Source organism: Centroberyx gerrardi, chromosome 22 (genome assembly GCF_048128805.1).
Source record: "Centroberyx gerrardi isolate f3 chromosome 22, fCenGer3.hap1.cur.20231027, whole genome shotgun sequence".
Taxonomy (NCBI): domain Eukaryota; kingdom Metazoa; phylum Chordata; class Actinopteri; order Beryciformes; family Berycidae; genus Centroberyx; species Centroberyx gerrardi.
The window spans coordinates 15,625,438-15,769,616 of NC_136018.1; the positions used below are offsets into that span (position 1 = coordinate 15,625,438).

Sequence of the window (144,179 nt, forward strand, 5' to 3'; positions counted from 1 at the left end):
TCATTGTTTTTAATTTACCTGGTTAGTTCTTTTTAATTTTGTCTCCTTTTGTGTTTTCTGTCTGTAATTATGTGTTTTTATTTATGCTGCTGCCTGTCTTGGCCAGGTCTCCCTTGAAAAAGAGATTCTTAATCTCAGTGGGACTTTCCTGGTTAAATAAAGGTTAAAAAAAAATAAAAAATTAAAAATTAAAAAATAACTCTTGCTTGTCCAGCGTGCCACAAGATCAGCCAACAATGAAGAAGCCTCCTGTCTCACCTACTTTATACTCACATCACATAAATACTGTAGTGGCTTAGGCAATTTGTAAAATTTTTACAATGTCTCCAAATTCATAGGGGAATATGCCAACCAAATGCTATGTTAATTCATTGTGCAAACAGGCAACTCTGATCTCTGGGACATAATGCTTGAGCTGAAGTGCGGGAGAAGCTTGTGCTTTAAGAATGTACAAATCTGTGTTACACTGACAGCAAGCATTAACTGCATCAACTCTGGCTCCTGTCTTTTATGTACTTTTCATCTCTGGTTAAACAACTATGGCACAATAACTCTTAATGCCATTCATACCACAGCAAACAGGTTGTAGGCTAACAAAATCTGTGGAGTTATCAGGACTTTAGAGCTGTCTTCATGTAAATCCAACAACTAAATTGAGCTTATTGAGGTGTGAGCCTTGCTTTTCTTCATAAAAAAAAGAGTGAAGGTGATTAACCCTCTACATCCCAGTGGGATTCTATCACCCACGGTTACCAGGATTTTGCCTGGATTTTTTTTTTTTTATATAAATTATATTCCAATGTGAATATCTAAACTCTAGTTACAATATTTCAGTTTGATATTAAATCCCCATTTGTAAAGACGTGAAATGAGATTTGAATTAAAACTATTTGTTGCTATTGACAGTTTATGCCAATTAAGTAACAGGAATTGCCTAATTTTTTAAAATAATTTTCACAGAATTCCTAACTAAAATTATTTTATTGAAAAACTTTATTGCCACACGTTACTTAGCAAACCCAATGTGGCAGCGCTTCTTTCACAGCTTTAGCTAGCCAGCAACTAACTTCCCAACAATGTCAGAGGAAATATCCCACCTCCTTTGTTTGGACCTCAGTACTGTTGGATATACACATCTACTAAAAGGTGCGACATCCTTAACCGCAATTTACAGCCATTTTTAAATGAATTCAGGTTGACAATTGTACATTTTCAGTGTGTACAGAAATCATTTTAGCTAACATTACGATAGCTAGCTTAGTTAGAAGATTGCAACTAGCTAGCTTGCAGAGTTAATTGGGTGTCCAACGTTTTGGCTAAAATATTTAATGGCTTATAACAGTAAGATAAGGACATAACTTGCTTTTCTTAAGCTCAAATGTTACTGACTCGTTTCTTTAGTCATCCAAGTCATGTAGAAGTTAGCAGATTTAGGCTCATCTCTGTTGTCTTATTTTTAGCTAAACCCACATTATTAAAGCAGCAAAACGTGGTTATATCAGTACAGTCTTCTCACCGATAATCTTATGTTTAAATGGATGTTTTTGTGGATAAACAATCCATTTTTCATGATGTTGTAAAGGCTTAGGGAAATGTGCAGCTGCCCTCAGCCATTACAGTAAAATGTAGTGTGTCCCTCCTGGTTGTTATGGCATCTAGAGGGTTAAGGAGTGAGGGAAAGCCAGAGGAAGAGAAAGAAATGTAATGTTGCCTTAGTTAACTTCTACCTCTAAATGTGTCCTTGCTTTGCCTGTGCGTTAATATGTCAATGCACACACAGTAGTAAACTTGGTGTTGAATCATTAACTGTAGGAAATAGATCATTAAAAGTTCAAAAGAGATCTAGGTTAAACTCACAGAGTGAACATTATACCCTTTAAAAAACTTAAAAGGCAAGAAGCAGAGGACACACACTCTATGAATAGTCCAATGAGCTCGCTACTGCCCTAAGGGTCAGCGTTGCATGTCCATTGAAGACAAGCTGAGTTGAGTCGGTCACTGAAGACATTTACATTTCAAACGTTCCCCTAGATATTTAGACAGATGTATGGGTTAGGTAGTGACCTGGGAGATCAGGGCTGACCTCATTTGAGGATATCAGCTGCTCTTAGAGGAAGAGTCCAACCTGGACAAACTGTTTCCTGGTATGTCCTGTTTGGAAAATTGGTCTTAATGTCACTTTTCTCTAAGCAGCAAATCAGTACTAAATAAAAAATTGAACTGTAAACATGGTTATATAGCTTCTATATAGCTGGCGGTGTCAAATGCTTTGCAATCAGAAAGTTGTTACCACCCCCAAGAGATGGGCGATCCGTTATCACAGACACACACCCCTATTCACTCTCGCTCCCCAACCTTTTTTGCATCTTTCAAAATTGTGTACTAGGCGGAGACTGGCTGAAAGCAGTGTGTTTACGCGCTCTTTAACCTATTTTTATGGCATTTTTGCTTTGTCAGATATTATAGACTGGAGACCGACAGGAAGTATGGGGGCAAGAGGACAAAGGTCACGGACCAGCTTTGAACCCACAACATTGTAAGTATATGTAAATGTACATGGTATCTACTGAAATGACACTGTGTTCACACACCTCAAACTACTTGGTTGATGGGAAGTGCAAGGGGATCCGATTGCATCTATTTAGTGATCTTGTGCAGCTTCAAACTTTTGAATAGGCAAATCATGTATATTGTTGTAACATTACATCACGTTTTAATGAGTACACATAGCAAGCTAGCAAGCGCTAATAAGGTAGTAGGTTAGTCTCACCTAAAAATCAAATTTGACTGTGAATTGACTGAAATGAGTCAATTCATAGTAATATTGACAGTTGAAAGCAGGGTGCAATGAACAGACAATGCGTTCTAAACAGATAGAGATTCTACCTGGAGTTGATTCACAGTGTGCTGTATTTCCATTATTCAAATTCTTGAAAGATTTGGGTTGGTGTGCTGGTGAATCTTGCCTTTTATTGAGGAGAACACAAATATAAAATATCTTTCAAACATCACTTGGAGTAGTAGTAATCTCCTTGTTAAACTGGGTGTTCTCTATCATGCCACTAGTAGGCTAGTAGAGGAATCTTTCAAATAAAAGTTGTGGAGAACTGAGACTCTTTGAATGGCTGTAATCAAATTCTCATCCATGTTGCACTTTCCTGGCGGAACTATTGTTCATGAAATCCCACTGGTAGGGAAGCAAGGAGGTGCAGAAATCTGACTGGCTGTTGATGGCCGATGACTGAAAAGTTCAGCTGTGGCGAACTTTTCTCGGCTGACAAGCTTGTTGACCGTCCACACATCAGCTGACTGGACTTCCAGTGAGTGGTGATTGTGTTGGTGACAGGTCACTTCCAAGGTTGCTAACTTTCTCTTAGATTTTTAACTGGCCTACAAAAAATCTGTAGGATTATATGCTATCATTGTTATTGAGAGGTTTAGTATCAAGTATGTTCAGTGTGTGAATCTGTATTATTTTCTCTATTTCTACTACTACTGCTACTACTACTACTGTTGCTACTATTGCTACTACTGCCACCACTACAGCACAAACAACAATCTTACACTGTCATTACACCATCTCTTGGGAATTCAAACTGTTAAGTAGTGAGGGGCTGCTAATAGTTATAATCACCCTCCTTTTCAGAAAATGACAGGCAAGAAACATAGGGTTCATTGTCAAGTCAAAGATGATGAATAGAGCTACAAGCTGATTGAATCTCTGCTGGCTGGTAATCGTACCAACATCACTACTTCAATTGTAAACTTGTTTACTTTAAGCATAGGAAGAGAAACCACAAATTTTGATACATGGAAACCGGAAATATTCTTAGCAATATTTTCTGGAGATTTGCCTGCATGTAAGACCAGTTGCTTGGTTTCAAATGTGAATCAAAGTTGAACATTATATCTCTCAGCCACTGGACATACAATATATATGTTTGATGCATTGGTGCTGCACTGTTGCACTGTTGTTGCACGTCAAAGGAAAACCCTGCTGTATTTATGTAGGACAGGGGAAGGGTGGTAAAACTATAAGGATTACCAATATAGAGATCAATTAACAAGATCAACAATGCATCAGGATCCTGTCACTCTCACATACTTGAGGCCTAACTTTACACTCACATACGTAAATACTTTAGATACGTAAATACAATTTTAGAAATGTTTTCCTCTTGTACCATGTGGTTCAGAAAAGTGAGCTACCTGCAATGGCCTAGAGTCAATCTGATCTGTCTATCACTAGTAGCTTAGTGTCTCATATTTCATGTCATATCTATACATGCCACCCCTTTAAACCACTGACACACCACCGCCAACAGCCTCTTGACCCTTGAAGGGGTTCACAGGACCTCCACTGTGCAGTGACATCATTGTATCTTCAAATGAACGACAAAGAACGACAGAAAATGTATTTATAGTACAAAGTTTCATTTCGACAATTGTCCAATTTCCTCAAGCGCTTTGTGCGTGAGCTCGCAGTCAGCGTGCTCATCAAAGGGGCAGATTCACTGCCTGTCAGAAGGCGCATAATAAATCCTTGTCAGAGAAGACTCAGTTGCATGCCAGATGCCCCTTGTTGGTCAGCAAGATGTCTCTCAAACGCTCCCCCCTTGGTCCCAATTTCTCTGAGATCATACCCTAATGATGACCCTAGGCTCATTTTTAATCACTATTTGCATTGCCCTTTTAACAATCATTCCACTCCTCTGCACAATTTTAACTCTGGAAGCCTGAGACGGATTCCTGTGATTGTTAACTGCCTTATAGACACAATCTTTTGGGGCCACATTAGTGATTTTTTCTTTTCCTCACAAGATGTGATGTATTCAAAGGAAATGATGGAAAATGTGGAAGAAGCGGTGCTTCTTATGGCTTTTTCTGTGCATATTAGTTATGCTGTGTCATGCACGGCAAGCTCACTTCCACAGCATTTCCTCCCCAAGTTTGAATGAAGCAAAGTTGAAGCTTCACACAAAACAGCCCTTATTTCTTTAAATGTCGCTCACCCTTCACTCTTAAGAGGCTGCATGAACTCTGTGGTCCAAGAAAGTGCAGAGCAAGTATGCTAGAAATAAGTTTAGAAATTGAGAAGCAAATATTCAAAATGTAACTAAATGGCGCTATTTCTCCTGGTTGGAAACCCGTCTCCAAAAGCAAGTCGATGCAGTTGTTTTCTGATAGAGCTGTTATGATAATGACACCCACATTTCATGGTATGCACCCTTTAACGGTCAAAAATCAAATACACTTTCAAAAAGGGTGCGTCCTGTTTCAGCATGTTGCATGTGTAGACAGAAGCAACACATTTTGTGTCACTTTCAGCAAAGGGTTTTAATGATGTGTAAATAGAAAAATATGTGATGTTGAAAAGCAAGACAGATTTTGGTTCTGCTTAACTAGATATAGAGTTACACAGACGTGTTGAAAAATTTGTTATAAGAATGTGTTTAAAACGAATGACGTGTGACTGTACTTCAGAACTGTTGACCTCTGGTATTACTACAGATCAACGCTGCCCTTTTGAAAGTGAACTTTAAAATTAAACATAAACTCATGGTATCAACTCTACGATGGGGATTTTCAAGCTGAGGTCTAAGAAATAGGTTTCTAGTGTTGCAGCGCCACATTCATATTTGAGTAATCTACATGTGAATAATAAAGTAGCCTTCAAGGTTTATGTATTTTCCCTTCACAGGCAGTGTTATTAATAGCCTCATCTTTCTTGGAGACTTAAATACAGGATGAAATATTTTGACATGTTCATAGCAGAGGGAGGTAGGTCTAGGCCAAATAAACATTTGTTTTAATCAATCATTTGATTGTGAATTAAGGGTAGCTCTACCACCTGCTAGCCTTTCTTTTTTGCTCTGTTATCACCTTCAGTCGAATGGCCTTCTGTGGTATTGCCCCTGTATGTCACATCTGTTTCTATTTAGGGAAAATCTTTACAGAGATAAATTATTTCTGAGCAATGAAGTATAAATCTCCTGTGTTTGCTTTGACCTTGTGAGTAAACTACAAAAAATGTAGCAATCGATCGCTGCCCTCTGAAGATGCCGCAATATTGTATTTTGGAATGAAGAGCGAAAAAAAAAAAAAGTCAAGCCAGATGAACAGCTGTATTGAGATAAACCGTCACCCCATATGCTGAGGGAAAACAATCTCTGTGCACATTATGGAGACTGAAGACGAAAAAAAAAAACACTTAATCAACTAACATTGATATTACTTCTGGCAATTAGGAGCATGCTGGTAATGATATGAGTTTTCAGCTGTAAATAATTATGCTGCCTGCGGGCCATACTTTAATTCTCAGCTGTATCTATAAACAATAATCAAACCAACAGCAGCAGGCTAAAAGTTGGAGATTTGTGGTTTGCAGAGCAGCGGTTGAGGAGCAGCTTATTGGAGCCCTGTGGTGATGCCAGTAGTCAGGGTCACCTTCAGGTGCTCTCTCGTCTGTGCACCACTGCACTAATGTGTAGCTCTATTGATCAGGCTGTGTGTGAACAAACACACATGCAAATGCATACAAAGCACACAGATATGAGCTCATATATATATATATATATATATATATATAAAAAAGGATACGCACATAGATGAGGGGGTACATTCTACACATACACACATGCAGTACATGCACACATGAATGCTTGGAGAGGCTGAAAAGGCAAATACACACATATTGGCAGACACATACACCTCACAAACACACTAAACGACATGTGCCAGGACAGGCGGGTGAGGCTTTGGCCAATGTGACTTAGTAAATAGGGACATTAGAGAAGAGATTTACTGTAGCTGCTGCCGTGCCCACCACTTGTTAATTTGTAATAAATATTAGGACATAATGCAGTGTCATCTTATTTGCGTATAACGTGTTTCCTCTGCATGTTGGTGCTAGGAAAACAAAAGAACAAGTGGAATTTCGTAATTACAAAAAATGTATATCAGTGTCTGTCCACTACAGCAAGTCATTTTACAAGCAATTAGTGGCAAACCATATTGCTCCTCTCCAAAGTAACGCTGATAACAAGAAAGAAATTAAAATGATGTGAGTAAAACACTGTCAGGAAGATGATTTTAAAAATGGAACTGTTTACCAAAGTTTATTGTAATCAGTTTATTGTAATGCTGTTGCATGTTGCACAATTAGCAGTGAAGCAGAACTACAGATGCAGCTAAAGTAAAGGCCACTTTTTACATGCTTGCTACACTGCTGCTGCAATGTAACTCTATCCCAAGAAAAAAAGCAACAAAGAGAAACAAAGCCAAACAAAAAACCTGTTTGGGAAAAAAAGAGTGGGAGTTGACAGCTAACTTTTACTCACTGTCGAACAGGAAGCGACGGTGTGCCAATGTCGAAGGACTAAGATGAAGAGCATAATTAAGGAAACGTATGAAAGCCGGCGCTGGGCCTGAGATTAATTAGCTCCGTGTCAATACCCTCATCAATACCCGATTAACTAATGACACATGGCCCAATGAGGGCTATTGATCTGCTCCAAGTCTGCTGTGTTAATAGGTTGAAGCCGACATTCAGTGGGAAAGCTGACAGAAAACTGAGAGGAGAGTTTCAGAGAGTGTGGGACGCGGCGCCCTAAACACGCCGACATCAGAAGTGTCCTCAGTCATTAGTCAAATCACATCCGTAGTCATATCACATCCGTGTAATGCAGTCTCACGTGACTCCGGTGATTGCTGTGACCAAGATTGAACTTATTCGGCTTTACTAGAATTCCCATCCTTTTAGCGATAATTAAAAATGACCCCAAAGGATCCCCCTCCCCAAAAAGAAAAAAAAAAAAAAGGACTCAATCTAGATTAATGGTGGCGGAATGGCCAACATCATAAGTTAGCCCCTTTATGATAATGATTGTAATGATAATAATGAACACTTGGATGAAGGATGAACAATCCCTGTCCTGGAGTTGAATCCCTATACAGGTTAATTAGGTAAGATAACATCATTAGCCACTCTCATGCCTGCACAGAGAATTAATTGGATAAGATCGGAGATTTAGGTCTATATTTAATCGTATAAACGATCAAGGACAGCTAAGCCAGGAAATGGGAGGTCCAAATCGGTGGGCATCTTATTTATATCACATACAACCAGCCTAATGAGCAAAAGGATTCCAATGGTCTATAATATGTTTAATGTAAATATAACGATCTACTATATATGCACTGTATTGTTTAGAATATGTGCACTGAATTATATAGTCGTATTTATATTATTGTTTTTGGTTCATCTCTGATTGTTTTGAGTATTGTGGGACTAACCAGGCATAATCTAGGAGAGATTATAATACAGGCCCCATTTCGAACAACACACTTATCATAGCCAAAATTTACAGCGATAATCCTTAAACATTAGATAAAACAAAACATTGGCTCCACATTCCCAAAACAAACAAGGGCTATTCATTGCTTATACATATGAGCAATCTCTCTTCCTCATCTGAAAAGGCCACCAATGGCCTGATGGCTTTGCAGTCATAAATAAAACAAAGTGTGACTGTTGGTTCTCAGGGAAGCATTAGCTGTAGTCCATGATCTGTTCTAAGGGGGACATTAGCGTAATATGCCTTCTGCCGAACGTGAGAGGGCCGATCCGCCGGGCGTTTTGTACCTATTCTTCACGGCAGCTGTAAAGCTTGCCGGGTTGTCTTTGTCTGAGGAATATGTTTGTCTGAAGTCCCGTGTAAATAATACATGAGGGGAACTTTTGTGTGAATTGTCATATACTGCATAATGGATGTTTACAAAGCAGTGTGAGGACTTTACCTTCGGTTTGGGGGAGTTCATTACTCTCATTGGTACTGAAAGGTGACAGAGCAGCCTGCTTTGCCCGTAATATCTCTCTCTCCGGTGAAACAATAGGTGAACATCTCTTTGAGGGAGCGCCATGCCACACTCCGCATTAATAATGAAAAAACATTTAAAACACAAATGGTGATGCCATCTGGTAGATGAGCCTCTTACACAGTTGAAACTTTATCTTGGCACATCTCAACGGTTGCTTTGCTGCAGACAGCATACTATAGACTGTCAGTTATTTCCCCTTCCCCAAAATGTGAAATTACATAACATTGAGTTCCTGATTTTAGTCAGCATTCATATGCTATTTATTCCTTTATTTTCATTTTATAACCTATATCAACCAGGTAGTCCCATATACGATTAAGAGTGCCTCAAGAGAGACCTGAGACCTAAATGATGCATTTTCCAAATGAATGAGATATTGTATTTGACAGCTATGTAACTGAATTCAGACTTTCTCCTGTCCAGACTTTTTCTTTTCAGGATAACCGAGAGTGAATATGAGGAGGTTACTTGAGACTGTGTGTGTGTGTGTGTGTGTCTGTGTGCATGTGCGTGTTGTGCTGGACCGCGTCATCATCACCTTGACAACTGCGGTGTAGTTGACCACGACGAGGGAGAAGCCGGGCCTTGAAAGGTAAAATACCTCTTACATACATATATATACAGTATATGAGACAATTGCTAAAATACCATGCTAGTTGGTTGCAATGGAGATAGGTTGTTAATAATCCAAAAGAGTCAAATTACATGCTTTGATCACAAGTGAGTAAGGCCTTGTCTGCTTCAAATCTACCTCAGCAAGATCAATTAGATAAAGTTAATGTATAATTCCCATGAATAAAATGTAATAGGCTTGCATGAATTTACTATAGTTCACTGTTGTTCACTTCACACTTGCACTGCTGCAATATCCCTTTGCGAGTGTACTCTAAAGTGCAAATAGTACATTTAGAGAAAACATGCATGCGAAACGTATCCACTGCCCGGCGAAGAAGAAACAGTCTGCCCTCCTTCTACCCCCATTGTCAGCTGTGTGAACTCTATGTCTTGAGGGAGACTGGCTGTTGTCAAACATTAAGAAAAGGCCTCTGTCCACAAGCAGATAAAATATTCTGCGGTGCACGGTGCCCTGTCCCTCGGTGGCTATAGAGTTACATCCCTTATCCCTGTTTGTGGAAAAAAACAAAGAATGTCAAGCGAAGATTTCAGGTCGCACTATGCCATAGAAAAGGGGAAGTGCCTTGTCCAGCCCAACACAGACCCCACTGTCATCCTGGATTAGGGGCTGATTGAGCTTAGCTGACTAGATGACAGAGGGGATGGTCATTCTCAGGGCAGGGGAGAGGTACACAGAAACGGTTGCAGGTCAAAGACATTGTGGAGAGGGAGTTTGAGTATCATGTTATTGTAGCGGAGCAACATATGTACCAATTTTTCACTAATTGCTTGTTTTTGCAAATGTTATAGCCATTGTCCAATGTGAGTGGGAGGTGAGCTATTGGTACATATTTCTGCATGGATTCCCATCATTAAACATAAATTCATGGAGAATACATGTAGAAATAACAACTTACTTGTTCACTGCCCCTATTGTTTGTTTGCAAGTTACGCGCTGTATAATGCTAGAAATGCCAATGGATTTTGGGGGTTTAAGAGAAGGCCAGCAAGCTGTCAATTGAAGGGGATAAATATAGTTACAACTACTTTTTCCTTGTGTGATTTTGAAAATCTACCAACACTAGCATGTACAAAAAGTAGGTCTAGGAAAGGTCATGGAGGGACATTTTGAAATTTTATAATAATACATATAATATAATACGAATTTGAGATATTTCAGTTGTAAAATTCGACAGGCTTTCTGGAGTTGAACTCTTGACAGATCTGCTTATTCCAAGGACGTTGCTGTGATTAGTTAAAAACAATACAGTGAAGTGGCGTATGGGTCAAAAACAAATGTTTCCAAGAACATTTTATAAGTTTTGCTGCTGGCTGGTGTTGGCAGAGCATGATTGCCATGGGTGGATTGTTCAGTAAGCGCGTGAGATAATTTAACACAGCAGTGAACTCATAGACAGTTATCTCTTTGGATTGATACTGGTGCTATTAACTCAAGTCCAAAAAGTGCATTATACTCTGTAGGACTGTAGGGGGTTGTTTGCACGTACTGTAATATATTCGCATATGGCTTTTGACAGAAAGCCTGAACCTCAAGCAGAAAAGTGAGTCAGTCATTTCTGTGGTTAACAAACTGTTGGCAATCTCATTGGTTAGAGAGTCAGTATTTGGCAGTAGGCTTACAGTTTGGCTAACAGTTTTTACAACTAATGGACTTATTTTTCTCACAGCATCACAGTTTTACAACCTTTATAAAACATTCACACACACCCATCTCTATTAGTAACTGAGAAAAACAAATCAGCAAATTAAAAACAGGAATGTTAAAGAGTGTCTGTAATTCAATAAAATACACATGTAAAGGAAATGCTGCAAAGTACCTCTTTATCCAAAAGTATTATCCTGCTTTTGTGTTGCTGGTGATAAGCGCGATTGGAGACAAATAGACACAGCTGGAAATATAGCTAAAGAGTTATTATTCTCCAGAGTTGTTTACACAATCAAGTTTTTTTGTGGGCCGTGATAAGGTGCACGGATATCCCGTGGTCTTTTCCTAGTTAATGTGTACGGACCGCACACTGGCTCCGCTTTCACTGAGTTATTACGCCAAGTGTAATTTGAAACAATTACAAAAACACTGGCCCACTTGTTACAACACTCATTTTCCCTCACATATACAAAGCACAGATTCAATAGCTTTACATGTTTTTCAATCACACCCAGTGGAGCAGTGTTCAGTGTGAAAAAGTATAGCATTTCATCCTAGCTCGCATGGTATGGGATAATCTTTCACATTTTGCCTGGGGTTTGTTTTGCTATTTCAGCAGAAACTTGTGCAAGCCATGTGAATTACCATAGGAAAAGACGATAAAAATACCAAATGATATTGTATCAGATGTAAATGAATAAACTATTTGAATAATAAGGGCAAATAATTTGCTATCTATGATAATAAATAAATGGTGTTTATTATCCTTTATTCTCCAAGATGCATTGCAGAGATTACAGTTTTAAACACACAAACAGCAGAGAGATAGCATAACACTGCATGGAATGAAGGATTTTGTGCTGTACGGGAAGCTATTAAAAGAGCTCTTTTTGCAAACTCTAGGCCTAATAACATCAACAAACTCTGAATTATAAGTCTAGGTTTAAATTTTAGATTAAACCTGGTAGCAGTTTCTCCTCAGCTGCAGAAACTGAACTTTTTTGGACCCATGCAACATTAGGTTTTTCTTGCCACATGTCTTACCATTTTTTTCCCTTCTGCTTTGCAGGCCTAGGCATTGTTCAGAGATCGGGGTCAGCCAGTGATGATCTTTTGCAGTTTGTGGAGATGGACACCTTTGGCAGTGTGAGTACAGTTTCACTTCTGGCCCCCATAGCTGCATAACTGAACATAAGGAGGTCAGGCCTCGTACCTCCATCTCCCTCTGAAGGTGCTGGCGCAGTCTGACCATTGACATTTAGCATTCCTCTGCGCTGCCTCTGGGTTCTCAATGGGGGATTGAGGGGTGCAGAGGCCAGTGCCTGGTTCTCAAGGGTAGAAACAAAAAGGCTCTTGAAAATCCCAAGGAGTTCCCATGATCCTAGGGAAGACCTTGATCCGACTTGTGTTAGATTTCCATTCCATGGATTAGGGCACACAAAAAGTACATATTTGGCTGATTTATTTTGTCTCCTGCCCTGGATTTCGGACAGTGAGTTGTGATATTTTCTTTGCCTGGGTCTGAAATGTTTGGAATGGTGATCTGGTTGTTATGACCATTTGTAGGACTTTGGCAGTATAGGCATTGGCATATTTTTATTTTGTCCATAATCATTGAGTATTCATGGCCTTCACTGACATTTTAAGTCACTGCAGCAGCTTGTAGTGACATTTTCTGGTGGAAAGTTTTCAAAGTCATTTTTCAAGGTTTTTCCCAGTAACATACATAATCTGTTAGCATCAAAGGAGCACACATGCATAAATAATTGACTAATTCACTTAAAGGGGGCCAGCGTAGATTAATTAAGCTTGAATACTAATTATGTTTTCTGTCTACACCAACTGACGCGGTTGTTGTTTAATAAGAAACTGTTTGGTGGGTTACAATTACCGTGCACATATAAGGCTAGCCTATAAATGAAGATTTAAGGGCAGAATGGGCTTTGTATGCTTTTGAAGCAAAATGCTAACCTTTTCCTTTGTGATTTAAATAAAGATGCTTTGTAGGTGATTTCATTATTCTTATGACATTTTACTGATAAGGCCCTTTTTGTTATGTTCATAGATAAAAATAAAAAGAGCCTTGACAAACATGACAACAAAAGCAATTTATGCCTGCATTGATTTGGCAAAGTGTTGTATAGTCTCATCCTGAATATGCCTTTTTTATCATTTTATCCTATACAACTCTACCTGTCACACATGAATTTATATTGAGAGACGATTTAATTCACTTATCAATATTCATATGCATTCTTTCATGTGCCCTTTCACTTCCTGCTCCCTGTCTCCATAAGGGCCATATTGGCAGAATAGCCTGAGAACTAAATATAAACGTGACGTCATGATTTTTAAAATAGATGTACAGATTAGAACTCAAGGAAGAGACAGAACAACATGCCTGTTCGGTACGGGCAGGGGTCTCGAGAGTTTGTCTATTTAAAGCTGGTAAAACTCTTGTCATTCCCAGAAAGGCTCTTTTCCTTGACTCCTTTGCCCGCCTCTTGCTTGTCTGGAAATGGTAGCTTTAAGTTGCTTTGTGACGCAGACGAGGTTCTGCTGTCTGCGCTCCCCTTGCAAGCAGCAGACACAGGGACAGAGGAAGACAGCTCAGAGCCGGGGCCTTGTTTACAGCTGCGTGGGGAAGAAAACAGGCAGACGTAAATGAGGGTTGACGGTTTCATGAAGCACAATTGGTTGATGGCAGATTCAATGTGACTGGGCTGAACTGGGCGATGATCCGTACAGTATGCAAAATTCACTTTCTAGCTGGTCTGTGCCCACCAGCCCCTAGCAGCAAGCAGTCTTCCCCAAGCCCTTCTAGCTATGCCTTTGAATGCAACCAGAACTGAACAAGGCATTGTTGTGCTCAATTCCTTTTGACAACAATCACATTTAAAAAAAAAAGAAAAAAGAAAAAAAAAAAAAAACTTCATGGATTTCTCTTGTCACCAGTTATAAATGATTTTTTTCTCATGTTGACTGCAAAGTAAGCATTTTGTGTGCTGGCACAATGAAAGGGGAAAAAAGTGGCAGGGTTGAGGGGGTGAACAGAGATGTAGATGCCTTCAGATGACAAGAGAATGAACTCAGGGGCTTTCGCGTTGTGCTACATGTGTGTTGCAGCGTACCCAAATTTCTTGGCACATGACTCCGATGCGGCACCATAAATTTAATGTATTTACGCTCAATGGAAAGGCAGATCGGAAGATATTCGCCCTGTGCCTAGTTTACACTGCTCACAATATTTGTTAGTATTGGAACAGTTGCTCCCATCTCCAAAAATCCACTTTATGTCATGAACCCCTTTGAATTTTTTTTTTCCCCACAATATTGAATTGTTGTTTATCGTTTTAGAAATGCAACATCTGCATGTTCCATCCGGTTATGGCACATTAAACAACAGTCCTTGTATTACAAGGAGCATGCTGTCATTGTCAGTGGGGTCTAGGGAGAGAGATGAGAACCAGGCATTTTTCTTAGCTCTCTAGACAGAGAGGCTCACATGGCGCTGTGTGGATTAGATTTTTAGTGACAATGACCCAAAGCATTAGGCCTGGGGTGTATGTACTGTACTCCTTCTGTGTACTTTCCCTGGTGTGTTTACCAAGTTTTTTTTTTTCTTTACATAGTAACTGAACTTAAGGCAAGAATACATTCATACTAATCAGAAGACTTGTTGACATTTGCGGGACATAGAGCTAATTCACTTTGCAATGTGAGAAATATGGCCAGTGTTTAGAAATGTGACCAGCTATGAACACAGTTGTGCCCAGAGCAGAAAATTATTTTAGAAAGCAAGGAAAAAAAAACAAAAAAAAATGAAGAAAATTTGGGCTGTACAACACTTCTAAAAAAAGAAATGAAGTTATTAAGAATATATTCTATAAATGTGTATCATTGATGCTACATTGCAGTATGTGCATTATGCGTATATTAAGTGCAGCTACATTTTGAGAGGAAGATGTTATTCTGGATTATTTTGTACAGTAATTAGGGTGATCCACAGCACATTTTTGTTTGGCCTAAGATAAAACATAATGCACGGTAATTAAATGGGATTTCTCCTTTGGTTTTTGCCTCCCTCTTCAAAGTGCCTTAAGTCTCAAGGGCAAAAACAATGATTGGAGAAATAAAGGAGTGCTATCCGCCCACATTGTGCTAATTTGATGATTAATTACACTAGCAAACCAAATACCAGCCCCACCAATGTCTTTCAGTGTATCTGTTGTTAAATTACTGTACAAAAATCTTACAGTATCATGTAAAATATCCTAGTTTTACTGTAGTGGCACATTTGTGTAAATTTATTGATTAAGGGTTTTTGAAATATTTAGTTACGTTTTAATATAATGTCCAAAAATGTAATAACAATTAAAGCAAACTTATTTTCTTAATTATTGACTCGGCTACACAACATTGTTAAGCAGGCCTGGTATAACACAATGCAAATATTCATTGTGTGTAATTTTCTTATTAGTAAAGTCATTACCAGATTAATTTTCACATAATAGTTTCTGGGACCTCCTCAATTTGGATGCAAACCCAAACAACATTTGTCTTTCAAAAAGGTGTAAAAGGTGTTTGATAGGCTGAAAAAAAATTAGAAAGACAATCAGCAGTGATGATGAATTTGGCCAGTCTCTCATCTTTGCTACTCTATGTGCAACTCAGAGAAACTGATTGGTACCCAGTTGAAAAGAAAATGGTTTTTAAATAAGTTACAATTAGATAAGCATTAATCTCAGCGGTATAAATGAATGTCTTGCTGTAGGGCTTGTTGAATGTAAAAACAGATTTACAAAAACTCCTCTTACCAGATTGGTCTGGAAGTAGTCCTCCACTATTTTAATTGCTCTGTCATTTAGAGTTGAAATAAACCCCCCACCCATCCTGCCCCTTGATTTTGTCTTTGAAATTAAATATTGTATACAAATACATGCTGTTCATGGGCATGAGCACAGTTCATCATTGGAATCTGCATAAAATGATGCTTAAAAAGCTCCATACGCTTTGAGCTACAGAGCTCTTTTATATGGTGCATTCTTATATAAACATATCCATAACGAAAACAACTACTTATGCTATTTACCTCGGCGTTCTTATTGTTCTTCTTGTCCGCAGAAATGAGAGAAATGTGGGACTGCACAGTTTGTTCCACATACTCTTGATTTCAAAGGAACCCATACTTGCTTTAATACATTCCTCCTTTCCATCCCATGCCAGTCTAGACCACCTACAACACCAATTAAAATGATGTTGACTTAGCATGTATGGACATAAGGATATCATGGATTGAAATATCCACCTAAAGCATGAGCTTGTCTTTTTTTTTTTCTGTATAATGAGAACAAGTGCCACAGTTGCACTACAATAGCCCATATACTGTATATATACAATATATGTTTTATTTCACGGAAACCATCTCTTTCTCCTTATATGAGAGATAATACAAAGGCTTACAGCAGTGTGTCTATTTGGGAGAAATAAAGTCAAGCTTCATGTAACTACTTTTGACCACACAGGATCATGAGTAGGACTATTTCAGGCAAATGCTCAATACACTGTGATTAAGAGGAAGTGTTCCTTGATGCTCGGGGATGTACATCAAAGTTAACAAACTGCTATGGAGACCCATCACCAAGGGGTATTCAGGAGGGCATGGCTTATTATGAGAGGTTTGTTGGAAGTTTGGCACTATTTGGGCTTTGCGGTGCAATATGCTTTGTATCACGTTGGGGTATATCATTGCTTTACTCGTAAATCCCATATTGAATATTCTCCATGCTTATCAAAAAATACCAGGAACTCAGCACCGCGTTATTTAAAGACAATTTTTTTCTTTCTTTTAGGTTACATTCATGTGAATGGAAGTAATGAGAAATGTGCCTGGATTTCCATATCCATTTGCACACTGAGTCTGCACACTCTCATGAAGCCTGTGTAAAAATGCATAATTTTCCAGGAGAGAGTGTTGTTTCCCATTCATTTGAGAGAAAAGGAGGAAGTATTTTAATGTGACCTTCATTACGCATTCATGTCAACTTTTCTTATCTATTTATGATTAAATTCTTTTCCACTCCTGTTGTTCAATTAGTGCTTGACCCCTTTAGCGGCGATGTAAATTAAATGACATTTCAGTGTCGTCCCATATTTAAAATACTGCGTTAGTTGCGGATCATAAATGATGATCTTCATTCTGCAGCTAATTTATTCATTTAACAATTTCCCTCCAGAAGTTACAGCAGAAGGCTCTGCAGCAACCTAAGCAGAAGAAATCCAAGTCGGCTGAATTTCTGATGGGTGAGTCCTGCTTGATGAGTTATTGCTCATAATTTGTGTAAGGATTAATTAACTAATTACAGACAAATGGCTTTGGGCTAAATTTTGCTCTTGCTTGTCAGGGCGCAATTTGTAATTATTTTAATCATTTCTTCTTCTTCTCTTTTTTTCCTCCTCCTCCTGCAAGATTCTGATTTAATTTTAACCTAATTGTGTTTTAGTGACATTCGAGGAGGATGCGCTTGAGTATTTTGGGGCAGAGGACTCACTAGCAGAAATATTTCATTGCCATTAAATGTACTTTGGTTTTCAATGTGTCACTTTGACCTAGCAGTTGTATTGCCCTTTAGTATCATTTTTTTGCATTTGTATTTATGTATCTACTTATTTGGCAGGGAGAGAGGAGAGAGCTGCCGTGGTGGGCATTGAAAACCCAGCCTTCGACGGAGGAGGAAGCGCCGAGCTTTCCGTTCCTCCGGTTCGGCCGGGGAGAGAAATTCGAGGTGACAGGCCAGATAGCACCCTTGCAGCTCACCGAAAAAAAATGGAGCTGCAAGCCCCTGCCAAAGAAAGAGGTGAAGCTTCATTCTTCATTAGCCTCAAATCTGTTGACAGTAGATGTGTTCCTGATCTAACCTTTCTCTCTCTCTCTCCCTCTCCCTCTCTCTCCCTCTCTCTTTCCCTCCCTACATTCGGGGGGGCCCCTGGTCCCTGCATTCCAACGCAAGCGTGTCCTAACAAGCAACCCTCGTATAACTTCGTCCTCCACAGGAGAACGCTACGGTAGTGGGTGTTCTATCTCTATCTAGAAGTACCCTCGACACAATCAGCCTTGACTCCCACTCTCGGCTACATGCCTTGTGGTGGGCTGGAGTCATAGGAGAGAGCATTTACATACGCTACTACGCTACCAAGCCGATCCGCTGTCTGTGTGGTGTGCTCACAACGCCCCCGAAACACGGCTTAAGGCCAATCAGGCATACGAATATGCCCCCTTATAATTCAGTATGTCAGGGAGAACTCTTGAGGAATGGGATGGTAAATTAGGATGCGTTCAAGGTTGCGAGCGTGCCAGTTTTCTCAGGGATGAGTCACATGTTAGATTCTTGATTTAATGCGGTTTATTTTGCTTTTGCTGTGCATTGCTAGTGATTATTATCAATTATTGTCATGATGTTTTATACACAAGAGGTAAGCCTACACTTGATTTACCGTGGTGTGCGGAACACGCTGGAATACGAGCGACAATTATTTGAAATGTTTTCACCTTGCGTCAATAAAGTCAAACCAAGAACACCCCAAACATAGGAGGATAATATATCATCCTCAGATTTTAGGCGGTAATGCACAAGAATACTCTTTCATAAGCTGAAGATAATGTTAATTCTAAACTTACTTTAGCTACGCAATCATCCATTGCATTCGCCATAGGCTTTGTTTACACTGCCATCTTTTTTTCATCTGCATGTCACATTTCTTTTGGTGTAGAAAGCCATGAAAACATAAGGGGGGGTTCCAGAGTATCAGTAAGCTTTTATGTTTCTTAAAGGATTTTACCAACCTAATTTCTCTCCTGAATAATATTAAAACAACAACAACCCAACACTGTAGTACAAAATTCCACATATGAGTTTAGCATCTCAGATTAAATTTTTCTTTTTCTTTTGGTTATGTCAAGTCACTCAGTGAAACACTTTGTTAAAAAGGACTGGAGACAAAGAGCCAGTGGAAGTCCTCTATGTCTAGCTGTCTGTCTCTCGGTCTCTCTCATTTCTCTCTTGTTCTTATCCAAGATTAGACCGATAGCATGTGGCCCCCACGGTTTGGGGAGACGTGTTATGACTCGCTATTATTAAATAGCAGAGGACCAAGAGTAATACTGGAGAGAGAGTTGGGCAGGGGGGTCCTGTGTCAAATCAATCATTCATGGGAAACTTTCTTATTAGTCTGTGTCGCTCACATGGACGGAACGGGCAGGAATTGAAGTATTGTTGGAGTATTATGTTCTCACTGTAATTGGTTCTAAGGCTTATTTTTTATTACTTTTGGATGCATGGTATTGTTTTATTGTGTGTGGCTTAATATGTAGTAGGTTTAAAGCTTCATTGTTGACCCCTTTACATTGACCTTTGACATGTGACCTGTTTTCTGATTGGTCTAAGTCCACTAAGGTGGCCATTTTGGAAAGGTATATAAGATACATTGTCTATTTGTCATGTAATCCTGATGAAGGCTTTCTCTCAGAACGCATTGGTTTTTATGTTTTTTTTTTTTTTTTAGAACATTAGGCTTCCAAGAGTCGCTGAATTTTGTTTTTTCTTGTCTTTCTTGCCACATACCATACCTTTAAACCATACAAAATGATGCAAGTATACCATATGGCACTTTATTAATACGACAAAAAGACAAAAGATTCTCAAGACAAGACCAAACAAAATATCAAGACAAATCTATAGTCTATAGTCACTAAGACACAAAAATGAGAATTATAAGACATACATTTTGCCATGAACATGGCTGTGTTTATAGGTTTATGGTTTTTAAGTTAATGTTTGTTGTAGTTTTATTTTGAATATAGGATTTACATAATACACTATAAATCAGCCATGAAAAAATTGGCAATACAAAATAAGCAAAATCTTTTTTATATATTTTTCTTTTGCTCATGTGCACTAGTAAATTTCATTAACAGTTCACTGACACACACATGATGTGCAGAGTGGAACAGTTGTGTCTTCCTGTCTTCCTAATATAGGCAGGCGGCAGGCCCTTTCATGTTTGTGTCACTTCTATTTGCTTTATCCCAAAGTCTTTCATAACGTTTCTCTGCTAACAGTAACTCCGGCTGGCGAGAAGTGGGAGTTATTGATAGTGTGCATGTAAGAACAGGGGATTGAAATTTTCATTAGAGAGACGAAAAGGAGGACAGCCAGACTATTTAGGTAAATCAAAGATATGATTCAAAAGGCAATCCACGAAGCTACTACCATTATGCAAATTCGCGTTTGAAAAAAGGGTTTCATAACCTCAGAGCTATTTGCGGAGAAATTGTTCAAACTCTCTGTTAACGATGTAAAAGGACTTAACATGTGAATTTCACAGTCAATTTATGGCACTGCTGAAAAGTCATATGGCTGCTCCTTGTTTAATAAGTATTTCAGTCTGACTGTTTAACTTGCGCTCGAGAGTGAGGAGAGAGTGTGAAACCCTCATGCAGTCGTTTCATACGAGCACGAAAGAATCCCAGTGAGCTTTTTTGGGTAGTGGCCTGGTGGGCTAGTGGCGCTCCTATGCAAACACACTTACTCACATTTTTATGCATCCAAGCGCCAATACCCTCAGACTCCTATAAAGACGATCCTTGTGTGGAATATATAACATGATTTAATGCACCGCGCTTTTTTTTTGCCCCACAACCAAAGTAATACAAGTAAAGCAATTTAGATTTGAGAGAAATATTCAAGGCCTGTAATGAGAATGATTTGGGGTTAAGAAAGCAGCTTGGTGGGGTGTACCCTTAATAGAAAGAGCCCCGGAGCCATTGGATTCCCATAAACTCTGTGGAGCAGACTTGATACCCATAGGTCATTGATTGCTAATAAGAAGTCAATGGGACATGGGCTCAGGTTATTTTCCTTTGGATCTGCTCCTCCAAACTTGCCTGGTCCTCTAGGCCGCTGACCTCGGAGTATTTAGAAGGTATTGTCTTTGAAATTCCAGGTACTTTTGGGCTTGTAGACTTTCTCATTAGTTCCTTTTGAACACGGCAAACATATGGCAGTCGTATTTAAGAGATTGCCTGCCGTGACCTTTCGCGGCATGCTAATTAGGCCCCAGAGCACCGCAGGCCGTGGAGAGGTGCACTGAGAGAAACCCAGCACTCTCTTTCCCGGTCCTCTCTCTCTTTCCCTCCCTCTCTCTCTCCTCTCTCTCTCTCTCTCTCTCTCTCTCTCTCTCTCTCTCTCTCTGTCTCTGTACCCCTGTCTCATCTCGGCTCTGCCTTATCAGGTAGCAGCCACTGCCCCGGCCCTTTCGACAGTGTGGGTTTCAAAATTAACATTTCGCTTCATGTGCTTCTAATAACCACTAACCTGAACCTGTACAACTCCCCCCTCCCCTTCCCCTTCACCCCCCACTCCCAACCCTTCTCCCTCGCTCTTTCTCTCATTCTCTCGCCTCTCGCACTTTCCACAGGAAATGAATGTGCCCAAAATTACTTTGACCCATCGTCGGCGGAGCAGACGGACCCAAGGCATTGCGGGATGGCTGGGGTCAATGCTGAAGATGAGCTGGAATTAAGTATGCCATTCACTGTCATAATAGTTCTCCTCGGTTCATTAAAGTGAGGTGAGAGAGATCACTAGCGGCGGCCCGCCATTTCTGACGGCAGGACAGTCTATGTAAATACACCAACCGATGGCATCACTAGATTGGCTACCCAACTCGCTGTCATTGACGAAGGTCACAAATCATTGGTCAGTTTTCATTTCTCCGTGGCTTTTTCTTTCCCCTGTCAAATGACACACTCAGAGCCATATCAATAGTTTGCAGCCCCCTCCTAAAGTAGGCCTATTAAAAGCGAGCTCCTGGGAGCCAAGTAATATGCATGTTATAATGAAACATGGCTATTAACGGAGAAGCCATTTCACCTGTATCTTTTGGATATCACTGCCGTGTAATATCAAAGGATTCGCCAAACCAAATCTCATCATATGATGACAGGCCGGCTAACAGGCATGTTAATGCTCCTATTTCATTACCCCTCTGCATACACTTGATTTTCACCCTTCTCCAGCCACAGCTAATATGTAAGGTTTGCGTGTTACGATGTGGTTTAGATTGGCTTTTCTGATAACTAGAAAGTAATTTTGAAGCATACAAAGTGTGTAATTTTCCAACACCTTTGAAGTTGTATTCATTTTATATTTGTTTTCGACCTGTAGCAATATTGAATGCAGATGAAAATGGGCTGTATCAGAGAATGGCTAAGTTGCTGGATGAGGATGATACCTTCATAGACTTGCCAGGTATGTATCCCCAATATTACTGCCCTTCTCTATCTTTCCAATTTTAATTGTTTGTCCCTTATCAAAATGACAAATTTACAAATTTTACAAATTTCATTTAGACCTGTCATTAAAATCCCAGTGAAGATGAAGGGTGGATGAGGATTTTGTAAAGAGGTTTCCAATGACAGCATTTTTGGACCAACAATGCTCATTCATGATAGCAATCACTATTTTCCAGACTTTTTCCTGCGTTTGTGTTCCTGACCACATCCATGAATATATCACATTATTCCAGATCAGTTCACAGGTGCTTAACTGCAGATTAATGCTCTAAACACAGTCTAGCATTGTTTATCTGCTTTGAGACCTCATTTTAATTAGCATGATCATTTATTGATAACAGCTTAATGTTTTAACAGTATGTGAGATTAGGTGTTACCAAATTACATTAGAATATTATTTCACACAAGCATTGCAACAATGACAGCATTAATAACTATGGTGTCACTCAAGCCATAATATTACTGTACTTTCACAGACATGTATAAGAAAAAAGTCAACAGTGCAATCGCAAACAACTCAGAAAAAAACAAGGAGCTACATTCCCCACTAAATAACATTGAAGGCAGCACTAGCATCGAACAAAGAGTCCCACTAGCAATGGTCCCTCACTAGCAGTCCTTGCTTTCCAAGCACAGGCCATTGTCTGGCAGTAGGCGTGCCTTTTCTCATTAGCTCAGTCTCATTTAAATATGTAGCCAAACAGGCAACATTGAGGTGGTTTAAGCTTAGCATTGTTCTCGGTGAAGACAGTCGCACCAGATCCTGTTGACATGACGCACATCTCCCTTGTAATTCCAGCGCACAAGTGATGGGTTTAGGCCCGCTTGAACACGGTAGAATTTAGCCCGCTCGTATTATTTGCCATTGTCTTGGATTTAGCTGTACCACCGAGATTAGCAGCCCCGTCCATTGTCTTGGAATGTTCATGAAATCCCGCAGAAAAAGTAAAGAGGATCTCGGATTAACAGTTCCTCCATGCACTAGGCAGAGAGTCAGGGAAGGAAAGAGAGAGAGGGAGAGAGAGAGAGAGAGCTCGTACCGTTGTAGTGTTAGCGTCCAACTGCAGCGACTGCCAGTTAGCACTCTGCCGAGCTACAATAGACTTCAAGACAATCACCTTATGCTGTTGTATGGATGCCTCCCACCGGTGTAGGCTGCAAGTCGTCTTTGCAGCTGCAAGACTGGCTCAGTGTATGTCAGAACTGATCCTGACACTTTGTGACTGCTTCTCAGGTTTTTCTCTTCGCTTTTACAGCCCGCCACAAAGCACTGTACACATTTCACAAGAAAAGAGCATGAATAAGACAATGTATTAATGAAATGGACAGTGGCCAGTGCTGTAGACATTTTCCAGGCAGATTCCTGGAGAAATCCCTTCTGTCTCTCTAAGATCTTCAGTTCCTCTTTTTATCTCGATAAATTCCATTGCTTTGGCTGGGAGATGAAAGACCACAGAACTGGCATTCTATTCATTCTAGTTCTGTGTAAGGCGTCAGGCATTGATATGCGCTTCTATGTGAAAAGCATTAGGCAGCGATATCAGCTTTGGCTGTTATACGTATTGGACTGCACACGTCGAATACACAGACGCTCAAAGAATACCTTGTGCTTTCTACCAACGAGGCGGTACAGCAAGACTGAAAAGACACACAGGCAGCGAGTTAGCTACTGGAGATGATGCCTCTCTGCTTTCAATAATGAATCCTAGGTTGCCAACTGGAAACTAGTCCACACATCATTCAGAAGAGAACTGCTTTCATCCTGTGAGCCCGTCCCACAAATTTAAGACCCAACATATTGTAAGAAAAGACAGAATCTGTTGTGGAGCTGTCATGTTGATTAATGAGTGAAAACTTTAGAACTTTCATGTAAAAAAAATAGCAGTATGAAGAAAAAAAAATACATTTTAGCAAAACAAACCCAAAAATGGCTTATAGCTACAGCCATTTAAAAAGCTCAGGGTGGGTTGGGTTTTTATTTGTCTGAGACAGCGGTATGCAAAATGAAACTACATGTATGTCTCTCATAGAAACAGCTTACAGATCTGTATAATTAGTTCTGCAGCATGATAAACTGTGCCACCTTATGCCCCCCCCCCCCCCCCATGTTTTCCACTTTGCTGTGCAGTTTAATTTACTGTAAATGCAGATGTTATATTTTAGACATATGAGTCTCTCAGATGAAGTACCATACATTAGTACCATACTAAGTTTCCAGATGAGTAATGTTGTCAGATATTGCTTGTTAAAGATCGAATTGAATTTTTGATTGAATATACAATTGCAAGCATATTGGCTGTAAAAAAAAAAAAAAAAAAGAAAATCAAAGCAGACTAATGTAGTTCGCTGTTCATATTGTTTTGTTCTTTCATGTCCGAGCAGAGCTGCAGTGCTGTCTCAGTGTGAATGTTTTAAGGTCAGGATGTGAGACATAAAAGCAAGTGCTTTTCAGGAAGGCTGCCTGGCTCCCTCAACATGTGTGAATAGGACTCCATGGTGTTGCGAGCGCTCACATTAGTGTACGTTTGTGTGAGTTATTATTTCAGTGTGCATTCTTGTCCACCTTGTCTCTGTGTGTACATACGCATCTCTGCGAGTAGTGTGCGTTTGTGTCTGTGCCTATGTTTATGTGTGCCGATCCATCTGTGTGTGTGTGTGTCTGTGCATGCCCACTGATGCATGTCTCTCCAGGTACGCTGCTAGCCTCCAGGGATGAGGAGGTGTTGGAGGTGAAGGCGGGTGATCCGGTGCTTCAGCGGCGACTGCTGCTCCACGGCGGCGGCGCTGCCTCGGGCCCCGGGCCCTCCCAGGCCCACACCGCTGCCAAAACCCAGGCTGGGGCTAGCAGCGCTGGGTTCGGAGCTGAGGCTGGACTGGAAGCGGGGAGGATGGTGATGGGCAGGGAGAGCACTGTAAAAAGTAATGCTGTCGACTTGTTTGTCTGTTTTGGATTTTTTTTTTGTGTGTATAGGAATGGTGTCTTAAAAATGTATAAAGTATTTCACGATACAAGATAGAATCAATCAATAAAGCAAGCAAGCAAATAAGGCATGAAGAGAGGTTCCATACAATTTTCATGTGTGCAAGATTTTGTGTTAAATTCTTTGTCTTTCTGCAGTACATTTTGCTTCGAGATTTTTTTGGTTAAGTGACAAGACAGATCTCGTGTTTCATATATTAAAAGAACTTGATGCTCCCGTAATATATATATTTTTGAAGAATATTAGAAGCTTTGCGACGCTGCTGTTAGGTTTTGTTTCCAAGCTAGCGTCATTTCTTCCAGTGCGGACGGCTGAGGAGGTGATCCCCCACTACGCCCAGCAGCTGAGGGAGCGTGTGCGGCCTGACATGATCACGCTTGGCAGCCTTTCACTGCAGCAGGTCAGAGCTACAAAGAGGAATATCTGTGTCATCATCCCATATTCACCAGCACATCAGCCATGTCCATTATGCTGTGTATCAGTGGCCATGGCTAATGGACATACAGTGTGTGTATGTGTGTCTGTGTGTGTGTACGTGTCACATACTCATAATCCCTCCTATTCTGGTTGCTTGCTTGCTAATTTTATTTTTTTAAAATCTTTGCTTCTTTGCTCCACTTTTTTTTGTCCCCAACCTTTTTCTCCCCAGCAAGCCTTTTCAAAAGTTCCGCGATTCATTCTCAATGTAGACGGGCTAAATCTCAGCTGAATGCACTGAAGTGAAATTGTTTTTTTTTTTTTGTAGAACATGAATTCAAAGTACTTCAATGCTTAGATAATTCATTCATCCCCAGCTCAGAATGCGCGCATTGATTTGAACTCCGCATCCTATGGTGCATATGATATCCTCGCACAATTCGTTTATTTGTGGAGATAGTTTTGTTCTGTCTTTGAACTTTGTTGTACATTATTATGCATATTTGTTTCTGACAGAAGCTGAATTTCCTTGGTTCTATACGCGTCTTACGGTCTTTTCAGGAAAAATAGAGCGTGACTACTCTTTTTCTCAACTGCTTTTTTGGGGGGGAGAGAAGGGATTTTGTGAACTAGCGTTAAGATCTGAAGCCGCTTACAAAACAAGTGTTCGTATTCCATCAGTCAGAAAAGAAATGGGAGTGAAAACACGAACACAGGGTTTCCATTGTGTTGCCCAATCTAGATCGCAAAGAAACCCAGACATTAACACATATGTAAACAGAAAGCAGAACTTCTATCCAATGTATTTTTAGTCATAATCTCACTTGAAAAGGAAGTAGGAGTCGCAAATTATGTGAATAGGCAGTAAAACGTGATTGGGAAAAAAACAAACAGTTCCACAATGTATCACAGTCACTTGGAAGCCACAGCAACAGTTGACTCATCCTCCCTTACTGGATAATCAGTGGCATCTACTGTGTACTGTATCAGTATTGGGATCGGTGTTTTCTTATTCTGCCATAATATGTATGCGCTCTCCTACTGTTTCCACACCCACCTCCCATTGAAAGCACATTATCCACCAGAGATTTCACATCTATTTTGAAAATAATGGCGTTTTTCTTCTTTCTCTATTCTGGCGTACAAAGCCTCTACAGGGCGAGACGCTGTCACTTAGCAGTGTCAATGTGTCTGAATGGGGAGTGTGAATGTGCTGACTGAATGTAAAACCGGCAGAAATACTCATCAAACGCTACATGTCTTTAGGGTCTGGCTCGGTATCGATTGCCTGCAGATTGCATTACAGTTGCTCCTTGTTTTAGGCATTGTGCTTAATTCTGCCATTATAGTGAACTGCACTGTTTCATAACGCTGCATCCAAACAACCTGCGTGTGCGTGCGTGTGCGTGCGTGTGCTGGTGCGCGTGTGCATTATTGCATGCATTTTTAGCAGGCTGCTCAGAAAGATCTGTTGAAGAAGAGTGAGAGGGCAAGCAGAAAGAAGAGACTAATGGCCTTCTTCAGTGGGAACGCAAAGGTATGGGTGCATATGAATATGAAGAATCGGTTGCCTTTCTGGTTATTATATAGGTATGACTGCCCTTAAGACATCATATCAATTTGTCATTTCAGAGGCGGAACACACATTATTCCATCCAATAGCATTTTTCCTCATTCCATTTGTACATAACAAAACCCTACAGAACCCTTAATGTTGAAGTGCTTGATGTTGAAACGTGTCAGCATTATTTTCTTACCGAAATGAATGCTCCATTACATTACAATGTAGAAAGATGTAATTTAAATTAACTGAACTGTCGCATAACCGTTAATGTCAATGCTGGTTAACATCTTAGCCATGTTGGTTAACATATCCACTTTAATATTCCAAAGAAGCCCCATTCACAGAGAGACTGTGACGAGCCAGTGAGAGAGGCAGAAGCACCACAGCACGGACTAAATGAAATGCTTCAGTGGTAAGTCCAGCCCATTTCATATTTCTCTCCATATGTACAATTGATGTCACATGACTGTAATCATTAATTGTGTGTAAAGCATTTGTATTCCCGCTGACATTTGAGAAGGCATGTAATTCATATGTCCTCTGCATGGCTTCGCGCTGTCGGCCGGCATTGCATTGTGGGTAATATGGCTGCAGGGCACAGAAATCTGTCCATGTCACTGGGCTTGGAAGAGCATCAATTCTTGCTCCATCCACTTCAGTCAGAGATCACACATCACATCTCGTACGGAGAGCCCCACGGGCAATCAGCTTAGCATGTTTAAATTTTTAGTAATTATGGACTACCATGCTGGCTGACATGATAACATCAAGAAACTATACATCAGTATCTTCTCTTGTGTTTGGTTGTTTTATGGGTGGGTGGTAGTTGGACACCAGCGCTTGTCAGATGAATGCGGTTTGGAGTTTAGCGAGATGACCTCCTCTCGGCAGCCTTGAACCCTGTAAATTCCTTCTGATATCAATGGTGGGTGGCTATTAGACATGGGAGACTTTCTATGCATCACCTAGGGCTACATCTGCCTGAGATTGAATGAGAAATGATTTCACTTTTTCTCTTTCGCTCCCTACGCCTATGAAAGGAAAAAAAAAAAAAACGAGAGGATAGACGCAGAGCTGACTTGTGGTTTTTGTAACAAATGTGTAATTCATTCGTTTCCACTGTTTCTGATTTAATGGAGGTCGAGTAATTGCATTATGAAGCACATTGTGCCTTGTTGTGAACTGATGAAAGCACATGTAATACTTTTGATAGGCGAACAGAGAGGAGGGAGAGAGAGAGAGAAAGGAAAGAAAGACCCAGTGCCTGCCTTTGATGCTGAGCATTTATTTGCTGAATTATCCTTCCTTTTACAAGCATCTTATCCCCAGTCGCAGGCGGGCCGGGGCCCCTGTGATATTGCTTTATTTTGAGGAATTAAGAGAGGTGGCGAGGAGACAGAGCAAAGCAACCGCTTATTACATTACCACTGATAAGATTGAAAGGCCGAGAGAGGGAGAGAGAGAGAGAGAGGGAGAGGGAGAGAGAGAGAGAGAGAGAGAGAGAGACCCAGTGGAAAGTGTTTTGTTGTGGTGTTATTAGATTGAGCTGCTGTTGGCTACAGAGTGGAACAACAGAGAGTCCAATATGCAGGTGGCTGTTAACAGGGTTAGCCTCTTGTGTGTGTGTGCGTGTGTGTGTGTGTGTGTGTGTGTGTGTGTGTGCGTGCGCACGTAGCAGCACAACCATTGAGAGCCCGTCACTCAGAGCGCTTGGGGAAGGCCAAGAGGAAGTGATGGCCAAATACGGCCAGATGACAGAGCTCCCAGAATCCTCCTCTTCGGCATCACGGCCGCTGTGGCAGGTAAGATCTGTTAACCGCCATTAATGTGAGACACACTCACACACACACACACACACACACACAGGAAGCAGAACGCACATAAACAGGAAGTGAGATACCCCCTTAATCTCCAAGCGGGCCGTGTGTCACAGGAGATGATATCGATCCTGAAGTGTTTACGAATCCTCAGAAACAGACAGAAGGATTGTTTGAAAACAGTCAAATGATGTAATTACGTGAAATCCTGCAATGAATGGGATCTGTCAGCGAATGACAACACGATGTCCCTCATTTTCTAGCTTTCCAATTTCCCTTGCTCCCCTCACTCTCTTTCAACACACCAGTGGGTATCTAAGCATGTGTGCAAGTACACAAGGGCACACACACACTCACTGTGCTGCGCTACACAAAGCAAAAGGCTTACAGTATGCTAACTCTATTCAGCACATTGCTAAGAAAAGGCCAAATTTTTTTTCTGCTCTACAGTATATTAAGAATTTTCTCCTGCTGTGTGTGGATGGTGTCTGCGGTTTTAGGAATCTAAGCAAGAGGGGGGAAAAGGAGTCTAAGGAGATGAAAAAGGAGAACAGAGGGAGAGGAGAGAAAAGGGAACCGAGAGAGAGAGAGAGAGAGAGAGATAGAGAGAGAGAGGAGGAAGCTGCAGCTTTAGCAGTAGCATCACTAGCTGTGGGAGGAGTGTGCTGTTGTGTTGCATCTGGGGATGAGGCTGCCATGCCACCATGCTGGCTTAAAGATGTAATGAATCTTCAGTCGGGGGCTTTCCTTCCAGGGTGACAACTGGCTTTGAGGAAGGTTGTAAATGCAGGGGAGATTGTGGTATAATTCCTCAGACTGGCGTTTGTGCCCCCCAGTCACCATTCGATTATCTCCCAAATTGCTGTGTTTCACTGAGATAAAGATTTTTTATGGCTTGCTGACTTGAAACAACCGGCACAGGCAGAATAGGGGGCAAAAGAGGGAGAGGGAAAGAGAGAAAGAGAGAGAGAGAGAGAAAGCAATGGCCAAACCTGCCATGCATAGTAATTTCCATTGGTAAATGACAAAATCTTTGTTTATATGACATTTCCCTAAAATTACTGCAGCGAGATGAATCTGAAATATAAAATGTCACATTTGGCATGCAAAACTATGAAAATATATTTCTGTGCAAAATTCATGGAGGCATTTAATTTAGAACGTGTTTAATAACTAAGGCAGCCTGCATCAGTAATCCTGCCCGGAGGTCCCGAAAAGATTGTCATATTTATTCTCTCCTTTCTTCACCCCCCTCCTTCATTCCGAAGCCAAAAAATTTTAAGGGTAAATGTTCATTGTTAATTAAGATTTACTAATTAAAATGAAAATAATTAACGAGAAAGCTTAATCTCTGAATATTAGCCCATACTTAGAAAGAAAGGAAGTTTTTGTATGTGGCATTTCCTGTCTCTATTAAGAGTGCATTTTGTGTGATCAGTCAATGTGTGGAAAGCCCTGAAAAGATATTTCAGCGAAAGGACGGCCGCTTGCCAGCAAAACCACTGAGGATCCCTCGCTCGAGCCTTTGATCTCATCTGTAGGAGTGCTGTAATGTTATGGCACTTTAGGCACAACTCAGGCTCGGGGCAAACAAACCACCTCTGATATGGAAAATTGGCTCACTTCACCTTTTACCTTCGCCTTGCTGTCTTGACTCTCTCTTACGGTGCCGGTGCACGCGTGTGAGCCAGATAATAACAATACCTTTTAAAGACATACATAGTAAAAATTGGACACCGGTGTGTGTGTGTTATTATTTTGTATTCCTTTGCTTCTCTCTCTCCTCCTCCTTCTCCTCTTCCTCCTCCTCCCTTCCTGTCAGCGTGCCTATATCTCCCTCCAGTGTGGGGGTTTGGAGGCCTCCGTCACCTCCTCCCGAATGTGAGATGTGTGGGCTAAACCGCTTTGCCACCAATTATACTAATTTCACTTCTGCCTAAATTGTTTTTGTTGTTTTGGTATGCAAAGATGCTCACAGTGAGGAGATTGAGGGGCATTACTGCGGGGCTCAGCACGCACCTTCCCCCCTCAGAGGCTGGCAGAGCAATGGGCACCGCCAGCCACTGCTAGGTGAATCTGTGTGTGTGTGTGTGTGTGTGTGAGAGCCCAATGAGCCCCTATGGCCCCTCAGTGCTACTAAGTCATCAGTTGGAATTTAGGGTCTCAATAACCAGACACTAGGAATTTGCCTTGCGGAGTTGGTGGACACAACATAAATACAGCAGATTAAATGGACATTAAGAGTCACAATATGCATACTAAGAGAAAAAAAAATCATAATCGGTAACACTTTCGATGAAATACATTTTAATAGTATATTATAAGTATAGTAATGATGAACTATAATCATGTTTATAATGTCTCATGACACTATCTACAGGCACCTACAGCATAGTGATTTACAAGTAGATTATATTATATATTACTATTATTATATATTATATTTATAATGTTTTATAAATATTTGCTTGTAATGGCTTATAGAATATGTCCATATGTATTGCAATACCCACCATCTAGGCTGGGAAATGCTTTGAGTGGATCATTATACTTAAAGCAGACAAAAAGTGGTTTATCAAGATTTATAATATAATGAGAACAAGCCTCTCACTTTACTTAAACAAAAACACATGATTAGTTGGTCATGCAGCTCTATAATACACGACAAACATGGAGTCATAATGCACTACAAATCCTAGGTGTGTTATAAGACAAATTTCTAACAGGAGGTGTTGTGAAACATTATAAAAACGTACTTTAAGCTATTATAAACAAATATTTCACATTATAAAGGAGCTGTATAACCACTTAGAAATAACTACAGGTTCTTATAGTGTCATAAGTCAGTATAGACATATTTATTGCTTGTTATAGCTACACTCATAATATAATTTAATTCAAACACGCATGTTACTAAAAAACATCCAAAACGTAATTGCAATCTGCAGTCAGTCAGTCCATCACTATCATGTGGCTAATTGTAGTGGTTTTCTGCTGTAGAATATAATGTAAAGTCTACTACAGTATGTTGACTAGCACATATAGTTATTAAGTACATTTCTTATTAGTATGCAGTCAAGTGTACAATATATTAGGAATCCTAATATTGAGTCCCCCACAACCCCCCACCCCCTCCCCTCCCACACTTTTGCACAAACCAGTTTTCAATTATTTTTCTCAATTTCCTCAAGACCACTCCTTGTTAAACTTTGCCTCTCCATTTTCATCTCCCCCTCATAAAAATAAGAGATCAGGGTTCATTTGGTCAGTCTACTTCAGGAAGAGAACAGATGTTTCTAATATTTTGTACACACAGTGCATATTGCATAATGTTCTAAATAACAATAGTTAATCAGCTGGTCTTAAAGTGAGGTATAATGGTGCCAAGTAAAGATAATACATATAAAAATATATAACAGTGACAAAGACCAAGTGGCTCTGTTTGCATCTGATTGACTTTTCATTCATGTCTGTTCAAGAGATGCCACAGGGGACAAAAGACTGAATAAGTATTTATATTGTTCTCTGATTATGTTGCATGAAAAACTAAACTGTCTTCCCAGCTTACCCTATTACTCATCCCCAGCCCTACAAAAAGAGGAACGTATAACCAAAACAAACAAGCAAACAAACAACAAATGGGGGCGGAGGTAGCCTGAAGGTTAGCGGGATGAGCCTGCGACCAGAAGGTTGCCGTTTTGAAGCCCTCATCTGGATGGGCGATCGGGACCGGGGGGAAATAAATGAATATCACTCTCTGTTGATGTGCCCTTGAGCAAGGCACTTAACCCCTGAATGCTTGAGTGGAGATGCTCAGTTGCCAACAGTAGATGGAAGACTAGATGACTCCTAGATATGTAACTGCTTGACTGTGTAGTTGGGCGTGGGTGGAAAGGACCTGCCTTGTTCGGCAAATATACCGAAAGTAAATAAAGTTCAAATAAGACCCCAAATCAGTGGAGCATTTGCTTAGTCATAGCATCATCAGATACAACATTTCTTGGGTAGAAACCCAGCCTTCAGAGGTTGTCTGTCAATGTGTCTTCTTCGCTGTGACAATAGCTGGATGTCATGTCCGCTGTAGGCTGTGTGCCATGAAGAAACTGTCCTCCCACACTTTGGCCACGCCGGCTTATGACTTTCCAGAGGCGCTCCCCAATTTTATATATTCAACTTTCTGCCTCCCTCCGCTAATCCCCAGCATTTACCGCTGTCTTGTTCTCACCAGATTCATCTTACCCCCAAAATGCTTCCAAGGGAGACGCTCCGTTACTTGATTTGCAGGCCCAATGTGCTTCCTGCCTTACAGCCAATGACGGTGAACTGTGCAAACATTTTTGTTTGTTTTTGTTGCTGTTGATGTAGATGTTTATGGTTGACTGAATGATTTGCAACCATGTACATCTCTGAGAAGTACAGTTCGGGTGCAGTTGCACTGAAAAGCTGAGAACATGGAAATACTGACATCAATTTGTTTCACTTGTAAATGAGTTAAATTATTTCACTCTTCTATAGCTGAGTTTTTTTTCTCTGAAGCCCAGTGTGTATCATCAGATCATGTGAATTTAGGATAAATAAAGGCTAAATTGAAGATACATGGTTACTCCAGCACATCAACAGTATTTTACACAAGGTTAAGGATGGGTTTAAAGAGGTTTTGGGAAAATGTGACATGTACAGTATGTTCACAATTGTAAAGTGAAGCCACTGCCACACTGCGGAAAGACCAAATGCATTACAGCTTCTCAGGGAACAAACAGAGTCCTCTTTGTAATTGTAAACATGTAGACAAAGAATGCATCAAGGGGTACAGGATGCACACATGCACACACACACACACACACACACACACACACACACACAGGCAAACACAGACACATGAGCACACACACAAAGAGGAGATGTTTAAGATAATGGCTGTTGCGTGAGTGAGAAGGAAGCCTTGCTGTCTGGTCTGAAGGTATGTGCCCCGTCTGAACTCAGGAAAGGAGGATGGGAACTTCAGCGCTGTCTCATCCAGCTGTGTTCTCTTATCCAAATTTCAATACTAAATGTCAATTTTTATGTTATCATTTAGGCTAATTACCTGCAAATATGTACCAATGTTCTTCATAAGTTCACTATAGTAAGATGGCAAGTCAGGCACCCCAGCAGTCTAAATCCCCACAGGCAGAAATTCGCAGTTACTTAGTGAGATTGTGGAAATACCTTTGCTCCCACAGAACGCTGCAATGAAAGTCTATCCACATTGTATATTACAGGTGGACCAGAATAAAAACCTCCAGCCCGTGGAGGTGTGTGTGCGTTGCCTGAGGGCCGTCAGAGACAAGCTTCCCAGGGGCCTCTACTCTGTGAGCGTGGCCCTTCACAGCCGCCTGGGGGGCCCGGCCCTGGCCTGGTGCAGTGTGAAGGAGCAGCAGCAGTGGGATGCGACCACTGAGCCGGTAGAGCACCGGGGCCGCTTCCACGACACTGACCTGCACTTCAACCAGAGCCTGTTCATGGTGAGGATTGGTTGATGAGATGCTGAAATAGTGAGAGACCACATGCAGTCCACAAGAGGAGATCAAAAACACCTCAAGCTACCTAATTTCTAGTTAAAAAATATAAAAAAATAATTTTAAAACCAAAAAGTAAGCTCAAAAAAGAATGTTCACTGAAAATTTAGATTTTGAACTTTTGAACTGAATTTTTGCCCAATGCAGATGGATTAGTTGAGATCTTTGAAACTGAGCTTCTCTTGAAGATTGCAAGTTTGGCAAAGCCTGAATTGGTTAAGTCTGAAAAAGGAATATTTAGAGTTCATTTATTGGATTTGGAGTCATTACTAACAATCACATTTGAGGTTTCCTGATTTGAAACTGAACAGAAGTGACTCCAGCTCTTGCGAAAAGCACGGGGAGCTCTGCATTTGCTGGTACCAGTGACATGTTGCTTTCCTCTATTGAGACTAATGTGTTTTTATTCAACAGGGGAAGGACAGAATCAGGTTGTGATTTGTGACTGTGGGAGTTCATTCAATAAGACCCTCTTTATTGAAACGATGCTTGGGGAAGCTGCTTCGAATACAGTTCTTCGGATACACTATACTGCAGTATGTGTGATGAGAAAAAAATGAAATAAATATAAAACATATTCCTCATCTGAGAGCAATTTTGACACTGAGGGGCTCTGAATTAAAACACACTCACTTCCAATGAGAGGGGAGAAGTCTTTGATGTGAAATCCAATAGAAAATTTCACCTAAAATGCGATCTTAAAAACAAACAGCGCATAATCCGTCAGATAAAAGCAAACAATAAAACATGCCGTGTTAATATGACAGAACCTACCACACTGTAGGTTTAATTTTGTTTTCGCCGCAGTGTTTCCAAATTCCTCTTCCTTCCTCTTTCTGTTTCCCTTGGTTTCATCAGTTGCAGTGAAGACAGAGCAGTTTCTAGATTGAAAGGGTTATGAGAAGTTATATTACAGCAACTGTGCATATAAGGCTGGAGAAGACGGCGTATGAAAATATGCCACACACAGCCTCTAGGTTTTTCTTCAGGGATCTCCACTATGAATAAAACAGCAACTTTTCAAACATGACATTTAATCCATGCATGTAAATCAAACCCAAGATCAATTATTCATTTATATAAGGGAGTAATGTTTTATTGGAATGAAAATGAAGTACAAATGCAGTGAAAAATTTAGTGTCTTTTCCACAAGTCTTTGAGCATCCGTAACACAGTCGGGCTGGAGCAGGGGGATAAAAGAAATAGTTATGCAGAAGTGACTAAAATGTAATATTTCGGAAGGGTATTAAAACTCTTGACCCCGAATCCCAATGCACACTGAAAGACCAAACATGTTTTCACACTTTTGGTGCAACGACATGGCAGATTACGCGAGATGAAATCAGCGCACATTTCACAATCACTTTTCTCAGGATTCCTAAACCTCTTTAAACGGAGGAAAACATCCTCTCTGGAAGCGGCACTAATCTTGAAAACCCACGTACTCGTTTGAAAACGGTCGATATTGACCAGTGGATTAGAAATCTGTGTTTATGTTTATTCACTGATGATGTGCGCACAATACGCCAGATTCACATGACAAACCTTGTGCATACGAAGCCACCAAATCCACTGTGAGTGTCCCTCCTGATCCCATAGAGTTGTGTGCAGGCTCAGAAAGGGCTTCTTAAGTGTTCCGATGGCAACTCTAAAGGCCTTAGCTGGAGCATTTAGCACATGTGGACACTGTCAATGTGCTGGTGGGCGTATTCATTGAGCCAGAGCATCCTGATAATATTGTCTACAGCTCCCATCTGACATAAAGGACGGGGTAAAAGCTGGCAAAAACTGAATGCGGACCTTGCTGGGAATCTGGGATCTGATTCAGAGGTAAAAAGGTTTAAGTACACCATGGCAAATGCCTCGTGTCACTCTTCCTTCCCTCCTCTCCTCCCCAAACCCTCGGCTGCGCTTTATAGACAACACTGCTGTTGTTGTCCTGGTTGATAGTGGTGGAAACGCTGATCAGATTTGTCTGAGACTATCAGGATTGGCTGGAGTGTTTTCTCTCTCTCTCTTTCTCTCTCTCTCTCTCTCTCTGCTCTTGCCCACGTTATAGCGTGCGATTTGGGGAGTGTTTGCAGTGCCTTCTAAGAGGAAATGAGGAATTAGCGATGGTAGGAGGAAGCCAGGAGCTTATTTTCTTTTTTTTTCTCTCTCTCTCTCCCTCTTTTTTCATTCACCCTTTTCTTTGTGTGTCTGGGGTTGGATTTAGAGAGGAGCGGTGCGGTTCAGTCAGAGCTGTCTTGGAGATGCTGGCGAAGGGGAGCACTTGAAAGGTGTCGGGCCCACGGTCTTTGTTCAGTGTTTACACCAAGTGGGAAGAAGCAGGAGATTCCAAAATTCCAAACCTTGATATTGAAGATGGAAGAAAATGAAAGCAGAGAGGAAGGAAAGTAAAAAAAAAAAAAGATGAAAGGATCTAGGAACCAAATCTCAGGATTCCCCACCCCGCACTCCCTTCAAAATCTTCTTTTTCCTCTCTTTAAATCTTTGTCCTTTTTTGTTTTAAATTCGTTTTTTTAAAATAAATTTTCCCAAGATGGAGGAAGGGACAGTTAGTCATTCGAAAAAGGACTGAGTCTTCTTGTACATTGATAGTCTGGAATATTGTTTTTTTCCGTTCTCCACTTTTCCTCTCTTAACCCCCCCCCCACCCCCCCACCCTCCACCCTTTTTTTTTGGAGAATGGGGCGCAGCAAACATCAATCTGTTTTGAATGAAATGTGATATTTCTAATGGTTTAAGAGGCTGCTCCGGCAGGCCAAGGTGCTGTGCAGCAGCAGAGGCATGTGGCTCTGCTTGTCTTCTCCACCTGAAGCATATCCTCCTTTTCTCACAAGGCTTGCAGATACAGCATATAACATTTCCACATACACATATATGAAACCAGGCGCGCATATCAAGGCACAAGCAATCCACACGTATGCACAGGCACGCGCACACACAAATTACTATTTATGCAGGTCATATTTCTTACAGTAAATGAATAATATGAAATATTCTCAATATCCATAATCCGTGATATTATGCCATAAATTTGTGTCCCGAGTCAGACACTACTACCCATCATTTCACAGGTGCATACCAAAAGCAGATTAGCAGGAGGGGTGGGGGGGATACACATGATTTATGTGTTAAAACAAGTCCTCAGCGTTTTCCATTACAACTAATAAAGGGATGAAATATTTCCACCCTATGATGGATGAAGTGGCACACACCTCACTGTCAGTTCATTTTTTAAGCAAACCCACCGCTCTCTGGGTAAATAAGAATGTGTGTGTTTGCCATTGACTGCTAACCACTAACACTTTTTGCTAGATGCAAGATACCCTTAATATCATCAGTTTGATTGATGGGGGCTTCACTGCATCATGAATGCAGTAACTGTCAGCTCATACACTATAACGACAATTTTGAGGTCTCCTCGACCCTATGTTTGACGCCGACAGTCTTTATCACTCCAACATCTCCTTTTAGGCAATTTGCCGCGTTGGACCGGTACGAATGGCAGTTACGAAGGCTGCAAAAGAACATGGAAATAAGTTAAAGGAGGATTCAAGTCTAGGATGTGGAATAAGTGGCTCCCCGAGGGCTCCTGTCCTGTTTGTTACCCTCTGTGTGTCTGTTTGTGGTTGTTTGCATTTGTCTGTGTGTGGTTGCGAGCACGTCGACACGCACTCACTTCTGTGGCTCCGCTCTACTGTATGTGCTGTCGGCATGTCTGTATATGTGTTTATACGTTTATGTACGTGCCTGCAGGCATGTGTGTTCGCCTGCAAGCGTGTGTGTGTGTGTGTGTGTGTGTGACTTCATGCCTGTCTGTGTGTCTGCAGATCTTACCTGCGCCCTGTGAGGTGCTCCCCTCCATGGTGCTGGTCTTCCAACTGATGGCTCTGCCTGGGGACAGCAGCCACATCAGCTCTGTGCTGGCCTGGGGGGCCTATCCTGTATGTGACCCAAGCCTCAGTCCCGTCCAGGGCAGGTGGGTCACTGGCAGATTTGGGTCATTTATTGGGACTCAAGGAGTTTGTGTTGTGAATCGCTTACTTTCCATGGTTCCATGTTAAATAATTTTCGGATTCTTTTCAAAGACGTTTTTCCTAGCATTTTGTCTTTAGTCGCCAGTATACAGCGGAGTGACTGTAAAGTTGAGAGAGAGTGAGTGGGTGGCCAGTAGCAAAGCTCACAATCCTGATTTGAAGCCATTATGTCATGAGTATATGGGATTATTCTAGCGCACTCATCCACTAGTATGCTCTAACTATAAGTAAAATGACATGGAATTATGCTTTTTTCAAATCTAGTGTCTTAACTTTGGAAAGAGTTGAACCGAATGATCGTGATCAGTCATCCCTCAGTTCATCTGGTTGTATAGAGTGATCATAACTGGTTATGTGTCATTGGTCCAGGTTCAAAGCCCCACTGCTCAGGGGCAGCCCCAGCCCGCAACTGGACCAGTTCGGCAAAATCGAAGGCCTCATCTCCTCTGATCTAGACCACTGGCTGTGCAACCTGTACTTTCAGGTGTGTGTGTGTGTGTGTGCATGTGTTTCTGTTTAAGCTTAGTGTATGTTGGTGTTTGCATGCATTTATGTCCACAATTGGGTGCAGGTCTGAGTTATGTTTATGTCTGTGTCTGAATGTGCGTCCATATGCTTGTGTGTGTGCCTCATTTCCTTCACTTTACATATTGAGCCCATGGGGCCTTGGCTGGACCATCACCCGATTTGAACTATTATTTGAGAGGCAGGATGGTGGGTCTGGGAGGCTGAGGGTTGAATTTGCTATGGTAAAAGGCTTTAACAGAGAAATTGGAAATTGGCCCCAGACAACGAACAAGAACCACATCTTTACCAAACAATTCCGGATGCATTTGAGCTGATGCATTGATCAGATTAGTCAACAGCTTAATTGAATTAAAAGCCAGAACAAAGCTTTCCCTCTCTTGGGTTTGTCTCTTTATTCATGTCCCTGTGACTGTGACATGTTGTTTGTGTTAGAGCATTATCATACCCAATGTCTACGGTCCTTTAGATTCCTGAGGGAGTCGCCCTCAGGTGACAATATGGATGTACAATAGACATGCTAGTTACATTTGTGGTAGTCTTATTGGAATCATTTTCTGCTATTACGCCACACTGTGACAAATACCAATAGTTGTCCATGCTTATAGTTTGATCAGTAACACTTGTAGTTTAATTATAAGCACATGTCGCTTCCTTACCAAGATGCCTGAATGGTGATGCGATGGAATAATATACATATAATTGTTGATGATATCACTATAAAAAGAGACTATATTAATGTCCACACCTACCTCCCTCTTCTCTGTTGTGTTTCAGGTGAAGAGGCTCCCTTGTGGAACCTCAACGGTGGCTGAGCACTGCGTCACCCTGCCCATACCTCCTCTTCCCCCTCCGCTGATCCCCCTACCTGAGGTCCATCACGGCCCACCTCCGGTCTCCCAACCCCAGCCCCAGCCGCCGCTCCACCCTGACCCCGACCCCCAGCCGCAGCCGCAGCCCTCATCCCAGTCGCAGCTCCGTCCGCAGCCCCATCTTCTTCTCCAGCCTCATTCCCATTCCCAGTTCCACCCGCAGCCCCACCCCCAGCACCAGCCTCACGCGGGCCCCAGCAGCAAAGCAGGAGAGCCCGCTGCGGAGCACTCTCACCGGGGGTCTCCTTTCCACCTGTCAGCCGACTCCGCCTGCTCTTCCTCGTCTCTGCCAGGTAGGGGTCCAGCGGTAACACCCCCGACTACGCCGCAGTGGGGAGCAAATGTCACCCTAATGTCACCAGCAATGGGATGAGAAGAGTGGCAGGTTTCACTTAGTTCTCCACTGAGGTGAAAGTGCTTGAGGGTAGGGCTGGGTAAAAAAACAGCATGCCAAGTATGACTGACAAGTTACATCAAACAAAGAACATGTTCTTGTTTATATTATATGCAAAAATCCAACAGACTGTATCAATGTATGTTAGTTGAGGCAAATATTTGAACAGCGCTCACAATGCTGATAGATTCAGATCAATTCTTTTGATAATATTCACCACTTACATAAGTAAACAAACCCTCTTAAGTAGGAAAGCACTAGGTAAATATATTTATTTAGCTAAACCAATAACATACTCAATGATTTGCAGTCCCGATTCTTGGTCAGATACTGTTGATGTCCTGAAAAAAAAAACTTGAGTATTACCTAATATTTCCCATTTTGTTTTTATCATGTTAACTGATAGCTAATATTGTCATCCACATGTAAAAACTGCTGTATGATCCTGTGACCTAGCCTATTCCTAACCTATTCTTGGCTTTTTGGAGATACAAAGTTTCTGCAGGACACTGATACTGATAATATTAATATTTTTTGCCTACTGGATATCCTAAATCTATATTTGAGAATCAGTGGATGTCCATGTGACATGGAAGTCATGGGATATGTTGCCTGTGTTCAAGTATGATATAATGTTTGTGCTATAGGCAAAACTAATTTCAAATAAATAAATAAATAACTTTTAAACCTACTTTTTTAACCTAAATCATGTTCCCCATAAGCAAGGAAAAACATTCCCTATCATTCACATAGGTCACATAGGTCAGATAATATTGTATTTCTGTTTATCAACTATTAATCAATTTAGTGGCAGGTGATATCACATGAAACTACTACTAAGTATTTTGACTTCACTTACAGCAACTGTTTTAAAGTACTTTGTCCTCATTTATGATCATTAAGTATGGCTTTATCATCACACATAGGTCTTAAGGCGTTGATACCTTGTGGTTGTGCTATGGTGTGACGATGTGATGATGTGATTAAGGAATACTAGATTTTATGTTAGTTCACTCTGCTTTGCTAGAGAGGTCATGTTACAGTGTGGAAATGTACCATCTGTAATTACTGAGAGATACCTATAAATGCAGCTTCACCTGTCTGTTCCCTCCAGTTGACTGAGATCCTCCTACTGTCAAACTGTAGTCCATCATACATTACTGATTACCTGTAACACAATCCACTAGATTACTAGAAGTTCAGTAAAGTAATCTGATTAGTTTCATTTACTATTGGATTACTTTTCCTTGATAAAAAAAACTTTACTTTATTTCAATTTACAAACTGCAATGTGATTTATTAAGTAATTTCCAACTGTTATTTCATCCTGTGGCAAATAATTTTTGCATCTGATTGTATTTGTAAGACAGCATCTGAACCGTTCTGACGTGGTAAACCCCGATATCTGGTGCTCCAAGCAAGTTTTAACAAATTAACTGCATCTAAAAGTGGCTGATAACTCCTTGCTTTTGTGGTAATAACAGTGCATCCACTTCCGCATTTAAAAAAATAAAAAACACGTCTTGTTTCCCGCCTAGTTTCAGGTCATCCAACATCCTGGCTCTTGTCGGGAATCAAACACGGGCTCATTTGGTATTGATCTACAACAAAGACGGCCAGCTAGCTCCACTGTTATTAATACATCATTTTTTTTTTTTTACTTTTTTTTTTTTTTTTTACTTTTTTTTTTGCACGCACGGCTCATCTTTATTTAACAGTCCTCAAAAGTTTCTGGGGTGCTCTGCTTTAAACATCACACAGGCTTTTTAATTACAAATGAGTTGTGACAGGTCTGCTGGGTAGCACCCTGGCCCATTTTAAACGTGATGCCGGCTGACAGCTTGGCAGTGTTCTCCCAGCACCGAAACATGTGGAAGAAATTGGTCTTTTACATTTCACAGCTTGTCGCTTCCTCCGCCGGCTGACCTGTGACCCCCCACAGAGATCCTAACGCCCACAAGGGAAGTGTCCCCAACGAACTGACTGCCTTTCCAGAGAGCGAGGGAGGGAGGGAGGCACTCACTATGGGAGATTTATGTTCTGCCACACAAGGCAAGAGGTACCAGGTCTCTTCAACACACACAGCTGCAAGCACAGGCTCACACACACACACCCAGACCTAGACGTAGGCACACACACACACACAAGCACGCACGCACAATCAGCCAGGTGAGGAGGTTTCTGGGGAAGTGAACCCGATCCGAAGCTGAAATAACGGATCAAAAGGTGTCCTGCGCGGCACCTCATCCACGCCCGTTCCCTAAGCCGACCTGACGTTTGCGCCCCATTTGCATACGGATCCGTTCATGTTGCATTACCTCTGGAGCGAGTTATGGCATTCAGATGGGGAGATTACGTCAAGGCTGAAGGGAGTGATTGGACGGACAACTTTAACCTCGCCAAAAATGGAAATCCAATTCAGTGAGGAAAAGAAGAACAAATTATCCCCGTTCTTCAGTGCTCTGTCAAGTCTGGGGGTTTCAGACATTTCCTTCCCATTTCATGCCTCTCTGTTTCTGATGTGCGCTGTGCGGAGATCCCTTTCTCTGTGCGTGTGACGCCAGGATTTTTCTCATTACCCGTTTGTCTCAGAATCAGGACAAGTATATGGAGACCTCTTGTCATTGTGGTAACATACACACAGTAGAGCTTGACAGTAAGACTGGAAGTTTGTATTCCTGGGGCCTTAAGTTAATTAATCCCTTTAGAAAAATCACAGTCCTCGATGAGGTGTCTATTACAGAACAAAACCTGACATCCCAATCCGAGATAATAACTCTGACAAGTTTTGCGAGAAAAATGAGAGGATTAAGTGCTGTTGTGTGCCATTGATGTTTTTGTGTCGCCGATTAAGTTGCCATTGGATGGTAATAATTCCGATTTACCTCATTTGACTTGTCCGAGCATAATGGAGCGTATTTGCCTTTTTAACGTGGAGACTAGCTAGAGGCACACTGGGTTAAGTGACCTTTCACATTAACTGAATGATCCAGTTACATTGGGTTTGTTTGAATCCAAATGACTAATTAGATTAGCGTCTTGTTTCATGATCGCCTTTAGTGGATCACTATGTGGATGCGGAGGATTCTGCCGTCACTGTGTTTTGTTGCTTTCTTTCCCTCCCCTCTTTTTTTTTTTTTTTTCACAAATGCATCGTAATATCCACCCCCTTGAGCAAGGATGGTGATTTCGAGGATTTCTCATCTAATGTCTTCTTTGGAGCGCTGCCCTGCACTTTGAGGATGTGCTCCCCTCGAGGCTGGTCCTAGTCATCAGAGTTTTAAACCACAATGTTACATCATACCCTCTCAATCAGTTGCACTCCACATCCCCGATTAATTCAATAGTGTCCGGATTCCTAATGGATGGATTCAACCTTTGTCATGTCAAAGCCTGTTCGCAGAGATACGAGGGTAAACTTACACAGTGGGTGCAGTAAACAAGCCCAAAGGACTCTAAGTGGAGGACAAACAAAGAGCATATGGGACAAACACACCCAAAGGAAAAGCTTTTTTTTTTTTTTTATTGCCTCCAAAATGTACTTGGAACTGACAATTCCCAGTTTTCCTGTGATAAGACAAGTGCAGCATATGTCCTCTGTGCAGTTCGGTGAACAAGATAAAGACTGACTTCACTTTCAAGAGTGACAAACTTTCACCAGTGGCGGTGAAAAAAGGAGCTTTAAAGCAGCGTGCGAGTGTATCTGTGTGTACTGTGAATGATTAAAATAAAATGAGTCATCATGGAAAAAATGCACATTGCTACGTGTGAAACGACAACAAAGCTTCGCATATCAGACCAACCTTGGCACAAGATCTCAGCCATAGACTCATGGGTAATCCGGGATTCGCTGACCTTCGATTGGTGGATAACTTTGGACCAATCGTGGGGCAATTAGGGGCCTCGGTGAGCGAGAACCAGGGATCTCGGCTCGGTCGCATCTCCACCCACCGGTACCACAGCGATAGGGTCTCGACAATGTCATGGCCCTCAGGCTTTTCTCTTTGTGTGTGTGTGTGTGTGAGAGAGAGAGAAAGAGGCGTGCGTGTGTTGCATGCATGTGCAATTGCGTGGTACACGTGTTTGCAGGTACACCCTTAAATATGTTTATGCGTGTACGCAAGTATCTACATATTCATATCTGTGTGTGTATGCGTCTGTGTGTGTGTGTACTGTGTGTGTGTGTGTGCCTGGTCCTAACACGGCTCAGAGCGCGGGGGATAACAAGGAGTTTGTTGTTGGCCTTGGGTGTCTGGAGAGGCTGGAGTTGTGGCAGCTCCAGCGCTCTGAGTTCACGGACGTAGCCCTTAGCTGTCGAAGCTGTCGAAGCTCTCGATGCTGCCTCCGCGCTCATTCTGGTTCCACAACATCTGAGCATCGGCAGCAGGGCCTGGTGGACGTAATGAGTGTGTGTGTGTTTGTGTGTGTGTGAGCGAGAGAGAGAGGGATGTGGGGGTATCGTCCGTGAAACCATCCTAAACCATGGTAGTGCGAGTCTCTGAGTCCATGGTTTTGCGTGTGTGTGTGTGCATGTGTGTGTGTAAAAAAGCAGCTGGCCGTGGGCTGCTTTGCTCTGCCTCAGACTGTCTCTGCAGAAACACACACACGCGCACACACACACACACTCAGACAAACACATACTAGCAAACTCACAAACAAGGACACCCCCTTTGCTGAGAGTTAATATTATTTGCACAAGTGCACTTCTACCTAGAATCTTACCAGTGAACAAGTATAGTAGCACAATGTAGTTCAACCTGAATTAAATAGACAGCTTTATATTTGATTGTTGGTTCGGGATGCTTTTAAAAGTTATTAGTGCAGAATAGGGATTTATGTCTGGGTGAATACGCTCTGAAATGCAACACTGTCAACTTTCAGAAGGCAAGATTGGCTGGCCAAGTTCTGAGTCACATTTTGCATATTTGTCACTGACCGGGATCGATTCCCCTTCACTTTCTAACCGCGTTTCCATCTTTGACATTTTGTTCATGGCAAACTGGCGTATGCTTCATTTAGTTAATACACTGTCAAAGTGAATAAAAAATATCTTCTCCTCATGTGTATGCATTAAGATATTTATACCCTGTATATCAAGACATTTGATTGATGTGAGTTTCTTGGAAGGTCTACCGTTACACAAGACTGAGTTTCCAGTTATGTAATGACATGAAAATATAGAAAAATAAAACATTTTCATTCTGAGAAGAGAGCAAATATAAGCTTATTACCTTGTAACTGTAGGCACTCCAAATGTTTACCAGCAAAAGCGGTGGTAATTAAAAACTACATCTGTGTTAGGATTAAATCTGATTCCAGTCCCCCTTAAAAATAGCAGTGAGCGGAATATTCCTGCCATTAAAGTACATTTTAGCCGTCAGACGGATTTCTGATATGTCGCCTATATTTAAAAGTTATTATTACTGATATATTTAATCCCGCAGCAAGAGGAAAATTATATCATCGCAGAGGTTTCCATATTTATTATATAGATGTGACTGGTTCCACGGGGGAAAAAAAAGTTTCACATAGTGAGATTTTTACATGTATCAAGCTAAGGTTTACTTAATTACAACCTCCAGGCAACGCAGGAACCCTTTTTTAAATTCTGTGAATGTTAATATGCTAAATAATGCAGATCTCCGACTCTTCAAGCATGAGACACACATCTGGCGGCTTACCATTTAAATTACAGCAAAAAAAAAAAAAAAAAAGAGGGAGACGGATAGAGAGAGAAAAGAAGAAAAAAGAGGGTGAGGATGAAAAAACACTTCAAAAGTAATTTTCCAAAGGAGAGAAGAATGGAGAAATGTATTACAACCAAATTTAATTTCTTTTTCGATTTTTCATCATTTCTAATTGCATACATTAGAGCGTTTGGGCTGGGAAGGTTCAGCTCTGAGATTGGGGGAGACGGAGATGACTGTGCAGTGGGAGCTTCATAAGTTAACGCTCTCTACTTCTCCTCTGCACAGAGTGAAATCAGCCTTTGTTGCTTTTGCACGTCTCCAGATAGTACACCAAAACATCTTCACTACCTGCCTCAGAGTAGAAAAACAAGACAAAAGCACCACTCCAAGTGTGTTCAGAAATTTAAAGAGTGCTGCATTTGATGTCTTGCTACAGTGTCAACAACATATATTTTTTTAACACTGTTACTTTAATTTTGATCTCTGTTTTGAAAAAGGAAAAAAAAAAAAAAAATCTTGACAATCTTCATGCCAACAGCTGATTAACCAAGTTTGTTTCAGCCGGGATTCTTCAAGGATTTTCAGCTCAATTTTAAATTGATTTTGCATAATTGAATTAAGACCTGATCATTTTGATTGTTGTAAATGAGTCTCAAATCATTATTTTCATACCATGTATGTACACATATTATTTACTTCACTTCTCATCATTGATTTTTTTTGATAACTACAGTATGTCAGTCCTTCTAGCAATTGTATACAGATGATGACTTGTATTTTCTGATATAAATATTAACCACCCTTGATCCTCACTTTCATAGCCAGATGTGATTTGCAAATGAGAACAAACATGAACCTTTCTCGCTTTTTCTTTTTCACACTCACTGCACATTATTTCTCTTCTTGGGATGCAGGGAAGAATTCCTCCTCGGGAGCCATTTCTGGAAACACGGGGGAGAAGAGTGATCCATGCAGGGAGAAAGCAGAGGGTGGAAATCACTACAAGGTAACACAGTGATTTAGGGGGAAGTGTTCCCACCCTTGAAATGAGCACCCTCTCCCCTCTCCCTTCCCCTCCCGCCCCTCTCCGCACCCCTACACACACCTCCCCGGCTTATTATCTGAGATTTGTCAAAATACATTTCACACTAACAGGTATTTTTCAGCCTTCAAAGCCAGTTTTGATCTGCTTGACAAGCCAAAGCAGCTCAAATTCTGTGAAATCAGCAATGCCAGCCAGGCCTCCCTTTTTTTCTCCGAGCCGCTCTAAACACGCCTCTTCCTGTGCTACAGAGGACTTAAGCTAAATTAATCAAAGCCTGCACGTTACCTGCCATACTTTGAAGTGGTAATTGCAGAATTACTCTGTGTGTGCTGATCTGGCATTGCTGCTTCCCGGTCCGCCCCTGCCATTGTGCCTTCGCTGCGGCCTTTTGTTGTTGTGATGTTATTGTTGTGGTAGCTAGCAGTGGAGTAAAGCCTATGAACATCAAGCCTCCTTCTCTCTCTCTCTCTCTCACACACACACACACACACACACACACACACACACACACACACATACACATCCATACACATCCTTCCCTCCTCCCTCTCTCCTCTTTCCCTCCAAGTCTTTATTCTTAGTAACCTCCTTCTACTGATGTACAAGAGGCTCTCCAGACCACCATTAATCAGCGATGACCTGTTAAATGAATGAGTTTGTTGATATGAGGTTTTATTTCTCCGCAGCCTCTATAGACCTTGTTTTTTTCCTTCTTTTCTTGGCCCTATCTTTAAAACCTTGCTAACTCTGTCAAATGTCGTGGTGTGGAACCCAGTTGTCTAATGATTAAGTGGAGTGATCTCCAACCTGCCCCAGCCTGGGAGCGCTAGGGATCAGATTTCAACCCTTCAACCTGCAGTGCAGGCCTAATTAAAATGAATTTTCTCCAGGCGACCACTTTGCCCACAGGGCAGGAATCCAGCTATATACGAAATCCGCTCTTAAGGTATTGCATTAAATTTATTGTGGAGAGACACCGGAGAACATTGCGGTTTATATATCTCCTGCATTTTTTTTCTCTCTCCCTTCTTTCCCTCTCCTTTCCACCTTTTTATTGTGATCATCACTCTGGAATCCAAGCTTGCTTTGGCAAAGATTGCACTATGAAAACGGATGGCGCTTTTATGGGGCCCTGCCCATTTACTACTTCCTGGGCCTAGTTTCTCTCCGAGAGAGAGAGAGAGAGAGAGAGAGAGAGAGATGGAAGAGAGAGAGAGATTGAAGCAACAGAAATGGAGAGAGGTAGAGTGAGAGGTGGAGAGCGAGAGGTTGGTGGAAGAAAGAGCGAGGTTGCTTATTCCAACTGTGGATCTCATTAACATACATCAGTAAGTATTTCACAACTTCGAGCAGAAAAGCACTAAGCCCACCCAAGGGCAACACAGGCAGGGCTGACAGGGCCAGGGAAAGCAAGCCGTTAACATGTTGGCGGCTTAACAAATAATATCTGCTCCCAAGTACCTCGGTGAAATATTTAAAACCCCACTTCCTAACTCCATTTGACTGTGTTTATGACGATGACAGTAAACGACTTGTGTGGAAAAAAAACAAAACAGTGCCAGCTGCTCAAATATCCCATATTTAACACCGCCATCACCGAATACACGTTTCCCACATGAACTCAACCCGAATGACGGCGTGCCGTATGCGATTTCGCCGTCATTCTTGTCTCCTGTCAGTTGAAGCGCGGTTGAGATATAGGCGAGGCTCCAAAGTGCCACACACACACTGTCACTGTCACCGTGTGCATCCCCCAAGATAAATTCAGAGGCCTGTTTCCTGCTTTGATTACAAATGACATCCGCGTGTGTTCTCCCCGATTTCTGCTCCTCACAGAAGAAGCCAATCAAGAAGACAAATAGCTGCGGCCCCAGCGTGAGCGGCAGCAGCGCGCCGCCTCGGCAGGCAGACAAACAGGAGATGCAGCCTTCGACGGAGAACCTCTCCACGGAGGAGATGGAGGAGTATACATTCTCCCTACAGTAAGTCTCGCTACTCATTATCCCGCCGCAGCCGCGCAACAACTCAAACGTCGGGGAAAAAAACACGTGGGTGACAAGTAGTTTCTGTGCCTCGCAGACAGTGATGGGCACGGCGTCAGCCAGACAGACGTCAACGGAAAAATGTCCCCAGAACACCTCCTGTGCAGATATAGATAGTCACATATCTTTAAAGGGAATATCCTAACTAAAATGGAGTTTGCATCTGGTGTTCCTAGAATCTTTGGCAGCTCCGTTTTGATTTGTTAACATGAGCGAATCTCCTTCAAAGTGAGAACCAGAGCGCTAACGCCCAAAAAAGAGAGAAAAAACCTATTAGCCCATTTATGGTGAATGGTTCAATGAGTCAGACTTTGTGTCACGGAAATTCTGCTCTGCCTATTGGAACATTTTTTTTTTTGCTTCATACCTGTTAATTCTAGACATAAAGCTCATTTAAATCTAATGGCTCAAATAAGCAGCATGAGTCCACATAGTGAGAGTTCACCTCTTGTCAATAGAGCAGCTCCGAGTTTTGTCTCTTGACGACATCACAGGTTTTGTGCTTTTGTTTGTAGCCTGGGGAGAATGGCTCATTTTAGTAAATATGGCTCATATTAGTAAATATTGAAACGTCTAAGATCATGGGAATAACGGGAAATATATTTCAGGCAGGATTGTCACTGTAAATTTTGCAGTTTGAATACAAAATATTGACCGTTATGTCTGTATTTACATTAGGAAGATTTGAGATTATAACCTGCCTTCTATTGTACTGCACTCTTATCTGATTTGAATATGGCAAGCTCATTTGGTTTGTAGCAATACTGCATATTTAGCCAAACCAAACACTGTTGCTCAAGCCGTACCAACTATGTCACCATGTGGTTTAGTTGTTTCCTACTCCTCTGCACTGCAAAATGCCAACAGGAGGTCTGGAAAAAATCGTTTTCCTCTTCATCATGGCTTACAGCATTTGATTTTAATGAGAAAACGGGGAAGTACGGAACATAAACAGAGCAGGAAACGCACAATTTTAAACACCTTGGCCAAATGTGTGAAAAAACAACAAGCCCCACTACTGTATGCCCGTGGAGCATTAAAATAGGCTAAAAGCAAAATTGCTTATTTCAACAAAAAAGTCACAGGTATTTGTTTTTTATTTGAACGTCAACTAAATTAAAAGGAGGGGATTACCGCACACACTACTACACTAGGGGGGAGAGAGAAAAAGGGAGAGAGGGGAGGGATTGTATGTGTGCGAGAGAGAGAGAGAGAGAGAGAGAGAGAGAGAGGAGGATAGAGAGAGGAAGAGAGAGCAAGCGCTCCCTGGAGATTTAAAAGTACCCATGTTTCCTCATTTCTGGGAGTTGGTAATTTATAGCTGCTGGTCACATATTAAACAAGATCAGAGACTACTCCCTGACATCTTCTGAACATACTGGGGGAATTCAAATGATTACCAGCGTATCCTGCCAACAAATGACGACACAGGGACTATCTTGAGGGAGAGCGAATACAAAACGAACACAGAACTCAGGCAGGCTGCACACAAAGGGACACAATTAAATGGTTTTCACGATTATTCATAGTGCCGCTTTTTACCTCAGAGCGGTTGCCGGGTTCCTTAAGATGAGACATTTCTTTCAGTTATAGGTGCGGAGTGCGCCGAGTTGGAGACCCTGGCTATTCCCCGATGCCCTGTGAGGGTGCCGGCGCTATTGATTTCATCTTTACAAGCGCACATTACGGTATCTACTGAGCTAACGGCTGCTATTTTCACATCACTTAATCAGAGCATTAGAAAGATATGGTGCCAGTGTTGCCTTTCACAGCGAAGTTAAAGACGCCCCCCTTGTCTCCAAGTCATATCCTCGTCCCTCTCTCCCGCTGCGCTGTTTGACTTTCTCTGGGCTCGTCTACATTACCTGAGGACTGAAAGAGACGCAGACGAGAGGGATTGTTTACCGATTTTTTATTTTATTTGCCGTAATGATGTCATCTGCGTCTCTTCTGGCATTTTGAGGGCTCTGTTTGTATCTGTGTGGGTTTATGTGCATCTGCATGTGTGTGTGTGTGTGTGTGGGTGTATGTGTGTGTGTGCGTGTACAGTATGTGTGCGCACACGTGCCTGTGTATACATGCATATGTATTTATGTGGAATTGAGGATTCATACTGCAGTGATTGAGGGATATTACTGCCATCTATTGAACCACAAGAGACTGAGCTCATTGAGATTTTTATAGGGCGTCCTGACACAAAAAATCAGATGCTCATGCAATATTGAGGAACACTTAAAAACAGTAGCATTCAGTTACATTCAGTAAGGATGCAAAGCAGGAACATAATGCATTTATTTCCAGTATGTCAGAGGCAGGCGCACTTTAATCACCAGGCACAACAAATGCACAGGAATGTATAGGAATTTGTTTGTGACATGCAGACGCAGCTCAACAGCTTACAGATCTCTACAGTACATAATCATACATATGGAACAAGGATAACACTCACTTTACATACATGCATTAAATATCTACTGTATGTACATTGCATGTTATGATTGTAGCTGTGACTCCTAAGTCTCTACTAACTCTACAACTATGCCAACAGTAAAGTTTACTTGAATACAACTAAAAATCGACCTGAAGAAATGTCAATCACACGAGAGGATACACACTGTACTGCACTGTGCTGTATGCATCATCGACAAGACAGTAAAGTTTTCTTCTCTTTTTTTTCACAACATCATCTACTCATCTATTCAGACCAACCGATAACTCAAAATAAATCTTCTGAGAGCTCTTTAAAGGTATTGAATGCTCCGCCGTCTCCATTATACAGGACTTTCTACATAAATAATGTTTTATATTTGAAGTTTTTGTTCGATGGGGGCAGGATCGGCTGCTCTGCTCTTCTTTCCTGGAGTTAGTGATTATGTTCTCTTCTCATTTTATCCGCTCTCATTTGCATATCAAAAAGTATAAGCTGTTGGTTGCCAACCTCAAACGCACACCCACCAAAAAAAAAAAAAAAAAGCCATACATGGAATATGAAATCATAATAACCGTAAACCATAAATTACAATTTCAAAGACAACACAATGCACCTTTGACTGCAAGTATTGACAATTGCAAGTCAATTCTGGGCAAATGAAAAAGACTATGAAAACAAGCCAGGAATGATTCTTTTTTTTTATTTTTTTATTTTTTTATGAAGAGTTCCTATGCTGCTGCTATCTGTTTGAACATGCATGAAAGACTCTTGCCGACCTCCCAACCTATTTGATGTCTACAAGTGTAGTCTCAACCACCTTTTTTCTCACAGAATAGCACTGAGCAAAATCAAAGCACCTGATTCAATACGGCTGTTGTAATTCGATAGGGCCAATTTACTGCTGCTGGATGGTGCGGCAGCAACTTCTAGTGAAGGTAAACATACTCACACTGCATTAATTCTACACTTCAGAGGGAACTTCAGGCAGTAGTTCACACTAAGTATACTCTGCTTAGCGATATGTTACGTTGTTAACTTGTATTTGAGTTGCACAGAGCTCAACACTAGTCATGATATGTAGTTTTTTGGTGCCTATAGGAACAACATTGTACCAAGAAACACCCAAAAACCTTCTTACCTGTAACTTTGACTTACTTTACCAAAGGTGAGGCACCAACACTATTTTATAATTTTAAATAAATAGTAGCAAGTTTTTTTTCTGCTAGTTGTTTATACCTCATTGCTACTGTTTTTCATTTTCTGTGCATCCACGAGTGTTTATTGTTAATTAGCCTGTGCATTGTGTCTCACCAATGTCACCTATTTTTTTTTCTACTCTGCTTTTGAGGAGAGAAACCTGTTTTAATCAAACTCATTCTCACATAGCAATTAGATCTAATTAGTCCAATTATCAAGATTCTAATTACATTGAAATGTACCCCCTAAATCTCATATCAATTATAGTATGTGTGACTTGTCCTGATCAGGAGACACGAGGCGAGAGACGGAGGAGAAGACAAAGCTGATTGGGAGGAAGAATGGAACAGCACCCTCGTCCTCGGGAGGCCGAGCGACCGAACGGCTGCCTCCATATGAAACCTTTCATTCCAAAACACAATATAACCATTTGGGGGATAAATGTTACTTGACCTTTATTTCATTTGAAACTATTATTATGAGGCTGTGATCAGAAAAACACTCCAGGTATTTAAATTACATTCCACAGTTTGAGTTTCAATGCTGTCATTTAGATGAGGAGTGACAATAGATAAAATAGGTTAAAGGTAGAGTTTGACAGCATTCTTGTCCAGACTAGTTCAAAACTATTGTTAAGTCTGGAATAAAGCCGTAGAAGTGATTGTGGTGGAAATAATGATCTCTATTCTGTGTTGGAATCAGTCCTAACCTTACACTTTTGGAAGCCTAGGCACACACACACACACCAGGAAATACACACACGCACACACACCCACACACACACACACACAAACAAACACAGTCATGCGCACTGTGTTACTATAGTGGTGTAGCATGGTACTGTAGGTGCACCAGGAAACACACGCACACACACGCACACACACACAGCCTGTTCTTGTTGTGGAGTCAGAGGGAACACACTGACCTAATTTCCCCCAGTTAGCTCGCCTCGTTGGGGACCAACGTTCCTCTCCACCCGTTCCCCCAACCGAGCCTATCAGAGCGCTCACTATAAGTCTGTGTGTGTGTGCATGTGTCTGTCTGTCTGTGTCTGTGTCTGTGTGCTCAAATATAAGAGCAGCAGCAAAATACAGTAATGCTATTCTACCCATCTGTCTGGACCTATGGTGCTAATTATAATAGACCATGTGCATAAAACATGTCCATTTGCTGGATTGACACTGTTCAAATCCAGCCCACATCACACTGCATCATGTGTTAGAGAGAGAGAGAGAGAGAGAGAGAGAGAGAGAGAGAGAGAGAGAGCTAGAGGGAGAGGGAGAGAGAGAGAGAGAGAGAGAAAACCACCACCTGAAACAACAGCCATTTTCAGGCCCTCAATCCCATGCATACTGCTGCTCCAAATCACAATGCAGTGCAAGGGTCAATCAATTCTGATGTAACGCTGGTAGGAGAGGTGGGTGGAGGTGGCAGTACTGGTCACCCCTGGGCCTCCCCAGCTTTCCAGGGCTCTTTCCTGTGCTGAGGGGGCAGGAAGGTGTCTGTGTATGTGTGTGTGCGTGTGTGCGAGTGTGTGTGTGCCTGTGCGTGCATGTGTGAAAGAGAGGCCCCTGGCTACTGCGGCCCGAGTGCACATGTTAGGGTTTTGTCTTCCCAGACGTGCCCTGGGTCGCCCCGGATCTCACAGACATACACAAGCACACACACACACACACACACACACACACACACACAATCAACGGACTCTCTGCTTCGTGGAAATCAGAGCTGTCAGCTCCCTGGCAGGCTAATGTTGCGATATGATTGGTTAATCTGGGGCGAGGTGGGTGTCAATCAGAGTTGACTGTGGTCCCATTGGTGGTCTTGGTCAGATGAATGTGTTTCCCACAGAAAAGAGAGAGAGAGAGGGCTAGGCCAGAGGTGATGCTTCCCTCTCTCTCTTCCTTTTTTCATCTGTCATTCGTTCCCTAATCTGACATGAAAGTCTAAAAAAGATGTCAAAAATCAACAAACAACCCCCCTCCACAGTTTAACTCATACGGTTAGTTCCTAAAAAACTGTTTTTGGAACAAGAAATTAAAAGTGGATTGTGATGACTTAAAACACAGACATGTATTGGCTAATGCACTGTAGTCCAAACACACATCAGTGCTCGGTGCCCTGTGCAAATAAATATGAACTGGTGATTTTCTATTAGGAAAACATCACTGACAGGCAGCTCTTATAATACTGACAAATTGTAGCTGTCGATGTTATCAGAATTTGATGCACAGTACAACATTTGTATATTAATTTTGACGTCATCAGCACCCATTTTAGCCAGTGTTAGTTTTGAGGCAGACCACACTTGATTGGCAACTACACAGAGACCACAGATCACTAAAAACTTCCCTTACTTGTTTTGCTAGTTTGGGAGCGCACACATAAATATGAGTGACACATTTATTAAAAAAACAGAAGCACACACACAGCAGGCCCACACCCTTACGGTTGATTGATTTGATGTTATTTTTCCCAACCTCATCAAAAACACAATTTTTTAACCCTTTCATGTATGTTTGCATCAATATTTTGGCCTGCAATAGCAGCTGTAATGTAATGTAGAGCAACATAGGGAAACACATTTAATGAACATTTCTCAAGGTGTTGAGGCAACGTTGCCCAAAGAGTTGCTGAGAATATCACAGCATTCAGAATAATTCAATGTAGAAAAAGAACCTGGTTTGCTGTCTTCATCTCATATATTTTCTTCATGTGATTAATTCCCAAGTAGTCCAGAAGATGTGGGAATTATGCAGTTACACATTTTGTCTAGTAACTGGAAGAAATGGGCACAGTCCAAGACTAGAATGACCCTTTGTTCACATGGAAACAACACATTGACCTGTCCAAAAGAAAAGGCGAACATTTTTTCCATTTCTTCCTGCAAAATAAATTCCCTTTTTAGCTGGGGCATGTGTTACCGTAGAAGAGAAGAAGAAGAGAGAGTGATATGTGAGCTAGTGTGGCATGCCAGCTTTGCTCTGTGATGTGGGGTAGCATTTCATGTCATGCCATGCAACCTGCCTTGGCACAGAAAGACAGTTTCTCTTGCTGTCCTCCTCTCTTTGTCCATCGCACACTTAATTGTCTCCTCTCTCTCTCTCTCTCTCTCTCTCTCTCTCTCTCTCTCTCTCTCTCTCTCTCTCTCTCGCACACACACACACACACACAGTCTCTCTTGCTCATAATTATTTCCTCTCTCCCTCTCAGTCTCTCCCACTAATTCTCTCTTTATCTCACTTTCTCTGCCTCTAATTTTCTCTATCTTTCTCTCTCCATCCTTTCCTCATTCCCTCTCTCTCTGTCTCTATCTCTCTGGTGACAATGTCCTGCAGTTATGAGGCAAGGTCAGAGGAGTGAAATCCATTTAAATACTGATGCAACTCTCCCGAGGCCCATACCAGCCTCCGCAGCACTCCTCCCTGTACGCCTCACCCAAATTGATGGATGGATGGATCTCCATAGAACACTTAGTATTAGCTGTCCCCCTCCCGCATTAATCAGTCAAGGTATTACACATTTAGCGGCAATGTGCGCTGTGTGTTTCCTGAAAGGCCCAGAATTTGTGTTGTTTGTGGAAGAGCGGGGAAAAACAACCTGTTCTTAATTGTTAAAGATTGTGGTTGTGGTGGTACTGTGTTTGTGTGTGTGTGTGTGTGTGTGTGTGTGTGTGTGTATGTGTGTGTGTAACGAGGGCCTGGGAAGCCCCTATGTATTTGTTGATCCCAGGTGCATCTGCATTCGAAATGTTTCCACCCAAGTTTATGGCGCGCCAAGGGACCTGCCATTTCCATGTTTTAATCCCCTCTCGTGCTAAGTCAGGCGCTCCATAAAAAAGCCACATGTTGCACAGCAGTGAAACGGCTACCTCACGTATACATGCGAACTCTTCCAAGTTGGATGAAGAAGCCAAAACACAGAAGAGATGCGTTTGGCCAGTGCAGCGCGCACAGAACTGGAACGGATAGAAGGGGAATTCCTCGTCAAATGTTCTTGAATGGTCAGTTGGCCGCTAGACTGCAGGGAGCTGCCATAGAACTAAGAATAGTGTTGTAAAGCAGGCTAAAATATGATTCACTGCTGTGTCAAATGCGTCACTTGAGCATGGAGTTGTAGTTGTAGTTGTAGTTTAGCATTTCAACTTTCTGTTTGTGATAAAGTGCCCTTTGTCCTCGTTCTCATCATATCGGAAGAAGCAGAAGAAAGGGAGGACAGCTCGTTGCTACAACTTGTTGGAACGCCCACATCCTAAATTATTGTTATTTATGAATTTAAAATCAACCATAAAGAAACTGCAGCAGATATTGCTCGCTTTTCCCAAGTTGAGCTGATTGTTATAGGGTGAATATAACTTTAAACTTTAAATTTAGATGGATTTGCGGCCATGTTTGCCACCTGTGTTGACACACTTCTACAATCCATGATGCCAAATGGGAGATATCGGAGCATGCATAAGATTTCCCACATATCCTACTTGTAATTAGCACCAAGAGGCTGATGTGAACATTTTGCACCTCGTATTTACGATAAATCTGATAAGACGTCAACGCAGCATTTCTGTTTCTATCAGCTCTTACTGTAATTCTATGGCAGCTCCTCATATCATCCACTGCTGCTAGTTTATCAACAGCGCAGAGCAATTGTGGCCTTTCTCGTGGCCTTGGTCTGCTTGCCTGCATGTAAGAACGTTCCTCGCATTGTAAAGAGGAGCAGCCAACTATTAGTCAAACGAGAGTTCCTAATTAAGTGGAACATATTTTTTTCAGCGCTTTTGATTATGTTCGAGAGGCTCAGCTCTCCTCCACTCCCCGTCAGCTGCAAATAATTCTGATAATTTGCCGGTGCATCGTTATACTATTTTAATTATATGATGATGTACTCCAATTCTACAGCTGAGTCACCATTCCATAATTCTCTTTTTTACTACACCCCAAATACCACTGCGCTCCCATTTTCTCAATGAAACTCATTTATGTGTATTCTCGCTTTGCCAGGGTCTCTGTAAAAAACAGAGCAGCTTATAAAGCCCCAAAACGGTAAGGTAATTGTTCTTGGGGAGAAAAAAAAAAGAGTGAGAGAGAGAAAGAGAGAGCAAGAAGTTAAGTCTGAGGCAAATTTGAGTTTATTTTTGTTTTTTGGGTGTTTTTTTTTTTTTTTTTTTTTTTTTGCAAAACAAATAAAACTTCTCATAAGATGATATCAAAATGACTCAATTATCTGAAAGCCTCGCAGGCATTTGGTGCTGCTGTATTCCCCTTTCTTAACGCACACCATTCAAGGTGGTTTGGAAAATGATACCAGTTCAGGAACCAATGATTATCATTTAATACATCTTGTGGGAGCGGGTGTATTTGTGATTTCCACTTTGTGAGGTTTCATAGCTTCCTGCCTCATATTCGCCCCACCTGTGCAAAGCGCTTCCAATTTGCCAATCATTGCGCAAGCTTGTGTGCATCTGCTTAAATGCTGAATAGGCAGTTCCAACTTACTGTTTATACAGTGAGAACAGCCGTAGCATTTGTACATGATGTCAACTTATCAGATCGGCATACATACATACATTTGTTCGTGTCTATGCAACTCACAGATGTGCGCACACAAAGCGTACACAAAGTACTCATATTTCATGTATCTGTAAATGTATGCAAATGTATACACACACACACACACACACACATGTTGCACAAAAAGCTCCATGTTTTGGAGTCAATGCACTGAGCTGGAAATGTAGGTTTGTGTGCTGTGACACACACACACACACACACACACACGTATATACACATGGCGACTTAGGGATCCTTACATAGAGTGAGAGTGACTCTAGATGATGAAAATGTTGTCTTTGGTTAATTGTGAGCAGCATTGTAAAGGTCAGTCTGTGTGTGTGTGTGTGTGTGTGTGTGTGTGTGTGTGTGTGTTACAGTACAGCTGGTGATTCTAGGCAGTGGTTCTCATCGCTTTGGGCTTGTGACCTCCCAAAATAAAGAGATGAGATAATTTTCACTTTTTATGGATTGACAGCTATAATTATGCTACTGAAATTGAAACAGTAATTCATTACATACTTACTTACTTACTCACGTATGAGTAGCATGTTACCACCCAGCATTGCAGATCAACATTTGACACTGAGAACATTAACTGAACTTCTGGTCTTTTAAAAAGGAAGAACTTGGCAAGAGATTTCTGTACTGTGTGTTGTTAGAGTCAGAAAAAAGGGAAGGAGACTGAATTCTGTTTTTTTTTTTACTTTACTTTGAAGATGTTTTGCTTCTAAACTTTAGATATTTGGTTTGGTTTTGGGTTACAGACTCTAAATTAGTCCTGAAAAATAAGTTCCTTTTTCAATACAAGTTAGTCTTGGACGTGGCCTTTTGTTTTAATGTTTATCTGCGAAACCCACAGCCAGTTGTACACAAGTTGTACACAAAGTTTTAGTTTTATACACATCCAAACCCCAAATTATAGCTGAGAAAGCAATCGGTTGTGTTCCCCATAGAGGACAGATGACAGATATTGTCACAACCCAAAACAAATGCATTATCAGCGTTCCTTTAGAAATGAAATGTAAACAAAGACATGGTATCTTCAGTCCTATCTCTTGACACCTAAGATAATCACACTTCCATAATCAGCACAACGCTCGTGCATCCGGGCCACTAAGAAACAATCACATTATCTGTCAATCTTCTAAGTCTATTTTCACACTGTAACTTTGCTTTTTTCCCGTTTCCCCAACAGCAAACCGTTCTTCGAATATGTGGAAAAAAAATATGTGCGGTTTTAGTGCATTTACAAACAATGCCGTTGGCCCAAATAAAAAAGTGACAGAAAATAACTTAATCCTTCAAAATAAAGGGATAAGTCCAATACTTTAAGTGGCCTTAGACTGGAGGCTTTAACCCAAAGGGGCTGGGGGAGAGGGATTGTAAGGGTTACCTTCACTCTCCCCGGCCCTGCAGCCTTCACACCATAAATCTGCTATTTAAAAGCTAACACCCCACTATCTCCCTCTCCCCCCCCCTCCATCCCTCCGTCCCTCCCTCTCTCATTACCCACGCCATCTTAAAGGTTTAATACTTGTCTCTACTTGCTACTCACTTTTGTGCTATTTTTAAGAGCACAGCTCCCAGTTGTTGTCATGGCGTACAACATTAAGGGACACAGCCTGGGAAAACCGGTATAGGAGATGGTGCTAGCTGAAACGCTTGACAGATATACGGTAGTTAAATCTGCCTGTGATTTACAGGCCTTGGCACACTCTGGCAAGGTTTACAGAGGATGATGAGTCCTTTTGCGATGTGCTTTGATGACATGGGAATGAACAACAAATATATCAAAACTAAGATAATGAGGGAACAGCTTCTGGCCCAGATTTCATAGAATCACATAAAGTACAATGAAAACATAGTATTATGTGCCAATGCATGCCTGTTGGAATGGTTAGTTTCATCTCCAGGCCGCTATGCCACATGCTATCAGTCGTTCGGGGGACAAGCTGTGATATTGGAATGAAACATCCTTCTTTCCTACAAGATAAAAAGCCCACACCACCACCGCCTGCCTTTGCCTCTTTTTTTTCCGTATTGTACTTTTGTAATTGGAGGTGCCATAATGAAATCAATTCAATGGTGATAACAGATTTCACATCATGTTACCCGTTTCCTTTGGAAGAGGCCGCCACGTGAAGACAGCTAAAAATATTCCTCTTTCATGCATCATCAATATCTTCATTATATGAAAGATGGGCGTCAGGTTGTATTTGCTGTTTTCGCTTAATGCCACTTGACAGGGTAGCATCTTGCCTGTGTCTGTGACACATTGCTTTTTTGTCTACTGTGTAATTCCACTTTTGCAGACATGCGGAAAGCAGTTTTATAGCGCACGGTGAAGCAAGTCGTGATAAAGCTTAGCAGAATGGAACTGTCTTTGTCAAAATCATAATAGAGAGGCAGAAACACACATTTGCTCAAACATTATCTTCCGGCTTTCTGTTCATATTATATTTTAAAATACTGTATAAACAAACAACTAGAAATTGAAATCGCACACTTTTCAACATCATGTCATACATTAACAGCAGAACTTTTGGTATGTGTAGCAGAGGCCTGAATATCTCCTATATATTTGTTTTGGCAGCATCTGCATCTTTAAGGTCTCAAGTAGTGTTTCACTGCTCCTTGTAGCCATTCATTCAAAAGAGTAAGTATTGTGATATTGATTTTAAATTTATTTTTATTGCCAGTGTCATTGTTTAATATGGAGGCCAATGCAGACCCATTATCAAAAGCTGACAGTCTGTTTTTTTTGCCAAATACTAATCTTTTAATATGAAATCTTTAGTAGACTATGAATAACACAACAGTAAAAACAGCTTTAGCTCACTGCCTGAATACTGATTGAAAGATTGACTGATTGACTAACTTTATTTGAGAATTCAAAAATAAACAACATGCAGTATATTACGTCTCACTATTCAACACAATATCACACATTATCCTGATTGTATCTCACTTATTCCTTTATAGAAATGTGTATTTGTTTGCAACAGAACGCTTGGAATACATAGCAGGTTATAATCTCAACCACAGAGCTGACCAGTAACTGACTTTCCATCATGTGACAGATGTTTATCCTCTCTGCCCCAGTTTATTTCAGCCAAGCTATGAATATTTATCTCCAGCCCAAACTGTTGACTGAGCATTTTCTGAATGAATCCCAGTTCTCCCACGTGTGCCGTACGCCACGCCGCCGCTCCTGTGTGCATCCTCTGAGGAACCCGATAACTTCAAATAATTTAACACTTCAGAGAGTGCGCCCACCTCAGGAACAGCGAAAGATGATCACTTTAGTTTTACTGCAGCTCGGGATAATGCAAGTGCACCTGTGTGACTATTATTCGTTTGTCTGCAACAAAACAAGCGGGGGAAGAAAACGCACTGCTGCATTTTAATGTAAATCTAGCCTAATCATTTGGAGAGGAGAAAAAACAAAAAAAAACAATTGATTCTTTTTTTCTCTTTTCGTCTTTAGGCAGTGTATGCAAACCATTTTCCCTAGGTACACACTACAAAGTGAATTCCAACTGTGCTCTGGGACACAGTGGCGAGACGCAGGGATGTCCACAGGCAAAGGCCTTAAGTCACACTCTGTGATGCTAGCCACAGTGGATACACCTATCTTAGTCTAATTGCTATCAACCCGACAAAGGGGTCATCTGTGTTTGTGTCTGTGTGTTGGCATGTGCAGTATGTAATGTGCACATATGCATATCTTTGCATTTTGCAAGTGCACACACTAATTTTCTACTTGTAAACAAAATGATAGAGTGCTGTATGTGTTGTGAGCTACATCAATGCATGTGTTATATACAGTATAATGTGTGTTGGAACAGATGCACTGCTATGGGGGATCGATAATGAAGATTCTTGCTTATAAGTATTTTTTTCATGCCAGACCGTTTCTAAGCCAATGCCCGCTCTAACCAGTCCTTTCCTTTCCTTTCCTTTCCTTTCCTTTCCTTTCCTTTCCTTTCCTTTCCTTTCCTCTCCTCTCCTCTCCTCTCCTCTCCTCTCCTCTACTCTCCCCTCCTCTGCTCCATCTGTGCCCTCTATATGAAAGGGAATAGTTGAGAAGGCCTGACAAGGGCTGCAGAGAGGAGGCAGAGGTGCTGAGGGAAGCTGAGCACTGCTGGAAGGGATTTTATCTGTTTGTGTGTGTGTGTGTGTGTGTGTGTGATGTGTGTGTGTGTGAGCACATTTGTGTGTGTCCCTATGCATGTGTGAATGTGTGTGTTCATTCTCATACTATATCTGCCCACCTATATATACTGTATGTGCATCTCCTGATAATAAAAATGCTCGCTAGTGCTCCTTACTGATACCATACATCATGAAGGGGTTCATTCCAAAACGCTACATATCCATCCAAAAAAGCGCTAAGTGGAATTCATCAGGCAACATTTGAAAAACCTAAATTATTCTGTCCTCAAAACAATTAATTATTTTGTAATCAAATGTCTTAAGATGACTCCTAACGCCAGTACTAACCCAAAATGCATAATGTGCTTAGCTTTCGTGCCAGCAGTCAATATGATTTTTTTTTATGTCATTGTAGGTGTGCATGTGTTTTGCCATGCACCTGTTTCTATATGTAATGTACTACAGAGCAAAAAAAAGTGTTTACAAAACTGTCCTACAAAGGAATGGCTTGGTCAAGATGCGGGACATCAGGTCTTGTGTTGCTTGCTGTTTCACCTATGAACAACCTTGTTTGAGGGCCTGCTTAATGTCATCAATTATATATATATATATATACCTATTTATTATTAGTGTCCTGCAAAAATCTTGAACAATCTCCACTGACACTGTCACCCATATGTGTAGAAAACATTTCATCACCCTGGATCCAAGCCAAATAACTGAAAATGTAATGTAAGATATAAAAAATGAATGGAAATCTGCAGCAAAATCATCTGTTCTGGGACATTTTGGAGTTTAAGGAGGACACTGTGAGTATAGGTCGTATGTGTAGGTTAGTCACCACTAGGCATATCTGTGTTAGTCTGTAAATCCATCACTACCAAACAGAACCGATGCCTCAGAATGAACCCACTCTGCTTTCCCTTGATATCGGCCTAACTTGCCTTGTCTGTCTGACTACATGCATCTACTGTCTCCATGTTTGCACCGTCTCAAAACAGACCGTCACTGAGCGGCCCCGGCTCCCGCCCCCACCGCCTGTCCGACCGAGCCCGCTTGGCTTTCCGCATGCTGCCGTCCGAGCTGGGCCTGCCGTTGCCGCGGCAACAACAACGGCGTAGTAGCTGGCGTAGCTCCGTTCGGCAGCTCGGCCTCATTATGCTGCTGCTGGCTTTGATGTGGTTTGTGAGGCTCTACCTGCATTACTGCAGCCAGTGGCTCTACCTCCAGGCCATGGCAGTTCCTGTCAACAAGTGAGTGTGCTTCCTTTGATATCCCCCTGCACGCATGCACACAGACACACACGCACACACACATATATATATATGCGCACAGGGAGGGTGTGTGCAGATACACATGCACACACGGAGAAAATAACTTTATAGACACACATAGAACGCACATGCACACAGATTGTAACACACATGCCCTGACATGGAGTGCAGATACATACATGGATTGCAGTGCGGCCACACAAGCACATATGCAAAGTGCAGATACACACACACACACACACACACACACACACACACACACACACACACACACACACAGAGTGCAGGTACACAACATAGACTTGTGTGTAATGCATGCATGCTTGCACACAAACACATGCATAGTAGGGTTGTAATGGAGTGAGATGTTGAGAAACAGAGCAGAGGAGAGAGGAGAATGAAGATGTGCAGTGTGTGTGTGTGTGTGTGTGTGTGTGGTGGGGGGGGACATGCATGCACACACACACTGGATACTGTACACTCCCCCATCATCTGTTTGGAATCCCCCCATTAACAATTTAACAAGACTTGTCTCAATATTAACAAACCAGTGCTGGGGGAGTTTGTTGATTTCACCACACATCTTGCAGTCCCAAAAGTCTACATTATTTGGAAGGAATTTATTGTTATTGTTTGGTACAGCGCATTGATAATAAACAGCAATAAGATACCACAGAACTGTTAAATCGCATCTCAATAGCATATGGTGCTGATTTAATTCCTCACAATAAAAGGGCCCGGCTGCGAACATGCATACAAGCAGGTTTTTATTACAATAACGGGGGGGGGGGGGGGACAAACATCATGCATTAAATCATGAAAAGTGATATGGGAGAGCAAAGGGGAAAAAAAAAAAGTGGCCGAATGAAAATGGATGGATTGAGGGGGTGGATGGGAGGTGAAAAAAACAGAAATGTGAAAACAGAGGGGGTCACCGTCGGATGACAACTTCCACATGTCCGAATCGGCTGCTCTCCCTCCGAGCATTTCTCTCTCCATGTAATGGCCAGAGCTCATGGTTCCCAGTGAGAGAGAGAGAGAGAGAGAGAGAGGGCGGGAGAGAGGGAGGGAGAGAGAGAGAGAGAGAGAGAGAGAGAGGGAGACTGACACTCAGAGAGGCCAGTGTGATGACAGGCCGCCCTCCCTCCCTGTTTCCATCCCGCCCTCTTTCTTTCCCTCCTTCATCGCTCACTTTCTCTCTCTCTCGCTCTCTCTCTCGCTCTCTCTCTCTCTCTCTCTCTCTCTCTCTCTCTCTGCCTCCTCCCCCCTCACCCTCCTCCTCCCCCATAATGCCCCTGGGATATCAGCGGACAGCAAAGCGGGACCTTCAGGAGTGAGGCCCCCACACTGCTCCCATCACCTCCGAGCTCTCCCTCTCTTTCTTTCTTTCGTTCTCTGTCTTTTTCTCTTTCACACACTCATACTTACAAACAAGCTTACACACACACACACACACATGCACATTAGGGCCAGTCAGATGACCAACATTGCCGGGCAATAACACCTCACAGGCTAAAACCATTACAAAGTACCACATGCAGATCAGACATTACCCCATTCAAAGAGACACCAATGTTGTATTTTATATGGAAAGATGTTTCCACCAACAAAAAATGTCTAGTTACAATTTATTGAACTGGAAAGCTTCATTATATTATAACCAGATTCAGCATGAATGTAATATTCCCCCTGTCATACTTGGCATGAAAAGTTAACAATGTGATTTATGGGGAAAATAGCAGCCTTCAATGCAAAACATAGGAAATAACATTAAACTCTGGTGTCTTTACCGGTCATCCAGTGAGGTAAACTTTGTGTTCTAAGAGGCTTTTTGGGAGACTTGAATCCGTGTGTTAGGAGGTGATTTGCTTCAGATGGAACACCAATGGACCTCTACTGTCAGATTAATGGACAGAATCTGAGAGAAGCTTGGCTCTTGGAGCAAATCAGATGGGAATTAATGAGCAAAAACTGGACCTCTCCTCCCGCACCACTCGCTCTACCTCCTCCTCACTGATGGGAAGATTAAGAAACTCATGAGGCTTGCTGTAAATGGAGAGTCTAACTTACAGTAGGGGAGTTTGAAAAGCTCCATTGTCTGCACAGGTGATAATACTGTTTCTTATAGAGTGTGCTAGTTTGGTTCCAGTATATTATCTCAATGAATGTTGATGGTGACATGCTGCTGATATTCCAAATCATTCATGATCTGGTAATGAAGCACATGCTAATACAACAGCTAGCGTTAATTGTCATTGAAATCAAATATTGAATAAATCACAACCAATAATATATAGTGTTTGAATTGCTGGAAATACTGGAACCAGTCGCCGTTGGGCTATGATGCATCTCTTCCTTTTTCCTCCTTAATGACTCACAAACACTTACATACACGAACATAAACACACTACACACACACACATCTAAAAACACACCCGCCACCCACCTCCCCTTTCTCTCCCCCCCCCACCCAGATTCCAGTTCCACGCACACACGGTGGACCTGGTTTACCAGAGTTCTTTGCTCCACACCCGGGAGGAGCTGGCCATGGTGGTGGTGGGACCCCTGACCTTGAACGCAGTAACGTTCCTGCTGGTTCTGATCAGATGGGGCTGTCAACAGATATTTGGCTCACTCCCTTCCTTCACGTCAAAGTTTATCATGGCTCAGGGAGTGTGGACAGTCCTCGACCCCCTGGCAGTCTTTGCAGTGGACGCCGTCCTCGGGGTAAGTCACTTAAAAATAACTTGGACACTTGTGCACTTTAAATAGGAGTTCACTTTATCTTGGCAAAGTGACTTTAGATTACAAAAAAAAAAAAAAAAAAAAGGAGGGGAGGGGAGAGGGTGAAAAAGAAAACGCGCAAGGTTAGATGTGTGTCTTTTTTGGCAGTGGGTTGGATTTTGTCAGTGAGGGTGGCTGAAGTCACTTGGACTGTTCACAGTTTTGAATCATTTGACAAGAGGTTATTTTTAGATATGAGCTCAGTATAATGGCATTTTGAGACTTTACTGTCACTATTATTTCTGATCAAATAACTCTGTAACCATATTTCTTTGACTGTAATAAAACAAATCATGCCATATCCTTATTTTGATACATTTGTAATTCAAAAACTCCAGTAATAAGTGAGAGTTTAACAGTCTTTGACAAATCTTGAATTTGAACCGTCATGTGATCTTCCTTTGACTAATCTCTCTCCTAGCCAAGAGCTTTCCCATATTGCAGATGTCCACTCTAATACATCTGACAGTTATACTGTGTCTATCTATCTGTCTTTTTTTTCTTTTTTTTTTTTGTCTTTCTCATACAATCTCTGTCTCTTCAGCGCCTCGCCTACAGCCCAGACACACCGGTGGGTGATGCGGCCAAGCTTTACTGGCACTTCTATCGAGCCGACCAATCGGGTGCAGCGGGGGTGGTCATCACCCTCTTCCTCTACGCCGTCCTCTTCCTCCTCTCCGTCACCATCCTCTCCATTTACTTGCTCAGGTGAGACACACAGGACGCTGATGCCCCGTCCACAGCCTTGGCGAACTGTGAATAAACACTAAAATATTTCTTGCTGATTCATGGAACTTAATTCAAGTCATACACCAACAGTTTGGCAAATTTGCTGACTGTGTGACGAGAAGACTGGTAGCAGTTTCACCTAAACGTGTCCATTATTTAGAGCACCTTGGCACTTTTAGGTGGCACATAAAAGGTAGAAAAAGACACATAACTCAGGTTACGCTAACATATTATAGGTGTTAATTCAATCTGTGCAGTGGTGTTTTGGTCCTGTAGGTGAGGTGATTATATTGCGGAAGTGGTGGAACTATTACTCACCAATCCATACGCAGGTATATGCAGCTATACTCTATTATGCCCAAAATAGTCTGTTATGCTTTGTATATCCTGCACATGACAAGAGTACAAATATGTTTTTATGAGCATTTATTCCAGGGGAAGACTGAATTAAATTTGTCTCTGAAACTGAAACTTTTTTTAAAAAGCTCTGACTGAAAGCAAAAGAGTATCATGCTTCCCCATGACACAGCAGAGCATCTGGAAAAGTGTCATTTCACATCACTGATACAGAACACAGTGGTTCGCGTGCATCCGTGGCCTGGTGACCAAGTTCCGCAAAAAAAAAACACTCGGCTCTGGTTCCTAGAAGTGGATCCAGCTCCTTTTTTATGTCACATTGCCCTTCCGCTCCTGACTTTGAGCTCCGTCCCTGACCTTCCTGGTGGCTGGAAAGTGTCACAACACAGTCACAGCGTGCAGGAAGCGGGCTGGAGCAGCGAAAGCAGGGAATTATCATTGGGTATTTTTGGATTGAGGCAGCCTGTAGGGACGTTCTGCCAATGAAGAGAAAGACCCTTTCTGAGACACTGTGGCCCTCACCAGCCTACCAGTCTCAAGCACACGCTCAGAAATAACTCTAGCCACGCCCCCACCCCCCCTCATCCGCTATTTACTTCCCTGCTCTGTCCATATAAAAGCAAAAAAAAAACTAACTAAACAACACAAAACAAACACAAATGTTGATGTAATCCATTTTGATTTTATAGTCGCATGGAATCATTTAAGCAGTTATGCATGAACTCCTCCGCCACACATAGCCATACAGACACACGCACACATGCACACATACATATACACACCAACAGTTATCAGACACATCCAGAAATACACACACACACAGTTGCTGCTTTGAACATACCGTACTCTGTAATTGGTTGAAAAATTGAAAGCGTTTCTAATTCAGAAGTTAGATGCATTTTGATATAGCGTGAACATGTAACCCCCCTACATTATCCGATTAGGCCGTATGTTTTGCATGGTTGGTATCACTGCTGGTTTCATACATATTGAAATGGACTGGATATACATGGCGGTGAACATACATACTCTATCTTAATGCACTGGTTGTTCCATTGAAGTCTAGCAGATTGAGGTCACCCATGCTGAAGCATTTTCTGGCTACTGTAGGTCTATATTGTGATTTAGCCACTCGCATTCCTTTGCTGAGCCGTCATGTCATATAGAGAGCTGTTTAAAGCCTGCTGATTGGTGAAGATAAACATGAAAAAAACAACAAAAAAAATATATAAAAAATAAATGCGATGCTCTCACTGGATCTCACATTTGACGACATGATACTGAGTTCAAGAAGGCTGACCCCTAACAATTCAGTGGAAGAAATTGAGAGTGAGGCTGCATTGCAATGGGAGGGCGGACTTATAACATGCTGCAGGCCCATTGATTCCAAATTCCCACCTTAAAAGATGACTATTGCTTTTTTACATAATAGAAAGACATAATTTTTTGCAGCGAGGAGGTAAAGAAGTAGTTGGGCGGGTGATAAATTACTGAATACTGTAACTCAGCAGTCATCAAAGGTGTGTTCTCCCACCCTCATATAAGACCAAATTCCATTAACGGCTCAAAATGTAAGAAAACCCTTATTGAATTAATCAGTTTGAGATTGGCGGCCGAGGAGAGGGTGCCATCTAATTTCAGTAAGCGGGACGCTTATCGGGCCCCGGCTAAATGGACAATATTAAAACAGCAGCCGGGAATAATGACTTCTGCCACTCAACCGCCACACGGGTTTGTATTGAATGTAGGCCACGAGGCTGAAGCAAGGCTGATAATTTTATGGGTTACAGTTTCCTATTGGCTGCAAGGAAGGGGCTCTGACACAGTGCGTGACCTATTTCTAAAAAAATGCCTCAGGCTATATGTATAGATAGAATGGACTGTTATCCTTTTTTAATTACATTTTAGGCAGCCTTTATTCACTGGCTGCAAAAATATATATCAGTGGTGTGTTTTCCTCCTCTCCCCTCCCTGAAACTTCACAAATACAGGAGAGAGGTGATGTGACATTGATAGCGGTGCTGTTACATGCAAATCATTACAAGGTTCAAGACTGAAAAAACGGACTCAGTTTGGATTCAGTTAGTTAAAACTATTGTGTGCGTGTGTGCGTGCGTGTGTGCGTGCGTGTGTGTGTGTGTGTGTGTGTGTGTGAGTGTGTTCACAAGCATGCATGTGTATATGCGCATGTGAGTGTACATGCATGTGTTTGTTTGAAAAGGGACTCAGGGTCTCGATGCTGTATAACCCAATCACTCATGGACCATCTCTTCATAAGGGGAATTCCACTCATTAACTTTTCCATCTTTTTAAAAAAATCATTCTCAGTAGAGCTTTGCAATGGTTTGAAATCATATTGAGAGGTAGGAGACTCGCTTTTCCCTTGTTTTTGGCAATGGAAGACCAATATAGGCCTATTCAATGATTACATTTAAATTCAAGGGAAAAGGAAACACAGCAGTGTAATTCCTGAAATTCAGAGGCATTTCCCTTGAATACGTATTGACACAAAGTCGGTTTTAAAGTACAATATTACAATTATAGCCATTTAAATGGCTCAAGGTATTTTTTATACTAAAATAGAAATATATGACATCACATTATTTGGGGTGCTGTGCACCTACTGTAGGTTTGGTACAAAACATACAACAGACAAATGCAGAGTACAATAGACAATGTTCATGCACTGTGGTCATATTCCATGTTGCATTTCCACCGTGTTGTCATGAATATTCTGTTAAAATGGATGTATTCCATAATTTAACGATTTTCCCATATGGCGATTCCTTTGCTGAAGAAGAATTCAAGGGAGTCTTAGCCATCCAGGTCATCCACCCAACACGTACTTACATCCAGGGCATGTCCCACACCAAGGAAATTAGCTTGTTTTGAAGCTCAGAGATGCAAAGACGGTGAATTCCTCCAAGAGAGAGACTGCATAAATGAATGAGAAGAACTATTCTAGTGTATGATGAAGATGAATGCATGCTATTCCTATGTCTGAGGTCAAGATTCTACAAAGATCCCTCTCCCAAGAGCCATGGGGAATGATGCTGAGTTCAAAGCCCCGTACCATCTCCTTGTATAAATCCCCATCTCCTTGATGTCGGTTTTATTTGAGAGTTGATTACCCTCTGACAGGCTAGAATCTCTTTGGAAGGGTACGAGGTCTCCCGGTTTTGATGGTCAGCCAAGGCATTTGTTTACAGACATGGTGTTTCTTTGTGGGGGTTGGTGCATATGTGTGTATGTGCGTGTGTGTGCGTTGCATGCACACTTGTGTGGTAAAACACTTTGGTGATGTACGCTCATCTGGAGATATGAATCAATATGCCCTCTACTGTACAGAATGTTTTACTGTGACTCAGACCGGTCTCTCCAGACTCACCCGCAACCAGAACGTCCGCCGCAGCTGCCATCTTTGAAGCATAGCATTAGCACTGAAGAATATCCCAGCATCCGATCATTCCATAACACCCACACATCAACAGATACAACCATGCAGACGCACAACCGTACACAAACATTGCAACCGTCAGCTCGTGTTAACAAAGCGCTTCCCACACACAGTCCAATTTGTTTGATTTCCTTGTGCTCTTTCCTTGTGCTGGAATTGATGTATTAGCTCAGAGACTTTGATAGAGCGTCACAACGAGATAGAGAAATGTGCTTCCTGCAATCAATAGAAGTTTCATATGTTCTGCCAGCGCATCTGGATGTTTGTGATTTGACCTCAAATTGTTTGTGCCAGACAATCTCATGATGGCAATCTTCGGTGAATGCTACTTAAGCTCATCAAAATTCCACTTTCTCCCAAAGGTCAGGGAACTTGTTCCATGAAAGCCAGCCAATATGACAGTAATAACCGGGAGATGATGTTCTTTGGCATCGAGGTGGCCACAGAACTGCAGTTTATAGTTATTTGCAGTTATCAACTTTGACACAAGGCAAAGAGGCATGTTTTTGCTCGCTTTGACAAATGACCCCGTGTGACCTTTAAGGGGTTGAGACAGTGATTCAGTATGGCGTCACTCCTGCTTCCCCGTCCCCCTCCTTACTTCTTTTCTCACCCCCTACCTCCCAGATTCCACAACGACGGTCGCATGCTGGATGTCTTTCAGCGGCTCAGAGCCAAGGAGGGAAGCTACTTCCTGCCCCAAGACCTGGAGCTATCCAATCAGGAGCTGAGCTACATTGTCAAGAAGGCGGAGCAGTGGAGAGGCTTCAACGGGGAGCGGCGCAAGGTAAGCAACCCACCACAATCTCTCTTCCTGTCTCTCTAGACATTGCTCTTCTCCTCAAACCCTCGGTGATTAATTGGACTAATGGCTGTTTTCTTAACGAGAGAATGAGCCAAAAGGTCGTTGATACTAATCCATTAGATTGCTCTATCTAAAGGGGAGAAATTATAGTTGGTTGTCTGTAACCCCGGGAGATTTCCGCCAGGGTCTGGGGCTGAAGGGGAGAATTGTGGTGGTGGAATGAGTGGGATACTGAAAAGAAAATTTAATGGCAGCCATGATGGTATCGCACTGTCCATCATTACCACATTCAATTTGGTCACTTTAACGAAGATATTACGTCCGAGAGGATGTATAGAATTGGCTCATTTTATATCATTAAATTTTCTTTAGTTACATTTCAGAAAGCTGAGAATTCATCTCAGAGGTCTTTAGCTTCATTCTAATTAGTACAAGATAATTACCAAAACAGAAACTCGGCTAGCGGGCTGCCTGATTAGTCTGTGGAAACCAATTTCCGAAGATATTTCATTAAAGAAAGACTACTCAATCAACACACACTCTCACATGCGCGTGCACACGCTATACTGGGCAACTGGCATTCTGTTAATGTGAACTAAGCATGGACAACTTGGTGTCAGGGAGTGCAGGATTCCAGTTTGCATAAATGAATGTCCCCATGAAATTACTATCGTTGGGGAGAGGCTGTCGCATTTTTGACAGCCCACTGTAGGTCGATGGTGATGACACGGGGAACGGCAGTGTATTAGCATGGAGCCTACACCCGATGTAAAATCTATGCATAGTGATTGAAAATGTGACTTGTTGAGATAAGGGAAATAGAACGCAGCGATCAAACCACCGCCCCCTTTAATTTATTCTGTAGGATTTGTTAGTGGCACACATCTCTCGGTGTTCTCCATGTTCATTAACTCCCTTGCTCCTTGCTTGCTACAAGTTCATGCGGCTTTAGAGGGGAGAAAATGCAACCCAGAAACTGCAGCAACTTCTCTGTTTCTGGTGAAAGATCCACACTGACTATCAACCAAATATGCCTTACAGGAGAATAAAAACAGGTATGCCAATGATCAAAAGTAATCAAAAATATGTATGATTGCTAACATTTGATGATAATCTAGATAATACTGATGTTCCCAGTCCTCAGTGAAACCACAAATTACTCTAAACCCTCTAATTCTCCTGTCGACAGTGTGGAGAGGCAGTCCATACCACACCAATCAAAGGCAGCTGATTGGCAGGAATTCTCAAATATCAATTTACAGTATTTTAATTGATTAGGAATGCAGTAATCTATCTTTGGGAATCTATACTTGTCAGTAAACATAGACAGATAGCTATTTGTGTCATAGCCAACTCATTAATTCAGTTGATTTTAATGTGACTTGTCAAACTAAGGGTGTAATTATGAACTGAAGTTCATCTGCGGTACAGCACTAGTTGCACTCCACCTAAACCACAACCATGGCATAATTGAAAACAGCCACACCTTTCCCTCACTCTTCAAAGTTTTCCAAAGTCTAGGTGTTGATCTGCTGTAAGATAAGCTTTATTGAGCATTATTATTGCCATCAAATCTTACTGATACGAAATAGCGACCATCATTTTGATTGGACACAGTATCATTAGGTGACCTCTTTTTCTGTGCCCTGAAACCCACACTAAAGGGGCTACAATGAGATTCTAATCACAATTAAGCTCATAAAAAGGGCAAAAATTTATATTGTTTAGATTATTTAAGGCACTTGAAGTAGGCCACATTTATCTTGCTTCAAACAGCTTCAAATTTAACACTACACTGACAAGATAAGATCATTGAAGTGCTACTTGTGTTCATTTCAGTACAAAGTGTTCAGCTCCGGCTTTTCCCAGGTCTGAAACTTGTGCTAGACCTGTCCTGTAGGCCTTAATGAACTACAACCCAGGCTCAGGGAGGTGACTAAAGTGCTGCTAATGGGATGGTGATGGACCTGTTTATTGGGAGAAAATTGAACCTCCCAATGTTTGGAGACTTTGCAAGAAATTACACCCCCAAAGTTTGTGATTAAGAAAATGCTCCATTTAGCTGCTGATGGCCTCTTGCTGTGGTGGCGCTGCTAAATCATCCTTCCATTACTGTATATCTCCCTCCACAGCAACAATTACAGCATACTTCATATTGTCCCTAATTTGGCGTTATTAAACTGATAAAATGCTAACACATTAAACACATTCTCCAGCGTGATGAAAATTTAGGGTTATTGCATTTCATGATTTTTACATTATTCAGGCGGGCCATTTTTCATCGAAATAAGATGGGCCTTGCCATTATTTCATAATTATTGTAACAATTTCTCCTGTGAAAAAGGGTCACTTTCCTAACTCAGCAAAGACATATCCCTATTAGACTAATTTGCCTACATGCAAATTTTTGTCATTTTTCCCTCATTAACTATTTATCATCGACAGGAAAAAAATATATTCATGAAGGCGAGCAAAGGAGCAGCCCGACAGAGCTGAAACTAATATTTTGCAACTCTAATGATTTTTTGCATCCTTAATTAGATAGAATAAGGTTGATATGATTAGGTCAGGATGTAGTGTTTTTCATTAAAAATACATTTCAGAAACTGTATTCCAAATGTGCCCTTGCAATTAAATAATGAATCCGACGCGTTCCTTATTACGGACCCAATTAATATCAGAGGCGAGGGCGTAATTTTAATAACAGTGGGCCACGAGGCCTTCATTAGCTGAGTGAGAGAAAGAAGGGATGAGGAGAAGGAAAACAAGACATTCAGGTGCAGCTGCAGTCTGCTGTACAGAGCCACTTTTAGAAAGTTTCTGGACAGTACACTCTTAAAAGGGATACATTATGACATTTTCAACACAACCTACACTGTGTCTAATCTGTATGCATACACTAGCACCCATTGAAAGTGTTGAGGCTGTATTTCACTAGACCTAGACCTAGTTTGACTGTACATCATGACAGGAAACCTCTCATAGAAACAACTTAGAAACCTGTATAGGACATAGGGCAGGTCTAGGACTTCTGTCTAACCCACTTTGTTGTGTATTGCAAGTGACTGAAATATAAAGGCTTCTAGGACCATTATCTATCATCACTGCTCAGGTCACATGACCTGCAGTATAAACTTCACTGTAATGAGAAGGCACATTGTTCCATTATTTATACTTTGTACATATGGACAATGAACCCCACTTGTGATTAATGGAAAATTCTATATTGAAGGAAGAAAAGCATTTGCAGCGTGCTAGTGAAAAGCAGAAAGTGTGATTTCCTCAATAATTATAAAAACTGTGAAGGCCAAAATCAGAACCTCCGGGTTTATCTAGTCAGTGTTACTGTGCAACATTAAGCCTATTTGAGTAAAACAAAATTGTAATTATCATCTCGGCTTTGACATTGTTTATGCAAAGTGGGAACACAGAGAAAAAAAACAAGCCTGGTAAGGGAAGTAAAAACAAAATGAGAGATGATTATAATCAATTAGGTTGTAACCAGTTTTCTGGATGTGCTGCGCTGTAACTTAGAGCCAAGCCTTAGCAAAGTATCTGTGACGCTGTATCTCCCTCCAGCACTGAAACAATAAAAAAAGAATCCACATTCAATAACCAACCTGCAAATGGCCTATTATTATCAAACTTGTAATTTTCACAAGGCGGTCATAAAACATAATCTAATTTTTACTTTCTCACTAATTAACTTTATATTATAGATTCCTCCATGCCATATGATCACTTGTGTTGCTCCAAGCTTTAAATGTTACTCTCAGGTTAAGATGTCAGCAGTGGAGCTTACTGGCTGAGCAAAGAGGGCGAGTGAACCAGGGACCTTATCTACCTACTGTATGTGCTCTTTAATTTGATCTCAGGGAGGAAGGAAGAATGAGTTTCCGTCAAACACCATTAGCCTGAAGTGTTGCGGATGACAGTTGAGAGAGAGGCCATATAGCACACCCACTCATTCATTTCATTTCTCACAATTGAAATTCTGTAGTCACCATTCACGTTTTCTTCTCCCCTCCTATTTACAGATGTCACCTTTATAGAAGTCCCACTTTTTACTTTCTCAGTGCGCTGCTGTTCCGCTCTTGCTCCACCCACGAGGAACTGTTTGGAAATGAATAGAAGATAGATGCTGAGGTGGGAGAAGTGTTTTAATGGCTATCACTGTTGTATATCTATTGTCAACTGAAGTGAACAGTGGGTGATATTGCTATAGCATCAAGGTTATTTTATTCATTTATTCATAATTTATTCATAGTTTTCTGTTACATCACCACGTGGCCATCTTGGTACATCTTGTTAATAACAGGTGTTTGTAATAGATTAACAGGTGATTATATATCTATATAGTAAGGTACCATACTGGTAGGAAATTCATGTGACATCATGGGAATACTACGAATAGAAGACATGTAAATGGCCAAATTCAAACCTCACAGTACCAAGAGCATCTGTCTAAGGCTGTGAGGCTTAGAAGAAGGGCTACGGTGATCAGTTGTGTTTGTGCCTCTGTTTTAGCATGGAGGCTAGGAAAACCTGTGGATAATCCAAAGCTGACTCTCTATAGTTCTCCCTCATATTCATCTTTTGATGGGAAATCCATATAGAACTGCAGATGAGTCAATAGGAAAACTAAAACCCCCAAATTACACAAAATAAAACAAACAAACAAAGATCTTCACCTTCCCAGCACTTTTAGTGTTGTAATGCTCTGGTGAGCATTTGCATTAGCTCTTAGCTAGCGAGTGTGCTAGCATGCTCCACATCATGCTGGTGGTTCAGTAATGAGCCCCATTAATTATGTAAAGGCAGTGATGCAGATGGACCTAATTAATTGTCTCCCGTCACCCCGTTGATTACTGTACCTGGAAGGGAGGTGTTAATTTCTGTAATACTTAAGCAGGTACGCAAACTGTTTTGTCAGAGCCACCGCCTTGACAATGACAGAGTGGAGCGCAGGCTCGCCCGCTGCAAATCTCTTTTGCCGTTAATTCACCGAAAGGAAAGTTTCCCGGTGGTGGTGGTGACATTGTGTTAATTGAAGGGGGGAGAGATGAAAGGAAGGAGGGAGGGAGGGGGGGAACTAGAGTGGTGGCCCTGGAGATGTTTTCGCAACCTGATCGCATCAACATTTGCGTACCTCCGTGCCGTTTGTCTCCGTATGTCTAGGTAATGGGTTACCGGCGGGCGAGTTTGGGAACACCCAAGGTGCTTTGCAATAACAGCATGGTTGGTGGAGGGGTGAACCTGTTGAGAATCAAACAGCGCAGATTGGAGAGGTAATGATAACTAGTCTGGGAGGCTGGTTGTTAATCATATAAGGACAGATTTGTGTTCTCCATCTTAATCTACAGTAGCTGTCTGACGCCACCTGACCAGATTTCACCCTTTTTCCTCCTGCTTACCCCATGACACACAGAAAAATAAAACATTTTGGATCACAAAAAGTTAATTCAGAAATATTTTACTGATAGACAAGATACTCATGTACAGTAAGGTCTTATGTCTTGCTTTTCAGGAAAAAAAAAAAAATAGAAAAAATAATTTTGTAGATAAAGTAGGCTACATTATAGTACTGAAGCTCAGAAACATCCTTTCCACTCGCTAATAAAACATTCCAGGGGAAACTCTGCTACATGTAATGCAACCATACAAATAATACACATAATACGGCACTTAGCCTTGTTTAATTCATCTGCCTTGCTGTGCAAATTGTACAGTGAAGTGAGTTTGAGGCCACCTGAGACTCCAACCTCCAACCCACGTAAAGGAAGAGCGGGTTTGGGAAAGAAAGGTGGACAGAGGGAGCAGTAGGCCGTGACAGGGTACACAGGAACCGCTGTCACATAACAATAGAACCCTCAGCTCCTGGACAGGAACCCATAACAGCAACACAGGAACACCAGGAGAGGAGAGAGGAGGAGAGAGGAGGAGCTGAGTGCTTCAGTGGAACAGGAAGGGTCGTCTTGAGTCAGAGGGCGTACTGTGGTCTGTGGTGTGTGTGTGTGTGTGTGTGTGTGTGTGTGTGTGTGTGTGTGTGTGTGTGAGTGTGTGTGTGAGTGTGTGTGTGAGTGGCTACCCCTATGTGGGGTCAGAGTGCTGCATCTCCCAACCCCCCTCTACCCTCTGCCAAAGAGAAACGTGGTCTGTTTTTGTATGTGTGTGTGTGTGTATGTGCACATGCTCGGTTGCATGTGTATGAATGAATGCCTGTTTACATATATAGGTACACATTTTTATGTGTTTGCATGTGTGCACACACTTACGCATGTGTGAGTACATGCATGCAAACCGTTCTGCATGCAAACCTTTCTGCGCGCTTGCATGTGCGTTTCACATTAGAGTGGCTTCTTCAATTACAGCGGATGGGTTTTTTTTTTTTTTTTTTGTGGACAGTGCTGAGGGCCCCAGTGGCCCGAGGCGATGGCAAGCAGGCAGGCAGGGACAGGAGCGACGTAGCAGCAAGCGCACAGCATCCACAGCCAGAGCATTAGGGAGCTCAATATGAGATATGACTGCAAAAGGCTGCATGCCTGTGTTCCTGAAAAGGTCATGGACTTTGCTGGGCAGTAATGTGTGAAAGCGGTGCGGTCGCACAATGGTTAAAAAAGAAAAAAAAAAATAGAGAGAGAAAGAAACACACACACACAAACACACACATACTCTCTCCTTCCCAAATTGCATGTATAGGGTCTGTATGGACATACACACACAAGTACAACACACACACACACACACACATGCAAACTGACCGCCTCCATTCAAAGTAGTGCTACAGCTCTGTCACTATCCATTTATAATGAAGGCAGTCGCCGAGGGGGACGCCAGCCAAGGGGTCAGCATGGCTTGCAGGTGATTGGAGCAGAGCAATATTTCTCCTCAGTTCTTCTCAAGGTGCTTGGCCTTACTGTTTCAAAAAGAGAACAGATAAAGAGAGGGATTCTGTTGATAATCAGAATTTTGGACATCACAGCTATTAAAGTGATATAACTGTACATCTTATTCCTGTCGATTCCTCAGCTTAGGCACCAGTGTTTTACCTATTCAAACTAATGTTTCAGACTAGCTCTGTATTCAGAAAATATTCAAGAATTATATTAAGATGAGCACTGATCAGTATACCTCAGTATACTACTGCAACTCCAGCCCTCCCAGTTCTTTATCAGGTATGACTGTCCATCTTGTCTATGATGGAGCAACAATGAGCTGAGATGCTTGTGTTAATCATAGCTTAGTGCAGTAGTACTTGGTTTGGTTTGGCTTGGCAGTATGAATCCATAACAGAGGTCAGTATATAGCACACAGAAGGTTGGATACACACGCATACTGACATGAGTGGAGTTATATTACATGCTGTCAAATTATCAAAATTCATTTTTGCAAAAGACAAACATAACAGAAAGAAAATCAGGTTTGTTTGAATTTTGATGTGATCACATCAGAGAGCTCATCAAAATGATAGATTTTTTCCACAGGTTAAGGTTACAAGATGCTTGTTTACAAAACCTCTCCAGCAGCAAGGAGTGCCTCGTATTCTTGTTAACGTTTCACAAGGTGACGCCCACACTTTTCTAGCATGTGCACCGCTACACTGTCTCATCCCAATTCTAGACAGACCCGCAGTTCCAGCCGTAGAGAGAGAGAGAACGGAGAAAGTGTTCCAGTATGAACTCGTCGGTGTGAACAGTTTAATTACAGGGAGTGTCAGCCCCACTGCTTAATGTGTCCCTCACAATTAATCCAGGGAGAGGATGTCATTATCTACCAAAGCCTGGGCCTGGGCAGGCTTTTCTGTCAGAGGGAAGGGAGGGAGGGAGTGAGAGAGCGAGAGAGCGAAAGAGAGATAGTCAAAACAAGGAAGCGCCTTCGGTTAGCAGGTCCACTTCCGAGTCACACAAGAGGATCGGGCCGGGAAGATACTTAGAGATCTTCTCAAAACACCGCGTCCTCCTCCGTTTTGGGCGCTTCCCTCTCGTGGCTCCGGCCGTCAGTGAGGAAGGGCTTTTTCCTTTAATTTCATCATAATATGTTGCATCGCCTGTCAGCTGTCAAAACACGTCCAGCTGGAAGAGGCTAAATTGACTCCACATGTTTTCAACACTTCGGGCCACCCTTCCCTCCTTCCCTCCTCCTCCTCCCATGCTTCTTCCTCCTCCTCCTCCTCCTCCTCCTCCTCCTCCTACATCAGGCCAAGTCCTGAGGAACCCTGGCCCGTTCCCTTGCCATCGCGTAATGCGAACCAGAAGGCAACAAATTGGACTGTCGACGAGCGAGAGAAGACTTTTGCAGCAGCTCAGAACGCGCTGAGCAAAAATTAAGAGGACTCATCTCGCGCCATTTCCGGAGGGTTTGCGACCGCACCGCCTGGCTTAAATTTGTATTGCGGGTGGGGAGTGGGGTTTTAACGATAATTTTGATAGATTAATGTTAGATTTGTAGACCAATGAGAAGCAATTACTGAGGAAACAGAAGTTATTTATGCCGGTTGAAGAAGCATTACAGGGCACTTGTGCGAAAAGATTTATGAGCTGTGGCATGTCACACATGCATACATACACACAGGCTCTAAAACAATGTAGCCTATGCTCTCTAACACACACACACACACACACACACACACACACAAACAGACACACAGCGTCTGACTCCACAGAGGTTTTAACAACTCGAATTTGACAGATCTGATTCTTTGTGACCATCCGTCGTTAGTCACTTCTTTTTCCCCTCTCTCTCCCTTTCTTTCCTTTAAAGAGTTTGACCTTGGCCACGTCCTGCGGCCCGGAGGGGATGAGGAAGGTCTGGTGATTGTGACAGGTGTCGCGTCTTAACAGCCCCACATGACATCCCGAGGAGAGATAGACGTTTGGAGGTTTTTCATAAAGGTTTTACTCATAACCTTAAAGAGACAGTGCAGCCTGTGTGTGTGTGCATATGTATCTATATGTGTGAGGATATCCGTATGTGTGTGTGTGTGTGTGTCTTACTGCTGATTCCCAGCTCTGTTATTGGCTTGGATACTTGTCACCTCCAGCCTGCGAGGCCTGATTAGGTGGAAGCTACTCCAAAGTCAGGTTTCGGATATCAAAGGCAGTACTCAACTCTGGCATCTGTCTGCAGCATCTTAATATAAACTCTGGTCTCCCCGAAATTTTGTTAAATGAGCACGATGTCTTAAAATTTGTGCTCCGTGCATGAAAAATAAGAGAAATACGTTTTCCCACCACGGAACGTGAAGGAGGCATGACTAGAAGCAGGTAGTAGTCTGGAATTGAACTAGTGCAGTGGATTTGGGTGGTGGATGGGCGGATATACTGTATGTGCCTTCAGTTCAATTCCCAACTCATGCCAAGAAGTTTCAACTGTCAGTGAAGTTTTCATTTTAAGACAAATTGTTTCTTATGTAACCATGACAAAACTTAGCCCTAATCTTAACCAAACAATTTTAGTTGCCTAGCCTTAACCAAAGTGTTAGTTGCCTAAACCTAACTCTAAGCTTAACCCTTACTATAACCAAAGTTATTTTACTCACCTAAACTTAATCATTAGCGAACCTATTCACATGACGAACAGGAGAAGATGGCGTGTCCAGTTTGTGCTATTGTCACATAATCCAATTCCTGGTATTGTCACATAATCCTATTTGATGGAGGAACATAATCATCACATAATTTGTGTACTCTGAAACGCAGATTAGTTGTTGCGGTCCTTTCACAAAATGTGAGACTGTGTTATGGGACTTTGCGATGATACTTTTTGTAGCTACTGTAGCTGTCAGATGTGTTTCTCGTTGCAGAGTAGTCTTGCAAATATTGCTGTCTCTCTATTTCCAACGAAGTTCCATCAACCAAATGATGCAGATGCACATATAGAATATGCAGACATGTAGAATATGTATGCATATTCTATATGTGCATATACGCATCTGCTTTGGTTATACAAAGGAGGTTATTTCACCTGCTTTGTATGTGTTAACCTGTTTGGGTGCAACCTCAGTTGACAATGTTTACATCTGGCTTACATCTGCTTACAGGCTTGAGGTTTCACATGTGCAGCTGCAGTCAGTGAAATTGCTCAATGTATCAATCATCTCTATAAATGACGCCTTGAATCCCCTCAAAGAAATGACTAAGAAATTACTGTTTCAAATGTGTCACTATTTACCCCGCTTTGCTGTGCGTCTTAGTTGGCAGCAACTGTAGCTTTGATCAATATATAGTAGGCAGAAATTATTCTGATCAAGATGGTAATGTTGATTAAAATGCAGTTGTCATTCATTTGTGAATAAAGATACTACAGTATTAGATACTATTAAAAAATGGAGCAGATATCCTTTTCATTAACGACTAAAGTTGCAGGTAAACTTCAACACGCTCCACAACAAACCTGGAAAAGTGATCTCCTTAGGGCCTTGGGTGAGTCAGACTTGGTATGGAAGTGAAGGATGGGCTGCTATCTGAGTTGTTTACTGTAGGCTGGGAGTTGGCTTTATTTTCCGCAAAGGAGATTAGTAACAGTGAATTATGCATATCTTATTTTCTGGATTATCTCGAGCACTCAGAGATACTATCTCACCGGAAAATCTCTTTTAAAGTCGTTCAATTTATTCTGACTGTAAATATAGTCATTGTTGCTTGTTTATCTTTTCTCGAAGTCCAATTTAGTCTGTGCCACTTTGGGACGGAGTGTATTATCGCACTGTAACTATGATTATTCATGTTGAAATATTTATAGACAATACCCTTCGCTTCATAGGCACAGTAATGAGAGGAGGGTGGATGAGCCAACATAAAAATCTACTGTAGCGTACTAGCTATTTTGCCACTCTGTGTGTGTGTGTGTGTGTATATGTGAGCTTCTTTGCATGCAAATATGAATGGGTGGCCTGTCTTGACCATTGGTGCGTTTAACCAGACACAGACCTTTGCTTCAGCCAAATCAGGCCCAACGCAGACAGTGTGCATCCATGCCATTTTCAAGCTGCTCCAATTATATCTGCCGACCGTCCACATATTGGCCAAATTTACAATAATAGCATATCTATTTCCATTCTAATGGCTGACATTGCCTGGCTTATCCATGCGTGTGCGTCGGTGGTCCTTAATGCTTTGTGGTTTAGCCTGTTCCCAGCCAGCCAGTCTTAGCCTCTTTGTGTGTGTGTGTATTTGTGTGTTGCATGAACGCTGTCTGTGTGTGCCTATGTATTTGTGTGTATATGTGCGTGCGGTATTATCTGTGTGCGTGAGCTTGTGTGTGTGTGTGTGTTGTATGAACCCAGTACATGTGTGTGGCTGCGCATGGATATGACCATGAGCGTGTGTGTGGGCACATGTGTGTACAGTCTATGTCTGTGTCTGTTGTATGAACCCGATGCTCAGCAAACAGGCCTTGAACCCGGGCCAGCTCTGACAGACAGGGTGGTGGTGGTGGAGTGGAGGGATTGACCCTCTACAGCTTAGAGAGCCTCTGCGCAGCACACACTCCTCTCCTCCTCCTCCTCCTCCTCTCCTCCTCCTCCTCCCCTCCTCCCCACAACCCTCCCCTCCTTCCCCCAACTCCCTGCTGCCTAGCCCCAAGCGCCCGCAGGCACTGGAGATGCACGCATGCGTTGCCTCACTGTGTGAGGCTTTGTCTGTTTGTGTGCATGAACGTGTGTGTGTGTGTGTGTGTGCGTGTGTGTGTGTGTGCATGAGTGTTACTGTTTCTGTGTGTGTGTGTGTGTGTGTGTGTGTGTGTGTGTGGATTAGGATCTGTGGACAAAAGAAGCAACCATGTCTACCTCTCCTCTCACTTGGCAATAATCATTGATGCTCCTTTCTGCTGCCTTTCTGCTGTATCTGTAAGCTAGCATGCCCACTGCATTTTCTTGTTGTGACTGTCCTTTGTTTAGATAGAGAACATGCAGCAAAATCAGTGCCAAATGGAAAGACAAAACTGTAACACAGTGATAATGTGGCTCCAATAGAAGCAGAATAGATAGAGAGGATATTTTGATTTAAATCAATATTCTGGTGGTCATTCCGCTGATGGAAGATGGCTTCCACAGAACGGGTGACAAAGTTGTCAAGAAAATAAGCAATTTCCAAAGGGCATGGGACTCAGAATGCTGATGTATTCGCATCAGCATGTACTGGACTCGACAATCCAGTGGCATTGTTCACACGTGAAACATTGTGAAATTCCACAGCAGCATTATTAAGCATCCATCTTTGTACAGAGAAAAAGATTAGCATAATACACAAGGAAAGGTCCTTCATGTCCCTCTAATTCTGTAGTGGTTTCATATTGAAAATGGGCCATCATGGACACCATTAGGCTTTCATAGCACATCCAGTGTCGTGACTAGTTAGCTGATTGGCTTCCAGAGGGCTGTGCAGCGCTGACACTATATGCATTTTATGTCCATCAACATGCATAGCAACGTGGTGTAGATGGTCAGAAATAATGTGATATAGGTGGTGGACGGTTTAGAATGAAGACTGGTTGAAGAATGAAGATAGTTAGCAAGATGTTAACCGGTGTCTCTGATGTTATTTTAATAAAATAGAAGGTAAAAAATGGGACATATGTGGCATATTTGAGTAATTTCAGCAATGTACATGTTTCTGAGCACTGTGAATGAATATAAAGCATGATTTATAATAGTGATTGATACGTAGAACGGGGAAATGCAGCATACCTGAAAAAAATAGTTACTGCACTGTGTAAGGCCCAGATAACCGTGATAGCACCAGATACCAGGGCATCTCTTCACCACACCAGCCTGGGCATCCATGTTTGGTGCAAAACTGCCTTTCCCCCAGCATTTCCAAGCTTTCCCTGACTTCTCTGACACACACACACACACACACACACACATGCACAGACACACACACACACACACCCTTCTTTCCCTGGCCCAGTGATGGCCACAAGATACGATGAGCTGGTCCAGTGGCCCAGATGAGGTATCCCACCACCAAATACGCTTAGCTAGAACTGCTCCTATAATACTACAATACTACAAAATACTACAATAGTTCCAAATGTTTCCTGACAGAATATGCCAATGCTTCCTGGCAACATTTCCAGCCAGTTTGACTCAGATTTGGCTAATGTTTAGCGCAGCATCAAAATTTAATTACAGGAAGTGGCCCACCAACCGGATGACTTGGCATCTTGTAAAAAGGTTCAAACCACTCAGTGTAAGAACTCTTTTAGATAGAAAGCTCTCCCTGGGATCCAGGCTCAGTAAATCATCCCAGTACATAGTTCTTTCCTCAACCCTGTTCCAGACCTAGTACCAACTCGAGCCCCATCCCCATCCCCATTCCCATCCCTAGTTCCAGCCACACCTCTCTCCCCAACACCAGATCTCCCCTCACCCTCAGCTCCAGCTCTCCCCTCAGCCACAGCTCAAGCCTCACATCCAGCCCCAGCCCCGTTCCCATTCCCACCCCTTGCCTCCATCCTATCGCCAGGCCCATCCCCATCCCCATCCCCATGCAGAGTCCCAGGTCCAGCATCAGTCCCACCCCCAGTTTTCTCCCCAGTCCAAGCCCCCCCCCCCCCCCCCCCCCCCCCCCCCCCCCCACCGCCACACAGCTCCAGCCTTATCCCTAGTGTCAGTGCCAGCCTTAGTCCCGGCTCTCTCCCCAGTCCCAACCATAGTCCCAGCCACAGCCGGGGCTTCCATGTGCGACTGACACATAAATAACCAAGCCTGTCCGCCACCCAGGCAAATTCAAATGCACCTGTCAACGTGATGAAGCACCCGCCCGCAGGGAAGCATTGTTTACATTTTCACTCCACTCTTCGCAAAAGTGAGATTCTAATTATTTTCCCACTGTAAATTAAAGCCAAGTGGGACAGAACTGCAAACCGAAAGGATCATGGCAGTGGCAGGAGAAAACCCCGGCCCTACTATATATAAATTGCGTCGAGGGTGGGAAAACGCAAAGGAAAAGCGGGTGGGTGGCGGAGAGAGGGAAGGTCAGCAGCTTTTTGTCTTTAAGAGGGGAGAGACGGGAGGATAGAGAGAGAGAGAGAGAGAGAGAGAGAGAGCGACGGAGGGAGACGAGAGAGGCAGAGCATTCACACAGGCTGTATAGCGAGTCTACTTCTGTTGTTGTGCTCATTACACACAGGGTCTGGAGATCTTCAGCGGACTGGAATACATTATACCCTCACATTTCATGCATAATAATGTGCCAAAAATGTGCTGTATTATTTGTCATACCAATGACGAGAGAGAGAGAGAGGGAGAGAGAAAGAGAGAGAGGAAGGGAAGGTAAAAGAGAGAGAGAGAAAGGGAGAGATTTAATTAGTCCATGGGAGCATGCAAATGGAAGGTAAAATTAGAGAGAGGAAGGGAGACCTGGGGATGAGAGTGTGCGTGAATGGTAATGATGGCTATCTAGTTTGGATCAATCATGGAGGGATCAGGGGGACTGACAGGCTCGCTCGTGCCCACGCCTTAGGCTCCTGTCCTGGACGGTCGCCAGCCCGTCTCAGCCTGCCTGCCCATGGAGGCCTCTCCTGTTCTCCTCCCTTCAGTCACACACACACACACACACACACACACACACACACACATACACATGCACAGTATATACGTATATACTTCTGCAGCACACATGCAAATGTTCAAATTCATTAACTTAGGTACACACACATACTTTTAGTTAGGAAACCTTCACATTTGACACCTAGAGATAAGTCACTCTGGGGCCTTGTTAGTTTGTGTTTATTAATCAGTGATGCATCCTTCCCCCCCGATGGCAGTGTTTTCAAAATGGTGGATTGGGAGGGCGCATTAGTTGACTGTGGGTGATTTCTTATTTGCTCTCCAGGCCTGCGATTGGTTCATGTCTCGACACATTGTTTTCATTATCCCGGGCATCAGTGGAAAATGGTAAAGGGTTCTGCAAGGTCACGGGGTCACTTAAAGTTTGGGAACTGCTTTGGTTATCAGCCGAGGCAGGGACGGGACTGGATGGGGTCACATTGGAAATGTCCTTTTGTTTAATTATGGTCAGCTCCAGACGCCTTATTTACATCTGACATGTCACAAAACGGAGGGAAATGTCACACAGTGATATTTGTGACAGTCAAGGACGTGCTAGACAAATATATAAAATGCACTATACCTCTCCCAGACATAGCTATTACTAGAATAGTCTCTCACCCAGTGGAAAATTACTATTTAATTCCCAGAAACTGTCTGCCCTCTTTTTAGCTGTTAGTTGCGAGTTTAAATCCTAATTTAGGTATGAATATGGGTCACTTTTTAAATATAACACAAAAGAAGATCTTTTTTAGAATGTAGTGCATTTATCCTTTTATCTCTGAGGCAGTGATGCCTATTTTTTGGCCTCAAACTATTAAAACAGAAAAGCATCATTATATCAGTGACAGGAATACTATTCCAAATCCATCTCCTGACATATTTTCCATTTGCACACACTTTAATGAACATGATTGACATGTCAGGCAAATTTTATTACAATTCACAGAGGATTTTTAAAAAGAGCACCTCTCCACAGGCACCTGTATTTAAGCCCTGAATGCTTTTATTTTGTATTCATATGTGGATGTGATATGATACGGTGAGTATAAAATCCCATCTTCTCTCAGAGAGACAGTCAGACTATATTTGTGATCCATGGTGCCGTGTCTGCAGCTGTGCCATCCCCACTTCCTGTGCCCCTACCCCCCCCTCCCCATCCTGTGTGTGCATTTGCGGTAATGTCTACAAATCCTGAAATTTATGTCCCTGCTGGAAAACATGGTTTGCCGTTTATAGTCCCCCGCTAAAAGAAATAAGGCCCGTCTCTCCTGATGCAAGTCAAGGGACTGATGCAGACTCTATCAGATTTCTAAATACAGACCCCAACAATAAATCCCGGCTTGATTGGGTTTGAATTGGGTTAGCTCACTTGAATGCTATCTGCTTAACCCACAGCTGGCCTGCCTGCTCCATGCAGGCATTGAACCTAAATCAGTCACTTAGTGCTATCAAATGGAACAATGGTGGAGTGGAGAGAGCACTCAAGCTAGGGCTAGAAGCCAGGCTAGCACCATAACGCAACACAACAGACCAGAACAGAGCAGTGTAGAACAGAACAGGCCCTCTAATGCTCTTTCCTTTTTCGTGTCTCAGCAATGATGCGTCCTGAGAGCCATGCTGCATTGCATGAAATGGCATCACCCAAACCGAACACACAAACACCTTTTCAAGGCTTTGTCTAGTGTTGTCAACTGGATTTCATGTGCTAATTGGCGTGGGATGGTGGCATGGCTAACATCAAAAAAATATATTTTCATGCAAGCGAAAATACATACACATGCACACCACACATGGGCATTTCAGCAGGTGTGTTTAACCAAAGTGACTTCGAGTATGGAGGCTGAATCCACAACCTTTCTATCACCACTGTACAGCTTGGTTCTTCAAACTCTGGAAAGGGGACCCAAAAGGGGTCACGGTCCTACTTCTTGCGGGTCCCTGCATGACCAGAAGAGCAATATTTTTCACTGAGCTTTGGTCGCAAGGGCAAACACATTTTTCTTTTTTCAATCATGACTGGAAATGTTTGAGAATCCTTGCTGTATCACAAACATACGACACTCATTGCAGGGAGAGAACCAGGCCTTTCTGCACACTGCTCAGTTGCGTTTCCTCGAGAAAACAGCAAATCAACACATACACACTATCCAAACAGATTGATTGCTGCCTAGCAGAGGTGCTGATTACTTAAGGAATTCAGGTAATCAGCTTTCCCCAGTGTGAGCCGTGGCCAAGCTAGAGGCGCAGTTGAGGCGATTCCACTAATGAGCGTCCGAATTAGCGTTAAAGAGATGCATCCCCGCGTCCCCCCCTCCCCTCCCCTCCCCTCCCTCCCTTCCTTAAATGTTCTCGGCTGGCCTTCTTTCTTTCTGCACTCGTGACTCTTTGACATTTTGACAATGAGGTCCTTTCTACTCACGGGGCTGTCTGGTTTGCAGTTTAGGCAATGTCTCTAATTACAAGTGGGGTAATGGCTCACACTGTTTTCTCGGTGAAGTGCCTAGAGTTGTGTTTGGCTAGCCGTTTATAAGTATGGGGTGACATCGATACACCGCCAAATTAAGGCTCTCCTTCAGCATGACCCTGCCACTCATGGCCCGCTGAATGAGTTAGCTTTTTTCCCTCCTCTGTTTTTTTAGACGAATCATAATTACAGAGCCAATTAGGGGGTCACCTTGAGTTTTACAAACTCTGCTTGAAAAACTTCCTCCTCTTGGTGACTGTGAGCCTGTGTGCGTGTGTGTGTGTGTGTGTGTATAGGTGTGTGTGTGTGTGTGTGTGTGTGTGTGTGTTTCTGTGTATGTGGTGGTGGGTTTTGTTTACAAGTGTGCCTGTTCTGTGAGTGCCCAAAAATGTGTCTGTATGTGTTTGTGTGTATGTGTATGTGTGTAAGCATGTACTGCATATAGTACTGTACATAGTTTGTGTAGGCGTTATGTTGAACCAAGGCCTTGTGCCTCATATTTTAATTAGGTTCCTGCCATAAACAGGGAGTAGAGTAGAGACGATGTGGGCCTGCCTTTGCCTGGCTAAATTTGGATTTTATTGAGGAAGGAATGGGTATATACAAGCCTTCATTTTGTTCTGTGTGTGTGTGGGGCGGGGGTTACTATTCTGTCTATTCAGTTCATCAGATGCAGAGGCTGATGTACCCTAATGCATGTGATCAGTGGACATTCAAGCCTTTACAGGCAGACACTATCAGAGGGAGAGAGAGAGAGAGCTTCCATGATCTTCACACATGGATGACTTCGAGTTACATGACCTATATAACATGTTACACGCTCTGCTTGCTCCCCGTGTCTCACCCTAATAGAGAAGGGCAGTGCATTACAGGTGCAGAGTGCAACCCCCCCCCAACACACACACACACACACACACACACACACACACACACACCGAAAGAGGTATAAACAACCCTGCCACCAGGATCATGTGTATGCATGATCACAAACACAACCTGATTCTTTACCTGCTGCAGACCAAGCCCCATAGGACTAGCGCACTACTAGGGATTAGCATGTTTATGTACACCAATGGTGCCAATTAAAATGAACAGCGCAGTGGTTTAGATGGTGAGGCATAATGTGGCACAGTTCAGCATGGTGCAGAATTGGCAGGACAGGTTCTTAGCTGTGGGTGAGAGGCATCAATGCATGATGCACCATCACTCAGCATCAGTTAGCTTAAGGAAAATGCATAATACCATGAATATTTTGAATGGCTGCAATTGTGTTCAAGTGCTTTACAGTAGGGCTACTGTAGGGAAGCCTTCAGCACTAAGTCACCTGTGTGGGCACCAGACCTGGTCGTAACACCTTCAATTATGTGAATTTGGAGGATACTCATGGGTTTCGGGTGCATGCACGAGAGGTGAAGTAACAGGTGCCCCAAAATCGAGCCAATGGAGTGTCGATCCTGGGTGCATCTGTGGCTGAGATATACAGTTGGTTTGACTACCGTTGACAAAATGTACTTATTGTAAGTTACTTTGGACAAAAGTGTGTGTGTGTGTGTGATTTACCAGCCCACATCCATCACATCCCTCACACCCATCCATGTACCTGCAGTTGTCTGGAGCTATAAGGTTTCCTCAGTGTGCTAAACTCCTGCAAGACTGCCTCATTCACTCCTTCTTAGTCAGGCGCTGCTAAATACAAAATCAAGCCAGTGCAGTTTGAGATTCTACCTCACAGTCACAGCTCATGCGGCTTCATGCACAGCATACGTCCCACCTTATTTGAACCAGGGCTGCCTAACTAAAAGAGTGCCGTCTAAATATTTGAGAGCTCCATATTTCCCAATGCTTCTTGACAGTTACTATGCAATAATCCCCCAAAAATATTTCTATTTGTCCCTGAAAGTCACTGGTAGCTTAACAGTTCCAGCGTCCTCAATGCCAAGATATGCAACTTTGTCTTATTCCACGCATGTAAGGATGATGGCACATTACTGAGGATTTCTGTCAAGGGTTGAGTTGAGTTGAGATCACTGAGGTCACACAGAGAGGAAGGTAATTACATTGCAGTGAGCAGTTCCCCAGGTATGCGTCACTAAACCTTCTCTCTGCATTTCTCCCCCCTCCTTCCTTGTCTCCTTTATAACTACGGGTTTCTCTCTGTCTCTCTCTTCTCTTATGTGGCATAAGACTCCCCCGACTGCTCCAACAGGTTACTGATCGTGTCTAATTGTGTGTGTGTGTGTGTGCATTGGTGTGTATTCAAGTCACTGCACTCACTCAGTATGTGCAGTATACTCTGGGTCTGCATGACGAGCTAACTGGTGGGCCACTCCTTCCCTCCCTTCCTCCCTCCCCCTCTACCTGCCTTTCCCCTCTATCCCTCTTTTCTTTCCTCCCTTCCCCTCTCTCTCCCCTCCTTCTTTCCATCCTTCCATCCCTTCCCCTCTCTATCACCCTTCCTCCATCTATCCCTCCCACCCTCCCTCCTCCCCTACATCAATCTCTCCCTCCCTCCCTCCCTCCCTCCCTCCCTCCCTCCCTGTATGTGCCTCACTAGGTGGCAGTGTACGACTACATCTGGACAGAGGAGGACCCCTTGGCGGGCTCTGCACCCCCCAACGCCGACCCCCCCAGAGAGGGCGCCCCCCCACGAGCAGCAGCGGGCGAGACCAGCACCCATGTGGCAGTCTACACCCTCTACCTGAGCGGGCTCCGGCAAAGATACAGGCACTTCCTCCGACAACCGGATGGGACTATCGTAGAGGTGGGATATCACTATAATATGTCCATAACATATTCCAAATTATGTGAATATACAGCCATTGTAAACATCATATATTTTTAACTGCAGTTGCTGTATGCAATAGTGAACTATTGCTGCACTCTTGCTCTGCCCTCCAAGACGAATTGTAGGGAAAATTCAAGTTTCAATTCTGCTTAAACTGGTGGAAACTTGAGAAACACACCTTTGTTTGATATCATTTCTGTTCAGTTCAACCTTACTGCAGCAACTTCTGAGGTATTAAGGGAGGATAGATGCAGAATAGATGCATCAAGCATGATGAGGCTACAAGTGTTTGCTCTGGCCCTTTTCTTGAAGCTTGCAACTTTCATCCATTTATTTTTTTGTCTTTATCTCATGTATTCAAGACACATTTTCATGCATACACACACAACCACTCACAGATAATGAAGCACTATGCTAGAGAGAGAGACGGAGAGAGGAAGACAGAGGGTAGAAAGACAGGGGTTGGAGGTTCGCACACCCCTCCTACCCTCCGTGACTCAGAGAGCGAGGAGAGAGAGGGGAGGGGGGAGAGGAGAGCAGAAACATGGATGCAGGCCTGTAACCAGTTCCTTATTCCTGATTCAGTACAAACAACAGACAACAGTACAGCTCTGTGGTTAGGGTTAGAGTAACCGTGGAGGAGAGGAGTAACCGTGACTTATTTTCAAAGCCTGCGTGTGTTCACTTCCACCCATTCTGCTTATTTCAGCAAAGAGACAAACCAGATCTGAATTTCTTACTGATTTCCAAAAAAGCTAAAGGATTTGTTCTGAGGAATCAAGAATTAGTTCAACAACCCCGTCGTCTACAACTAAAATCACCTTCCCCTTGGTCTTGTGATCTCCCTGCCTGGATAGTAACAACCATTTTTTATCAACAACCATTTACAATTTGTGTGGTGTGATGCAAATCTCGGCACCTCATCCCATTTAATACTGCGTCATTACTTAACGTCATTCACTGAAAAAGCAAAGAAGCCTGTCTTAGCAGTTCTGCTCCATGCTGAGCTGCACCACAAAATGCTTGACCATCTACATTACATTGTAATTAGTTTCCAGTTGTAACTTCTCATGTCCTCCAACCCCCTCCAAGACAGACAGGCAGGCCACAAACAGACTGATGCACAGATTGTTGCCTAATTAAAAGTAGCGCAAAGATGAAATTTGGCTTTTGTCACAACTGCTACAGTAGCACATGAATTCACTCCTTTCCTCAATCACTCTCTCTGTCCCCCAAAAGCAACCTGGATCATCCCAACAAATTCATATTTTAAAGTTTGAATGTCAGAGGGAGGAAGGGGGGGGGGGGGGGGGGATTTATATGTGCTAACGGTTAGCTTTGAGGCTCTGTTGCGTTCTAATGGTTCTCCGTCATAATTTGAGTGATGGCGAGCCTATGTGTGTAAACACACCACATGACATATCTATTACTTGTATTGCAGTGTGTGTGTGTGTGTGTGTGTGTGTGTGTGTGTAGCCTCTAGACCTGTGCATGGCAGATGAGACACATCTGGGGGGAGTTGTTCACACTAACGGAACACTAGTGCACACATATGCACACACACACATTCACAAAGATACACATACACACACACACACTCACACAGATACACAAATATGCACACACACACACACAGATGCCAGGAGGAGTCTTCAGTTCCTCCGAAAAATCTAATTCACTCACGGCACCCACAAAAACATGTATATACACGCAATAGCCACCCATACCATAAACATGAACACACGCATACATGCAGGTGCAGACACACATTTACTCGCTCATGCACACACACACACACACACACACACACACACACACACAGTCGTAGCTTAATCAGAATAATAGAATTCATTCTTGGCATTTCTGCTGTGAGAAATCATTTCTCCCCTACCGACCCTCCGCTCTTTAAACTGTGAAGACAGTTTCACGGCGGCCACCTCAGAGTGAGAGAATGGGGAGTACTGTCCTTGGATGACACACACACACACACACACACACACACTTTTTCTCTCTCTCTCTCTCTCTCTCTCTCTCCCTCTCTCTCTATCTCTCTCTCTCTCTGTCTCTCTCTCTCTCTCCCTCCCTCTCTCTCTCACACACACACACACACACACACACACAGTGTCCCTTGGGTGTTCCTGTCTGTTCCTGGCAACTTAACAGGCAGGGACCTACAGTAGTGAGAGATGCCGATGGCGTCCTCCTTCACCCGCTGGTAGTGGGGAGCGATAACACCGACGCGCAGCCTCGCCGAGAGAGCGCTGCGCCTTTCCCCTTCCCCTTGCAGCGCGGACCCCCACTTTACATATTCAAAACTAATCCTCCCCTGAATATATAGACTGGTTTTATGTATAGAGCGAGATCCAGGAATCACCATAGGGCATCCCCGGCACTCGGAAGAACACTTGAGCTGATTTTATTAGTGCTTTATGTAATTCTGCCGGCGATATACACACTGCGACGGGGTGCTGTGTACAAACTGGCCCGCAGATGTAAGGTGACAGCTCCTCGGAGAGAAATAACAGCCGTGCAGGCAATCCTACAAAAAAAATAAATACAAAATGAAAGAATAAAATAGAAAATGGCTTTACTATTCAATCGTAAGAGATTCAGTGACCAGTAGTGCATATACAGTAGGTCCTCTCCCTGCTTAGATTTATGGCATTTTAAAGCTATTTTATGGCTTTTCCTGTATAGGCTTATTACTTTATTCACTTATCCGAATAATAGCATGGTTTATGGTGATGTGGTTACATCACTATGTTACCAGGCTAAGCATTATGCATTAGGAATACTGTCTAAGCAATAAAGACTAATATAATTTGTTATTCTTTCAGATAAATATCCCTTGGTATATTCACCGACTTCACGTAACTTGTATTTATTACAAAGCTTTCACATATCTAAAAAAAAAAAAAAAGATCTTTACTCTCTTTTTTCATTTCATTTAATCTACATTTTGTACAACATAAAACCTGTATAATCTTTGTATTCTTTCTATAGTCTGTTTCTGATCCAGTTCATTAGTGTGGATGACACTTGAAATAGGAGAATGACAGTAACGACAGTATTCATTTGACTTCATTTGACTACATTTCTCTGTTAGTCAGTTTAAATGCCTAATCCTGCTACTTAAGTAGTCACTTCGTTCACTGAGGAAATATTGACGGATGGCTCATTTCCTTTAAAGAGTGCTGTTTTCGCAGGCAGTGTCCTGGACACCCATGCCCCGAAGGACCTACTCCTCCCTTAGACTAACATGACCACAGCTCCAGGGGCTAGTAGCTTTGCATAATACCCACAAATTTACACCCAAAATTAGTCTAAACGAACACCTCAAAAAGCAAGCCCTGGAAGTGGTGCCCTGAGCTATAGACACTGTTTGGAACGAATAAAACAGTGAGGTGTGTCCTGTTTGATTTGTTGGAGAATGTGAGACTGTGGGAAGCTGCTTGAGTGACTGAGTAAAAGTGTCATGCGAATTCTGAATATTCATGTTTTTCTGTTGTTTATTCAGCCATTATTGAACCAGGTATGTTGACTGGAAGCTGAGCCCTCAGTTGCATTAATAGGAAGAGGTAGCAAAGGAACGGAATGAGTCTATTTGAAGTTGTGGGTGTGTAGTAAAATATCATGATAATGAACTCTTTATTGACTGGCATATTGAATTCTACATAAAGAAAGTTAATATTAATGATCCATCATATGCTATCATTCAGTCTGTTGCCTAAGGCAGGTTTCTGTAATACTGACCATATAGGAGGAATGTTCCAGCTGAATCACAACAATACAAAAAGTTAAAGCAACGTTCCCATCAGTGTGCTCCAATAAAAGACATTAAAGGTAAAGTGAGGTGTAGCTTTTCAAACACTCATTACCTATAAACAGATGTTCCCCAGCTGCCAACTCACAAAATGCGCTGCTGACAACAACTGTTGGGGCCGAAATTATGCAGGGAAATGCATCTATATAACCTAGGACCTTCAGAGAAGGCCTCATAACCACTCTGTCTGAAGAAACAAGATGGCTGATGAAGAAATTAATGCAGGCAAAGTCATTATCTTCCCTCCTAAAACCACAGTGGGTTTATGTCCCCCCGTGCCGTTTTTTCTCCCAGGCTAGCATTTAAGTGTCGATGGACTTATAAAAAGATAGGACAAGCCAACTGTGCTCCTTTCGTCTCCTTTCCTCCATATGGGAGGCAGCAGCATATGCAAGAACTGGCTCAGCTTCTGTAAAACTTCCATTAAAGATGCACAACTAAGGCTCTGCCAGCTTGAATATTACCTCTCTACGCAAATTATTTATGGCTCGGAAAAAGCGCTGATGATAAGCATCTCGAGCGTCTTGTATAAATAAAAACACTTTTCTGTGCAATTTCAACTCTTTTTTTTCCTTTTTTTGAGATGTTTTTTTGTCTATTTCTAGAAAACAAGGGATCTGAGGTTCACTCACAGGAATGTTTTAATTGTGTTACATTCAATTATCTCAACCTGAGCAGGAATGACTGTGTTGTTTTATGCATGGTTTATATAATTGGGAGAGGATGTTCCCCATGTGCTTTGTTAATAATGTGACGACAGCGATGAAGCTGATGAATATGATGATGATTATTATGATGATGATGGTAGTCAGAGACAGAGTAAGAGAAATAGAAAGAGAGCAGAGCAATGCAACATGGGAAACAACACAGAAGATTGCATTTCATATAAGGGACGCCTCATCGACATGATATGCCATCAAATCTCTCATTAACAAGGACCCTTTGTCCCGGTTCTCCGTGACTCAGCCCGCCGTCCGACTGCACATCACGATGACTCCTCGTCGGACCAATATTGACCTAATTTAGCATGCAGAGAATATGAAGAAGTTAACCTTTTGAAAAACACCTTGCAGCAACATTAATTGACAAACCGCATCAATTCTCCCTCCTACCCCTCTTTTGTAATTACTCTGCCGCACGTTTGATTGCCGCTGCGGAGCTGAGGACCCACGCTTCATTTGCCGTGAGGTCACCGGCAGCCCTCAGAAATATGAATATGATTTATACAGGAAGTGAGTGCGCTCTGTATGCTGTGTGCCTGTGTCTGTGTATGTGTGTGTGTGCTGTGTCTGTGTTTTGTGTGTGTGGCTAGAAGAGACAGAGAGAGAGAGAGAGAGAGGAGAATGTCCTTGGCTATGTATGTTACATGAGGAGATTAATGCCTCCCTGGCAGCCATATCTGCTTAGCGGGAGGACTTCTCCAAAGTACACCGCATGTAATTATCCGGCAAGTTTATACTAGTTTTAGATAAAGAAGCACTCTGTGGCACATTTTTCAAGTTTGCTCAATTGCTGCTCTATCTGTGTAATTTGCCGGTGCAACTTTACAAAAGCGCCAGCCTACATTTTTGACATGAGTGCTTGATGGTGCTATTATGATAATATATAGAGCTGAAGCCGCATGGAAAGAATTCAATAGTCATTTTGATTTAACCCATCCGTTGTATCAGGTTTTTCAGTCATTGTTTACGCTACGCAATTTCATTTCTTGTATTTTCTCGATATGTTTATGACATGACTGTAAAAATATATTCAATTTTCTCAACATCTATTGGGTTTACCATTTTATTATGTCTTAAAAACAGTAAGGTAAGTTGTATTTGATGCTACTGTACATAAGTAGGCCAACCTAGAATTGCGAGAAGTGTTTCCCCTCTGGGACTAGAGGTAGTGTTGTCATATAAAGTCTCCATTTCTGCTTCTCCTCCAAGTTCGCCTGTATGCACTAGGACAGAGGTAGAGACTCTGCATGACAACATTACTCTTAGGCCCCAAGGAAAATAGCAGTTCTCCTGCCAATCTCAGTCATTGTCATCCAAGTTCAACTTGTACTTTGAGATGCTTGATACATATGGCCCCAGGTTCTCAAAAGTACGCAGAAACAGTTGGGTTTGATATTATTGTACTGTTCATTTGAGGTTAAACTTTCATTCAGGTTTGCTGGCTGAGCGCTATTGACCGTAGTGTGTATGGGGTTTTGCTGAAGGTGATCGGTGACATGGAAGAAGCGGATAATATGACCAGCATGGTGGCCTGCCCAGGTCAAGGGTCTGCCAGACAGAAGGAAGAAGAGGAGGGCACAAGCTCTACCCATCAGCTACGAAAGAGGAAGAAGACATTTTGGCGTGAGTGATGTTCATAGAATGAAACTGAATTGACTTGGCAGTTCCTGGTAAAAAAAAAAAGCAACTTCATTATTTACACAAAACTGTATCTTTTTGCATCCTGGACCCATGTTCTGTACAAACACACCTATCACACCCATCACGTCCAAGCTGCTGTTTTTCAATTACTTCTGACCCTCTTACCTGTGTAAACCTTTTTAACTGTTGTTTGTCTAACAGTATTTACACAGTTTTATTGGCTGCTTCGTCCCCTCAGGGTCCCATCGTGCTCGTGTTGAGCCAGTTGGAGGGAGTGGGTGTGGCTTCAGTTTTGCACTGCAGGACCTCAGCCAATGACATCAAAGCAAAGGCAGGGGAGAGTTGGACCCTGAAGTGATGTAAGTCCTCTTATCAACTGCCTTCTTTGACTGAAGATCTCTGGAATACAGTTGTTACATGTCTTCAATAGTTTCTGTTATGTGTATGGTTATGGAAGTCAAAAGAGTAAAAACATATTAAAATTGGAGTACAGTTCCTTTCCTGCCACTGGCTGGAAAGTGAGCCATAAATCATTCCATCAAGAGCCTACTTAAGGTATTTTTTTCGGGAATAAAAATGTGAATGCATAAGTGTATATATGTGTATATACTATATGTGTATATAATAATAAGTGGACTCAACTCTTCAAGTGCTGAGGACTTCAAAAACAGGAAAAAGAGATATATTTAAAACATTTTTCAGCTATTTATCAGTGATTACTATTAAGTGATTATCGTCTATACTATTTAATGAAACAGAAACTGTATGATGTATCTATAAGTAAACTCACAAATATCGACTGTATACAATCAAAATGATTTATGTTGATTACAGTGAGCAAAAGGTCTTTATATCTGTTGACTCATCAGAGTGATAGGAATTTTGCAGAACTGGTGCTGTATATATTCTTTCTTCCCCAAAATTGCTACAGTAGTGCCAGTAAACATAAATAGTGTGTATGTGAATTGATAAGCCATTTGTAACCCAATAAACAATGTTCAGCAACAGTTGTAATGAATGTGGGTCGTTAGGTGTTCAGCGCTGCCCCAACACAATGAAAAATGAAGATTCTAAAAGTCACTAATCAGAACACGAGTGATAAAATATCAATATTGGGCCCACATTAAGCAGGATAATATTCAGGCCAGCTTGATTTGTATTGAATATGTGTCTGCTGGCCGGTGCTCAGTGTAATGAAGTGGCCCACAAATCAGGCCATAATGGCCGCCTACTTACACATATTGCTTAATTAAAGGTTGTGAGCTTATTAGCATGTGTCTCTGGCACCGGGTGCAGGAAGATGGGGATCTGGGCTGATGTCGTTGAGGGCCAGGCTGTAAAGGTTTTATAGATAGCTAACCTATCATACTAAACCCATAGCCCCCTAAAATCGGATCTTAATAACCTGTCATTTTCATTGATGATGATTCTCCTTTATGGCGGCCATTACGGATCAAGTTCTGGGTCTTGTGGGATGGCGGTAGCGGCCATTCGTGCTCGTCATTATCTGGATCCCACCTTACTTTGGCCTTGAAGTTGCTCCTCACCTCCATGTATAAACCATCACAGCCATGGCCCAGGGGCGGGGTGCACGCTGCATATGGACACACACAGACACACACACACACACACACACACACGCAGTCCAGCACCTCCCTGTTTCTGATCCACCTAGCGCTGATAGAACCGTAGGCCTCTCTAGCCAACTGTCTTCAAAAACGGAAGAGAAAATTAGTTGGCATTTCTAGAAATATCATTTGCATCTTGAAATATTGTCAGAATTGTACTGGGAATTCATTGATTGTTTATCTCCACTGTAAGCAAACACTCTTCAGCTAATGACTTTTGGAGCGGGGGGTTATTTTTGTGTGTTTTCAGCATTGGGCAGGATGTGTCAGACTCTTGTATTGTATCCTGTCCTACTGTCTGTCTTTGACAATAGCCAGAGCCTATAGAGCTAATGCGCTCCAATTAGAGATCACTCCATTAACAGTGACAGTGCTACACCCCCCAATTCAATCAGCCTCCTAATGAACGCTAAGCAGAGACGCTGCCTCTCAGAGACGTCAGGAAGCTCTGTTCTCTCTCCTTTCTTCCTCCCTTCCCCTCTCTCTCTCTCTCTCTCTCTCTCTCTCTCTCTCTCTCTCTCTCTCTCTCTCTCTCTCTCTCTCTCTCCATACGTATAGTTTTTTCTCATTCTTTTCCCATCTCCTCTGATTCTTTTTGCTGTCTCTGTCTGTCTCCCTCTCTCCATCCGGGATATATGTGGAAAATATTGCTTAAGAGTCACACATCAGCACAACAAAGAAGCATGAATATTCCACCGGTCTCTGTATTTGTTTTGATATGTTAATACTTCTATATACATCTATAAATTTTGATGAAAGCCTTTTGTTTTCTCTTCCTGCTTTCTCGCTTGTGTGTGATGTGCTTTTCTGAAAGTATCACCCCGTTTGCAATTAATCATCAACAAAACTATGCCCCGTGCAATATTTTCCAACTGGGGGCAAAGGGTGGAGATATTGGGAGGGGGGGGCAAAGGTATTCCAATGGTTCAAATATTTGATTGTTAATGACAAACACCATTTCACCACAATTTAAATTTCAAATCGATCCCTGGGAGCAATTATTTCTGGGGGAGAGAAACACGCCGCCAGGTCTCTGCTCCACACATTTGCTGATTTAAGTTAAAAGAAAGCCTTTTTGCAGAGCTATCATAAGGGAGCTGCAACTTTTTGAAGTAAGTGCCTGCATCTGCATAGAGCCAACCCAACCTGGGGATGTTGCTGGAGAGGGAGAAAGGGGGGGAAAATAAAACATAAAAAGAAAAAAAAATAACACTTTGTCTAATTCTATATTTATGTAGCCCTCAGCTTGAGGTATTCACATAAAACAGTTTGTATTCAGAAGTGCTGCGGTGATCGTTATGCCGCGCGGTGAGATCGGCAACTCTCCGGGCAGGGTTGGCGGGCGCTGCTCAGCCTGATTCATTTGAATTAAAGTGGCCCAACTAAATAAAAGGGATTCAAATTCCCACTTTTACTGTCAAGCGCTGCTTTGTCTTGCTCTGGGTTTTTTTTTTCCAAACCTTTTCTGATGTTTTTTATTTTTTCTACGGCAACCACTAAAAAATTTCTTTTGATGAAGAACTTTGCACATCTGCTGTCTTTGCTCATAAGTCTGTGTTTTTTCTATTTACCCAACATCGTCTATGGCACCATTTTGTTTGATGTTGAAATATAATTATGTCTTGTTACGAGTGGAATGGCTCGGTGTTTTGATGGTGGTTTTGATCAGAGAAAACCTGTCATATCCATCAGGCAAGTTGGAAGGCACATTCAGTTCAAATATGTATTTACCTGGAATTTGTTTACTAGACTATTTTCTCATCTGTGAATAATACACAAACCATCTTAAGCATTCAATGAAATGAAATTAGTTACCGCATTACTTGTAATTAATGTAATAGGTAGCCTTGGTTTGTGCACGCACCATTCCAAAATGTTAAATATGTTAAATATCTTTATATTGTGCATCTGCAGTGGCAGCTTTGGATCCCTGTAGTTCTGTAAACGTGCAGTGCAAGGCTCCTTTCAATATTACTTCTCGGTATTATTATGATATATGAGAAATAGAAAAAAAACATAATGAAAACTCACCTTGGCCTTACAATTAGGCCAAGCCAATTACATGATACATCTGCAGTGATTTCAGATGCTCACGATGCTCAAGCTGATGATGCGTGATGCTTTGATGTCTTCCACAGAGACACTAAGGATCTAATCTAAAGAGTTCTGTCGCACATCTATCTAATGCAATTTTTGTTGGCCCCAACAGTACGCTAACCTGCAACACCAGTGTTACAACGGCATTTATGTCACTGTAGTAGAACAATAATATGCAAAGCAGATATACATTCCAGACCTCTGTCAGGTTTTTCTGCCCAAGCTGTATTCTTCTCCACTGACCCCGAAAGTGATTTCCTGGTGCTTAAGCCGTGGAAAACACACACGGTCGGGGTGTATGAAGATGTCAACATCGTGCCATATTTCTGTGGCATCTGGATAGATCATGTGCCTCTCTGCACACATATTTATTTATTTTTGCTCTTCCAGAGTAGTGTCAGGGAGGCAGATGTCCTGCTCACAGGAAAAAAATAATTTGCGATGAGGAAAAAAGGGGGAGGTGGGGGAGATGGGGTGGGGGGAAAAATATATGAATATGCAAATCTTGTCACAACGTGGAACCTTGTAATGAGTGGGAAATGTTGTCGCCATCTTTCATTATGCAGAGGTCATTGCTTAATGCCAGGCAGCTGGGCCCAGCTTCTTCTCTCGGCGCACCCCCCCACCCCGCTCCCCCCCCCCCTCCTGTCATCTCACAGCAACTTGAACCAAACTACAGCCTGGCACGAATAAAGAGAACAGAGGTCACCGAGACACACACGCAGACACACGCATGCGCACATAGACACACACACACACATCCTAACACCTGCATATCGCTGTGGCTGAAAACCTTCTAACTCCAGTTTTGGTGATTTTTATGTTTTCACTTGAATTGAAGGATTACCTGGTTCCTCTATGTGTTGAGAAAATTCCCCAACCTCTCGGGCTTGTAAATCCCTTTCCAAAAGCATTGGATCAACTCAAAAGTCGACATTTTGGAGATATGGGGTTTTCATCTGACAGCTACGATATATACACACATTACAGGCCACACAAATATATACACACACTCCACTACAAAAGCATAAACACCCAAACAATTCACCAGCCACAGAATGCATATGTGTGTAGCCATACATGCATGTTCCAAACATGCAGGAATACCTAACATGCGAAACCTCTCCGCAAATGCAATGTGAGAAGAGTATAAGCTTGATTGAAGATTATAACTTGTATGAATGATTGTGCATGTGTCTATGAGTGTGCATGTGTGTGTGTGTGCGTGTGTGTGTGTATATGCATGTGTTTGCATCTATCTCTTTTGAGTTAAAGGTTCCAAAATGGGCACAGCCAGCACCGCTCATATTGTAGTTGTTGTTGTTCCTTGCTTTCCCTTTGATCAACTCTCCGTGTTTCCTAGATTGCTGAGACAGCTCACTGCTGTTCTGTCTCCTCTTGCAACAGCTTCCCTGAAATTTCCGCTGGCGTCTGCCCGACATTGAGCTATGGGGCTAATCATTAGGTAAACCCGTCTCTCTCTCTCACATGCACTCTTCAAATAATCCTGGGTTTGAATGCTAAAAATGTAATGAACTTCACGGTTCATTGTGTCTGACATTGCTTAATTAATGGGTGCATTTAAAGTACATAGGGCCCCGGTAATTGATTTATATGCATGATTTGCACATACAGCTGTTGGTTCCTGTAGGAGACTCATCACTCAAAAAGTGGCTGTGCTGATGATAGGCTGGCTAGGTAATAGCAGAATGTTCTGTTGGCCAATCCAGCCTTGGGAAAAAAAAAAAAATACAGACCAATTTTTTGTGTTACCATATTTTGCTTTGGGACTATCATGAGCTACTTAAAAATTTGACTTGGGCGTTTTAATATCACATTTTCAGCCGGACACTGATAATGGAGTCCCCAAAGTTCATCCCGGCCACAATTTTTGATATGGAAACCTTTTGCCTCCCTGAACATAATTGAGTAAAATGATGAAACGGAGTTGAGAGGCTTATTTTCATTATTAGACGATGCCTGTTGAGGCCTGGACCCGGTGAGTTTCGTGCCACACAGCAATTAAACCTCCTCACGCCGACACAGAGCTTCAGCTTGGCTGTCTCTCTCTATCTGTCAGCCTGGTGGCTTTCCACACAGACAGCTTGCATTACTGCCTCTGCCAGGACTGTAGGAGCTGGACACAAGCATCAACAACAATAATGCCAGGGCGATCTATGGATCAGTGGACTAAGGCACATACCATACACTAGACATATTGTGGGTTTGAATCTGGCTCACGACTTTTGTTGCGTTTCATCCACTGTCTCATCTTTTCTGTCACACTCCACTGTAAACCATCTAATAGATAAAAAATGTTAAATCTTACACAACAGCAATGCCAAGGAAGAAGAAAGCACACATCCTTACTAATCTGAATGAATACTATATATTTTGTTTATTCAACTGTGCCTGTCTCTCTTGCTTGTGCATTGTGCCTGGTGCTAGAGAGCCCAACCAGTGGCTTCCTGCTACTGCAGCCATGCATGCATGCGTTCAACCACGCATGATATTGTTATGTAACCATGTACTATGTATGAACTCATCATGATGTAAGTAACTTTGGGTAAACGTTCCTATTCAGCGGCAGATATTGTGGATTACAGTCGGCAATAGAACTGAAAGATTTTGATCCGAGCCTGGCAGCACTATTTAATCTCCGACTCTACACCTTATCCATTCATCGATTTGAATTCTAGGTATTGAGGACAATTTTGCCCAGTCTAAAAAATACTGACTAGCAGGCATATAGCCTATATAGTGCATGGTCTACATAGATCAGGCATACACCAGTATATGGTTTAATTATTAGATGAGGGTCATTTCTATAGAAACTAGATTCTAGATAACATTTTTAAAGCAGCAACTTTACTTTGTCAGGGATTAGCCTGAACTAATCACTATAGACTATGTTGCCATGTATGGCATTAGGCCCTATATAGTGTAGATATAAAGTAATTCTGATTTATAACAGGAAACCTTTACCTGCTGATGGTAATGTGCAGGCAGCACAATAGTGTTAGTGAACCTACACTGGAAGTGCTGATCATAACCTACTAACATAGGTCTGGCAAATACAATGTGGACCTAATTATTGTTAAGAGCTGGAGCTTTTGCTAATGTTGAACCAACACCTTTGCAATGTTAGCATTTAGCCTTCAGTGACCGGAGCCTTTATGCTTAGTCCAAGCATACACAGTGTGGTTATAATTATTGTTTTCTGTGGAGATCTGGAGGTCGCTGGCCCCTAACCATTATTTGGTTTTGGACAGATCCTCAGTGGAGCTCAGATCAATCTCTCACCTAGAGAACATTCTAGCATATTTCTATCACCAGCATATTGATTTTTCCGTGCACAGGCCCCTCTTGTGTGTGTGAGGTGTTTTCATGCGCAGCGCATAGGGGAAGCAGCCTGCAGCATGCACAAACACACACACACACACGCTTGCATGCATACACATTGTGCACGGGCACACACACAAACACAGACACATATACACAGATGCACACACACACACGTTCATTTATTCATTTCTGTAGACACCCATAGGCATTTCTGTGTGTAAAATGCACGCATCGGCATATTTAGTGGCTTTAGATCTGTAACGCACACACACACACACACACACACACACACACACTTTGGCTCCTTGTTAAAGCAGACACCAAGTGAACCATGTCCTCTCTGGGGCCAAGTGTCTCGCTCTCTTTATTACACACACTAATCAATACAGACTGGCCTGGTGTGGAGGCCCGCCATCTTTCCAGTTTCCCTCTGCTCCCTCCTCTCTCTTCCTCACCTCACCCTATCATCCCCTCCACCACCTTCCATCATTCAACTGCCCCATTCCTCCTCCCTCGCTCCATTCATTCACCCTCTCCCCGTCTCTCCACCCCTGAATCCTTCAGACCTGCCTCCATCCCTTCTTGCATATTTATCATCCAACCATCCAACCACCTCCATCCCTACAAGCCTCCATCCTTCCACACCTTTATCCTTTCACTCAATCCTTCTTTATCCCCTCCCTTCCCATCCGTCCATCCATCCTCTATCCCTCCACCCCACGCTCCAACCATCCCTCCATCTCACTGCGCTTCCACCACTTCTCTGCTCCACCCATCTGCTTTTCTACTACTCCATCCTTCCATCCCATTCCTCCATCTCTAAGTCCCTCCGCCGAACCGCCATGCATCATCACAGGACCACATTAGAACAGCAGACATGATTGTCACTTTGGTTCAGAAGAGAGAGAGGGAGAAGTAGACAGAGAGAGAGAGAGGGAGAGAGAGAGAGAGACGGCATTATTGTCATCTATAACATGGCCGGACAGGGGAGGGTGATTTGGATTTAAATAATGTATTAGTTTTGCAGAGCCACCATCCACAATGCCTCACAATACTATGAAACATAATAACTTAAAGGTGTGTGTGTGTGTGTGTGTGTGTGTGTGTGTGTGTGTGTGTGTGTGTGTGTGTGTGTGTGTGTAAGCGAGGGAGAGGGAGAGAGCATCTGAAATTGCATGTCTTTTACATGCAAATTGAGTTGTGTGTAAAATGGTTTGATGCGGACTGATCGTGTCAAATTGTATTCATGCTATTGTTTAGCAATGAGGGAAAAGAGTCATTTATTGTCCGTGTCTGATACAAACACATACAAAGTCACGCTGTGGAGTGGAATGGCAGCTGAGAGCTTTGGCTCCGGTGCTTTGAGACAAAAGAGGTGGTCGGGCCGAGAGGGAGGGGAGGGGGATAAAAGATTGCGCTGGAATTTGTCAAAAGCCAATAATCATTCTGGTGCAGGAGAGGAGTACTACATCAGAGCGCCGAATCAATATCACATTACTTTGAGTATGGGAGTATATACAAGACTCATCAAATTGATTATTTTTGATGCTACAATGGCAGTTTCATTTGCCGGGGCCCTCGACAACAACTACTGTTCAATTACCGGGCCTGTGTGTGAATTGAAAAAAAAAAAGAAAAAAAAAAGAAATACAACAAGACAAATGGCTATTTATTTGACTAAAATAAAGCCTTGCCTGGAATAGAAATGAGGAATGGTATGTCACAGTGGAGCTCTGGTTAAAAGATGACTTGTTTCATCGGACATTGAAATTTCATGAATATATTTTCCAAGGGCCTTGGAAAAACAGAATTCATCATGAAGTTTGTACAGGCCATAATGTCACGGCGAAGATTAGTCAATTTCCTAATGCATCGTGCGTGTAACCGAGGCATTCTTATGCATGTGCCTCCCCCGACTGGGCTGCAGAGCGTGATGGCTGCAGACAGAGTGATGTTGTTTGACAAAGGAAGTGTTGCATGGTGTTGCCCTCTTTCAAAACCATTTAAAGCCGTGATTAAAACTACATTGCTTACTGTAAAATCCCATCGTAATATCGTACCATACGTACAGTGGCAGCCATTGCAGAGGTTCTCCTATCCTGTATCTAGTACATTAGCACTACTAGTACTACATTGCCTTCTCCAATAGTTATGTCTATGTGGTCTATATGTGTAATCTTGGAATAAAAAAAAACATATGTTGTCTTATGGCAACTGAGCAAAGACAAGCTTACATCAGTAGGTTTAAAGGCCTTCATCTAAGAGTTTTCACTTTCTCTGAACCCAGTTTGGATTAGTTGCTTCCTAAAAAGTTGTCTCCTTAAGTAACAACAGTCCAACTGTTGCTAAGAACGGCCTCTACCAATGAACTCCCTCTCCTAATGGCTCTAAGTCTTCAATATGGGGCCATCAGGAGAGACAAGGCGCAGCGGCTCCTTGGATGATTAAAAAGTCATTTCCTTAACTGTCCTCCCAGGATTTGCGCGCTTTTTTTTTTGTAAGAAAACATTAAATTGCTCCAATCAAGCATAAACGTCTCCTGCTTGTGGTGTAATTTGTACTGCTGTTCGCGTGGTGGGCGCTTATTTGTCATCCTTTTCCTTTGGCGCTTTTCCCAACCGCCTTGATCAACAATTAATGGTTGAAATTGCTTCCCTGTTACTTATGGCTGTGGAGACAGATGCGGCTATGCAAAAAAAAAAAAAAGAAAAAAAAAAGTGTGAGAGGAGGAAAGAGAAAGAATAGAGAGTTTAATTGAGCAGCAGAAATGAGTTCAGATTAGTTCAACTTAATGCATACAGTATGAAACTCATTTCTACTTCTCATTTTACTTTTTTTCATATAGTTCTGCAGTTCGCGCTTAGAGTATTAAAGATTCTATGTTGCTATTACTGAAATGCAGTATCACAAAAGCAGTGGCTCCTTCCCTCTATCTCTCTTTCTCATCCATTCTATTCTCTTCCTCTCTTCTCTCTCTCACCCTCTCTCTCTTCCTCTCTCCCACTCCGTTCTCTCACACAATGACCTTTAGTGCTCTTTCCTTCATTGCGGGGACAGGCCGGGGCCTGGCATCTGATAGAATCAATATTCTATTATGATAGTGCGTGGAGCGTGTGGGGCTTTACAACTCTGCTGTAATAGTCTCTCTATTTCATCCCGTGGCAGCCATGGCCTGAGGGATCATCCAGGCTTCTCCAGGCTCTACGCTCCCAGCATCGCCCCATTTCCATTAACGTCGCGGGCCTCTGCCTACCAGGGGACAATTCTGTGTGACCGATGGATGGGGTTGAGAGGGCGTCAAACCCGGGTGCGGTGTGTGTCAATAGACTGTGTAATAGCCGGACCTGGGTGAAATGTTAGTTAAATGGCTTTGCGGTATTAAAAGAAACAAAAAGGGATCTGTTTCATTTTATCTCATAACTGGTGTTTCTTTCCAGTTTTGACACCATCTAATTTCCCTAGAGGTGAAATCAAGCTAAATCAAGTTGTATTTTAAAATATTATCGCATGACTGATGGGTGGCAAAAAGATTCTCTCTTCCTTTCAGTAGAAGTACTGTGTCCTCCCTCCTGCTTTTTTCTGCTATGAGAGAGTGGGATTGACAAACAGACAGTGGGATTGGGATTTGAAAGCAGATTTAGACCTCCTGCACCACACTCCAGCATGTAAAACAGTTGTTGATGAGGAGAGAGCAGGGTTGCACTGCACTAGCGAGAGGGGAGTGCTAAAGTGAAATGTTAAGCTATTAGAGATCATGGCATGAGGCAGACCCCCATAAAAGATTCATGCCATTACAGCCGCCTTTCTCGAATAATTAACTAATGTGAGTGTTTTACGCAGCCAAACGTAGTTACGTTTTAAAAATCCCTGCATTTAAATGTCATTTGGGCCTGGAGTTTTGATGTGAATTTTTAATCTGGGGCAATAAACATTATGAGGTGAACAGGGCACTGTGTAGGAAGCAACGAGGTGTCCTCCTCAGACGCTTCTATCAAACCGGCTTCAGAATCCATTTCACTCCCAAATGTCAGCATTCGTTGTAAAAATCCATTACAGCCAGATCGGCTTCTATCTGTTGTGAAGTTGTGGGAATGCATAATATTTGTAAAGGCACAGAAGTCAAGAACAGGCCCTTTAAAGCTCCCGGTCCGTGCTGAAGTGCCCTTTGCAGTCGTTTTGAATGTCCTGGCCTCCTCCTTACCACACACCTCTCCGGAAATACCTGCAGCTGTTCTTCCTCGTACTCCTTCATAAACGTGCATTGCTGATGTATTTCTTTTTTTGCCGAGGAAGAGTTGTCCCTGACAGCATTCTAGTTCCTCATCCCCCCAAGCCCCGCCCCCCACCTCTCCATTTGATTGAGAGTTGGGCGACTGGAGGTGCGTGATGAGGCCCCGCTCGTCTCATATTCATCATGATGTAACCGTGAGCAACCGGGATCTAAATTACCTTCGTCTGGCATCATTCCAGCACATGCTATAAATGAGGTAATCGTCCTTGACTATAAAATTTGCATTTTCAAGACTTAATTGCTATCATTACATTTTTTGCGTAATTCTATTAATTTAACAGAATGGGGGATCGGAGGCTTTTTTATGGTTATAATTTGCAGTAAAACAATGCATTCCCAAAGTAGAAAAAAAAGTCTGCTGGAGTAGAAAAGGGATGAGGAGGGACATCAGGACCACTCCGGCCTCTCATTATAAACTTCCATTATACCATTGCATAAAAAAAAATTGCACACAAATACTTGCAAGAAAGACTAAGAAAGACTCCCACTAACATGCAGTCAGACACGAGGATGCTGGTTTGAATACACCAGCATGAAAAGCTCTCTGGGGTGAAGTCGGGTTGAAGACAGGAAAAGCATCAATTATATCCCATCATCACATTGTGTGGGCTAACTGAAGCTTGTGTCTTAATAATGGCGGGGCTGGGCTCTATTTTCGCCACTCTTTTTTACCGTCCCCTTCCTCCTTTGTGCATATATGTACATGATGTCAGCTGCGCTCAGCGGCGCCGTCCCCAAATAGTATGGTGGAGCGCACGGCGGATGACACGGAACAACGGAGCCATCAACTCCCATTTATGCTTCCCGCGGTGACCTCGCCGGAGACGTCTGCGAGGTTCAGAAGTGCGCCCAGCTAAGTGCCAGCAACATTCTGCAACCCGCTGCACTTCCCCGCACTTTGCTGACCTTAAAAGTGTGGCCTCAATTTGGGTGAAGGCTGAAAACCCACACGAGCGTTCTCCTCCTCCTCCTCTCCTGCAGTTCTGTAGCAATGCCCTACTTTATTACACTGCCATTGTTCTGTGTTGTTTATGATTTTACCTTCACTCAAAGGGATGTGGAAGTATCACAGATGCAGTGAAAAACATCATAGTGCAGCTGGTTAGACTGGTTTCTGTGGTGTAATACTGATTAAAGAACTGATAGAATTTAATGGAACTGTACATACTTATTTTACAATACTTTCAGACGCTTTTCTAGAATAGTACAGATTGACATTTTACATATTCAAGCACCACTTGAATCATCTACATGTATGTATTAGATTTAGATTAAGCCCACAGTGACATTGTGATACATCCCCCTTCCCAGCCAAGGCTTGCAACTCTATTATTCTACTATTCAACCTTGTACAAAATGCAAGTATGTGGCACAACTTTACTGATCGATAAAGAGTAGGCCGACACAATGAATAAATTATATGTTCGCAACTTCTTAAAATGTACCAGTACTTCAACAACAAAAAAAAACCCAACAACAATCCCCTTCAAGGCATATCATGGTTCTCCAGCCTCGTACAATGTGCAGCCATTTGACAACAGTGAAGCCAAAAAATAAGCAGTGGGCTCACAGGATGAATGAATCTTGAATATATGACTTCTCAGTGCTTTACCTCTAATGTGTCAACCAGAAACCAACTCCTTTTTAGTCCAGCCAGATGGCAAAACATAGTGGTTAATAAGCTGTGAGCAATAAATGGATTTAGCAACTCCTAATACATTTTTATTACTTTGCTTTTTAGGAATTTAATTGTTTTTAATTGTCTTATCTAGGAAACTCAGAGTAAATGCAACAGTGGAATAGCACTAAATTCCTGAATTTCCAACAATTCTAGCAGCCAATAGCAGAAAGTGCAAGGGTCAATGTATTGTTGGTATTGGACTAATGGATTCATAGATCTAGCATAGGCCAACAGTAAAGCAAGCTGCACCATGGTTCTCTAGAACAGAACAATCAATACTTGTGAACATGGACAACAGTTTCCCTAAGCGAAAAGCTAGATATACCACGAGCAGCAGTGGGAAGATACAGTGCCCCTCTCTTCCAGGTCTCTCCCTCTCTTTCTCCACTGTAGCGCTCATCCTGACTTCTGCTGACACCGACCAGGTGGCGTCGTCACAAAGGGTTTACATGGAGCCTCCGAGCGGGGAGCAGGTAAGGCCTGACGCGCCGGCCTTGATGCTTAACGTAGCGGTGAAGAAACGGTGAGCTTTGTTTTGACCGTGTCAGGCAACATCAGCTCAAGCTCGGGCGCGAGGCGCGGGCAACCATTTCCGTCTTTAGTCTCCATTGCAGCAGCTGTGGTGTGTGTCTGTATGAGTGTGTGTGTGTGTGTGTGTGTGTGTGAGTATGAGTGTGTGTGTTGTGTCTCCATTGCAGCCGTGGTCGGGAGAAGCTGTCAGGTATACGCGCACTGGGGGTCATCAGAGTGCTACTGACAGGGGGGACTTTGGGGTGTGTGTGTGTGTGTGTGTGGAGGAGAGGGGGACTGACTCACTTCAACACACATGGTTCACGGCTGGGTTACATACAGTTAAAGGCCCAAACCTTAATCTACAAATGTAAGAACATTTGGTCGCACCACAGTGAACCAAAACATACAGTTTCAGAAATACTTTTTCACTTGGAAATTGCTGGTAATGCACTGGCTGGTAATACTGTTTTTTTTTTTTTTCATGCTTTGTGATGCTGTTGCAAAATGCATGTGTACATTTAGCATGTTTGAACTCAGAGTGCAGATCTATATGTTAGAGTTACGATGATGGTAAATAAAGAACTTGTTCTGTGCTGTCAAACTCCTACAGAATCTATACAGTCACAAAAAACATTGGCCTATAGCTATATGGAAAGAATATATAACTGCCGCAAATTCAGTACCGTAGCTTTTGACTATGCTCATAAGCTGACATCGAGAGTGTTACATTGCATAATGATCAGGCGATGTTACCACAAGGCATTAGCGACTCCCACGCCTCGTTTGAGTTAGGATTTGAAATTCTTAATCGTGTGATGAGAGCTACAATGACATGACCCCTGTGATAATCTCCATCTCTCAACGCACTAAGCTGGCAATATTAAAAACTGCCATCTCCAGCGATTCAGAGTATTCATGTGAAAGACATTTTCCAATCATTCAACACCACTTGACACGATCAATTACGAGTCGACATTCTGGTGTTGTTACAGTGCGATCAGGTGGCAACTATGTTGTTGGTTCTGTGGCCAAATCAGGCTAACTGATTGCCAGTTCTCAAGATCAACCCTAACCCTTCTGAACATGAAATACAGCAGAGATAGAGAAAATTAAAACTGGAACAGGTGACACAGTATAATGATAAACTATAGTATAGTGATTTGATTGGAAGATTTGCTGATTATATGAATATTTTCTATATAATCATTAATAATCATTGCTAAAAAGTGTTGTTTCCAGACAGCCGTTTCGTCAGTATTTATTAGGTCTAAAAAGTTTGAGAAGTGGGCTTGTGACTGGAATGTAAATGTGAATGAGTTATGCGTCTCCACTACAACCCTCCAAATACTGTCAAGATGCCCTTGAGCAAGGCACTTAACCCCCAGTTGTTCCAGTGGAGCTGCAAGGCCAACAGTATGGTTATACTGGGCAGATCCCAGGTGGGGATCAGTATGAATGTAACTGTATGAATGTGAAGCAGGTTGGTGAATGAAAAAGAGCCAGCATGCTCAAACTTTAGATAATAGTTTAAAGAAAAAAAATGTTTTGATATCTTGCGCGAGGTTTGTTAATGCTGACAAACTAGCATGCGACTCTGTGAAAGCCCAACCCCTTGCATACTGAAACAGAGGGCCATTTTGTTGATGAAGCACAGTACTTGACATTCATCTGTTGTGCAAATTAACATTTAATAGCCATACGCATTTGAATATGTTCTTTCTTGACACAGTGAGAAACCCACAACATCGAGTACGTACACAGGCTGAGGAGGACGAGAGATGGCTTTTGGCTGCGAGCACTTTTGGCCACCGCGAGCAACATTAATTGTTTCTCGAAAAACTAAAGGCGCCGTCCATTTTTCAACATTGTTTCCTTTTTCCCTCCTCCTGTAAACAACTGGAGCCTCACAATTTGTTCGCCGCGACTCGATATTGGACGGCAGGGAGAGACGTTTTATGTGCCCCGGGGTAACGACCTCGCAAAAACACGCGTATAAAAGGACCAATGGGAGGGGGATGAAGGCAGAAGATGGTCGTCTGTTTGTCACACTCGTAAAGAGACGCTTGTTGAGTTGTTGTTGCACAGCTGACCGGCGGAGACTGCCAACGCGTGTCTCTGTCGAGGACAAGACAAGACTTCCCCTAGCCAAGTCAATGAAACAGTTTATGTATGCTGAAGGATGCACAAACTTACACACACACGCAAATGTGCACATGTACCCAACGCACACACTTGCCGGGGAAGGTGTCGTACCATAACTGGCAACCTCCAGTATTTGGCTGCGCCTCCCCTGTACTTCAGCTCAGCAGCGTGACACCATCTGTCTAGTGGGCGCTGTTTGTTTGGAGCTGCTTGACTTCAGCTTGAGAGGAATCCACTCCGTCAGTCCTCAGGTGGTAGACACAGGGTTTTAGAGGAGTTGTCATGGAGCGTGCAAAAGGTGGCAAGAAGCCACGGTGATATCATCAGAAGAGAAGAGAAGAGAAGGAGAAGAGTGTGTTCAGGCCCTGAGTGGTGCATCGGTGTGTTTCCAGTGTTGATAGCTCTGTCTCCCTCGGGTGTGACAGGTGTGACAGCCGAGTCAGAACAGTATTTAGCACCTGGAGGTCAGGTGGGGTTAGACCCAGCCAAACCCCCTCCTCCTGGCCAGGATCAGGTGCCCTCCTTAGGGGTGAGCAACGTGGAACCCCTGATACCAGCCCTGACCCTGTATCAAGCGCTGTGTGTGTTTGTGTGCGTGCGCGTGCGTGTGTGTGTGTGTGCACGCGCACCAGAGAGGGGGCATCTCCCTCCTGATTGAGTCTGATGCGTGCCGATTGGTTGCCAGGCCGTGCTCAGCGGCGGCTCGGCGGTGTCAGGTGAAATTAGCGGCCGTCGATGGAAGACCCTCCGACCTGGGGGATTCATTAGGGACGCCCTCCCCCATCTCAACAGAGTGACAGCCCTTCACACTTACACCCTTGACACACACACACACACACACACAGACACACACATAGACACAGGCAAACACACGCCTGATCCCACAGCTCAAATTAACCCCCAGCTAACATGCCCACCCATTCCAACGAGTGTGTGTGTGTGTCTGCATCTTCCATCCATGTGCCCAACCCCAGCCCTTTCTTTCTTTCTGTCTTTCTCTGTGCACATGTGTGACGCTCCAGGGCCACATGTTAGCAAACACCACGAAACATCACGCACCACCATCTCCCTCCGCAGTCCAACAAGCTCGCTCTCTTCCCATCCAACACCATCAGAGCAGAGGCAGATACGATGGCGATCGCGGTGGGGGTTTGCACACAGGGAAATACAGTGACCCCCACCGCGATCGCCATCGTATCTGCCTCTGCTCTGATGGTGTTGGATGGGAAGAGAGCGAGCTTGTTGGACTGCGGAGGGAGATGGTGGATTTGGCATCGACGTAGGCTAAAAATACACACTCGCGCGCACACACACACTAAAAGTACACGAGGGATGCGATCGGCTGCCACGTCGTGCTCCAGAACGACTTGACAGGTCAATCGACGGGCCGGGAAACGACCCCCGCGGTTCAGCTGTCCCCTTCGCGACACACTTGGAGATGCGTGTGTCCTACGCGTCTGTGTGTTTGCGCGCACACCTCCTAAGCAGGTGTGTGTGTGTTCGCCACGTCCCCCCCCCCCTTCCGCTCCGGTCCCACAGGTATGTAGCCGGCGGTGGCATGTTTCAGTGCACAGCGCAGCGCGGTAATATGCTCAGGGACCGCGTGTTAACACATTATTTGCATTAGAGGGGAGCCTGCTGTCCCCAGCTGGACGCAGCGCTCAACACTACCTGCGAGTTTGGCATAATCCCAGATTTGCTCTGGCAGGTGAGAAACTGCTTTCAGTGGGCCAGGCCGACTTCAGTCACCTTCCCTCCCTCTCTCTCTCTCTCTCTCCCTCCCTTCCCTGTCCTCTGTCCCCTACATACAGTACGTCTCCCCCTTCTCTCCTTCCTCTTTCCCTTCTCCCCTCTCTCATTCTCTCACAACATCCTCGCACTTGTGATTCATTACACAACCTGAAGATGAGTCATTTTTGTTTTGTTTCGTGCCAAACCTTTGCTAGTGAGCCTTGACACATTAGGCATGTCACCCTCAGTAGAGAAGTATCAAAGTCAAATATTCAAATGTGTCTGAACACGCTGTGGCCAAATGCCACAATATTGTCAATTCATCATTATCATTTTGATAGGAGGAATGTGTGTGTGTGTGTGTGTGTGTGTGTGTGTGTACAGTACATGAATAGAGTTTGTCAGTACACAGCCTTATTTGTGTGTGTTTGGTACAGGCTTTTACGCCAGTGTGTGTATCCACATGCGCGATGGAAGCCAATGACTTTGAACTTGAGAACTCTCCTAATCCAGTGCTTCCCAGTTTAGGAGCATGTAGCCGCGACACAGAAGCGCCGCTCATTAGAATTAGAGACATTAGTTACGACCAAAGGAACTCTATTTCACGCACATCTCCCCGCCCGGCTAAATGAAGCTTTGCAAATCCTCCACAGCTTTTAATAGCTGCCACTAATATTACAGGTCACAAATGATTGCTCCCTCCGACTCAGATTTGGCTGATCAAACACGGGGCTAGATTATCAGTGTTATTTACGCTTGTATATCACTCTGGCATAAACACGCACTTATGGAAATGCGATCCCTCTACGGTAATGCACTTTATAATGATTTATGCTGCGACGATTCATCGAAAATGTGGTAACACAAGCCCGCATCAGCCAACAACCCGATGTTGTTTTTTTCCACCAGCATTTTTTTTCTCCCCTTGTGTTTGCGACACAGACTGGGGAATTTCACTTGTAAATGCGTGTTGTTCGGCGCATTCGCATACATCTCCGGGAATCACAAAGCTTCTGTTTGTGTTTGGGAAACGGAGGTGCGGTTCTCACTATAGCGTGATGGCTCCACGTGTACAAATCAATTATAAAGTCTGGAGTAAATAATATGACGCATGTCTAATTACCCAACAATCCAGGAGCTTTCGGGGGCCTTGCCAAGGAGAAAAGGAGCTAACGAATGTATTCCCACACACACACACACACACGCAGACACAAACACACACATGCACGCTCACACACATACGTAGAAAGACGCGCAAATCAAACAAACACATAGTCACAGGTACTCAATGTATCGACCAATTAAAATAAGGGATTACCATGTTGACTGCGTGTGTGCCTCTCTCGGTGTGTGTGCGCGTGTGTGTGTGTGTGTGTGTGGGCACCGCTGCCACGCACGCACACAGGCAGGCAGGCAGGCAGGCCTCACATTGCCCACAGCTACTCGGTAAGGATTCCCGATAAGGAGAATTAGTCAAAACTTGGGAGCTGCCAGTCAGCGCCAATTAAACTTTAATCTTGGGCTGAAACAGGCACAAATAAATTAAACCCTTGTGAGCGGCAATGTGCGCTCCCCTGATAATGGGGGATTGAAGTCGTCTCGGAGCGAGGCTGCATGTTCCCCAGCTCAGCCATGGCAGGCAGCGGTGCAGGGGGAACAGGGGTAAGGCTGGTGACAGAGTGAACTGGAAGGAACTCTCAAAGTTGTCTGTCTGGCTCTCACACACACACACACACACACACACACACACACACACAGATACATAGGCACTGACACCCACACATATAGGAACGCATCACTTACCAGGACCAGTGTTTTTACATTTAATCTTCTTAATGGACGCTGGACAGCAAAATAGTGCTGTAGTTGAATGTGTTTTTCTATATTCTCGTCTTGCATATGAGTGAAAAGTGTGCATTTTAGTTACATTTTTTTTTTAACTATATTGTAATATAAGTATGTCCAGGTCTGACAGATTCATACAAACTGCTCTTTTTTCTTGCATTCACTGCACATACAGACCTAAAGGATGTATACACTCATAGATGGATGTGGGCATGCATATATCAGTAGAGATGCTTACGGACACACACACACTGGCACACACACTTCTCTCCATGACCATCGCCTAAATGCATTGACTTTATTAAAAAATGCCAGCCAGCCATGCAATTGACCTCTGTAGGTCCAGCACTAGCAGCTTGGCTTTCAGGGTTTTTTCTTTTTTTTTTCTTTTTTTTATAGAAAACTCTGCATAAACCCAGCGCAGTGATTGTAAATGTATTTGGACAATCTTGGGGTGGAATCATATTGGACCTTGCAGTGTGTGTTGGAATTTGATAACCAAACCATGCATGACGCTCCCAGTACCAAATGGAAATGATATTTTGAATTACGCTCAGGCATGGAAAACAGAGTACAAGTATCAACCAATATAATATTAATAATAAAAAAGATCTACCCTTCATATCTGCCAGAGGAAATACTTTTAATGTTGCGATATTCAAACGTATGGTTGTCTCCATGCACGCTGTGTAGAGGGGGATATTTCATTAATATTTTTTAATGAATTAGCACCCTTATCTCTGTTTCCTGTGCCCGACCTGTGCTAGCCTGGTGTTTAATTTCAAAGTAATTTTCTTGCTATATGAGCGTGCCGTTTATGTATTAATGTCATGGGCCTCGTCAGCCAGTGCCATGATTTATTCCAGAGTAGCGGTCACATACATCCTGATATCTTAAAAATAAGCCCCAGAGAAATGCTGTAATGAGAAAACAATAACATTAACAATATTAGCAACAATAATGAAAATAATTGCCGGTGAAGCAACAATGGTAATCACACATAGAGAAACACCTCTGTGTTTGACCGAATCGTACACAATTATCATGCATGTGTATATAATATAATTAATTCTATGTCTGTGCCTCTTAGCCCCGGGCGATCAGCATAGAATCAGTTTTGTATGTATAATAGATCAGAGCGCAGTTCATGAATAAAACAAACGTGGGGAGTATGCAGCAGTGACTGTGAATGTTTGTCTTTGGACAGCAGAATCAAAGTGAACATGTAATATTGTGATAATCCATACTTGATGAATTCAAGGGGCTGACTTGCCTTAGCTAAGTTCAGCTAATTTCCAGACATGGCTTGCCTCCGTAATTGAGTTTCCAATAACATTATGATTATTCCAGCCCACATGATAATTGAATTCAAGGTATTTTTTTCTTAACACTGCAATATTGTAGATGTGTGATTATTATGCATTTGCATGTAGATTTCAGTGCCTTCCTGAAACTCATCACTTTTCTCCTAACTGGATTTCCTATATTGTAGCATACATTTGGCTCATAACAAATGACGGGACCCCCTCTCGTTATGAGCACCGAGTCAATTATTCCAAAAGTTCTTTTTTATATCAATTTTATCCCAGATAATGGCATCGCGAAGAAGATTCCTCCCAAGAAAAAGAGTCTCAAAACATCGACCCGGCTTCGACCTGTTTGTCATTCTCATTATATGTGAAAAGTGAATATTTTTACTGTTGAACTCATCAAATTCACATCACTGCCACCACTCCACCCGCGCTTCCAGTTTGATCCTGCTTAAGAAATGCTATCAAACTTAGACATCCTGGCCCCAATTCTCATCTGTTGCATAATGTAGGCTGTATAGGCAGGAGTGGCGCGGGTGTGAATGTAATTTTCATTAGGCGGATAGAGCCCCCACAGACTCAGCCTGTGCATGGGGGTACAGTAGGGGCACAAAGCAGGAGCCGGCTGCTGAATATGGGAGTACTGCAGCACTCGTTTTCACAGGCACAATGCGCCAAATCCCCTTTCCTCACAGCTCTAGGTGAACTAGTTGGCGTCTTCTGTACCCTTGCATAAAATGAATTTTTGACAATGCAGCAGTCAATCGATGCATTCATACATGCGTAGCAGCATAAACCAAGCAGACCCCCCCCCTAACAAGCCCCAAGAAGTGGGAAATTATTTACCATATAGCCCTGCATCTAAAGCCTGCGTCAGAATCACCCTGGAAAGCAAAAGAGGGTTTTTTTTTTTAGTCTGATGCTGATCATCATCGTCAGCACAGACAGAGCGAGCGTCTACAGTGAGAAGTGGGTGGTGTTTTCAGCGTTAGCGTTAGCCGGTGGCTCCGAGCTGTGCTAGCTGTCACATCGGGGGGATGACTGGGCAACTCGTCGACGCTTTGAGCCACTGGGCACATGGTAGGCTGTGAATGGAAGCTCTATCCGTTCTCATCGTTGTCGGTAGCCACGGGGCCCGTGCAGCGAGGATGGCACCAGCCAAGACATTATGCCAGAGTTTAGCTGTTGTTTTGCATAAATGTTGAATCATGCCAGCGTCCCTTTTAGTGCGTAACAAGACAACAGCCTGCATTGATATTGATTTAATGCTCGCTAATATTTCAGCTGTCCTGGGGGATTGATGCTGTCAAACATGATTTGATATTGTCTGCTAGATGTAAATACTGCCACATAAAACTGAGAATTATGCTTTGATGTTTGATTCCACTTCTTGGAAATATTGGGAAAATGGACGTAAAATTGTATGAGTTTTGTCCCAAAATGAGATGTCCAAGATTTGAAAAAAGCGACGCCTACTGTTACAAAATTATCAATAGTATTATTGAAAGCCAAAATTAAAGCCAAGTATTCTATATCTTTGGGATAACTGGTAAATTAAGTCCTTGGTTGACAAAATGATTACACTTTAACAGACTGGATCCTATACATTTTGCAGCTACTGAATGATGAACATCATTTCTTTTCTTTTTTTTCTTTTTTTTTTTTATCAAAGTGGATATATAGCATTTTGGAAATGAACTGGATCCCTGGAGAGGGGGAAAAATGGGGAAAGGAAAGCCAGAAATAAGTAGGAAAGAAAGGTTGCAACAACTTTTAACAAAACATGACATGCGAATGAGGGCTGAGTCCTCATTTACATACGCTGACATTTTGCGGAGAATATTTCAACGTTAGGCTGAGCTGTAATGAACTCCTGCCAGGGAGCAGTCAAGGAATAATGTTTCCATAAAGGTAACCTGTCCACATCTCCTGCAGGAGAAGGATGTGGAGGAGGAAAAGAGACATTTTTTTTCTCTCCTTCTTCCTCCATGTTGGATGTTTGGCAACAAAGGGGTATTTTTCTTTCCGCTCGCTTCATCCGTCTTGGCCGATACTGATTTAGTGTATTTTTCCTCCCTTTTTACAGGCTAATTGCGCACGGCGACGGTGAATTTGTTAGTGGTGACACCTTGGCTACCCATTGGGAATGCATCTCATTACCGGACGCGATGTCCAGGAACATCAGATATTATTAGCTGTCATTAATCTGCCATATATAGTGGAGGGGGAGGGTGGGGTAGAGAAGGGCAACAGAGGACACAAAGAGACAAGTATGATGGCTGGCAAGGGCTGGTGTGGTAAGGTCAAAGTTCACAAAGGTCAGCAAGAACCCAGGTGGGCAAGGGGAGGTGAAGATGATTAAACATGATGTTTGGATGGAGTCTCACTAGTCACCAGTACAGCCAGCTGAAACATTGTTGGTTGTTTTTGTTACATGAAAATGTGTCTTACAGAGAATTTTTCATCTCAAAATTAACTCATGTATTCTATTCTATTCTATTGAAAAACACTTTTTGTGATGTTAAACTCAAATATTCGATTTTTTAAGCTAAATTTAAGTCATAGTTGTATTCAAAATGAGATATGTTTCATTAAATTTCCCTATTTCATGTAAGCATCTATGGACTTGCCTTGATAAAAGTCCCAGGCTTAGTGAATAACGTTTTTGTAAATAGATCAACTCTTGGGTTTGTTTTTGTCATGTTTCTAACTGGCTTTTTGTTCTCAAATCCCATTTGACTAAAATGAATATGACAACCTTAAACTAGATTTTCAGAAGAAATTCATTCTCTTTCACTGCGGACTGATTGTTGCCCAAAACAGTGTGCTTTTTTTCCACACATATGTTTAATTTGATACAGCATCTTTGGCTGTTTTTCCTGCACAGCCCCGCCTGAAGACTGCTATATGCATAGTAGATAGGATTACACCTTCTAAGCAGATTTCGTCGTGGAAGGGTTAACACAGATCCCCCTGCTTTGCCGAACAAACAGGACACCATCTGAAGACACAGGAACTAACCGGGCTCTCATTAGGGGCTTTTTTTTTCCTTCTTTGGAGTGGGGGGGCTCTGTCCCGCTTTTTTTTTTTTGTGGAAGAAGCACGTTGCGGCCTCCTGCCGCGTCGCCTGGCTCTTTGAGCGAGGTGGAGTATATGGCCTAATGACTAAAAGTTCCTCTATAAAAAGTATACAGCGCAGCTCCCTGCAAATTGAGTTTCCTCTTTGTGCCAATTGAGGGTGGTTTATGTAGGCTGCGGGGAGTTCCTTTGAACTCTCATTCCAAAAAACTCCAGATTCCGGGGTCAACCCCCCTCCGCCGCCCCCTTCCTTCTTCTCTCCCACCACTGGTTGAGATGGAGGAAGAGGAGGCTTCTGTCTCAGACGCCCAAATTCATGCCACATTGCACAGAGCAGCCTCTCCAGACAGACCGAGAGAGAGGAAAACACATCTCAAAATGAGTTTAAGGTGGCATGAAGCAGGTGTTTCTCCCCCCTTTATTGGTAATAAATGAGTTTGTAAATTGGACTTTATTGGATTAAACTTTCTAACTGTGTTTGCATAAGACCAAGGTAGCATAAAGTCATTAGACGGGCAGCGCTTTCCTTATTTAAAGTGGCATCTTTATAGAAGGCCAATCAGGATGCCTTTGTTTCTTTACTAGAGAATTTGATAAGGCCCTAAATGTTACTAGCTTACACAGATGAAAGCCATAAAGGTCTGGACTTCAGGGATGTGACCAGGAAAACAAAAAGACAGGAGGAAAGTGGGAAAACTGTAATCTTCCCATTATAAAAGAATGGGAGTTGTGTATCTCAAAAAAAGAAAATCACAATCCTTGGAAGTTTCCCATTTTGGGCAGTGTTTGATAAGTAATTGACTTCGCCTAATTACCTTCTACTATTATAGATATATTAGACGTCAATTAACTACTTCATGAATTACTTGACTATAACTTCACATCATAGTGTACAAAAATCCACATAAAACTTTTCACTTATAAATGCTCTTTTTTTTTTTTTTAAGGATAAAACAACTAGACATCAAGAAGGTCTGCTTGCAACTAAGAATTTGCCAAGAGGTACTTGCTGTCTTTCTTTTGTCCTCAGCTATCTTTATTGCCAAAAGCGAATGTTGGCGGCATCCCATGTGGAAGCAATGGGGGCCTGGATGCCCAACGCTCAGCCAAGTGGCAGCGATTGTTTTCGATGTCGGGGGCATGAAAGCTGGGCTCGTTCTACACTAATCAAAACCCCCAAAAAGGTCTCAGTATAAATCCCAAGACTTCTTCTTCTTCCTCTTTTTTTTTCCCCCCACCCCACCATCTTCACAATTATGCACACACACTGCCATAAATCTAATGCGCTTTCATGATCTGTGGGAGCGGAGTACATAAAACGTGTTTGCCGGATTTGCATACAAACATACTTATTCTAAATCCCCCTCAGAAGTTGTAAATGATTGTCTTTTCCTGAAATACATCTCAGCAAATTGTATTTGGGCATGTTTATGAATCCTATTATGGCATGGGTTTTATCATATTTTGTGGACAGCGATGGCTTCTCATCGTAGCTGTTAAGAAGAGGGAGAGAGGGGCCTTGGGCGATAGATTTTGTCATTTGTTTCAGATGGGCGCTGGATTTCCCTTCATTGCTCCATGACAGGTCCACGGTAGCAAGATGGATCTCTGTTAAGTCCTCACAAGAGGAATAATTCAGTAACTACTGTCATGAGTGAAAGAGGCTGCATTCAGGCTTCATTTCAGTCTTGCATTCAACACATTTGAATGCATTAATTGGGTCCTATATGATGCAGTAACAACAGCAGAATCTCCCTTTGATTGTGGCCTTTTCAATTCTCCAGGTTTTGTTTTTTTCCACTCCCTGCAAACACAGTGACATAATCGAGTCGAATGTTGCGTAATAAAGCCACAATAGACTAGTATTTATCAAGAGCTGGAAAGCTGCTGGGCAGGGAAGAGGAGGAACACTTTGTCAGCAGTGCCTGGGCCGCCAAAGAGATTATAATATCTTTATGTGCTGCGCCTCACAGTACCAACTGAGCAGCCAAGGGAAAGTGCTCATGGGTATGTGGAAGTAGAAAAGCCCCAGTGCTGACAACTGTCTCACCTTCCGCCAAGCTTAAGCAAATTACTAATTCGATGTTTTAAACATTAGATAAAAATAGAAGAACTTTATCGTATCTTTCAGGTGAGATTTTCAGATTTGATTTGCTGTTCAATTCCTGGCGAGATAGTAAATCAAGCGCACCCCAAATACTTCAAATATTTGAAATCTTTTATCAGATATATTATTTGCCCCAGTTTGCCTGCGCAGGACCAGCTGGGCCCGCGTACTCCTGTCAGAATCAGTCATTAATTGGTGGGACAAGCTGCTGAGTGGGAGGGTCATAAACATTTCAAGAGTTATAAAACTTTCATTAAGTTCTCACGATATCGCGCCAGTGAATGACCCTCTTGCTCTCTCCCTCTCTTTTTTGTCCGGGTGGTGTTGAAGAGGGGAGCGATTGTGAACAAGCGGCCTCTTTGTGGCGGAGGGAGCTTTTTCAAACTGTCTCGGCCTCTTGACTCGTCCTAAGCCAGAGATCAGAGCTTGGAAAGTGGCAAAACAAAGGACCGATTTAATGAGATTGTAAAACAGGCTGAGGAAAAGGAGGGGGGTAGCAAATAGCCAGACTGCCAGCTCTGGTCCATTTCAAAAGGTCTTTTCAGGATCCCCTCTAAGCCGTCTCAATATGAGCAAGAGAAAAAAAAAAAATCAAAGGACCCCAAATGCTCCAACAGATTTTGACATGAGGAAGATGTGGATATTTGTCTGCTGTTTTCCACACAAAAGGGTCGCATTCCTGAAAAAATGTGTTCCACATTTAACTTGCCTGAAAGGTCTGTGTTTTTCCCTCAGGATTAAAATTTGATTTGATTTTGATTTCAGACTTAGGCTGTAAAAGATTTTATTTCAAGCTATGGGCATTTGCGTCATAATTACTGTAATTTGAGTGTTATTGATAAGCGATTGTGATCAGTACATTTTAAATTATGTTGATTGAAAATAGATAAATCAATAGACAAAAAAATCAATTACACTTAAAAACAAAAAAGAAAATCTTTGCAACAGCTTCAAGCCTCAAATGATTAGATTTGGGAAAGGGATAATTTGAGAGAGGCAAAAAAAACAGTGGCCTGCGTTGTGATCTTTAAAAAAAAATAAACCACCCAATTATGATAGTGGTAAGGCGTGACTGCTTGTTGTTTACACAAACCCCCCTATAAATAGTATTGGCACACATCACAAAGGAAACAACATTCCCATTCATGTCCCTGGCTTTGGAGTTGCTCTTTCTAAGAAATGCCAGCGCCGCGTTTATCGCGATACATCTGTCACGTATCTTCTCCCCCAAAGATCTCTGTGGAATTAGACCATTTAACCCCTCCCCGATCATTATTAGAGGGGGGACAGAGCGGGAGAGAGGGGGGAGAGAGAGGAGGGGAGGGGAGGGGAGGAATGAAAACAAGCCAGAGTTGAGGAGATAACCATCAGGGTCCTAAACCCATTATCTGGCCCCTGTCCGCTGTTGAGTGTCAGGAGTCACACCCAGGTCCCAGTTAGCCTGGAGCTGTTGACCCGACGGTCTCCGCTGACATTTCCATTCAGATGAATGGCTCTTCGCTGCATGCTAGGAAGTGTCCAGTTTGACCCTTACCTGCCCCAAGATTCCCTCCCTTATTAACTGGGCTGCAGCCCTCTGTCTAACCTGTATTCTATTGCCTATCACCCCCCCTGTGAGGCTCTGAAGGCAGAGCCGTCTTTAGTAATAATGGAGGACAAATGAAGCCAGCCGGCCCTAATGGTGGGAGCTTTTAATGACACTGGGCTTTTGTGCTCTTTTCATTGAGACAAGGAGTGAGAGATGAGGAGGAAAAGCGCCGCAGCGCTGCGACAGTAAAACTGTGGCGAGTGCCGTACCCTCGTTTTAAGGTTATAGGACACAGTTAAGTTCCTTCCGTGGCACAGGCAGGCGCATCAGTAATGGGCTCGTCGGGGCACCGCGCCATACACAGCTGTTTCTTTTATGTTCTTTAATTTGCTCGGAGGAGAAAATAAAGTGTGCGAGTGTGTCTTTAAGGAGGCCCGTGGACTTGAGAGACCAAATACCAAAAGGACCTTCATAGGTGCACTGTAGTTAACCAATGTAATTAGCAAGAACACAAGTAATCAGTCCAGGGAAGTGTGTCATTAAATGGCATCCCCCCATGATTAATTTGCCGCTCGTAACGACGAAATGAACCTTCTCTGTGTCCTTAATGACCCTGGTTAATCTTTTAAAGAAACAGGGAGGGAGGGAAGACGGAGCGAGAGAGATAGGAAACTGAGAGAGAGAGAGAGAGACTAGATATCAGCTGCTGACATCAATAGAACTGCTTGCAGTTATGTAAGCTTTCAACCATACCCAAGCTGGACCACTGAAATGCTGTGGAGAGTGGTTAAGTAGCAACACACACACACAAACACACACAGCCAGGCGACGATCTGTTCTGTTCTGTGGGATAAATCCCCCTTTAGAGCCTCAGTTAGAGAAAAGAAGCAGCACATGGCGCCCGGGATCTGACACTGTGTTCTCTAAAGTGGAGGTGGCGAGGAGATTAGAGCGCCTATTATACGCCCTGTTGCATTATTAAACCCACCCCTACGTAATTCATTATTCAGTGGAGTACATATTTGTCTTGGTGATGTTTTTTTTTTTTTTTTTTTTAAATCTGAACCCATGATAAAGCAGAATTAACCATTTGAATTAATCATGGGAATTAACGCTTTGATACGGGGGGCCGGGGCCCTCGCGTCCGGCCAGCTGCACTGTCCGGGGCCCCGGCTGCTTAACACCAGAAGTGCCAAGCATATGCTAGTTGGGAGGAGGCGGGCGGAGAGAGGGAGGCCTGGGTGGGCAGGGAGGAGGTCCCCGCGGAGCCCTTCACAATGAAACACAATATCCTCCTCCTCAGACGCGTGCAATGACTTAAACACTCCATTGTATTAAATATGAATGAGGTTCCCCATTGTCCGGGCGCGGGCGAGCGGGGAGACAGTGTTGTCGATTAGCCACATGATTAAGCAGACGACACGGTAGGGGCCGCAGAGGTAAATAAAGGCCGCCTTCTGTCATTTCCTCGTCTCCCATGGGGCCCCCGCCGATGGCTCCTCACAAAACTTAGCGCGGTTAGAGCCAATTGACTGAAAAAGTGATAATGTATGGCCGTGAAAACAGCTGAGTGATAGAAGGGAGGGAGAGGGAGGGCAGATTAACAGGCTAGGAAGTGGATGTGAAGGAAGGAGGGAGACAGCGAGAAGAAGGAGGGAGGGAGAAGGAGGGTAAAGTAGCGAGAGGGAGGTGGAGAGTATGGACGGGACGGCTAGAAGGAGACAGGGCAGGGAAAAAGAGGGAGGGAGAAAGTGAGGAAATGTGATGGGAGGAGGGTGAGAGAGAGAGAAGGGGAGCAGAGGGTTGGGAGCTACAATAAGCAGAGCCTTTGATTAAACAGGCAGGATAATTCAGTCATGCTCCATGTCAGGTGTTTATTATCACATTGTACCATTTGCATGTGAAAAAGACGCGAGCGCTCGCCCCGCTCGGCCCTCTTCCCCGCCCTGTGATTGGCTGACGGGGCATCTGCGCTACACTGTTGCAAAGCCCCCCTGTTAGGAGTGCATGAACCCAGTCACGGCTATTCACACTGGGCCCAATATGTCAAACGGTTATTATTGGCAGCGTTAGCCAAGAAAACAAATAGAGGCGGAGAGGTTCATAATGAAAGGGAATAAATCGCTTTAATCAATTCTCCTCATTAATCAATTTAGGCCAATATGTCAAAAACACAATCTCAGCTGATGTTACTGAAGCCAAAACAGATTCACTCTAATTAAAATAGGATTCCTTAGAGGTTCTAATCATATGAGGATATCTTTGGTACTATATGCTGTTTCAGTTTGTATTTCATTTCTTTTTTTTTTTTCGTTTTAATGGATACTCTTGAAATATCACCCTTATACATATCATCATATTGTTTTTTAATTTTTTATCTATGTTGTAAAAAACACTTTTAGGTGATAGACGACATATAAGACCTTTAGTTTTTTTTATGTATTTAGTTGTATGTAGTATTTAGTATAGTTGCCTGTATTTCGTTTTTTTTTAATGTATTTATGCCTTAACTGCATAATTACATGAATAAAAACAGTAAAACTTGCTGTGTTGCAGTTTCAAACAAAAACAGTGAATGCCGTAATTAGGATTGTTTTGAACCTTCCCCTGTATTCATTATGAGTGTTCCCTCTCTTACCTTGAATCCCCATGTGGCTGAAAAGCTCATCTATCGGTTTCTCCGTATTGCTGTAACTATGATCTCTCCTGCTTTAATGATATCAAGCAGCTAACCTTACCCGGCTCTCCTGCCAGCCCCCCCCCCCCCCCCCCCCCTCACCCGCCATCCCCCCACCTCCCCCGCCTCACCCCCCCCCCACCCCCCCCCACTCCTATCCCGTCGCGGGACATTCAGGTAACTAATCTGCCTTTAAATATGTCTCGAAGGAAACGCGGCTAATTAGTATCGGAATTTACTGCCTTCACTTTTATTGACTTGTCCTACTTCTCCGATAATTAACTAATGAGTAAAGTAATGAGCTATGTCGTTCAGTCGTGCCGTTCAATTAGAGTGCAGAATCAATTATTGAAAATAGTTTTCTGATGCCAGCGCCTTGTATGGCGAGTGTGAGCGCGTGCAGACGGGGGACAGCGCCGAGGTTTCAGGCCCTTTGTCCAAAACCAGTGAACTTTTACTCCCTGATAGAAACTTCTTTTCTCTGATGGAAAAGCAGAGGCGTTTTTTACATCATATCTTGTTACATGATACCAGATTTTATAAATGGTGTCATTAATGTGTGTTCTCCAAACTGGTAATGAAAAGTATACACCAGAGTACTGAAATACATGTTCTAAAGAGTCTTTTGACCCAGCAAAGCCCAGCGGAAGCAGGACAAGGTCTCTCAGTAAACAATGTGTCATGGAGGTATTTCCAAGCTTAACAAAAACATTGGGTTCATTATAGAAAATTAATTAGAGTATCACACTCCCAAGTGTTTTGGCTGATAATGAACTCTCTATCTTGTCAGGCCAATTTAGTCTGACGTTCTTTGATAATTATGTTTACATCAAAATCAATGCCCCTTGTGATGAAATGTTTTGGCATTTATTACGCGGTTCTATATTATTTGAAGGGAATCCAATAAATGTGTGCGAGAAATAATAATCATGGTTTGAAAGTTTGGGTTTGGGATCTATAGCATATTAAGTGGTTATTAAAACTATAAGCACAATGCTTTAGATCTCAGCTTTTTAAACGATTTCAGCCTGGACATAAACTGCATTTGTTCATGTTCTGAGACCCAGGCTCATAAAATTATAGTAGCTGTCTGAAACAGGATCCTAACCTATTTTGGGGCCTGGTCTGCTTTAGACCTGTTCAAGGCCTGAAATTGAACTTGTTTTAAGTGTCTGGAGATAGTTGAGTGGTTCAGTCTCTCGTCTCTGTAACAACACCTTCTCTCCTGTTTTAACTCCTCTATTTTGGCAATGTGTAATAAAAATGAAAAATACTAAAGGTGGTGGTGGCTGCCCACGCTCATTAAAAAATACTGAAATGACAAAGTCAAACAAGTTTCATATTTCAATTCCTGACAAGTTAAATATATATTGTGCAGTTGAATTTGTCGCCCCAGCACATGGTGTTTAATACAGCTACTGTTTTATAGCAGCAACAACGAGCCTGGGAAAGGAAACCAGCATCAGTTAAGTAATATTATGAGAGGATTTAAAGCACTTGTGGGTCATGCCAGTACTGGTTGGTGTAACTGCAGTGACGGAAACATGAATAAAGATTGTTGGACGAGCTCCCAGTTTTTCTTGGTGGCTGAGTCATTTTTTTTTTTTTTCTTCAACTCCTGTTGTTTTGCAATTCTCCTCAATTAAAAAAAAATGTCCACATGAAGGTACATGCATAATGTGGCTTATGCAACAGCCATGAGAGAGGTGTTTGTCTGTGCGTGTGTGTGTTTGTGTGTAGGTGTGTGTGTGTGTGTGTGTGTGTGTAGCCTTGAACCCACACTCCACCCTTCCACCAGCGAGCTCCCGCTGACCATAAAAACCTCTGCCGATAATTGAAGCATTAAACACGCCTATATTTTTTGCTTAATTAATAATTAATTTAATGAGAAGGAGAGGTAGTAAAAAAAAAAACACTAATTAATCTGGCTTTGCATCACAGGAGCAGTGTCAGGTTTTATCAAATTAAGGGGGAAAGAAGAGCGAAAAGCACATAGAGAGGAAGACAGAGAGGAAAAGAAATAATAAGGGGGGAGAAAGTCCTAGAGAGAGAGGGGGAGAGAGAGAGAGAGGTGGGGAGGGGGGGGGGAAGAGATGAGAATCCCGCCACAGTGTTTTGGCGGTATCAATATTCTATTAATACCCACGATGCCAGAGGTCCCGGCTGGTATGCCAGTCAGTGCTGAGCCGATGTGACAGGCTCCCAGAAAGACGCTAAAGCCAAGGACATTAAATTCCCCCTGACAGCAACCTTGGAGACCGTCCCAGGCGCGCGTCGTCTTCGACTGCGGTAAATCAGAGAAATAAACTCAAAAGAACATAATGGAGTCGGCTCTCATCATTATTATGACAAGCTGGTTTATTTACTGTACAGTTGGCTCTCCTTGTGTTTGTGCGTGTGTGTGTGTGTGTGTGTGTGTGTGTGTGTGTGGTGCCTGCCTTGCTGAGCTCTAACAAGACAACCAGGGGTGACTGTCAACTGTCACAAACGCCGGTAAGCCAAAGTTGCCGTTGGACTGTACATGGAGTAAACCCAAGGGATTAGAAGGAAATCCACTCTAATTCTATGAGCAAACCACACTCATAAGCAGCAAATAGTCATACTGTGGTAAAATGCATTAAGCAAGTGCATTTTTGGTCTTGAATCACAGATTAAGGGAAAGGGAAAGTGAAACACACACAGCGGGGCGGCGCTTAGTGAAGTCCCTGGGCCAAATGTGGCCTTCCACAACATTATTCCTCTATTTTAATTCTGTCTGAAAATAGAAAGTTCCATTTAGTGTTTTTGATGCAATTCAGTGTATGTGTTGTGATTTTGAGATTTGCTGACATTATATCCATACTTCCATACATCAACTGATATACACTACCAGTCAAAAGTTTGGACACACCTGATTGAATGTGTGAATGAATCTATGTTTTTCATTATCTTAAAGCCATTTTGATCTACAGGCTTATGCTTAAATGTTTGACATTTGTTCCTTAGACAAATATAAACAGTGAAGCTGATGCCTATGTGTGAATTTCTTTCCAAAGCCTTTGCCTTTCCATCAAGGCAAAGGGCGGCTACTTTAAAGAATCTAAAATATAAGATACTTTGGATTTGTTTAACAATTTTTTGGTCGCTGCATAATTCCATTTGCGTTATTTCATAGTTTTGATGTCTTTACTGTTATTCTAAAATGTGGAAAATAGTAAAAATATGTGTATGTCCAACAATGTATTTTAGTTTGCATGTTGCATTATTATATTTTGGTCTATTGATGTAAAAAAAAAAAACTACTGTATTATACTGCTAGCACTGAATGGGACAACGCAGGTTTAACCTCTGGCCGTTTTCCCACAAAGTACAGATCTGCGGTGACACGTTTCCGTGTAATTCCTCACGCAGCGTATGTTGATAATGTGCTGTATGGTTTGGGAGACGGGGATAACCCACAGACCCCACTGCCAGCTAGGTATTTGTTCTTCCGATTACATCCACGACCGAGAAATAAAACAACAGCTTATGGCACTGCAGACAGCCTGAAGCGAGCTAACTGGGGGCCTTCTATCATCCTTTTCTTGTAACCCCCCACCCCCCCTCCTCCCTTTTGGAAGCCTTGGCCAAACCTTATCATCCCATTTGAATAGTATTACCGACACGCCGGCCAGGGGAGCGGGAGATGTCATGAAATATTTTATTGATTTTTTTTTTTTACCTAGTTGTCGTCATACATTAATATCACCAAACACTGTACAGCTCCTGTGTTTAGCGTGGCTTTTGTGGAACGTGTCATACTTTTTTTTTCTCCAACCCCCCCCCCCCCCCCCCCCCCCCCAATATGTCGTAACACATTCCGGTGACGTTATCTTTCCGGTACAGCGTGACTGATCCTTCTGCGTCTTGTCAGGCTTCTCAGAGAAAGGCCTTTCTGACATGCAGAGCCACGCTGCAGCAGGATTTGACGTGGCGTGATGAATAGTCGACTTTTACCGTGGGTGACCTCCCAGCCCTAACCAAGGACTGTGGCACAGTGGGTGTGTACTGGTGTGTGTTGGGAGTGTGCACATCTGGGTATAGATGAATGTACAAGCCTGCATATGGGCACGTGCATGTGTGTTTTTGTGTCTAGCTGTTGGCAACGGCATGCATGTGTGTGTAGGAAGTCATGCATGGATACGGATGCATGCAGACCCGCCTGTGTGTGTGTGTGTGTGTGTGTGTGTGTGTGTGTCTGGATGTGTGTCTGTGTGTGTGTGAGCAGTGATGTTTTACAATGACAGATTCACACCTTCATGAGACAGCACCAATGTCCACACGCTTAGGCTGTTGTCCCCATTCCCCCTTCTCTGATCCCCGCTTCTTCACTTCAGCCAGCCTGGCGTGAGCAGGTGACAGGCTCTCTGGAGGTGTGAGTGTGTGTGTGTGTGTGTGTGTGTGTGTTCACCTTCAGCTCTGGTCACACACACTCTGTCGGGTGTCACTCACCGGGACTAGAGAGAGATTGAGCTGTGTGTGGAAGGATCATAGTGTGTGCTGGTGTGTGAGACAAAAAAGAGATAGAGAGAGAATTCCTATATTTATGTAGTCTCTTTATTAGTCAATTTGTCTGCACGTATACACACATAGAATTATACAGGTTGGACATTCATGCATATGCTCAACAAGTGTGTGGGGGTGTGTGTCTGTGTGTGTGTGTGTGTGTGTGTGTGTGTGAGTGTTTTGCGAAGGTTTGTTTACTTCTTTAGAGGGCATGGCTCGGTCACAGCTGGTGTCGGCACACACTTCCTGTCTCTGTCTCCAGCATCACCACCCCTCTCTCTCTCTCTCTCTCTCTCTCACACACACACACACACACACATATACACACATACCACCACCAACCAGCACCATTACAAACACACAGAGGCATGCGCAGAACAAAAATCACGCACACAGTTATAAACACACACTGCACATTTACCCTATACACTACCAGCAACCCCCCCCCCCCTCCCCCCCCCCAAAAAAAAAAAAAAAAAAAAAAAACTCAGCAAAACCTCCTGACACAAAGAGGCACCAACGAGGAAGTCAGCACAAAAAAAGAAAATCGGAGCGGGTCAGCATATGTCCAGTCAGCGCACGACACCTCGCAAGACAACTGTCCCAACCAAGCAGATTGGGTCACTCCCACTGCTGCGGCTTGGTGTGGCGTGTATTTGTGTGTGTGTGCGTATGTGTGTGTACTTTCCCGTGTCACGTACAATACTACACAAGTGGAGATGGGGCAGAATAGCAGGATAGCTGCATGGGCAGATTTGGGTGTTGCCCCCAGGGTTTGTTCTCAAGTCTCCATAAGTAGTGACATGACAGGCCTTGGACCCACATTTCTGGGGCTTCATTATACTGCAGGTCCAGGTAATGAGGTCGGAGGGACGTACGGATTTTTATCACGAACGAGGAGCCTTCTTTAATTCGTCCAAGAAGCCCTTGCCTCTGTAGTTTGGTTTTAGTTAGTATTTGTTAGCAATGCTACTGCAAGTCAGAGTAGGTTTCTCTGAAAGATCAAATGCTTCTCATTTCCAACCGTTTTCTAACTGTTTCATACCATAGTCGTTTACTTATTGACCCTAAACCTTGTAGACATATTACAGGAAATTATGCTTCTTATATCTTAACAACCAAATGCTTTTTGAATGGAGTGAAAGGACCAAATCTATTTCTAATCTATTCTAACACCCTAAATACCGCCTGACTCAAAAATACAAGGTGCAGCTTTCATAAACTGCTGTATGCAACTTCTGCAGAAACTAACTAGTAGCTAATTGTAATTTACAGCTGAGAGGTTTAGAGAATCTTTCCTGGGACCAAGGGAATGAGAAAATCAGTCAGAGAAAATAATCTTCCTTAAAAACAATTTTTGGAGATTTTGTAGTCTGATTCAATATAGTTTTCAGTGGCACAGTGAAAGCATAATGTCACACACTGCAGCAGTCTACATTCATGGATGGGGCTCACTATTTGTTGTTTGTGTTCTGCCCTCCGCCACAACCACTGATCCATCCAAAGTTAATCACTCCAAACAGCATTACAATTAGTGCAGTTTGGAGTCAAACATCCATCTCCTGGTCTATCTATCACAGTTTTTTCTCTATGTGGTAATATTCCCCAATTAAAGCATTATTGTAGCCTACTTCATCAAGGGCTAAAGTAATCAAGATTAATCTCAGTGAGCTGACACGCGCTGTTTGCTAAGGAACACACAGAACAATTGCTCTGGGCGAGCATCATTAGGAAATGCAATAAAATTAGGCAAACTGATTATATTTCAGAACTAGGGAGCAAAATAAAAACACAATTTGGGGAGGGCTCCAATTATGGCGGCTGTGCCTGCTTGTTTGAGCGTCAGCCATTAAACCACGTTACTATTGTAATAGTTGGGCACAAGTTTGTGTGTGTCTGTTTGTGTGTACGCGCATTTGTGTGTGTGTGTGTGTGTGTATTTGCATGAGTGGATACAAGCATGCATGTATGTATGTATGGGTGCTTAGGAGTGTGTGTTCTTGCGCATGTGTACATCTTTGCCTCCATGCATATGGTGTGTGCATGCGTATATTTATTTGTGTTTGCGGGTGGTTGTGTTTGTGTGTGTGTGTGTGTGTTGGTGGGAGGAGGGTCGGTGTTGGTGTTGGTGTTGGTGTTGGTGGTGGGGGGGAGCAGCCTGTAGCCACATACACAGGCTCCCAGCCAGCTATTGACACTAACTTGGTCTTAGCCAAGGGCTGCAGCAGCCATTTTGGGCTGTGTTGTCAATTGGTATCTAATAGGGGTTAAGTGTTTTGAATTCTGTCTTTTGAGGGAAAAAAATGCCACCGGAAGGCAAGTTTTCATTTAATTATAGCTCAGATGGGAGATGGAATATATGTGTTGTATACTATGTGTGTTTGGTGTGTATTTTTTGTGTGTGTGTGTGCGTGCGTGTGCGTGCAAACACACACGTCTGTATACAAGCATTGTGAGATTCCCTCTCTGCATCTGCATGCGTGCGTGTGTGTGTGTGTGTGTGTGTGTGCGTGTGTGCGTGTGTGTGTGTGCGCACATAAGTGTGTATCCTATAGGTATGTGTGTTTATTTATTTGTGCCTGCCTTCAATAGCGAGGTATACCGGGGCAATCTATTTATGTCATTCATGGCCACTCAGTAGTGAACAATACTCTGAAACACACACTGCGATTTGCCGGTTAGCAGTGAAACCGTTTTAAATGCTTATTAATCTTGCCTGGGGCCAAACTCTTCCTCCTCCTTCCCCAAAATGGGAAAATGAATGAAAATACATGGAAATATGAAAAATACCTTATCTTATCACCGTGCGGAGGTAATATTGTGTGATCCCTCTCTGAAATAGCTCTGAACATTCCATGAATATATTTTGAATATTCCCTTCGCCTGTGTTTGAATTGATGTACAGCGGGGCGTATATGCATTCATGTCGCCTGTCCGACGCCGCGCATCGCCCGCATCACAGCGCTTTCCCAATCAACTCTGACAAGAGGGGCCACTTTCCATTCATTTAGATTGGATGAAGGAATAAAATGAAGCCGCCTTATTGTTTTTTTTTTTTGTGTTGTCAACAGAAATGTCCTCGGCTCTCTCCTCTCCCTCAGACATTAAACTGTTCCTGGCGATAGATAGAAGCTAAGCTGAATTGACTGACATGGGCGATAGCAGGCAGAACGGAGGTATTTCTGCAGTCAAGCCCCCGTCTCCCTCAGGTGTGGTCCCTATCACGCCTGCTGTGTGTGTGTGTGTGTGTGTGTGTGTGTGTGTGTGTGTGTGTGTGTGTGTGAAAGAGAGAGAGAGAGAGAGAGAGACCTGAACCAATAGAAGGAGGTTTACCCACCGCACCATGGCCTTTGGTTGAAAGAAAGAAACAAAGAAACAAAGAAAAAAGTGACAGAAAGAGGTGAGAGAGAGAGAAATGAAGGGAGGGTGAGGGAGATAGAGAGATAGGAGTGACTGAGGGAGTAGTCAGATACTTGCTCATATTTTGGTGCAGTTTTTTTACCTGGCTGTGCTGAAATGTCTTTTTATCACGTTTTTCTCATGATGTACCTTTTCAACTAAACACTATAGTGATGCTCACGTATTTCAGATGACTTGTCAGCTGCCATGTGAGCACTTAATAAACTTAAACTTAAAAAAGATATATATGGAGAGAGAGGGAACGAGGGTGAAGTAGAGAGAGGGGAATGGATTGGAGCCATGGGGTTGTGGGCTTCCTTTTCCAGTTCCCATCCCTCAGAGAAGAGGTCAAATAACCTTCATCCACTCTCACAGGTAGCTTCTGTCTCCCTTCACTGCAGGTGAAAACGGCACCAAGTTATTGGCCTCATAATTAGTATAATCGCAATATATCATGTAATTGTAAAAGAGGGGAACAAAAAAAAAAGTTTCAGTGTAATTATGAAGGATATTTTATAACAGAAGATCTCTTCCTCACTCTCAGTTTTAGGACTTTTCCCCTCGCAACAAGTGAGAGATGCAAAAATGTATTTTTTGTTTCATCTCTAGTTTCATCTCTGACTCCCTGGTTGTTATTGTAGTTAGATTATAGCATAAAGTGTAATTATAAGCCAGAATTTAACAAGTAGTTCTTAAAGTTAGGGTATCAATTAAAATATGAGTGATTTTTGACACGGATACACTCTGATTGGTCAGGCTTTTACCTACAGAATGGTTACAGTTTCTTAGATACTATAATAATAATATATTTTATTGATCCCCATGAGGAAATGCCCCCCTCCACTTGGAGGTCAGAGGCCAGGCTCAGCAGCAGAGCAGCATCGCTGAGGCTGGTAGGAATTCAGTGTCTTGCTCAAGGACAAAATTAGTAGTCAAGTTCATCTTAAATGTTAGAATTTCCTTCACCTACAGGAAATCGTTGAAAATAAACATATTTGAAATCAGATGTATAATCGGGTCTAATAAAATAACATTTTGTAACTTCATGTGAAAGGGCACAGGCTTCATAATAGAGTGCCATAGCTGTTTAGCTATTTATTGGGGTCAGTATTGTATTGCCAGGCCCCAGATGGAGGAGAACTCACTGGATCAATACAATAAGATACACATATGCCACTATGTGATATTCATTGTTCTGAAAACATAATCAATGTGCTCATAAAAAGTCAGGACGGCCTCTCTGCTGCTCCCTGACCCTCTTGCTTCTGATTAACCTTGTTCACATTGCGCCGCTGACCTGTGCCTATAGATATTATGAATTATAAATGCGCTTCATTATCATAGTCCAGTCATTAAGGGATATCATCCCCTGCATGGAATCCTTCTCTTTTCTCTCCCAACAGATGATTTTCCTCCTCGTTGTTTTTCCTGGGTTATCATATGCAATTTGTCCTCACCCCCCCCTACCCCCCCTCCTCTCTCTCTCCCTCTCTATTCTCCCCTTTTGCATATTCCCATACCTCCGTGGATAGGGGGATAGGAAAAGAAGCAAGAAGGAGAGAAATAGTTAACAAACTCTGCAAATGATTGATGGGCTAATTTCAAGCCCTGAATAAAGCAGTTTCCTAAGTCTGTTGATTCTCCATTTATTAGGTAATAGAAACATTTATCAAAAAAGTCACATTTTTTGCTTAAGCAATAATTGCATTTTTAAGCCCTCATTAGGCCTCCCATGCATACATAATCCAATTGAATAAATACAGTGTTGGAGTGAAGAATTAATACCCTTCCTATGGTAAACTGAAAGTTGGAGATTCTGCAGGGTGGCTCCTGTTTGCATGGATCAGAACAGAGAGAAACACTTTGATGTGTACAGGTAGAAATAATATTTCAGCACTTCTGAATACGTTGTGGCTTTCAATGGCCTGGGCAATAAACTCACTTACTGCATGTAGCCTATTTTGTCCAAGAGAATACTCAATATAATGTATTTCTCTTTATTGCTCAAGGCAATCTGTCTTCTTCCTTGTTTGCTGTGGTCAGAGAGCAGGGATATATAGTAGTGGAGAGTAAACCCACCCAAACTCAGTTTACCCACATTTTTATCTGCAGAATAGAGTTGACCCACTGTTGTAGACTGACATACATCTATGTGACCTAAATTCATAGTATACGGCATAGTAAGTAGTATCAAACTGACGTAACCCAGCATTTGAATTGAATAGATGTTGATACGCCCTGCACCACCATTGAAAACCCATGTAAATATGAGGCCAAAATAAAAGTTGATGATGTCCGCAGTCGTCCATAGCTGCTACCTGCATCGTTTTGTGAAATCAGGACCTAAATATATATCAGTTCAAAACTGTTACCACTTCTTTAACATGATTTTTTGCTGGGCCATAATACCATATTCTTAAAATGTTATATTCATTTGGGTTGACGTTGAACTTGCCTCCTTCTGCACGTCGCCGTACATCAAATACTTGCTGGGATATGAGGATAGGGTCCTTTAAGAGGAAAAAAACATAATGCTTTTCTGACTATAATTGTTTTTGTTTATATGATGTTTGTTTGCCTGATGATGATCACCAACTGGAGATCATAGTTTACCCACCTTTTCATTTACCACAGCATCACTGGGTTGGAGTAGCTGCATTGTGCACAATGTGAATCAGGGTTTTCACTTTTGCTTCGCCTGGGCATGGACGGAGGTTTTCTACACTAACTCCTAGCAGCCTACTGTAGCTTTAGCCTTTTGCGTATGTAGCCACATCAAAACAGCAGTCATGTCTTGTTACCTGGCAACGGTCCCACTAGCCGGCTAAGGCTCCTGTTCCAGCAGAGAGAGCCAGTTTTAATCACCTAGCAAATTTCCAGCGCTGAAAACAGACAGGGCCTCAGCTTAATCTTGTTAGCACGATGAGGCCGTTTTCAGATATCATTGCTAATCAAATCATCCCAAAGGCTTTGAGCCCGGGGTTTTTTTTTGGTTGGGGAGGTGGTGGCAGTGGCGGTGGATGCAGCGGATGTGTGTGTGCGAGGAGGGGGGAGGTGAGGAAGCGGGTGTTTGTGTGTGTCTGTGTGTGTGTGTGTGCGTGTGTATATTCGCAGGGTGGGGGGTGTTTGCGGTTTACAAAACAAACCAACGTGTAGAAAATGCTGAAGAGAGGGGGCAAAGTCGAGTGGAATTCTAATGACCGTATTCCCATGTTTTAAGCACTCCAGCACATATACATGCACACTTAAGACACACTTATACACACACATACAGTATATACCCTCTCACACATACTCAGCACTCAACACACCCCCGCCCACCCGCCCTCCCCGCCAAACTCCTTCTTTTGGTCGTGAGCTCTCACTTCAATTTGAAAGGCTCCTCCACTTCTCCCAGTAGATAACCTGGGTTTTTTTTTTTTTTTTTTTCATAGCCCAGAGCCACTCGCCAGCACCCAGAGAGACTCCCGAACCCAGGGCCCAGGAGAGCCCGCACAACAGAGAGAAAAGGAGAACAAAGCCAACCTGCAAAGTCTTAAAAAGTTAAAACGTGTACTTTGATAGCCCCGGCCTACCTATTGCGGCGGCGCTGATCCGACCCCAGGGAGACTGACAGCACCGCAGAGAAAGAGGGAATACAGAGGAGAAGGAGAAGAAGAAGTGGGCCACGGCAAACCCCAAACTCTTCTCTTCTTCTATTTTCCATATCTACACGCACACACACACACACACACGCTGGAGTTTGATATATGCAGAGCTGATGGTTTTGCTGCTGTGTTCCAATGCAGCAAGTGTATTGGAATAATACCATACTTTGCTGTAGTCCAACTAGTCTCTGCATTAGCATATCTATCTTTGAACAGTACAGTGAGTGAGAGACAGGCGCCTGGAAATACTGTATACTGTACAAAACACAACACTTAGTGATAGTGATTGTACCAGGGGATTTGCACTATACTTGCTGGCACAACTTGAATTTCCTTTTACAAATCTCCCAGAGCGCATTGATATTGTGTAGTGACATAAGCACATGCCTTACATTTCAAATCCTTATATTTCTTAGATGTGTGCATATAGGTTGCTGTTGAATGTCTCAAGTTCAAGGATTTGGAGCAGCGATGCTACTATTATGGAGAATACTATCCCACCACTACTATATACAATAGGTTGTTTTTCAGCTGGCTGACAGAGAGTCATGGTATTTTCCTCGTTCTCCTGTGCAAAACTGTTATGGAAAAATGTATCTCCTAATTCATATTTAACTTAAACTTCTGACCAGGACTCAAATGGCAAATGTATTTTCACACCAAGAGACTCTTGCAGGAACCCATTGGCCTGTGACCCATTCTGGGTCCTGACCCACAGTGATAATCCAGGTGCTAAAACATGACAGAAAAATGTATCAAATCCTTCTAATCTGCAGTACAGCTGCAGCTGTTTAAATCACGCTAAATCAAGCCTCAATCAACTCTCCAAACAGTTGAGAAACCTTTCTGCCATATAGCTGACCTGTGCAATGATGCAGCGCACTGCTTTATGCATTTTTATAAGATACAATGAAGTGTTTCTTTCCAAAATGAGATATACTCCATTTGGAAAGAAAAATGATGTCTACAAAATGATTGCTGGCATGAAAGTAAAGCAAACTGGGGGCTAGTATTAGTTAGCCATCCAAAGACCTTTGCTGATAAAATAGTTACATAATGGTTATGAGGATACACTTATATGTGCTTTGGAAATATTGACTGATGAATTTCAAGTGCCATTTATTTTCCCAAAATACAGTACAGTACAGTGTAAAGTAAAGTGTTTTGTAATGGAGTCTTTTAAATGTCATCATACTTCCATTTGGATAAATTGGTGGGTTTGAATTGATCATCATTTATGATTTTCCATGAATAACCCAATTAAAGAAATTCCCACATTGAGGTCTCATAATTGCTAAGGGATGACTCAACATCAAATGTAGCAATGTATTGCCCACAGTGTGGCAATTTATTGCCCTACTAAACCTGTTGTTGGCCCTAAAATCATTGACCTTAAGTGTCAGAAAACCTTGCTTGATGAGTGTCAGTGGTGATGATAAGCTTGGAGCGTTGTCCCCTTACAATAGCAGGGGGTGAATAACATGATTGTGCGTGGATATCCTCACACACACACACACATACACACACACACACACACACACACACACAGGCCTCCTCCTCCTCCCTGTTATTAAATTTGCCTGTTAATTTTCTCTAAGGGTTTGGTGTAATTAATGGACCAGTTTAGAACGGCCGGCGAGGCCCAAGCCGCCGTCACTATCCCCGTCCCTCCGGTCAGTCATGAAGGGCCCTCCAGGGGCCCGCTGGGGTCCCCTCAGCCCGGGCGCCAGGCCCTGTCAGTCAGACGCCCACCCTGGGACCGGGCCTGTCCATCAGGAATGGAGTGATGGAAAGATGGAGGCAGGGAGGGACGGTACGGTTGGCTACGGCTATATTCCCCCCCAGTGGCTGTGATTGTGCTCATTACTGCCCATTTACATTTCATCAGCAGGCTAGCTAGCCCGGCGCTGTTAGCACCACCGACTCATTAGCACCGAGGGGGGAGGGAAGGCGGGGAGGGAGGGAGGAAGAGCGAGGTGTGCAAAGGCCTCAGGCATCCAGGATCCAAAATACACTAGAGGGGGGCCTCAGAAAAAGAGCAGAGAAAGAGGCAGCCAGACAGAAACACACATGAAAGAGAGAGAGAAAGAGAGAGCAGCCATTGTGCCTGTGTCTGATCAGATAAAATAGAGGAGGGAAGGAGGAGGGATTTAAATCGATATGTAATAATGTCCAGTGGCGTCTCTGGCCATGCCCTTTCCTGGATGAGTGAGAGCATGAGAGTCTCTGTCAAGGGATGGTAGGTTGCATTTACACAGGCACAAAAGATCTGATTATTAACTCTTTGTGGTGTACATCTGATCCTCCCATGCCTGTCTAAACAGAAAACAAGTACATACCTGCGCTCTACTGTTCAGACAGCAGTGTCGGTGTCACAATGTTAAAAATCAGATTTTCTGCTTATGTGGAAATGTCACACGATGTCCCAGACCGATTAGAAGGAAATGTGGTTTCAAATATTTGAACTCCTTGCCAGACGCTTTAACAACGCTCATAGATCAAACACTCCTTTTTCTCCAGCACTTCACTTCCTGGGACTTCACCTGCCTGATCTGTTTCCGGATTGCATCCTAACATAAGATTGTCTTTGTTCCATTGACTTCAAATGAAAATAAGGTGACTTCATGCTAATGGTGTGGGAAGCCAGGCCCAGTCTGCCACACACAATGTCTGGTGAATCCAACTGTAGGATGGTGAAAAGAGAGTAGTTATGAATCATAGCAGGCTAGAAGATCTTAAAGGTGCTACATGTAGAATTTTGTGTTTATCAAAATGAAGGCCACATTTCCCATAAACCCTGTAACCCTGTTGCAAAGAGGGCATTGCTACCGCTCCCTGGCATCGCTCCACATGCATTTATTTTGAAGAACAAGAAGAAGAGCCGATAACAGCCATTGGTAACAGTCAATATGCATTCTGACCAGGTAAGCTAACGTGTTGCAGTTAGAATAGTGGAACTAGAATAAAGTTTGTATTACCTTCAAAGTAAACCAGTTCCTTTCTGTGCCATAAAGCAATCTCCTTTTGTGCTGTAAAGCAATCCTGCAATGTAAAATGCAGTGCAAAGGCTGCCAATCTTCTCAGCGATGGTCTTGTATGTTTACAGAAATTAATACCTCAAAATTAAATTAACATCTTTAATTAGTTATGATTAAACCACCTTTAGTGAGTAATGAATAAAATATATACATTTTAGAAACTCTTCTTTCATATCTATTAGTTTATGATATTGAACAGTTGTCCGTGCAGTGAGAGGAGAGGGTGCGTTTAATGAGCCACATACTTTTAAATTTCACTGTATCATTCATATACATACAGCCAAATCAGTCATGTTGCTGCTTCTCTGCCCTTGGTGCACGGATACCGATTGTCCAACACGCATCCAACTGTGCTAACGTTTCTGTTCGCCAAGCAGCAGAGACTGATGCTCACTCTCTGTGCGGGTGCAGAGAGAGAGAGGCCCTCGGTGTCCGGCCTCACCAGTCACCCTGCAGTCACACCACAGAGGGAGTGGGAGCGGGGGGGGCCAGAGATGCCCTACGTCCAGCCTCGACTATCAAACTGCAGAGAGAGAGTGAGAGAGAGAGAGAGAGAGGAGAGGATATATGTAGTGATATGAGATTAAATACAGTATGCCTGCCCTCTTCTGGTCACCACCACCATCATCCACACTGACAGTCCCCACTGGGGGGGAGGGAGGGGGTGGGAGGAGGGGCGGGTGGGTTGGTGTGTGTGTGTGTGTGTGTGTGTGTGTGTGTGGGGGGGGGGGGGGGGGGGGGGGGGGGGGTAGAAAAAAATAGAAGGGCAGAGGTGTAGGCGAGGAAAGCAGACAAGGGCAGAGGACGAGGTGGAGGAGGAGAGAGGAGGGGAGAAAGGGAGGAGAGAGAGAAGAGGAAGAGGTGAGGAGGAGGGAAGGAGGGAGAAGGAGAAGAAGAGTTATGTTAAAGAACTGACATGCATAGGCCACCTCCTGTTGACGCAGCAGACCAAAACAGAATACACATATTTATACGAAGAACATTATAATGACAAGGAGGTAATCAATTTTAGCAATTTGCATTACTATTATTATTATTATCTTCTCTAATCCTCATCATAACAATTAAAAACATTGCTTTTTTGTTTGTGCAGTGGTATTCCCTTGTCATATCCATGAGGAAATTATAATTCCATGTAATGCACCTCATTTACTGTTAATATTAATCCAATATCGTATGAAATGACATTTTCAAGTGACTAAAAACTCCATGATATTCAAAATGTAATTAAACAGTGCTGCCATATCCTGCTATTTCCATGATTATTAAACCAATGGCTTGATTACGCGGAGAAAGAAAATAACAAAATGGAAATGGTTTGCCACTGTTTCTTGACTGACAGCGTTGTTTCTAATCTCATTAGCGACAGGAAATTGACTGCAAATGATGAGCGCACATTCCTAATATTA

The 144,179-nt window shown here is 42.7% G+C and overlaps 1 protein-coding gene across 1 annotated transcript; it reads left to right on the top strand.

The window, feature by feature from the left end:
- The first annotated feature begins 10,145 nt into the window (after positions 1-10,145).
- Positions 10,146-98,220, top strand: ofcc1 (orofacial cleft 1 candidate 1). The gene is made up of 23 exons (XM_078291543.1): positions 10,146-10,203; positions 12,231-12,307; positions 17,398-17,468; positions 17,843-18,018; positions 21,638-21,742; positions 22,387-22,470; positions 25,206-25,433; positions 25,798-25,895; positions 27,366-27,449; positions 27,821-27,888; positions 29,155-29,278; positions 34,555-34,797; positions 38,688-38,836; positions 39,264-39,378; positions 40,197-40,584; positions 47,290-47,381; positions 49,257-49,402; positions 63,796-64,047; positions 66,543-66,795; positions 67,397-67,560; positions 72,023-72,182; positions 91,773-91,979; positions 98,033-98,220. Exons 1-23 carry the CDS (start codon positions 10,146-10,148, stop codon positions 98,177-98,179), a joined length of 3,489 nt encoding a protein of 1,162 aa, XP_078147669.1. The 3' UTR covers positions 98,180-98,220.
- The last annotated feature ends 45,959 nt before the right edge of the window (positions 98,221-144,179 follow it).

Coding starts and splice junctions, on each gene's coding strand:
- ofcc1 (XM_078291543.1), top strand. CDS start 10,146: ATGACAGAGGGGATGGTCATTCTCAGGGCAGGGGAGAGGTACACAGAA. Junction 18,019..21,637: donor AGCCCCTGCCAAAGAAAGAG/GTGAAGCTTCAT, acceptor CACTTTCCACAG/GAAATGAATGTGCCCAAAAT. Junction 21,743..22,386: donor TGAAGATGAGCTGGAATTAA/GTATGCCATTCA, acceptor TTCGACCTGTAG/CAATATTGAATGCAGATGAA.